The 144,179-nt window shown below is 42.5% G+C and overlaps 3 protein-coding genes across 5 annotated transcripts; 1 reads left to right on the top strand and 2 right to left on the bottom strand.

Moving 5' to 3' along the window:
• Positions 1 to 6,360: 6,360 nt before the first annotated feature.
• Positions 6,361 to 30,821, top strand: BEND4 (BEN domain containing 4; the record flags this gene model as incomplete). The annotated part of the gene is made up of 5 exons (XM_080925410.1): positions 6,361 to 6,874; positions 13,667 to 14,233; positions 24,290 to 24,378; positions 28,872 to 29,112; positions 30,604 to 30,821. 5 exons carry the CDS (start codon positions 6,361 to 6,363, stop codon positions 30,819 to 30,821), a joined length of 1,629 nt encoding a protein of 542 aa, XP_080781536.1.
• A 21,884-nt stretch (positions 30,822 to 52,705) lies between these two features.
• SLC30A9 (solute carrier family 30 member 9) lies at positions 52,706 to 97,375 on the bottom strand. Of its 2 annotated transcripts, none has more exons than XM_080936106.1 (18): positions 97,153 to 97,375; positions 89,399 to 89,563; positions 81,937 to 81,996; positions 80,737 to 80,836; positions 79,830 to 79,922; positions 79,438 to 79,520; positions 77,830 to 77,888; positions 75,034 to 75,101; positions 73,514 to 73,616; positions 69,407 to 69,462; positions 67,402 to 67,537; positions 65,434 to 65,473; positions 64,373 to 64,444; positions 63,885 to 63,992; positions 62,033 to 62,198; positions 60,553 to 60,682; positions 58,404 to 58,517; positions 52,706 to 56,585 (listed from the first exon to the last, which is right to left on the bottom strand). In XM_080936106.1, exons 1-18 carry the CDS (start codon positions 97,253 to 97,255, stop codon positions 56,541 to 56,543), a joined length of 1,701 nt encoding a protein of 566 aa, XP_080792232.1. In that variant the 5' UTR covers positions 97,256 to 97,375; the 3' UTR covers positions 52,706 to 56,540. The 2 variants fall into 2 exon arrangements, with proteins under 2 accessions (XP_080792232.1, XP_080792233.1); XM_080936107.1 differs by having other exon boundaries at positions 81,937 to 81,993.
• A 13,287-nt stretch (positions 97,376 to 110,662) lies between these two features.
• Positions 110,663 to 129,711, bottom strand: TMEM33 (transmembrane protein 33). 2 transcript variants are annotated; one of them, XM_080908273.1, is made up of 9 exons: positions 129,600 to 129,711; positions 129,374 to 129,443; positions 126,648 to 126,742; positions 126,015 to 126,202; positions 123,444 to 123,511; positions 122,237 to 122,370; positions 116,417 to 116,500; positions 115,203 to 115,323; positions 110,663 to 114,416 (listed from the first exon to the last, which is right to left on the bottom strand). In XM_080908273.1, exons 2-9 carry the CDS (start codon positions 129,416 to 129,418, stop codon positions 114,411 to 114,413), a joined length of 741 nt encoding a protein of 246 aa, XP_080764399.1. In that variant the 5' UTR covers positions 129,419 to 129,443; positions 129,600 to 129,711; the 3' UTR covers positions 110,663 to 114,410. The 2 variants fall into 2 exon arrangements, with proteins under 2 accessions (XP_080764399.1, XP_080764398.1); XM_080908272.1 differs by having other exon boundaries at positions 110,663 to 115,323.
• Between the last annotated feature and the right edge of the window lie 14,468 nt (positions 129,712 to 144,179).

The following is a 144,179-nucleotide window of genomic DNA, read 5'->3' as shown; positions in this document are numbered from 1 at the left end:
AGGGTTACTTATGACTTTGTTAAGTGCTCAGCTCTATTACCTCTGTACCAAAGAGTTGTAAAGCAACAACTCGGCAGTCAAGGGGAAAAGAAAACAGCTTATTCTTAGGCAAAGACAGTGACCATGGGCTAGGACACACACACACACACACACACACACACACACACACGTGTGCTTCTCTGAACAGCACGTTCTATTGTAGAAGAGGCTTTGTCCACAGCCACAGAACAAAGAAGGTGATAAACAGACACATTTCAAGATCACTGCTAGACAACTGCAGAGAACCTATCGCACTGGAGAAAGGAAGTCTTCTCTACAAGTTAAGATGAAAGAATTTTCTTAGCTTAGAGTTGGTGGAAGCTACAGGTCCTTTAAGGTTAGTGACTCACTGTGAGATCTTAACCCGGTCACAAGGATGTTGGGACAGATATGGGGCTGAGAGTAGAGGACCATTAAAGGGCCTAAGAAGCCCAAAGTAATTTTGGCCCTGAATGTCTGTCCATCAATCCACGCAGTGTTCAGGTCAGTCAAGGTGAGTTTGTGGGGTCTTTAATAGATGTAGCCTCTTCAGGGAGCTCTGCTCCACACACTTCTGTGTTTAGTATAACCCATGTGGGAGGAGTGATCTTCACAATTTAAAGGGGTGTGCTGCTCCACGCTTGGGAGTGAGCCCATGTTATGTTCTAAGGTCATCAGAATTTTTTTCCTCCCCTCTTTTTTTTTGGTTGCTGAGCACTGAGCTCGGGAGGGCCTGAGCATGCTGGGTAAGTACTCCACCCCTGAGTTATGTTACTGGCAATTCTTTATTCTGTCTTGAGCAGGGTCTTACTAAGCCGTCCAGACTGGCCACAACGTCATGATTCTCTTATCTCTGTGTCCTAAGCACTTAGATTACAGATGCTCCCAGCTAAGAAAACCATTCTCTGTGATGCAGGCATATCCACAAGGCCTGTGTGTGGCTATGAAAGGTGGCTCCTTTACCTGTCTAATATGTTTCTTCTAGGAGACCTTTTGTAGAAAGCAGAGCTAAGCCACCGTATTAATTCATTTCTGTGATGCTATAACAGATTTCCAGAGAGGGTCATTTGTAAACACTAGACATTTGTCAGGGTTATAGTTCTGGAGACTTCGGAGTCCAAGGATGCAGGTCGTATTGGTTGGAACATCCCTCCTGTTTTATAACACATTAGACACTGTATGGGTGAGAAAGTATGACAGATGTCCATGAAGCTTCGAGACTGTATACCCCAATCCATCCATCTATGGGGGCACAACCCTCCAGGACATAACCACCTCCCATTTGGCCCTGGTTCCTAACACCGTCACACTGGGGAAGTTTCCACTATCTGATATTGAGAGACACATTCAAATAACTACTATTCTGCCCCCATCCTCAAAAATGCATGTTATTTATACATACAGGTTACAAGTATCCATCCCAAAATCCCACAGTCTAAATTCATTTCAGTGCCAGGTAACAAGTCCAAAGTCCAAAGAGTGGCATCTAAATCAGGTAATGCATCCTCAGGCTAATTCCTCACCAAGTGGGAGTCAGTGAACTCAGACACACTATCAACTTCCAAAATACAACTATAAGCCAGGAATGATGGGTAAGGTCTGTAACCTGAGTGCTTCAGAGGCTGAGGCAGGGGAATCACTTCAAATTCTAGTCTGAACTCTGCTACACAGTGACTTGTAAGCCACTCTAGGCCACAGAGAGACCTTATCTCAAAACCACAAATACTATGGTGTGATGATCATTTAAATCCAAGCCCAACAGGGTGAACATTTAAGTCTCAGGATGACCACTTGATACCTCCCAGAGTCCCTTAACCAGTGGTTCTCAACCTGTGGTTCACAACCCTCTTGGGGTCGTCAAATGACCTTTCACAGGGGTCACATATCCGATGTTTACATTATGATTACAGAAGCAAAATTACAGTTATGTAGAATGTTCGGGGTGGGGAGGTCACCACAGCATGAGGAACTGCATTAAAGGGCTGCAGCATTAGGAAGGTTGAGTAGCACCGCCCTAAAGGGTTTGGGCCCCATGAGTATTAGGTGCACGCCCTCTGCTGGGATTGGCTTACTGAGCTTCCCCAGGATGGGGCAGGATGACTAGCGGCTCTGCTGTTTCTGCCCGGCCATGCCTTCTCTGAACACTGCCCTAGCTGGAATGTTCTGTAGTAACCTGGACCCTCTGGCCTGTCTCTGCCTAAAGCTCCAAACTACCCAAAATCTCTTTGAAAACTGGTCCCATAGCTTGTATACTGAGTTGGCCCACGAAGACCCTTCCAAAGCTTATCATTCCTGCCCTTCTGAGCTAACCTGGTCCAGCTTGAGGCACACCTGGATGTCCTCTCCTGGGCATCTTTTTTCACTTTTCCTGTGCCGGGCTGGAAAACCTCCCCATCTTTCTGCTCTGCATACCCTTCAATTATAAATCCTGTTTTTAAGCCATCTCTCTTGTCTCTCAGCCAAAAGAAGTTGTGCAGCCTCCTGAAGGTTTCACAACTACTTAGATATTTATTTGGCCAGACACTGGAGTACTTAATTGTTCTTGATATGGAAGTTTTGCCGTCCATACTCTCCTGAGTCAGAGTTATGTAGAGTGAAGATGGTCTTTGCTCTAGCTCATTTCATCCTCGTTCCCATCGGAGACTCAGCAGAATGTCTGTCCTTACCCCTCTCCGCCCTCCTTTATGAATAGGGTCTGGGTACATGTTACAGGTCTGGCCACTTGATTCTGCCTCCTAAGTGGGTACCAGACTAGGAGGATTATCCCAGACTATAGTGCTGGAGTTACACACCTGAACCGCCAAACCTTACTTTTCTACCATGGATCAAAACTGCTTAACTAATGGAGAAAAGTTCCATACTTTCCCTATAGTTCTGAGTCTTCTGTTGTTTTTAAAACCAAATCCCAAATGTTCAGTCTACCAAATGAAGACTCAGGAGCCAGATGCCATGGTGAAAGCCTGCTAGCTCAGAGAGGCAGAGAAAGCACCCACCCAGCTGACCTTCCAACTCCACCAATGTCCCCAAAGGAAAAAAATCCCCTTCTTCTGCAGGTTGTCTCAAATGCCCTTCATCTCAAAGACCCTCCTCTTTCCTAGGTTTTCTTATATACGCTCTATCAACTGGTTGCTAGCTCTATGTCTTAACCAATTATATACTTTATTTAGCTCTTGTCTGCAGCTCTTAGGTTAAATGTATGTGCTAGGACTGAGAACAAGAAATGGGATTTCCAATTCACAATTTTGGGGGACACAGTGTGACCAAATATCCTGCAAAAGTTTTTACTAGAATCACCACTAATACTCCATTCATAGCAACCTAAGCTTTCTCAAGTGTATTCTTCCAAATGTGCTCTACTACCTGGGCATTTCTACACTGAAAAGAAACTGTTGCAACAACCCCTGTCTCATTGCCTATACAATGAGGACAGGTTTTTGAGGCTAAGACAGAATGCCATGAGCTATGCCATTTACAAATAATGGGGATTGGGTGGGGTTGTTTGGGGGAGTTATTTTGTTTCTTTCTGACATTTCAGATGCTGAACTGTCCAGGGTTGTTGGGCAGCAACATTTGCTCAGAGCCTACGTGAGCCTATGTCCCATACAGTGGCAGAGGCATCACCCACATGAGCACAATCCCAAGCTCTTTTGAGACAGACATTAATCCAAGCTTGAGGACACAGCTCTCGTGTACTAAATGTCTGCCCTTGGGCCCATCTCCTAATCCTGTTGCACTGGGCACTACATTCCCAACACCTACATTAGAGATCACAATTACAGCAACTCACATGAGTACTTCGGCCATTTCGGGACATAAAGTAGATATGGTCCCTTTAGTCAGTGAAACATAAAGTATCGTTCCCAGTCTCCCAAGGTGTTTGAATGGCAAATATGACATAAATTTAAAATCTATACATAAGGTCTAGAGAGGTACCTCGTGGTTACGAACACTTGTTGTTGAGCCAGAGGCCTTGGGTTCAAATCCTAGCACCCACACGGCAGCTCACATGTGTGCTGTCAGGTCCAGCTCCTCCAGCACCAGGCATGCATGCAGCGCACACACACATGCACACACAGGCAACACACTCATACAAATAGAATTAATAAACCTAAGAGAAAACCCTGCATAGAAGAGAAAGCTCTGCCCCAGAAACAGGAAATCATTTCCTCACCAAAGGACTGAAGGGTTTCTTCTACTAAGCCCCACCGCCACCACCATGACCACCCTAATTTCTTCTCAAAAGCAGGGAGTTGCTGGCAAATTATCAGGGAGTAAAGTGGGAGGGAAAGATTTCAGTGCAAAATTCAGAACTGCTCTCTAGACAGGAAAGTGTGGGGAGGCGTGTTACCATTTATCTCCTCAGTATATCATTCAGTTTCAGCTGTCTCCCATCTCAGAAGCCGCTCCCCCACTCCTCACCGATGCGCCTAAGAAACCTCTCCCGGGCATCTCATTCTCCCTGCCTTTCACCAGCCTTTCATTATTTCTTAACTGTCCCTCACTCGCTCATCTCCCTTTCTTCCCGGTGATCCACGAGTCCTCATTTAGCAGTTTTTCAGAAGCCAGGGAGAAGAAACGTTGCAAATAATGTTAAATATGATTAATATCTTGAATTCCTTGAAATATGACATGCATGAGTTACAATGAAACCTCTTTTATTTCCCCATGAAACGCTTTTGCATAATGAGAAAGAAAATGTCCTCTATGCCCTAATCAGCCCTGACAGTTCCTGGACTCCCAAATACTTTTATTTATGGCATTATTTATTTCATCTCTAATAAACGGAGGAGGGGCACAGCACTATCTGAGGAGCTTGCTGAAGAGAGGGAGACAGTCCGGAGCAGGTGAAATAGCAAGGAGAGGAACTCTTCCAATAGAGGAGAGATCTGGAAAATGAGAGGGGGTCAAAGACCGAGCCCCCAGAAGAAAATGGGTCACTTTCCCAATACTAAAGGATAGCGCTGAATAAAAAAGGAACTCCAGGTTGGAGAGATGAGAGTCACCCATCAAAGACCTGGATAATGATGAACGAGGTTGAAACCCAAGCTTAGGAGGAAGGGATGTTGGGATTGGAGTAGGCCTAAATGAAGGATGCTTCCTCTGAGTAGGAAGGAGTGGCTGGAAGAGAGGTCAGAACCCTTCCTTGACGCATCCCCGGAAAACTACTTGAGGTCTTCATTCATCCAAACAAGTACTGAGATCTTGTGCGCCCCTGAATCCTTAGCCGGGTGGTGCCAGGTAGCATAAGCAATTCAGGAAGTGAGATATCCTAGGCCACTATGGTCTTGCAAAGTATATGCATAGATAATGATAACGTTCGAGGCAGTCCACCGTCCCAGTGGGAAGCGCAAGGTCATTTTGTTTCCTTTCACCATACCGGCTATCAGCTATTTTAAATTCTGAAGACTAGCACGCAGCCGTGCAACTCACTCTCAAACTGCTCCGCGCGGATTCACATCAATTCCCTTTAGTCTTTCAGAGCCTCAGTTTTCAAATCTGCAGAATGGAGAGAAACCACGGCGCCTCTCTGCTCTCTCTCGGCTATCCCTAGGGAGAACAAGTGAAACAGTATGGAAGCTCTGGGCCCTGAGCGCTTTCTTGTTCAGCCGCCAGAACCTGGGACAAGCAAGACCCTGGGGCAGGGCAAACCTCCCAGCGGCCTGTGCCAAGTCCTTCAAGACGATCTTTTCGGAAGGTGGGGCGTGGAGCTTCCTTCTAGAAGAACTTGCTGTCCCACCCTTGCACTCTGGCGACCCCGCCCTAACTTCTAGGTACCACCCCCTTCGTGCACTCCGAGAGTTGGGAGGTCACGCAGGAGGGCGCCGGGAACTCCTCTCCAAAGCTCGGACCCTGCCGACAACCGCGGCCGCCTCACGTCCCCAGCGGAGAGAGCCGGGACCCCACCTCTTCCACCTGTCCCCACCGGGACGCCCTCCAGGTTCCTTCGCCCCCCCTACCCCACACCGGAGGGGTGGGGGGATCCCCTCGGGTCGCGGGCTCACCTCCCCCCACGACCCTGTCCGAGGCGCCGCTCGCGCGGGCCGCCCGGGCCCAGGCCCCGCCCCGCCCCCATCATCATTAGCAGATATTACCCTAAACACTTGCTCCTTACCTCCTTTCTCCCTCCAGGCATTGGCGAGGCGGGCTGTCAATCAGCGCTGGGCGGCAGCCCCCCGCGCGGGGGCTCGGAGATGCCAGGCTCGGCGACAGGCAGCGGCGGCGGCGGCGGCCACGGCGCAGACACACGCCTTCCCGCCGGCGCGCGCCGGGGTCGAGCGGGCGGCCGGGCGGCCGAGCCACCTCCGGAGCCGCGCGCGGGGCGGGCAGGGCCTCAGACCCGGTATGGAGCCCGAGATGCAGGCGGCGGAGGAGGGGCCCAGCGCGCCCCGCATCTACAAGCAGCGCGGCCCCTACAGCGTCCTCAAGACGTTCCCCAGCCGGCGGCCGGCGCTGGCCAAGCGCTACGACAGACCCTCTCTGCTAGAGCTGTCGCCCGCGCGGCCGTCCCCGCTGCCGCCGCCGCCGCCGCCGCCGCCCTTCGCCTCGCTCGCCGCCGTGCCCATCAGCAGCAGCGAGCCGCCGCCGTTCCCGACGCAGCCGTCCTACCCGGCCGCCTCAGGCCGGGCCCCCGCCGCCGCCGCCGCCTCGTCGTCGTCGCCGTCCTGCACGCCCGCCGCGCCCCCGGGCCACCCGAGGACTCCGGCGCCGCCGCCGCTGCCGCCGCCGCCGCTCGCGGCCCCCGCCGCCTCGTCGTCGTCGTCCTTCGCCGCCGTCGTCAGGTACGGCCCTGGCCCGGCCAGCGGCGCGGGCAGCAGCGGCGCGGGTAGCGACGGCGCCGGCCTGGAGCTCAGCGCAGGTAACAGACTCCGGGCCGCAACTTTGCGGAGCTCGCGGGGTGGCGTGGGGGGAGCGCGGGGGTCCGGGGAAGGGCTGTGCGCCGGGGATGGGAGGGATCCCCGTGGGCCTCGGGAGCTTGCTGCGCCCGGGCAGCAGTAACTTCTGGAAGATTCCCGGCGCCGCGGTGGCTCGGGCTTCCGACGGCGCGCGCGCCCTAACAGGTGGCTGCTGCGTGCGGGCGAGCGGCCGGAGGGCTTGCGGAGATCGCAGGCCCTGGGCGGGGAGCTGGGGAAGGGGACCGGCCCCGGACAGCGGACTGAGGCCACTCTGAGGAGACGCCCATTTTATTCCCCGCCACTTCACTTTTTACCCCCCCACCCACACACACACACAACACACACGCGCCACACTTCCCTTTCCCGCCCACCGCCTGCTTAGCCTTCTCGGAGGATCTTTGCCTCACAGATCTTTGCCCTTCACCCCTTGGAAGATCCCCGCCCGGATTGGGCAGTCCTGGGCCACTAGGGCTCCTCCTGGGGTCTCTGGGTTTCTTGTCCTCTGTGCGCTCCGGTGGCCATGGCGCGCAGCCCCCCCTAGCTTTAGCCGTGGTTCTGCTGCTCTGGGTTGCGGCGTGGGGACTGAAGGCTTTTGGTTTGGACCAGGGGTCCCTCCGTGGAGCAGAGTTAAAATCCCCACCCACCCGGCCCTGGTTTCTATGTCAGTGAATTCCAAGGGAGCACCAACCAGAGGTCAAGATTGTATCTCCTCTAGGGAATGCGAGCGAGCCCTGAGCAAGGCCTGCACAGTCTCTGCTCCAGGACACACAGCCACGTTTATGGGCTCATCAGAACTAAAGTCCCTTCTCAGGCCTTTCAGTGCATCTAAGAGCCTCCCAGATTCAGATTGTCTGAGACTTTGCGTTGGATTTTTTTTTTTTCCCTAGTGACAATAGATGGGCATTGTCTCTGGAGGAGTTATAGATGCCTATGCTAAGAGCTGTGCTGTTTGTCAATATTTTGACATGTGAAGGATTGGTTTGGAGAAGGAAAATCTAATTACAGGTTATAGTGAAGACTTGTTTTTGTTGTATTCCCCAATGCATAACCCCAATTTGGAGATGTTAGAGATTCTGAGTTGGAGTTCTTACATGAGCTTCCTTACTATTTCTATGGTGATTTTTTTTTTTTTTTTTTTTTTTTTTTTTTTTTTTTTTGCCTCCGTTGCCTTTGCCCTCATAGCCCATTATGTTTGTATATTCATTGTTAGGCTCTCCTCTGCTTTCGTGTTCTGTTGGCTTTTGGTTTTGAAACAGGGCCTTGCTGTAGTTCAGACTGGCTTGGAACTCATTCATTATTTGGGGACACTCCTACTTCTTGACTGTTCCTGTTACCTCTGCTTGGTGGTTTTTTATGTTGCTTGTCAGCAGCGTGAATCCTTTTCCCTTTACCCGTTTTGGACTCTTGTATAATGTCGGTTCCAGCCAAACCTTTAGGGACAAACCCCGTATCTGCCTGGTTCAGCCCTTGATCAAGCACTTCTTTCAAGCTGCTGCAGGTCAGCCTTTGACTTCCTCCAGAGCACTACAGTCTACCCCTCCTTACCACGTGCATTCATAGACTGCTCTTCGACTGTCACTGGGTTATTCCTCCCAGCCGCAGTTTCTTACCACCCTCGCCATGGCTGCTCTTCTTGCTCTTCTTCTGGAAGTTTCTCCATTCTTTCCTTCACTTGGAATTCTGAGGGGCTTATTTTCTCCTCCCCTTGGTGTTTTTTTGTAGTGTCCTATTTTAGTTTGTCCCCGTCACAAGTTAGAAGCCTTTGTTGCTGAATCGAAGGATAGGAAGGAGCTTGCTTTTTTATTATTACCAGTTTTCTCAAGCTTTCAAGGTTGTTCTGGTTGGGGCTTTAATTATGTGTGTATGGGGGGGCAGTGGGGTTCTTTTGGTTTGGGTTTTGTTGTTGTTGTTGTTGTTGTTGTTGTTGTTGGACTTTGTTAGTGAGGTCTTCAGGGTAAGATCAATAGGATGGGAGTGTGGGGCTGGATGCCTGCCCAGTGGTGTTGGAAAGATGGGAATTGGATAGTAGGTTTCTTCTATGTGTCACAGAATGTTCTGGAGGCAGAGGGGGAAGCCGTAAAATTAAGGTGATATTAATCACTAATGGACAGACCATCTCTCAACAGGCACAGCCATGTGAGTAGCCATCGGAGGGACAGCCACATAAAGAGCTGATTGGTTCTTTGAGGAGCTAATGGTGCCACTTTAAGCCAATGAGCTTGTGTGCTCACCAGGGCCTTTTAAACACGTGGGGGCGGGGCAGGTGGGGCTCTGCCTGTTGTCTTCTCTCAGCAGAACAATTGCAATTGTGCTGACTGTCCAGCGTAAATATGCTGAAGAGATGAAAGGGTTGGAGTGAGTCTTGTTTGCCATTAAATGCTACAAGCCTTCAAGAGAAGAAATATGTGATTAAAAATAAATTTTTCTTAACATTCTTATAAAATTTCATGAAGAGTATGATTTCCCTTAAAAGGGGTAATACACCATGGTTTTAAAAAGCACATTTTTCCTCTGTGGGAGGCTTAGAGTTAAAGCCCACGTAGATCTTGATATGCAGCCTAAATTTGGCATCAGGAAATGGGAAATTGCATCTTTAAGCAGAGTACAATCAAAAATGAATTACAATAAATCCTATATAATTGCATAGGTCATTCTCTTTAATGAGATTTTATTAACCTGACTGTCAAGCTTTTGAGTCAGGCAGATATTTTATCTTCTTCAACTGATAAAAGTGTCAGCCATAAACCACCATATAAATATTCATAAATCTACACATCTGTGGCAGCCTATCAGCATCATTCTTTTGGACATTAAAAGCATTCTAATTACTTTCTGTCTAGCGGAGCTGAAATGCTGCCTGTTATAGTATGTGCTTGGCAGGCATGATTGCTTTTGTTTGCCATCACAAATAGCAGCATCCTATTTTATATACCGATGGTCCAGAAAATATTCAGGGATTGACTGAGCAGGATGAATATTAGGAAGCGCCACCTGCTTTTGATAGCACCGAGTATATTAACTCATCTGTTAATTTCTGACACATCATTGATTTATTTATTTAGAAAAATTGCATTCTGTTTTGCTGTGTTGATGTTTGCCATCATGGAAAAAAAAATGGTTGGCTTTTTTTTTTTTTAAAGCATCCTTCGTTGATTTATAAGAAGATGGTGCTGTTTGCCAAGACAATCTAATTTTTTAACTTCTGTCTCCTCTACCCATACCATGAAATCCTCTTGAAAAGAGGTTAACACTTTAAGGGAGCCCTCTATTTTGAACTAGTTGGAAGTCCTTTGGTAGATGTAATGCGTGGATACAGAATAGGTCACTAAAATTTTTCTGCTTCTACGTTTTTAATATTAATGTATTTTACCCTTGGCTGAGCTAAAATCAAAAGGTTACCACTAATCTTCAGTACTGTGATCTCCCTCGCAGAGACGGAATTCTCTGAGGGATTGGCTGTGATGGGCACATTCTGTGCACAGCTTTCCCTACAAAGAAGGCCGCTAGAGGAGAGAAGAGGATGTGTGTGATAACCTGGTTCCCGTCCTCCTGACAGGCACTCATCAGTTTAGGATGGATTAAAACCACACATGCAGAAGAATCTCAAGAAATGGAAATCTTAATTAAATAATAATAATCATGACTTTAGAATTGGGAGGTGGGGGGGCACAGTTCACAGCATGCTATAATCTCCCAGGAGGCCACACTGTGAAGCATACTAAGTGGTCATCCAGAGGGCTTTGGAATTGTGATTTATTAACGTTGAGGGATAGGCAGTCTTTAAAAGTCTGTTTGTAGACTGCTGACTTTATACTTCCTGAGTGTGAGGCACTCTGTGACAAGAGATTTGTAAAAACGAAGAAAAAGTTAAGAAAATGAAAACTCTGTTTACGCTTGCTCAGTTAAGACTCATGGATCGGCAGACATCCAGGTGGATTCGTAGGGAACAGAACTTTTCTCCATGTCTTAGTAGGTCAAGGACTACACAGCTCCTGCATTTCTGACTGTAGATCTGTCCAGAAGTTGGAAGTATTGCTGGTTGTGGTGCATATGAAACAAGAGGCCCCTTCCCCCGAGAGCAGTATGTGGTGTTAAAATATACTGCCCAGATACGTCAGGGTTTGAAAAGGGAAAATTCAACCTTAACCGTTTACAGTTGCTATTTTTCTATAGATTGGTTCTGAGAGCAAATTCAGAGTCTTTTAAAAATCTGCCTTTTTAAATCTGCAGGCAAAAACTCTTCTGTGATTATCGCTTTCCTCTGGTTTCCTGAGTGCACTTTAATAGATTATCTTCATGATGTAGTATATTACATAATGATTTTTTCTCAGCATGTTATGAGTTTATCCTTCAATTAAGAAAACAAATCACGCTTGTCCCTAAGTCAGATTTTTTTCCCCTTAAAAAATCTATGCGTAATGTGATTCATCAATATGATTAAAACTGCTCAGTGTTTTGTAGGGTAGTGAACAAATGTATTTGAGCAGCTCTCTCTAGAAGGTTCAGTTTTAGCCATTCTTTTTGTATTCATCCCTTTTGTCAAGGTTACAGTAAAGGTGTAAGAGCTGTAAATCAATTGGGGCCATAATGATTAAAATGCAAACAGTAACTACAGGTAAGGTCTTGTGTGGGATTATAGGATTAAACTGAATGAATCTTGTGATAGAGGTGAACATCCCCAATCAATACCATCCTTTGATTTTACTAATAAAAGAACAAAAACAAGGAAGTAAAATAGCAAGAATGAAACACCTCTCTACGTGTGAGGTTCAACTGTTTGCTTCCGAGGCCAATAAAGAAATGGCACCCACGGATCTGTAAGACTTCGTACAAAGCATTCTCCATGAGCAATCAACTGCCAATAGCTTTTTAAGTCAGGCAGTTTTTGTACAGACAGTCACCCCATTTTCTTGAGACAGGGTCCCTCACTGGAGCTGGTTGGTTAGCTATACTGGCTAATCAGCAAGCCCCAGGTAGTTTCCTGTCTCTACGTGCCAGGTGCTGGGATTATAGGCGTTTGTTGCCTCCCTGTCTTTATATAGGTGTTTGGAATGGAACTCACATCCCCATGCTGGTACAGCAAGCTCTTCACATAGAAGCTATCTGTCCAGCCGTGTGGTGTGTGTGTGTGTGTGTGTGTGTGTGTGTGTGTGTGTCACAACCACTTTACCAATTGGTCTGTCTCCCTATCTCCCAGTGGGTAATTGAGACCCTGTAATCACCCAAGTCTCCCATCCAAATACAATCTTCTCCTGGACAGAGGGAGGTCGGGCTCAGAATTCCCCAGTATGGTACAGACTTAGGGAATGGATACTTCTTTATGTTGGGGGCACCGCTGGGATTTCTTTATGTCTTCTATTTGTAATTGAACCAGGCTTATACAGCAAGCTCTTCACCTAGAAGCTATCTCTCCAGCCTTTACCTTGTTTTAGACAAGGTCTCACTGCTTAGGCTAGGCTCATCCTCTTCCCCATTACCTGCTTCAGGGAAATACACTAAGAAGAGAACCATGCTTAGACATTGAGTTTTAGACAAAAGTTCAGTGTGTCTCTGCCTTGTGTCATTGTCCCCCAACCCCACCCTCACCCTTAACCACCACCATGCTTTCTGAGAAGGGGCCTCACTGCTGCCCAGGCTGGCCTCCAACTCCTAGGTGTAAATGATCCTCCTGTTTGGTCTCCTGCGTGGCTGGGCCGATACTTCTGTAGCACAGCTCATGGACACTCGTGGTCTCGCTTGTCATCTCTACCCCAAAGAAGACCTCATTCACTATTTTTTTTCTTTCCTAGACCAAATAAAACATAAGTATATAGCCAGTGTTCAGAGAAAGCAGTAGCTAGCTACATTTTTGTCATAAATTAAGAGTTTCTGGCACCTGGGTTATCCAGTGTTTTGTCTGTTCCCATAAATCTATCTCTTAAAGGGAAGAAGAAGTGTGAGGCAGCCTCCTCCTGCCGAACGCACCCCAAAAAATGTCACTCTGTACTAGTGAGGTCTGTTTCTACATGGTGGTGAGTGGGAAGAGAGCCAATTTTAGTCATATTTAAGATGACTTAGGACCACACTAAATAATGCTTTCAGAATTTGGAAGTATAAAATATCCTTCCGCTATATAGGTCCAGTTCTGGAAGCTTCTAGCCTCCATACAATCTAATCTAGGCCTAGAATGTTTACAGCCTCTGAGACAGAGCTGCTGAGTCTCTAAACGCTGTCCTTGACAAGGATTCCAGATTAGGAAGGCTGTTGGGCCCAGGTGTTAGTGACAATTTTGCTTCATGCTCATCCTTTGCCTGTAGAGCCCTCTGTGTTACCTTAGGTTTCTAGTGAGCTCTTCAAAAGGACTTATCTCTCTGCCCCAGTGTGCATCTGGGAGCGGCGTGGTTGTGGCAGGGATTGTATCAGCTGATGAATAGCAAGGGCAAGAGGGCACTCCAGAAATAGCAGTAATGATTGCAGTAAGGCCTCCTATCAATGAGGAATCGAGTCTGCGGTAGATGGCTCGATTCATTAGAGTAAGGATATTAATGAAGCCAAAGGTGTGAGTTCAGACCTGTGCAGGCCAGAGAGGAATATCTTTATATGGTTTCCCAGGCTTTTCTCAGAATAAAGGGCCAGCCACAGAGCAACAGGGAGCTGTGTGTCATTTCTGTGGGGGCTTCACTGGGCCTTCTGTATTATAAGGTTAAGCTGAAAGTGGAGGACCTTTCTTCCATGCCTGGCTGTTGGTCACTGATGTCTCTCTAATTCCATTCCAGAGAGCCGGATGATCTTGGATGCCTTTGCCCAACAGTGCAGTCGTGTTCTTAGTCTCCTGAACTGTGGAGGAAAGCTGCTGGACTCCAACCACTCTCAATCCATGATTTCTTGCGTCAAGCAGGAAGGTTCAAGTTATAATGAAAGACAGGACCAGTGTCATATTGTAAAAGGGGTCCAAAGTCAGACTTCTGACAACATAGACATAGAAATGCAATATATGCAAAGAAAACAACAAACTTCTGCCTTTCTGAGAGTGTTCACTGACTCTCTCCAAAATTATCTGCTCTCGGGGAGCTTCCCAACTCCAAACACCTCATCAGTCAGTGAGTACGGCCACCTGGCTGATGTGGACCCTCTCTCAGCCTCCCCAGTGCACACGTTAGGTGGCTGGACCTCCCCAGCAACGTCTGAGTCCCACGGTCACCCATCCTCCTCCACCCTGCCAGAGGAGGAGGAGGAAGAGGAAGAAGAAGGCTACTGCCCTCGGTGCCAGGAGCTGGAGCAGGAGGTTATCTCCCTGCAACAAGAAAATGAAGAGCTCAGAAGAAAATTAGAGAGCATCCCAGGTATGGGTGGGTTCACACTGCATGAAGACAGTTCCAGTCTGCAGTTGGCTCAAATCTGCCTCTGTGCCTACATGGGTGCAGCTTAGTGATGGGGTGGTGGGGCCAGGATGTTGAAAATTTGAAACAGCATGATGTGTGAGATGTCCTTGCTTGCATAGCTCTGGCAGGACGTCCAGGACAAGCCAACTTGTCTCTGTTGGTTTGTAAGTAATTCCTGTTCGTGATACCTTACACTGATGTGCATTAACTGCTATGAGTCTGAGAGCCCTTTAAAAGTGGTCTGTATTTAAATATGGCATCTGCGTCCCCAGGTACAAATGAAAACAAAACCATCTTTGCATTAGCAGGGTTCAGTACTAAACAAAGAACATGATCTGTTCTGTCCACCACTTTCCCTGCCCCCTTTGCTGAATTTCAGCGTGAGATCACTTCAGCATGCGGTCCCCCTGCACAAAGTTAATCTCCACATTGGATCAGAGATAAATCATTTATTAAGCTGGTCCTGAACTATTTGTCCTCCTGGGATGAGGCAGTCCTCCTTAACATCCTCCACTTTCAGAGTATCAGAGTTGGACATTTCTTAGGATAAGACATGAGTTTTTGTTTCTTTGCTATTAACAAAGTTCATGGGGCTGGAGAGATGGCTCAGCGGTTAAGAGCGCTGGCTGCTCTTCCAGAGGTCCTGAGTTCAAATCCCAGCATCCACATGGCAGCCCACAACTGTCTATAACTCCAGTGTCAGGAGATCCAACACCCTCATACAGATAAAAATGTAGGTAACACTGGTGCACATGAAATATAAATCATTTAAAAGCTTTGGAAAAAAGAAAAGTACTAGTTTTACTTGTATCTTTGAGTTCGTTCCTGTGTGTGTGACTTACACTGACACCAGAATTATTAGCTAGAACAAGATCTCCGAGCTGTTTTAGTCATGTGACCCCCCCAAAGATGATAAAGTCAGGGCCACATCCCCACAATCTGCACATTTACAGTTAACTATATACTAAAATAGCTATATTCATATGTTCAAAATATAAAATTTCTGAATTTTTATGACTGCTAAGATATATAGATAGAAATTATATGTTCTGTTTAAGCCTGGTGTGTGTGGATGTGTGTGCCAGTGTGCCATATAAATGGTAGCTCATCTCGAAATGAAGAACGGGAGAAGAAAGCCTCTGCTAAGACGCATAGGACAGAAAACCAGAAATGGCTATTAGGATTTGCCCAGCCAGAGCCAGGTTTGGTGTCCCATATCTGTAGTATCAGAACTTGGGATGTGGAGCCAAGAGGATCAGGAGTTCAAGACCATCCTCTGCTACAGAAATCTGAGGCCAGCATGAGTTCCATGAAACCTCTCTCAAACACACACACACACACACACACACACACAGAGAGAGAGAGAGAGAGAGAGAGAGAGAGAGAGAGAGAGCCAAATTAAAAATTAAGCTGTTTTCCATCTTTCCTTAGACTTCTGCAAATGGAGCTGAAATTTGGCTCAGAACATTATAGTCTGGCTCAGTGTTTTCCTCTTGGAAGGAGAAACAAGAGAAGTAAATCTGGGGTCAGGGGAGTTAGGATGTTCTTCCAAGCCAAGCTGTCATGCCTACAGGAAACATCCTGGTAGAACCCAGGAAGCTGTAAGGTACCATACTGTTCCTTGTCTCTCCCAGTTGGGAAGAGGTGGTCACAGCTAACTCTGATTTTATACCTGCCGGCCAGCAGCTAGGCTCCACTCACTCCTAAGTTTGCCTCCAGCATGTCTTCCTCTCAGCCCTCCTTTTTCTAAGGGGGCAGAAAATAGTGTCGTGGGTGGCTGCAGACAGCGGCACAAGCCGCTCAGTGCATCCCCACAGGCATGCCCAGGGTTCAGCCAGGCTAGGTGCTGCTGGCCACCAGGCTCCTGCTGCTTTAATAGCCACTGGAAGCAGAGGAGGAGGAGCAGGCAGCATCCAGAAGTCAGCAGATGGAATAAGGAAGGTTGTAACCCAAGTGTCTTAAGGTTCTCCTGAAGGCATTGCCAGGAGCACAGGGGCTTCATCTTCTTCCCTGAAGAGCCTTTGTACCTGGAACAGAAGGGAATCAAAGAGGGTAAGCCTGTCAGCCTGCAAGGAAAAGTGCTTCGGTTGGGTGGTCATAGGGTAAGGGAAGATGTTAGAGCTAACTCAAAATAGGCTGGGGAGGGCCTTCCCCCAGGGTTATGTATTGCTGGGGAAGTGTGGCCAGCCAGAAGCTGTAGGTGCTCAGAGGTCCTTTCAGATGGAGACAGCTCTGAGGAACTCACATTGGCACTCTTCCTTTTGTACCAGGTCATCACGTTAGACATTTGGAAGTTTGTCCAATTTCTTCTTTTAATTTTTTGATAAGAGGTGAAAACAAGCTTAAGGAGCTATGTGGGCTGGAAAGATGGCTCAGTGGTTAAGAACACTGGCTGCTCTTCCAGAGGTTGAGTTTGCAACCACATGGTGGCTCTCAGCCATCTTAGATGGGATCTGATTATGCCTTCTTCTGGCATATAAGCATACATGCAAACAGAGCGATTGTGTGCATAAAATACATAAATAAAGTTTTTAAACAAGCTACAGTAAATGAATGAATGAATGAATGATCGATCAGGAATATGAAGTGTTGGGAGGTTGTCAGGAAGAGTGCTGGGTGCAGTTTCTCAAGGGAGAGGATGTCAGATGAGGTTCATCTAGTGAGCTCATAGTCACTGTAATTAAGCATGCTCATGGGAATAGATACAAAATCCCATAATAATCTGACATTCCAAGGAGTGCAAACCATACCCACCCTTATGCACTTCTCAGAAGAAATAACTGAAAAATCTCGGTTGTCTATTACAATTACTTTTTAATACAAAGTCCATAAAATAAGGAAATCTGTGGCTGTGGGAGGGGTGTTTGTTTGGGTTTTACTTTTTATATCTCTGTGGTTTTCGGGCTGGCTGCTGGTTCACTGTGTAGCTGGTAATAGCCTTGAACTCCTTCTTCGTGCCTCTCGTGTACTGGGGAGTGGTTATAGAGCTCTCTGCTCCTCTACCCAGTGTATGTGATGCTGGAGAATCAACCCTTCAAGCATGCTAGCCAGGCACTAGCCCCCCTGAGCTTAAAAACATGTCTTTAAGATCACAGTGTATACCAATTACAGTCCCTTTACATTTGTAAGTACCAAATATACAGAAGACAATTTGTAAATTAACATATTTGCTGAGACAGGGTCTTACTGTGTAGCCCTGGCTGGTCTTGAACTCACAGAGATCTGCCTGCTTCTGCCTGAGGAGTGCTGGGGTTAAAGGTATGTGCTAGCATGCCTAGCTGTGTATTTTCATCCTCTGCATATTTGATTTCTTTTTTTTAAGATCTCACACATAGGATGGATGAGCCTGCCTGGCGAGGGCTCCTCAGTGAAGAGCAGTTGCTGCTCTTACAGAGGACCCAGGTTCAGTTCTCAGAACCCACATGGCAGGTCACAACTCTAACTCCCAAGTCAGGGGATCTGGGCACCAGAAACACACGTGAGACACATACATGAAGGTAAACACAATAAAATTTAAAGAAAATAGATCAGACAGTATCGTCCTGTCCCCCAGCTCAGTCACTCGTGACAGATGATGAGCTCTTAGAACTAATACTCCACTGGACACTCCCTTTTCCCTGTCTGCCGTCCTCGGAAAGCCATGTCTCCCGGGCCACAGTAAACTCCGAGGGCGGTGTCCTCACAAGGTGGTGATTTTACTTGAATATCTTCCAAGAAGGAGATTCCCAGTCATACAGTAGTGCTGTGCTTAGCTTTAGAAACCTCCATAATCTGTGTGCCAATACAGTAGTGCTGTGCTTAGCTTTAGAAAACTCCATAATCTTTGTGTGCCGGGCAGAGGTCATTCTCCCCAACTGTGGACGCCATCACCAGGCCGTGATGGAAAGTGGGTCTGAGTTTTGTTTTCTTTGCCAATGTCTTCTGAATGTGTGCCCTGCTGTGCTGGCTCTTCTCTGTGTTCTGTGGAGGGGTGGGGACAGGGAAAGGGAGAGGATCTCTTACTGGCCTGTAGCTCACACTTAGGCTAGGCTGGGGAAACTTAGAACCCCCCCCCAGGGGAACTGGCTTTCATCACCACACCCAGCCATTTACATGGATGCTGGGGCTGGAGCCAGGTCCTAATGTCTGTAAGGAAAACGTTTTATTGACTGAGCTGGTAGGATCTGTATAGTTTCTGGTGTTATATTTAGGTCTTCTCTGTAGTTTTTGTTAGTTGAAGTCTATGACTTGGTGGTTGAGTTGTGTGGAAGGTATAAGTTTTCAGACTTTTGTTTGTTTTGAGCATTCCATTCCCGGATAGAGAGGTGGCTCAGAGTTAGAACACTTGGTGCTCTTGTCCACATCAGTCATCTATTTCCTCTCACCTACGGACAGGGAAGTCGGCACCTAATAGATGGGAGGGCAGTTATAGATGGAGAGCTCTGTAGTGCACTTCTGACTTGGTGTCCAAGTTGTAACCCTCCACCTGAGGTCAGTTCTTAATGTCACCGTAGTTGTATTGTTGGTCACCAAAGAAGTAGCCGATGAGTTGGGAGCACTTTGGTATTACTTGTAGCAGACGTGCAAAGCGCAGGCCCTCCTAGAGCCTCCTGTACAGTGCCTTCAACTGGTTAGTATGTAACCTCATTTCTCTTGTGCTCTGGGCACTACAGTGGAGAGCCATTTTAATAGTGAGATCCCAACAGAAATATAGGGAACAACCCTAAATAGACCATGACAGGGACACTTGTTCCCAGCATAAGAACTGAAACAAGGTAATCACAGCTGGGACATTTGTCAGGAGACTCAAATTCCAAAGTACTCTGCACAAGTCTGCAAATGGCTTGCAAAAGTTCCGGTTTGGGGAGTTCCAAGCATACCTTAGCAGGCACGAAGACTTGCAAATACAGAATCCTAGAGAGAATCGTGACTCACCAAGCTACAGATAAGGGAGCTAACCCCTCGGGTCCCACAGTGTCATTATCTAAGGCCAGGCAGGTAAATAAATATGACCAGTTTGGGGAAGAGGGCCTTTGTACAAAAGCCCCTGAGTAGCTGCATCTATAGACTTGTGTTCCTTGCTATTGGTAGCTTTGGCTGCTGGTAATAATTTGTCCATTCTAATCCTTCCTTAAAATAAAGTTAACAATATTATAGGAATATGGAAGTGATAAATTCAGTAAATCTTCCCATGAACACTTAGTATCACCTTGAAGAGGAATTGTTCCTGAGGCTAGAGACATGGCTCTCTTCCATAGGACCCGGGTTCAGTTCCCAGAACCCACATGGTGGCCCAGAAACATCTCTAAGTCTAATTCCAGGGGGTCCAGTATCTTCTGACCTCCACAGGCACCAGGCACACACATGCAGGCAAACCACTCACACACATAAAATAAATCTTAAAAGAGAAGAAAATGGTTTCTGCTGTATGTAGATCAAGTCCATAATCCAGTACTAAAAAGGCTGAGGCAGGAAGGAGTCCAAGACCCTCGTGGGATACATAATGGGACCCCATGTTAACCAAGAAAGGATAAAATGAGAGCTCAACTCTTGTGTGCCTAGCAATACAGAGACTTGAAGGATCCCCCAAATTATAAGCAGTGTCTGACTTCAGAACGGGGCCACAGAGCCTCAAGATTTGGGTTCCCTTGTCACAGAAAAGTCCTCACTTTCCTGGGGTCCTGTTTGGGGAGATAGGGTTCTGTGACTACCTGTCTAGCTGAAGGTGACTCCTAGTCCTCCTGCCTGTTTCTCACAAGGCTGAGATTACAGGGCACACACCACTATACCTGTGCCTACAGTACACCAACTCATCGGCTACTTCTTTGGTGACCAACAATACAACTACGGTGACATTAAGAACTGACCTCAGGTGGAGGGTTACAACTTGGACACCAAGTCAGAAGTGTAGACAGTTGTGACTTGTGGGCAAGCAGACATTTGTCCTAACCCCTGTTCTTTCCACTACCGAAACATTCCACCCTCTTCTTGAGAAACTCCTGTGCATTCCTCCGTGTCCAGTTCAGGCAAGGCCCCTGACAGATCCTTCCCAATGTCCCTGCACACACCTGGCATACTTCTGTTAAAGTCGTTTTCAAGCCGTTGTTACCTGGTGATAAGGTGAAGGGTCATATGTGGTGCTTGAGGGCAGAAACGAAGCCTGTCGCCTCTCTGTCTATCCAAGCTCCAACCATGTGACTGTAGGAGACTGATGCTTTAGCTGCTCATTTGATTTAAGGTATTTCTATTCAGGAACTTATTTTACGTTGGAGAGACAATATGATTAGGCTACTTGAAGATTATTGAACACAACAGACAGCAGGGATTGTCAGCAATATAAAAAAAAGTCAACATTCCTATAAAAGGATTGAGTAATACTTTGAGGAGTTTGAAGGCATTGGCTAGCAAGGTAGATAAAACAGTGCTTGAGGAGCAGAGATAACTGATTAAGACTTCAGCTGGGTGTGGTAGCATCAGCCAGGAGTCCAGTCATTCAGGCAGCTGAAGCAAAAGGATGGTGAGCTCCAGACCAACCTGGGCTACTAAATAATGCCAGCACACCTAAAATTGTTAGCTGAAGGACCCACTCTTCCTTAATATGGGAAAATCAAAACTGTAACAGTTTCTTTGGAAGAAGAACCAGATAAGGGAACTGCTTGACCTCAATGCTATGCAGGCACTGAGGTGGCAGCCAAGTTCCGGGGCCTCTGAGAAATTCACTAGACTGCTACTTTTAAAATCCTGTAAGCACCCAGGATGCATTGCGTCTGTTTCTCATGCATTACTTCAGTTGGTCCTCACAGTAACTGTGTGGTGGGTCATTATCCCAGTTTTACAAGCATGATAACAGAAGCTCAGACCACATAGGGAATGTCAAAGTCAGCTCATAGCCAACAGTTACTGTACAACTGCTAGTCTGTATTTAGCTGTTTTCCCTCTGAGATAAAGCAGCCTTGGATACTAGGAGTATCTTTGCTCTTGTCCCAGATCTTCTGTCTCTACTTTTTTCTTCTTCAGATTATGTGATGAGCATTCATGGTGCCATGTTCCTTAGAGGGAGGAAGGCTAGCAACACTATATACATCTTGGATTCTTTTGTGAGCCGTTTTCTTTCTCTGTGCATTGTAGCTGTTTTCAGACACACCAGAAGAGGGCATCAGATCCCATCACAGATGGTTGTGAGTCACCATATGGTTGCTGGGAGTTGAACTCAGGACCTCTAGAAGAGCAGCCAATGCTCATAACCGCCGAGCCATCTCTCCAGCCCCTTTCTTGGTGGTTTTATATGGAACAAGATGTTACCTTGAAATTGTATGGATCCTTTCCTCAAATTCTGGAATTTCAGATGTGCACCTACACACAGTCTCTCCTTTCAGCAGAAGTGTTTGTATTTCTCTTCCTCGTTTATCTTCTCACTGTATCAGCAGGATGAGCCAGGAACAAAGGAAACCTGCCAGTGGGCCACAGGCTCTCCATCAGTGCTTTAGCTAAACTCTCATTGTGCTCAAGGGAGCATGCAGGTCTGTAAGGCCTCTGGGAGAGGCCTGTCTTCCCTCTCTTTAGAGGCCATAGGAACATGGCAACCTGAAATGAACAGAACTTTGCAGGGTGCACTGGTCCCTATCTGCAAGTGACATGTTCCCTGTTGCTTGTAAAGGGTAATTATCAGAATAAAGGAGCAGGTGGTTTTCCATTATTTCTGGCTGTGGCCTTCCTTGCTCCTGGGCTGGCCTGACAGCGCAAATGGCATGGTTTATCCCTGCTTGAGCTCACCAGTCTCCGTTTTCAAGATTGACTAAGGGTTTGTTGTTTTGTTTTGTTCCTACAGAAGACATTTCCCTTTATTCTACTACTTCCCTGTGTAACTGTAGGCAAGTGTCCACAAATGTGCAGGCCAAGAGTTACCCTGCACAACCCTATACGAATGCCTGGAGGACTCTGGGGAGATGACAAGGGGAAACCCGGAAGGGAGGGAAGTCCAAAGGTCATTTCAGAGTTTTACGTTTAAAATATGCGTGTATTTGTGTTTGTGTGCAGCACGGGTGCCTGTAGAGAGCAGAGGAAGGCATTGAGTCCCCTAGAGCTAGAGTTAACAGCAGTTGTAAGCCCCATACCTGGGTCCTCTGCAAGTGCTCTTAATCCGAGCTACCTCTCCAGTAGTTGGTTAATTGTGAGCACACCCCAAGTCTTCCTGGCCTTCGGCTTTGTCTTCAGTATCAGTACACAAGACCCACTTAACCTTTAGTTCTGGACGCTGGAAGATAGACATTCATTGCCCTCTTCTTCCAAGGACACCTCAGCTGGCCTGGTTAGCGTTTGCTCCACATGCAGCCTAAATGTCTGCATAACCAACCCTGGGTGTCTCAGGCAAGGAACAACAACTATTTTGGTGGTTTCTAGACAGCCTTCAGTGGCTGTTAAGTTAGTTTTTCTCTTACCTAAAATACTTGAGACCAGAACTGTTTTACTGTTTTCCCCATTTTGAACTCAAGGATATTTGCATATGCATTCTGAGATGTCTTGGGAGTGAGGCTTAAGTCTAAACATGCCATGTATTCATATTTCATATATATGTAATATGTACAGTATAATTCAGTTAAGTTTACTTTTACGAGAAATGTAATGTGCCTGTGCTTTAACCACAACCACCATGAGGTCAGGTACGGAATTTTCCATTTGTTACATCATGTTGACTCTAGAAAATGTCAGATTTGAGAACAGTTTGAATTTAAAATAAAAGATACTCACCATGGACAGTAACGGAGTAAAATGATACCTGCTATAATCCCACAGCTGAGCTAAGTCTTTGTGGGCAACACCAGCTTCTTCCCCGTCTCTTCAATGTACATATCAACATCATCAAAGGTAGACAGACTCTTCTATTTGTTTGTTTTATGTGAGTACACTGTCTCTGTCTTCAGTCACACCAGAAGAGGGCATCAGATCCCATTACAGATGGTTGTGAGCCACCATGTGGTTGCTGGGATTTAAACTCAGGACCTCTGGAAGAACAGTCAGTGCTCTTAACCACCGAGCCATCTCTCCAGCCCAGCTTTTTAATTTTTAAAATTGCCTTGTAAATATTTCTGTGCTTAAATTTAAAATTCCATAATCTCAAAGCAAAATATGGGTCAAGGGAGGTTCGTTCAAAACCCAATTAGTCAATGAAAGCTTGCAAATTTTACTGCAGTTCCCATGCCAAATCCAGGGTGGTACCATACATGTGTCAAGGACCTGCCCAATTCTTTCTCAGCTTTGCTGCCTTAGAAAGAAAGAGAAAAAGGATTCTGGTCTATAGCCCAGGCTGGCCTGGATCTCAGCATCCTTGAGCCTCCATCTCTCCAGAACTGATGCACGCCACCATGAGGGACTCTTTTGCTCTTCTGCCAGTGAATACTCAAAGCCAGAGACATTCCCAGCACTGCATCAACAAAGTGGGTTGAACTTTTAGTTGGTTGGTGAAATTAGGGTCACGAGACATTTTCCCTCCCGAATACTTTTTTTGTTTTGTTTCCAGACAGGGTTTCTCTGTGTAGCTTTGGCTGTCTTGGAACAGTTCTGTAGACCAGGCTGGCCTTGTACTCAGAGATCCATCTGCCTCTGCCTCCTAAACGCTGGGATCAAAGGTGTGCGACACCACTCCCAGCTACTTTTTTTAATTAAAAATTTTTATGCAATATATACTGATACTTTCCGTCTCCTAATTCCTCTGTGAACTTTCCTACCTCAAATATGTGCACTCAAATTCCCAGGGACACTCAATCAAATAAAAATCAGAATAAGCAAGCAAAAGACCAATAAGATAAAAACCAAGCGAAATGAGATAGAAAGAGATTTTAAAAAGACATGGAGTTTGTGTTGTTTTGGCAGCTACTCCTAGGCATGGAGCCTGCCCTGGAGTGTAGTTGATAGACCCAGTGATACTCCACTAGAGAAACTGATTTCCTTTCCTAGCAGGTATCAATGCAAGTAACTTCTTGGGTTTTGTCGTCTTGTTGAAAGCTAGCTGATGTGTACCGTTGCCCTTACTCCTCACAGTGCCCTGCCAGACCGTCCTAGATTACCTAAAGACAGTGCTACTGCACCACAACCAGCTCCTGCCGCAGCCCGCCGACCAGCCCACCGAGGTAAGAGTGGGCCTTCGGGAAGAGGGGTGCAGGCTTGCAGGTAGAATTTGCGTCAGGCACTGCCTGCTGACTGTGGGAACTTTGTGGGTCTGTTACTGTGGGCACATGTTCTGTGGAGAAGGATTCTCGTGTTTTGAAGACTTTAGAACGTGACTTTGAGTCTCCCGAAATTACTGTGCTTCCTCCATCCACCACAGTGAGCTCCCAAGACACCCTCAGGAAGCACTCCCATGCCACACGGCTCCTAAACTCTGCTTATCCCCTTAGCACCCTAGTGCCTCTTGGGAGAAGGTTCTCAGTCATGCTTTCCGAGTGACAGACATGTGTGAGACTGGTCTGTCTGCACGCACTGCACTCTTCCTTCCATTGCCTTTCCACCCTTAGAATATCCCTACCCTCAGCTGTCAAGTGATGTTCAGGAAGCACGCCCACCCCCCACCCCCTCCCCATCTGCCCTTCCTTTCCTGGGTGTCTGGGAACTCTTTCCAGCCTGATCCCTCCATCTCTCTCCCCCATGGCTCCCTTTATCCATCCATCCTGAGCTACTTCCCTCTCGCTGTTTGCTGTCTCAGTTGACTTATGCTGCTCTTCCTCCTGCTCCCTCCTCCCCTTCCTCCTTTTTCTCTTTTTCCTCTTCCTCCTCTTCTTCCCACTCCTTCCTTCTCTCTATGAAGGCTAAATGGTCCCCACAGTGGGTTCCACAGCACTAGTCATTGCTCGGGCTGTCTGTGGGAGCCCAAGGCCTCCTCGTTCTGTATACAGGACACCCAGCCTGTCCCCGACTTTTCCTTCTGTACAGACGGCACCAACTCCAGGCAGGAGCTCCTGTTAATTGTCTCCTCTCTGGTCACCCTTCGCACTTTGTAACCTCTCTCTACTTTGCACAGTGCAAAAGTTATCTTTGTAAATTAAGGATTAAACCTAAATTAAATTTCATAACTGAGGGCCACAGTTGTTAACGTCACACTCTATGGGTCATACACAAATGAAATGAGAACTTCCCCCGGGCAGTGACTGAAACCTGTGCTCATTGTAGCACATTGTGAGTTGAAACCAAAATTGGCCAACTTATAAATCTGCCATTTGGCTGCAAGTCTTTGAAGACAGTGAGGGCTGTTTACAGTGTTTCTGTAGACAATAGGATAGGGTTACTAACCTGTTTGTGGCTAATTGAAATATGTAATCAGCACCCCCAAAATAGAAAGAGCCTGGGAGGAAGGTTCAGCTGATAAAGTGCGAGCAAGGACTTGCTTGGATACCTGGACCCACAGGAAAGCAAGTGTGGCTCATGGTGGCCTTCCGCTGGAACCCCAGCGCTAGGGAGGCAGGGACAGACTGGCTAACCTTTAGTCAGCACCCAACCTAAGAGCTCCAGGGTCACTGAGAGAGAGACTAGGCATGGGGGCAGGGTATGCCTTTAAGCCTTCAATCCCAGCACTCAGGAGGCAAAGGCAGGAGAATCTCTGTGACTTAGAGGGTAGCCTGGTCTACATAGTGATTTCCAGGACAACAGGCCAACAAAGTGAGACCCTTTCTCCAAGGGGAAAAAAGAGGTGGAGAGTCAGTTAAAGAAAACCCTACCATGGAGTTATGCCTCCATGCCCAGGCATAAACTGCACTCAGCCCCACACAAAGACTTAGGGATGGGACAGCCTGTTTTTCCTTGGATGTGTCTGTTTAAACTTTACTGCCTGTCATCATCACTAGTACCATACAGTTTTTATTGTCATTTCACGAACCTGACAATTTTCTCATTTTTATTATTTATCACACTTCTCTTAGCTATGCTAACACAGGATTGTAACTCTCATCTGTAACCCACAGGGCATTCTGAGTTGTGTTTGGGGATATAAATTACTGGTTCTCTTTCTTCTTCTGTTTCTTGATGAAAATTACTTCCAAATGGTAATTCTGCATTTTATGAGACCCATGTTTTATGTTGAGCTGCTGTGGTTTGGAATTGTGCAGGACTTTTCTATGATTTTCTCAAAAATTTGAAAAAGTACTTGTCTTGTGGATTGCCAGCCCCCTAGTCATGAACACCCTCATTTTGAAACAGTCTAGCGGCATAGCTCAATATTAATGGACTGGTGAGAAACTCAGCGTTCCTCCCAATCCCCCCATTTGGACCTATGACTCTTGGAAAGGATACAGCCTTGGTAGATCGAGCCATAACCTTTCCTTGCAGGTAAGCACCCAAACCAGTGAAACAGGCATTGTTCTATTACTATTGCTATTATTATCATTTAGTATTGAGAAAATAAGCGGTTCAGAAATAGCTGTACAGTTTTCCTCTGAGGCTGGTAACAAGGGCTGTAAGAAAACATTCGTTTTTTTAACCTTTGTTTTTAGTTTTCATATGCGGATGTTGTGCCTACATATGTGTCTGTGCACTGTGTTCATACAGTACCCTCAGAGGTCAAAGAGGCCTCTGGAGTAGGATTTTTGTAGTGGGATGGACGGACACCTTAACCAAAACTGGTCTTGCTCTGTACTCAAAACTGTCCAATGCTGGGATTGCAGATGTGACCCCTCGAGTTTGATGAATATGGAATCTTGGTCCTGTTTTGACTGTAAAGAGCTGAAGTTGAGATAGTCCCTCCCAGGCTGAAACCCATGGCCCAACTTTATAACTGGATGCTTTGCTTTGTTTTGTATTGTTTTGTTTGTTAATGGGTGTTTTGTTTGCATATATGTATGTGGACCATTTGTTTACCTGGTTCCCCCAAGCCCTGGGGCTAGAATTACAAATAGTTCTGAGCTGTCACCTGAATTCAACCCAGGCCCATCTCTGCTTCCCATTAACTGTTCAGGTAATAGTGCAGCTGCTAATAAAGGGCTTCTGCAAACACGCTTTAGAGTGAGTGGTTCCGAGCCAGTTTGCAGTCCCCCCAGCCCCCACACACACACCTCAAGCTCCACCCACTGCCTGAGATCCACTGAGCCCCTCCCTTCCTCTATGTGTGTGACAAGCATTATTTTCCCGTCTGCATCAGCCACACAGCTCACCACCATTTCCCTTAGGAATCATGTGTCCATCCTCCCTCCGTGCACTGCTCAGGACTTGCTCAGCACTGCATGCACATTGCACTCTCGGCACCTCCCACTCACGGACAGCTGGGCTGAAAGGACCCGTGGAGCCTGGGCTCCTGCTGATGTCTTACCACACACATGCACAAGATCCCAGAGCCAAGGGCTTTGTAAGCCTCCATCTGTGGCCTACACAAGGCCAGTGTGGTATGGCTCCCTTTGTTTTGAACTTTCCTCCTAACAAGTTCGGGTAGCTTTCTCAAGTTAGTCAGACATAGAACCCAGTTCTGTGTTCAAGCCTAGCCTGTCTCTAAATTCAGTGCATAACCCATAACCTCAGCTCCTTTCCTTAAAGGAAACCAAGTCACATTGTCACCTTCTAGAAGTGTGGGTGCACAAGTAGTTAGCTTCTGTGTGTGCTGTTCAGTCCTGCTGACTCTCACAACAATTCCTTCTCCATGGTTAAATAAGCAAGCACTTTTTGAAATAAAACCCTGTCAGACCCAAACAGTGCCAGATTTATAACCTGTAATAAATTTCCAGAGTTGTAAAACTGAATGAGTTCCTCTCTCTCTCTCTCTCTCTCTCTCTCTCTCTCTCTCTCTCTCTCTCTCTCTCTCTCTCTCATTTTGTACACCTTAATTACTGAGGAAGTACATTAAAACTGAGATCGTGGGTTAATTAATTTGTCCTGGACTATAGAATTTTATGGACAGCAGAGCTAAAGTAATGGCTGCGTGGGTGCGATTGACTAAACATGGCTGATGAACGTTACACAAGTCCCGTAATTAGCCCCACCGCAGCTGTTTAGCTTGGGGATTGTGCAGCAGTCATACACTAGGAAAGTGAGACTTAAGAGCAGTTTTTTTTTTTTTGTTTTTTGTTTTTTTGGGGGGGTTGGGGGTTAACACAGGTGTTTGCAGAAGCTACTGTTAGAGAAGAGTTGCTTTGCTTTTTTTAGTTTTCTCCTCTCAAATCCAGTCTTTGCATGTTTTCACAGTAACACAATGACAGCCATGTGTTAGGCGCTTATTAAAGTAGCCAGCTGGGCCACTTCTCTAAGGGGCTGTCTCCTAAGGACGAAGAGACCTGTTTGATCACAGGCTTCAAAGTCATTTTTGCATAGTTAATAGACTGAAGGGGAAAGTTACAGGTTACATTTAAATAGTGTTCCCTGTCATTGGATCTTGACACATTTTAACCTACCTGTTAAAATGCAGGTTATAAATAGCTCCTCTTCCAAAGGTGTTCATTATACCTCATTGGCTCTTGTTATAGAAAATGCAAATGTAATTTGAAAAGTGCCCGTTCTGAGTGTGAGCAATTACGTGTGCTCTTCAGTGCCCAGTTCATTGTCAGCATAGCCACCTGGTTAAAAAGCATGTTTGCCTTTGAAATGGAGATGGCTCTGGCTGCTGGCTGGCTGGCTCGGCAGGCAATGAGAAGATGTTTTCCTGTTTCAGGGAAGCAAGCAGCTGCTGAACAACTATCCTGTGTACATAACGAGCAAACAGTGGGACGAGGCTGTGAACTCCTCCAAGAAAGACGGAAGGCGGCTCCTGCGGTACCTCATCAGATTTGTTTTCACCACCGATGAGCTTAAGTACTCATGCGGCCTTGGGAAAAGGAAAAGGTCAGTGCAGTCAGGAGAGACAGGTCCTGAAAGACGCCCTCTGGATCCAGTTAAAGTCACGTGCCTCCGAGGTACCGCATCCTTCCCCTCAGTGTCACCATCCGTGATCCCATTTCACCGCATTGGCTGTGGCTCCCCACACAACTTCAGCCCTTACTGTATTTTTTTTTTTTCTTTAATTTTTGCACCAAGACTTTCTAAGCTTCATGTGGCCCATCTACTTGGTATTGAGAAGCTCTGTAAATGGTTTGTTGCTTTAGCCTCGTTCTCGAGTAATGTCCAAAGGCATCGCATAGCACCTCATGTTTCACGCTTCCAGTTCAGATTTTCTTTGTTGCCAGAGAAGGCCACATTCAGCAGAACTGGAGAATAGGGAGATGCTCATCACGGAGAATATGTGCTGTTCTGTAGTTGATAAAAAGTATCTTGCTTCCATGGGCCTCCACCCAGCTTGTTAGGAATACTTACAGAGCATACCTGAAGCAGGCTTTAGGTTTAAAAAAAAAAAAGGCTACTGTGTTCAACACTGAGCTTCTACTTAGGTAGCACAGTTCATTGATATTTTAGGTAATTTCTTTGGTCAGTTGTGGGTCAGGCAGAGGTTGGGGAACTAGCAGGTGATGGAGCAGCTTCAACAAACACAGACAAGTAGAAACATGAGGAGGCCCCCAGAACACCACCCTGGAGCATCCAGCAGCAGACACAGCAGCAGGATTATTGACATGTTGACTTGGTCTGGATAGGCATCGTAATGTTCCTAGTGAGAAAGTCACAGTTTACTTACTATAAATACATTGGTATCTCGGGTCTCTACTCACCTCACCCAGGATGTAGCCTTCCCCTAGACACTTGAACTCTGTCAGCCCTGCTGCCTGGAGAGGAGCAGCGAGGCTTCTTTAGCTCCGCCCACAGATTCAAGTTCAGCAGCCATGGGAGGCTTGGTGCATGCATGGTTCTCAGCCATCCTAGATAATTCTTGTGCAAGTGACCAGGTCTGGGGAAGCCCACTCCACAGGAATACAAGCATTCAGCAGTGTCAGTGCTGTGGACCGGTCCAAAGTTCCAGCATGACTAGACTTAATGGAAATTTCTAGAGTCTATCTTACTTAGCTAGTTGACCACAATGCCTCTTATTCCCCACCATCATCAAAGGTGGTGGAGTTGATCACAAAGATGCAGAAGCTTGGGCTTCTTATTTGTGTGATTAAAAACTAGAGCAGCTCCATCCCTTTTGGGGAAATGATTCTCAGTAAAGAGAATGCAAACTTGGGGGTCTGAGTTCAGATGGCCCATGTAAAAAGCTGGGTAAAGACACTTGGGGTAGACACTTTCTTCTCAACAGCGAATATTCCCTAGAGATTGCAGGTGGCTTTGATCTTGCACATGAGAACACTGGCATGGGATAGGTTGGGTGTAGTGAGTGGCACCTTCATTGCATTGCTCTGGATCTCCATGGGACTTTTCTGATAGTGCCTCTGCTGTAGGTTAAACTGCCTTCCTAACATCTGCCAAAAAACCAGCTGTTTTCTCTCTCTTTTTTACTGTTGTTTCTCTTCCCACAGAATTCATTAGGATGCACTGTACCTCAAACCCTGACTGGTGGATGCCCTCGGAGGAGCAGATAAACAAAGTGTTCAGCGATGCCGTAGGTCATGCCCGACAGGGGCGGGCAGTGGGGACTTTCCTGCACAACGGTGGCTCATTTTATGAAGGGATGGATCACCAGGTTTCCCAAGATGAGGTCTTCAACAAGAGTTCACAGGACGGATCTGGGGACTAGCGGACAGAGTCGTCCCACAGGAGCAGTGGTGTTTTGGTTTCTTTGTTCAGAGCTCCAGTTGTGAATGTCCACTCCCTTGTCACTTAGAGTCCAAAGCATGTTATTCCGTCACACTTTACACATTCTCGAACTTAAAACTCTTGACCTACTGCCACAGTTCCCAAATAGGAGTCCACTTTAGGATTCTGGGGGCAAATCTCTAGCACCTGCAATAGATTTGGGGTATGTTATATCACAGAGGGAAATGTACAGTTGACATGAAGTTAGTACTAGCTAGACATTGAGGATGTCTCCAGTCCCAGATCTTCAGGGAAGCCTGGCCTCCTGCGCAGAGCTGGTCTCCAAGGAAGGTTCAGTTAGTGTTCCTGCACGTGGGGGAAGGGAAGACAAGCAACACACATTTTCTTCAATAAGAGTAGCTGTCCTTCGATTTCCTAAGACTTGATTTCAGAGTTCTCAGCAAAGACACGAGCTAGGTGAGACTGCACGCTTCTGTTTAACTCTGATGAGAAGAAGCCAGAATAGAGGCCGTGTCTATAGAGAGCGCGCAAGTGGAAGGCAGCGACTGTTCTGTTTTGTTACAGACAAACTCACTGTGTCAGTCAGAAAGGCGAGCTCATTGCTGTGCTTTACAAGCAGGAGATTCTCGGTCTGTCTTTAGGAAACATCCAAAGATTCAAAACCATTTTCAAATGCCTCATTTCAGAAGTTCCTAACACACAGCTTCCGTAGCCTTAAGTCATACTTTGTTGACACAATGCCAGGGTGGTGGGTTCCCTGGGAACCTCTACGAGCTAGCTGTTTTGTAGATCAGACACAGGGCATGAACGCAGCACCTGCTGTCGGCCAAGGGTCTGGTATCATAGACATGTAGCTTCAGTGCCATTCTGACAACTATGCAATGGCTTCTGGGTGATTTCTCTGAAGTTTGAGGCCTTTTTTGGACTGAGTGAAGGCTTAGCATATCTAAAACGTCTGTTTCCCATTGTCTCGGGTGAAATTACCCCATCTAGCTATGCCTCTCCTTTTCCCACAATCCCTCCACAGTCTCAGCTCTGAGTCACTGTTCTGCTTCCCTGCCTAGTTTGTGGAATCCCCGGGCGAGGTTAACGATGCCCTAAGAACTGCTTCCTAGTAAACGCTACAGGGCTGCTATGGTCGTTACTGATGAAGATTAAACTTTGGACATGGGGAGACGACTGGCTTTAGTCAACGATTCAAGGTTACTGTGTTCTTTCTAGAACCAAAAGCTAAATGGGCAGCATTTATAAAGATTATGAATGCCATCTACAAACACAGCAAAGACTTTGAAAATGGGATAGAAATTCAGACTGAGTGTATATTTGAAAAGGACTTCATGGGATGCCAGCTTTGTCAAAATAAATCACACATCCTCTATATTCAGTGTTTAGTGTCAGATTTTGACCAAACCAGCTGAACAGTTTAGAAGTAAAAGAAATTAAAGGAGGAAATGTGCTGTCATTTACAGCTGACCCAAGACCAGTGTCTTTGGCTGTCCAAGAGAAAGGGATGATGTTTCCTTTACTATGAAAACTGTCTCCGAGTAACATCTAGGGTAGCATTAATGTTGATAACTTCTTGCTGGTCTGGGGCACTGTCATCTTGTTAAAATCCACATCTATGGCACTGAAGACTTCTTATTGCTGTTTATGCACACTGCTGAGTCCCGGCCCTCCCTCTCTTTGGCGGTTTATGTACTGCCTGCTTAACCTCACTGAGTTTGCTCAGTAAGCTTGGACACACTTTCCTTGGTTGTCTTGTAGTCTTTAAACAAGCCATTGAGTTTTCTCTTCCCTGAGTCTGCAACTTTACATACGTTTGTAACGTTAGCAGGAACAAGTCTCATGACCGGGGAGCTTTAGAGCCTTAATATAAGGAATCAGAAGGTCCCCGTGAAGTGGCCTGAGTTCCTCCTCCACCTCTTTAAAGGCTCCGATCTCAGCACTAACTGGGTAGCATCATGCCCTGGGTTAAGCCCTTGTCAAAAAAGCTTCTAATTGTCATTCTGCATAGGCTGCTGTTCGATTTAGTTGACTAAGCCTGTGCTGTTCAGCCTACATCACCTTCCATATCAAGTGTAGCTTTAAGGAAGAGTTTATTTAAATCATTTGTGAGTAACCGTACAGCTGCACCTCCCAAGTTCTCTGTGAGATTGGGGTCAGGAAATGGAAGAGCTGGTCCTTGATAGAGGGTTGCATATATTGTGTTAAACTTTCCACTGCATGTGTTGAAGTTTCTCATCGTGTGATGCATCAGTCCTAATTCAGCTTTTTCAGTCTTCAGTTCTGGCATCTCATTAACTTCAGGACTTGCCTAAGGTGCGGGCTTATCCGTTTGGTTAAACTCCAGGTCAGTTGACATGTGAGCAGGAACAAGACTGACTTTCCTGTTTTGTATAAAGAAGGGAAAACCGCCTAGAGCCAAGTTATTGGCAATGACATACCTCCCCCAAGGGCTTTTGCCACTTGCTCCAGATGTGCAAACGGCAACATCTGCTTCCTGTACTGCAGGGTCTGGATAAGACGTGTACTGTGATGAACTGTCAGCTCTGTCTGGAATGCCCTGGTCACATGCTTGTTGTAAACTTGAGAAATCAACTCCACAGTGACCAAGCACTGTTGTCAGAGCACCTTTCAGTATGATGTTGAAAGGGGTATTTCTTGGTGCGTGATCTAAGGTCTGGGAAGACTGACCTAGGAAATCTCTAGTGTCGGGAAGCCTCGGGTGGAGCCCGCCATCGCCCCACCTGCCCGCCATCTCTCGCACTGGGCCACAGTTCCTCTTGCTGCTGGGCATTTCGTCCCTGCTACCACAGCAGTGTTTAGTTTGGCAACTGCTTTTAAAGGATGCAGACTTGCAGGCTGTACATCTTTCCAATTGTTTGAGGGTACCTTCTGTGCATCCATCTTGGGAGCATTTTGGGCACCAACTCTTTGAGCCTCTGACTTCCCACAAGTATGGGGCAGGGACAGAAACCTGGCTGTTGTTTCTGCCATTTGACACCTGTGTTAGGCTTGCCACTGCCTCTGCTCCTGGGGCACCTCATTCTCGGGCCCAGTGAGGGCTGCAGTGCTGACCTCAGCGTCATAGCCAGTTCTCCCATGTAATGTCCTGGGAACCTGTAATCCTTAGCCCAGTCAAGTGTCCATCTTTCTTGCCTGTTCATACAATCGCTGTTTTCTTCAGCTTAGCTCACCACCTGGTAACCAGCAGCCAGACACTTAGGTTTGTTTCAGCATTCTGCTGACTCTTCCCTTTGTGGGTATCCATTTAAGGCTGGGTGCTCAAGTCATGGTGGTTTCCTGTGTGGTCCCCTGAGTGTTAAGTCAGAACTCACTGTGAAAACTGGCTACCCTGATTTCTCTACATGCCTTTGGTTTGCAGTTTGGAGGTCTGAAGATGTTTTCTATCGACTTGGTTTGATTTTTCACATCATTCTGACAGTCAGACACATTACCTTCACATTGCAAAACCTAGTTCTCTGTCAACTTTTAGAATTACCCTGAGCCATTCAGTGTTGGTTGGAGGTAGACTTGAGTTAAAAATATCTCAGGATGCAGCTGTTCCCTCTCCTTGGTGAAGAAAATGTGTTTGTCAGGCTGGGTATAACTAAATGTGGCAATTTCATCAGTGATTAGGTAGGTTCGGGTTCCAGTGTCCGAGGCCCCTTAGTTAACAGTGACTCTTGAGTGGTGTAGCCTTCTTTCCAGATGAAAATGCCTGTCTCTCGCAAGGGACTTAACTCCCCAGGCGTAGGTCTCGCCAAGATGAGCCTAGAATGAGCTGACAGGGGACCGAGACCAGGAACTGTGGAGGGGGCAGTGTTTTACATTGGATAAGGCCCCGTTCCTCACCAGCCCATTTGTGGGTGTTCAGCCTCTCGTGGTATCAAGAAAAGTGTAGCTGTTTCTGTAAGTCCTTAACCCTGTCTGTCACAGCATTTAGGGGACTGTCACCATGTGTTTCCCTAAGGTAGAGAGCAGAGAAATAAGTGCTGATCTCTGGTCAGATATTGAGGGATGGTTGATGTCATTAGTGGGCAGTTGATGTAGACTGTCCCTTGCCCTTCAGTGGTCAGTAAGGCCTTTGTCAGGATGATGAGGAGGCAGGTGTCACTACAGTCCTACCTGACACAGTTATTCTACATGCCATCAGGTGATTGGCACTCAGTCCAGTAATGATTCTTGAATTATTTGCTGTTTACACAAAACATAAACAATACCTTAGGAATCTGCAGGTGTGTGGTTTCTACATAGCCTTGCCAGTTAATGACTTGTGCCTCTTCTGCAACTCTGAGGAAGTGGATGGCGCTCCATGGGAAGATGTGCACTATGTCCAGAACCCAGACACCCTCATTTGAGTTCTGTGTTTTGTGGTACAGGGTGTCAGCCATTATTCGGTATGTACTCTAGACTAACCCTGACACCCACTGACTACCTCCTTAGTTTCTGTATACACCAGTTATCTTTTTTTAGCTTAAAGGTCATTTTTGGTGACTTAGAATTGTATCGTTTCCTCAGCTAGTGTCGTGTGGTCTCACAGTGCAGTGTTAATCTGTGGCAGCTTTCACTTGTGGGTTTGTAGAATTGTAATAGAAAGTGGTTTTGCACATACGGTGTGAGTCTTGCTGCTGTGTGCTTAATGTGGCGACACTTGCCAGTGCTGCTTGGCAAACACGTCAAAAGGGATGCTTGAGTCACAACTTTAATGCAAATGTGTCGCAACAGCAGTGTGTGTCATTATGATGTATTTTTGTAAACACAGTGATGGCTTCTTTCAGTCATGTAAGTACTGGATAAAAATAACCACTTGAAACACTGAAGGGAAATGTCACTTAGCTGATAACAAAGCTGCTCACATTATCAGTCAGGGGTGTGTGTGTATGTGTGTGTGTGTGTGTGTGTGTGTGTGTGTGTATAGCAGAAAGAGAATTGGTGTCAGCAATGTGAAGGCAAAAGCAATGCCCCCTCGAGTTCTAGGCCACTCAAACTCCCCACAGTCTATTGGATTCTAGGAAATACTGAGAGAACTGAAATTCTGAAATTCTCACACTAAATTATGGCCTTGTCAGTTTGACTAATGAAGGCAGTAGATTACCAAAAATGTTGCTTCTAAGCATCTATAGCTGTCTGTAAGGGCTGTCTGTGTCTTCTTGTTGAATCACTGTTCTCCAAATCACAGTGAAAATACATCTGCTAGTGAGATGGTTTCAGAAACCTGGGTCGCTCTGAACATGACCCCAGGACACACCGCCAGGTGCACCTCAGCTTGTTGTAGAATAATTTGGTCCCGTTGGAAATCACTCCCATAGCAGCAGTAACTATGGCTACCTAAGTGTGGCTCTTGACTCCTATGTGCTGGCTGCTTTGATAAGCACTTTAACGCACCCTCCCCTCCTTGTACAGCACAGCTGCCCTAAGAGCTGTTCCTGCCATGGTGCTCACCTGGGCTTTCTCCCAGCTCAGTAAGCACAGTGGCCGCTTCTGTCTGCCCGATCCAGCTTAGTTCTCAAAGTCTACCAACACTTTGGAGTTTTTTGATTTTCTGATGCTATCAAGGGAAAGTTGGTATTTACATCATTAAATATGCTTTGGAAATGTGCAGGTGCTTAAATAACAAGCATGTAAATCCCAGGCCTCCAGGAGTTCTCGGAGGGCTGGCATGAGCTTGGCCTGGGTGACATCCTGTGAGAGACCAGAAACTCTAAAGGAAATGGACACATCGGAAGTCTAGTTCCCTCCCACCTTTCAAGATTCTCTGTACAAAGATGCAGGAACATAGAAGAGAATGTTGACTTATGATTAGATCATCTTAGGTGACACCTTGTGATGGCCTTGGATATTGGCCAGTGTTCCCATCTCTGTGGCTGGTTTTGCAGCCTCTGGTGACACTTCGGTGGGATGGGAGGTTTTAGTTGACAATGTCACTGTGAGAACTGTAAAGGAGATTGTGTAAAGACTATAGAGACCTGTTGGTTTTGCCCCTGTAGTTAAAGATTTAACATCCTTCGAAAGCATGCCAAGGCCACGATGAGCCTGGCTTGTGCCTCTCGGGAGCAAGGCCTGCCAGAGGCCGGCAGGGAACTCAGTCACTGTCCAGCCTGGCCCTGCCCAGGCTAAGCCTCACCTTCCTGTTGCTCTGCAGAGCGGCATGTAGCAGCTAACACTGGGGCCAGTTGCCTTTACTCTATTTTCTATATGAATATTTGTGGAGAAACTGTGACAAATCCATTGATCCTAATATTTTTATTGTTGGAGTCTTGTGGCTTCTCTGAATAATTTCTATTTGATTGTACTGTGTAGAATTCATACACACTAGGGATATGTTAAAGAAGCTAAAATGCATAGAATAATATAGAATAGCAAAAAAATTTTGTGAACAATTTATATAGAAGAGTAAGTTGTTTTTTAAGTGTTAGGCCATTTCTTTTAGGAACCTAAAATGTTATAAGAGTTTTTTAAACATTCAATATTTTTAATTATAAGAGACATTTGTTACTAGAGCTAATTATTTCAGGTGTTCTAATTGGAATATTGATTTTCTTACCTCATATACCTCTAGAATGCCACATGTTCTGTTGGGGGTAAAATTGCACAATAAATGTCAAGTTATCTGTTAAATGTCTTAACTTGAATTTTTTCTCTGTGTGTGTGGGGGGGTATGTGTGCATATGTGTGTGCATGTTCACAAGTGAGGGACATGTGTATACATTATGGGGCCCAAGTTGATGTCAAAATTTTCCTGTTTTTACCACATTGTTTTTGAGGCAGGGTCTCACAGTCGATCCAGAGCACACTTATAAAGCTAGTCATGCTGACCAGCTTGCTGTGGGGAATTCCTTGTCCCTGCCTTCCAGACCTGGAATTACAGGCAAGCCACCACCTCCACCGCATCTTGTGCTGTGTTCTGGATATCTAAATCCAGGTCCTTTGCGTATACAGCAGGTGTATTAGCCACTGAGCCATCCATCTTCCCAGCTCCTAACTTTTTTTTTTTTTTTTTGCCTCTTTTGCCAGTTCATTGGTTGTGTGTTTGTTTGTTTGTTTTAAGAATTCTAGTTTCTTGTCTAGAGTCCTTTCCTGGTTGTCTCAAAATGCAAGGAAATGTTTTGTGCTGAAAACCCAAATAAAAGCCAATAAGACACTGAAGTGAAGACACTGTCGCTGTTCTCAGACACACCAGAAGAGGGCATCAGATCTCATTACAGATGGTGGTGAGCCACCATGTGGTTGCTGGGATTTGAACTCAGGACCTCTGGAAGAGCAGGCAGTGTTCTTAACCACTGAGCTGTCTCTCCAGCCCATATTAGTCATTTCTATGCACTAGCAATAGTCAGTCTAAGAAGTAAGCACTTCCCCTCATAGGAGCATCAAAATACTGTACTTAAAACTTTAATAAAATAAGTTCCAAACACTGTGAGCTAGAAACTAGGAAGCTGTACACTTGAGCGTTTGGAAGCTTCCCTGTAGTGAAGGAATGGGCTGTTAGGATGTGGTACTTACAGCTTTGGCCTGTAAGTAGCAGGCTGCCTCTGCCAGGCTAACCGCCAAAGGGTCATAGGACTCACAGGGACAGAAAGGTCAAAGATACCCATCAGTGAGAGCTACATTTATGGTCATTCACCAAAGTGTTGAAATGGTTCCATGGAGGAAGAACGGCCTCGGGCAGACAACAGGGCCACAGGATAGCTTCTGCAGGAATGAAGTGGGATCCCAAGACCTAACCCTTGAAAGGAGCTCAGAACTCCCCACACAGACATGCCTGGAACCTAGACTCCTTGGTGAGTATAGATCCCAAGTTGATAGTAATGACAGAACCCAAGAAACATCAAAATAGGTACCTGTGTGCCCGGCAGGGAAAAGTGAAGCAGAACAAATGAATACCCACGTGATGAGATAAACGTACAGGGGCTGGAGACAGCTCAGCGGTTAGACCACTGGCTGCTCTCCCAGAGGTCCTGAGTTCAAATTCCAGCAACCACATGGTGGCTCACAATCATCTGTAATGAGATCTGATGCTCTCTTCTGGTGCATCTGAAGACAGCGACAGAGCACTTAGATATAATCTAAGAAAGTAAATGAGCAAAGTAGACACACACACACACACAACAGCTGTTCTACAGCTTCACTTGTGAGAAATAACCAGGAGAGTCACAATTGCACACAAGCACCACTTGGAGTGCTACTCAGTACACTGTTGACCTAATTAAGGAGCCCAAAGTAATATGGTCCCTTTGAAAGTGGTTATATGCTCACACAGTAATCATCTATCCAGAGCCTGATATGCCTGAGAAGATGCATGCTTAGTTACAAGCCAATGGCTGCATAACTTAAAGGGAAAAAGTGATAAGGATCTGTTAATGATGAGAAAAATTCCAGGTCCCACTAGGCAACTTGTTTCCAAAGGTAAAATTGTACTGAGAAGGGGAAACTTTTACTGGTCATAAAAGGCCGTGACTGTCGAGTTTGACCAACATTGACATAGTCAGTTAAAGCATCTTTTCTTTATGGACTGGCATCTACCAAATACTGGCTGGGTCACTTCCTTCCCTCTAGCTTTCCCTCTCTGTTTAAGACCTGGTGGTCAGCCAGCAGCTGCAGAGAACACTAATTCCAAGACGTCCTTGAAGGATAAGAGCAGGACGGCCTGAAACTCCAAACTCATTACCCAGTCAGAGACGGGAGGGTGCTGGCCGCTGGCAGGGACAAGGCCAGCAGTGGGACTGAAATTGTAGAGGGTTTCCGGCTAGGAATCTGATCCCTATGACATCCAAGGACCTCAGCAAGGAAGAAGCCAGATTGGGGATCATGTTGCAGCCCCCCTTCCCTTCCCTTCTCACAGGAGATATGAGACATGAGGTTTCTCTAATTGAACGCACTGGAAACCTCACAGTGTGAATAACCCACTGTGTCCAGCACTGTGAGGCAGAGAAGAGAAGACACTGACAGATCCGAGGCTGAGGCCAGGGCCTGAAAGATTTCGGTCCTGGGAGGTGCTTGGTCCTTAGTCCTTTGAATAGTTGATGGTTGTGGATCGCTAGTCAAGTGTTGTATGATCATTCCTTCATTCACATTTCTCAGCCCATGGGCAAGCTCTAAGGTCCCTGCTCCATGAATGAGAAAGCTGTGGAGGCGCTCCAGTGTGCAGATACAGGAGGCTAACTCCACATGGATGCTTTTGTCCCTTCAGTCCTCAGAGACTTGAGCTGGAGGGATGGCTCAGTGGTTTAGAGCACTGAATTCAAATCCAGAGGTCCTGAATTCAAATCCCAGCAACCACATGGTGGCTCAAAACCATCGGTAATGAGACCTGATGCCCCTTTCTGGCCTGCAGATAGATATATAGATACATAGATATAGATGTATAGACATAGATATACAGATATAGATATAGATAGATAGATCTTAAAGGAGACTTTCAAGGTGAGGGTGTGATCATGAGACTGACTAAATATCTTTCTATCTTCCTAACTCTGGATGACCCAAGAATGCATCTTTCTTTCTCTGTGACCACAAGCCTGGGGCTCATAATGCCAAACATGCATATGAATATTGATGAGGTTAATGTTCATAAGGCAGCCTTATGTTCATTGGCCTTGATGTAAAAGAAATATGCTGAAGACATGTGAGACCCTGCCTTTAGGGGATGTGGGTGGGGCAGAACTGGAGGATGGCTCAGCTGCTGAGAATGCTTGCTCTTGCAAAGCACCTGAATTTGGTTCTCAGCACCCTAATCAAGTAGCTCACACCACCTGTAGCTCCAGTTCGAGGGAAATCTGAGGCCTTTTCCTGGCCTCCTTGGGTACCCACACATGCAGATGTACATAACATGTTTAAAGTGTTTTTATTTCAATTTTTCAAGAATTAAAAACACCACAGTCTGTAGCTGTTCCATTGCATTTTAAATTTGTTCTCCAGCTTCAAAGTTCTGAATTTTCTCTTTCATGTGTCCTGCACTTTAGCGTTTCCATGTTGTTGGGCTGGGATCACTTCAGTGGGTCTGCTAAGTACCAAAATGACGCTGTCCACGTGGACAGACTAGAGAACCTGTTTTCAGTCGTGTAGCTGATAAAATCCTGTGACTTACAGCTGTAGGGTTATGTGTGGTCCCGCATCTGCTCCGCCACAGGGCACTGCCGCTCAGGGAGGCAGGACAAGGGAAGCTGACTGCGCTTACCCCATGCCAGGCTCGCCCCAGGCCTGCAAGGAAGCTGGGTCCAGGCTGGTCTCTGGCCCTGGTCACCCAGGCGCTGCTGGGAGCTGCGGAAGAGCTGAGAACGAGCTGAGATCGGAGTGGGGCCTGAGGGCTGGATCTAGAAAAGAGGCGGGGGGGGGGGGGTCTGGCTGGTCCCTGGGGAAGAGGCTGGCTTGGCCCCACAGGCATGGCTGGGAGCACAGAGGCCTTCTACAGACAAGACCGCAGCTCTAAAGCCTTCTCCACAGCTCCCAATGGTGGGTTCTGATGAAAAGAGGCAGTCCGTGATTTTAAGGCATCTATTGTCCTGGCAGAAGGTGGATGAGTAAAACCGTACCCCACTTCTCAGGGTGGGCCTGAGATTAAATACCTTTTGCAGGGAGGAGTGTCTGCGAAGGAAAGGTTATTGGCTAGGCCTCCAAACCTTTAGGTACCTCATTAAAATGGAGGTCTGTCTTGAGCTACAGGTCATGTCCACTACCTGTGGAGGGACTTGGGGCATTGCCCTTAGGTGACCAAAGTGACAGGGGCCTGGTGCCCAGGAACAGAAGTGCCTACCATCCCCTTCAGGATTTCCGGGGATTCAAGCCTTAGCTCAACCAGGGGCCAGGCTGCCTTTCACATCCCACAGCCAGCTGTCTTAGCTTGAATGCAGGAGTCGAGTTTGTGAGACTTGCTTGCTAACTTGTGATAATGAGTGTTTGAAGATTGAGATGGTTTTTATCTTTTTTTTTTTCAAATCTTTTAAATATATTTTTAAATACACTGGGGTTTGAAGTCTGAATGAAAAGAATTCTCCCCGTAATCTCGGTGCTCAGAAAGCTGAGGCAGGCTGGGGGGTGCTGAAACTTTAATACAGCCTGGGCTACACAGCAGTTTCTGTGCTGATACCACCCCCATCCCCAGAGCAATCAATTTGGGCTCAGAAGCTGAGTTCAGTCCCCAAAACATACATAAAAGGCCAGGCCGTGGGAGCAGGAGGGACAAGAGCACACGCTGCTCCTGCAGAGAACTCAAGTTTGGTCCCCAGCACCCACGTCAGACTTACGTCAGACCCACGTCAGACTCACCTCAGACGGAAGGTGCAGCAGCAGAGGAGGACCTGTGAGCGTCGTCCCCTGCATACTTTCAGACTATTGATCCTGCCGAATGTTGCATCTGGGTGTCTTGGGATTTTCTCTGCGTCTCTTTTCAGTGCCGTAACTTTTGCTCCATGTGTTTTGAGATTCTGCATTCAGATTTAAATATTTAGGATTACTTTGCTCTCTTGAAGAATTAACCCCTTTATGATGATAGTAATTTTTATCCCTGATAATCTAAAATAATAATATATCCTTCCTGATGGTGCTATAAACATCTTGCCTTTCTCTTTTCCCCACCCAGCTCCTACTCCTGAAGGTTTTTTTGTTCTGTTTTGTTTTTTTTAGATTTATTTTATTTATTATGTATGCAGCATTCTGCCTGCATGTATGCTCTCAAGCCAGAAAGGATACGAGATCTCATTGTAGATGGTTGTAGCCATCATTTTTGAGAATTGAACCCAGGACCTCTGAAAGAGCAGCCAGTGTCTTAACATCTCTCCAGCTCTCATGGCCCTGGCTGGCTCCAAACTCACAATATAGTAGGGCTACTGTTGAGCTCCTCACCCTCTTCCCTTTACCTCCCCAATGCTAGAATTATATATATATGTGCCACCATGTTCAGGTTTCCATTTTGAATGGTGCTACAATATGGTAAGTAACAGTGGTTTTTATAGACATCATGTAATTGGAGCTCGTTTCAATCCGATGATCTCTGTTGCTAAGTGTTTAGACCATTTATATTTAGTGTGAATATCAATGCATTTCCATTTTACACTTTTTTTTTCTTTTTGAGATAGTTTCTCTTTGTGGCCCTGGCTGTCATGGAACTTGATCTGCAGACCAGAGTGGCCTTGAACTCATAGAGATCCTCCTGCCTCTTTCTTCCAAGTACTGGGATTAGAGGTGTGAGACACCACCACCTGGCTGACACACTTTACATTTGAGACAAAATTTCTTGTAGCCCAGGCCAGCTTTGAACTCACCACATGGTTGAGGGTGACCTTGAATTCCTGATCTCCTGTCTCACATTTCTGGAGTGACAGGCATGAGCCACCATACTGGCTTTATGTATGGAGCTAAAACTCAGCACCTTGTCCATGTTACACAAGCACTCTATCTGGTGAGCTCCACTCCTAACTCACTGTTTGTTTTTAATTGACTAAGAATACTTAAAATGAGCCAAGATGGTAAAATATTGCAATTGACTGAGCCAACACACTGGAACTTCTACCAGCAGGAATGAATTGTTTCTATGAATAACAATTACCTTGAAGGAACATGAACTTATTTTGATTTCTTCTTTACATCCACTTATTTGGGAGGGAGTGTCTCTGCACCACTGTGCACATGTGGATGTCAGAGGTCATTCTACGGAAGTCTGTTCTCTTCCCTCACTATGTTGTCAGGCCTGGTGGCGAGTGCCTTTACCCATTGATCCATACGCCTATGAATTCCTTTGTAATCATTTTTGTGGAATGACTGGGAATAAAAAGAGCTACTGAGCCACACCCAGTGCATGTCTTATCTTAGAGTTCCTTCTTTTTTTTAAAGATTTATGTATTTATTTATTTAATGTATCTGAGTCCACTGTAGCTGTCTTCAGACACACCAGAAGAGGGCATCAGATCCCATTACAGATGGTTGTGAGCCACCATGTGGTTGCTGGGAATTGAACTCAGGACCTCTGGAAGAGCAGTCAGTGCTCTAACCACTGAGCCGTCTCTCCAGCCCACTTTCCTTCTTTTCATCCTCAAAGAAAATAAGCTGCTTACTCATCCACTGCACATTCATCAACCTTGGATTCGCTAGTTTTGACTGCTTCCAGAAAAAAAAAATCAAGTTTGTCTTCAGAAGATGAAGCTACCCAGCATTTCATCAAGTCTCTTCTTACAAAGTAACCATCTCAGACACTCCCGTCAACTGTCAAGCAGGTGCGCTGAACATGCCCGAGAAAATGGCAGCCATGAAAAAGTCAGCGTTATTGGACTACCTGTTAGGCCTGCTGTCAGGATGTGCACTTGCTACCCTCCTGCTTGGGGGCATTAGGCAACGAGCATCAGGACTGTGAGACCGACCTGGGATATATAGTGAATTCTAAAGCAACACAGGATATGTAGCAAGATCTTGTCTCAAAGAGACAATGGTTTGGTATTTATTCAAACCATTGACATTTTTTATACTCACACTCTGGAAACCTTATCTCCCAAATAAAGGAGGAAAGAATGCCTTCCTGTTGTGATTCGGATCTTAACTGTTCCTCTGGACAAAAGAAACTCACGCATTGAAGGCTTGGTGCCCCGTCCACCGGAAGTGTTCAGAGGTGGGGCCTTAGGAATGTGCCCGGGGCTTGTGTGTTTGATGGGTTAAGTTCCTTATGCTTCACAGTTTTAAGGATTTGGAAGAAGAATCCTTTGTCATCATAAAAGTCACAGAGAAGCAAGTGGCTTTGCTCACCTATGGCGCTCCACCACCACAGTCGGCCTCTGTCCAGGTTCAAAAGCAATGGAACCAGCTGACCTCTTAGATCATGACAGAAAACCAGTGTTCATTTCAGGTTATCTACACCACATTCTGTCAGAACTGCTGAGCCATCTCTCCACACTCCCTTTCTAAATAAGAGAAGTCACACTGGCTTTTCTTTAGAACAATGTTTCAGTTTTACAACCACAACTCTGGATTTACAGTGGTTAAGAGCACTGACTGCTCTTCCAGAGGTCCTGAGTTCAAATCCCAGCAACCACATGGTAGCTCACAACCATCTGTAATGGGATCTGACGCCCTCTTCTGGTGTGTCTGAAGACAGCTACAGTGAACTTATATTTAATAAATAAATAAATCTTTAAAAAAGATTTTATGTATGAAATCTAGAGGTCTGAAAAAAAGAAGGAAGATAGATGTAAGAAGTTTAATGTTCGATACATTTCTTTTCCATCTTTTATATACAAAATTGGGACAATTTTTAATCTTAGTCTTGTACTTTTGTTTACAAAGGAATCCTAGGAACCTTTAAAAATATTTTATGTGTCAGTATGTGTGGCTGTGTACAGATCTGCACACATGTATGTAAGGCCTGTATGGACCAGAAGACTACATTTGATCCCTGGAGACAGAGTTGCTGGCATCGTAATCTATCCAAGATGGGTGCTATGATCCAATTCACGTCCTCTGCAAGAGCATCAAGGGATTTGAACTATTTAGCCACCTCTCTAGTCCCAAATCTCATGCATGTTTTAAAACTGGAAGAACTAATACATGCTCATTAAAGTATTTCTTGGCATCCTGTCTCGGTTCCAAAACTTAGCAGTAATGAGCTACATTGTAAAATGCACCCTTGTTGTGCCTCAGTCACAACCACGTGTAGTGCCTTGGTCACGGCCACTCTGCCATTTCACACTGGCATGGGTACTGCGTTACATGTGAGACAAACAAAACCTTCCAAAGACTGTGACTAGGTGTGTCTTCTTCATCTGTGGGTGTTATGTCCTAAGACATCTCAGATCATCCTGACCTCTGTGTACATCATACTTCCAATAGGAAGAGATTAAAAATAAACTGAGTTTAGTGAAGTATTGTGTCTGTAATCCTTGCTCTTAGTGTGGGGGTGGGTGAGAAAAGATAGTACAGCAAGTCTCAGGTCACCATGAGCTGGAACATGGCACTTGTCTAACAAAGTCAAAGGAAAAAAACTGTTTAGAATGTAGTCAGGAATTATGCTGGTTTTGTACAGTGATGGTCGTGGGTTCTCCTCCAAGATCCAGGACTTCAATAGCCCCAGGGAGTTGGCTGGGTTTCCAGTACCGGGACTAATTCTGTCTTGCTGGGCAGATCTTAAGATCAATTGGAGAGCCACTGGTTACTACCAATAGTGTGCTACTATTGTAGCATTAGGTTATCACCCTATGGTGATCATCATGGTGGTTGATGGGCATCATAAAGAGGCGCTGGACTATTGACTGCTTACCTCCTTTGGAAGGCAGCATGATACCATCTGGTACCACGAAAGCTAATCCTCAGGGAGTGATTTTCAGGTCAGTTCCAGCTCAGGGGTTTCTGGGTTCTGTGATTGGAGTATGACTATTTTCAGCAATATTTTTGCCTCTGGGAGGCAACCAAGAATGATGGCTTATGTGTTAGGGCTTTACTGCTGTGAACAGAAACCATGAACAAGGCAACTCTTATAAGGATGACAGTTTATTGAGGCTGGCTTACAGGTTCAGAGGTTTGGTCCATTATCATCAAGGCAGGAGCATGGCAGCATGCAAGCAGATGTGGGGCTAGAGGAGCTGAGAGTTCCACCTCTTGTTCTGAAGGCAGCTAGCAGAAGGCTGACGTCTAGGCAGCTAGGAAAAGGGCTTGAAGCCCACACCCGCAGTGACACACCTATTTTAACAAGACTACACCTCCTAATAGTGCTGCTCCCTGGGTCAGACATATACAAACCATCACAGCCCGTGTCTTGAGAATCTCCTGGACAACCCCAATCAACAACACAAAGGCACCTTCCCATGCCTGGTGTTGGACATTTTATTAGATAAGTTATAGCTCTTGGGGGAGAACTGTCAGCCAATACAGGAAAATGTCATTTAAACAGTTTCATATGTATTATATGTAATCTTAGGTAGATGAATAATATCCTGTATGACTTCTTCAGACGTCTTTACACTGATTTTGTCACTTTCCTCCTTCTTCTGCATTTGTCTCCCACCTCTCCCTAGTTCAAGTCCCACCTGCTTTCCCATTTCTCCCTCAAGTCACTTGTAGCTTGCTCGTCCCTCTCTTGCTTCTCTTCCACACCTCACAGGCCCCATTTACTTTTCTGGTTTCCATACCTGTAGCTAGGAACCTCGGGTGAGAGAAAATGGGAAATTCTGAGTCTGGGTTACCTCTCTCCACATGACCTTTCCTAGTTCCAGCCACATACACACTTTATGATTTTGTCTTCTTTCTAATTGGATAGTGCTTCATGGTTTAGATGGACTATGTTCTCATCAACAGCTTTTGGGAATACAGTGGCAGTGGACATGTCTAAGAAAATGCATCCTTAATACTTACAGATAAATGTAGTTCTTCTCCCTCCTGAAAGAATTTACTGTTTGCAACAGAGACAGTTACAGAAAGCCACAACTGATCAAAACTCAGAGGCTAAGAGATCATGCGGTCCCAACTGATAATCTAGAACATAATTCTTGCATCTTCATGGAGGAAGAGGGGGTGGAAACATTGTAAGAGCCTGAGGAACAGGAAATGTACCAAGAGATTGTCTCTCTTAGAAATTTGAGAGAGGCTACACTCATGAAGTCTCATTAACATGGATGCCTAAGCAAGACCTGAACAAAGCAGATGCTAACAGACATGCTAACATGGAAGGAGCGCATGGGGCTCAAGCCTAGGACTCCAGACAACCTGGGAGTGCTAAGAGTAGGAGAAATGATCTTCCTCGGGGAATAGGCCTCCATTGGTTATCCAATACCAAGTGGCCAGCCCTGAGAGTGTATACATGCAGGTAACATACAGATGGAACAGGTTATATTTACATACTTAGGAATGTGTGTGTGTGTGTGTGTGTGTGTGTGTGTGAGAGAGAGAGAGAGAGAAAGAGAGGAGAGAGACAACAAAGAAAAATGTCATGAATCTGAGCAATAAAGGAGGAGTCATGGAAAGGACTAGATGGGTAGGGAAATGATGTAATTATAATTTCAAACAATAGAAGTTATTAAAAGAAGGAAAAAGAAGAGAGGCTAAAAATAATGACTAGGCAGAGATACAGCTCACTGGTAGAGCATGTGCCTAGCATAAGCAAGGTTCTGGGTCTGATACTTAGCATCACAATTCTTGGTAAGAGAACTACAATGTTTTGTTTTTTTTTTTTTTTTGAAAAGAGATTTCACTAGTGCACAGACAGGCAATCCTCCTGCCTCAGTGTCTTCACCATTGGAATTATAGACATAAGCTACTACACCCAACTCAACACTGTAGCTCAACAGCCTCCAGGCATCCCTCACTCTTGTACCTTTGACCTGTCCCTTGTTAAGTAAACTGGTGACTTAACCAGAATGGAGACAGTGGGGATCAAAGGGAAGGTTCCTGTCCTGAGTGGGGTGAGGCAGGGGAGTGATGTCATCATGAACTCAGAACAGCAGATAATTCGCAGTGTGAACTGTCTACTTCTGGAATTACACATTTAATATTTTTGGTTATTTTAAGCAACAAAACCCACTGAAAACAAGGTACAAGTAAGAGAGGGTAGCTACTGTCTTACAGCTATGCTGACCTACTAAACTGCTCTCTGTCCATGCTGGAAAAAAGTCTCTCATTAGATCTTGCTGTTTGGTAATTGTGACAAAAATACTTGAGAAACAATCTAAATGGGGTGAGGGTTTGTTCTGGCTGATGGGTTCAAAGGCTTCGGCTTGTGGTTGGCTCCATCCATTGCTTTCTGGGATAGTTTGACATAGAAGGTATTGGCATGCAGGAGCGAGGTAGCTGACCTCATGGCAGAGAAGGCCAGACAAGCCCTTTAAAGGTCTGGCTCCGGTGGCCTGCCTCTTGAGCTGGACCCCACCGCCTAACAGTCGTTTAGCCTCTATGATCTAAACAACTCTCAATAACACCAACACGGTGGGGGGTGGGGCTTGCCTTCAACGCAGAAGCTCCTAGAGAACAGTGGTTGGGGAACATTTTATATCCAAATCCTAACAGCCATGCTTCTAGAGGTGGGGAAAAAAAAGACTGGGTAAAAGCGCATGGCTATCTTTTAGGTACTTCTTATCTATCCTTTAGAACCAAGCATTAAGCATGAGGTATTATTCCAGCTTGGTCAGTTAGTTAGGCAGAACGTCTAATCCCCGGAGGCAGCTCTCGAGAGCCTTACTTACATTCTAGTGGGGATCAACAAAAGGAAACCATGAAGTGCCCTGGTCAAAAACCAATCAGGGACAAGATGCAGGAGGTGGGAGATGGAGAGGGTTTGCTGTTTGGTACAGGGAAAGGCATCACTGAGGAGGTAGCAACAGAACAGACGTTTGAAGCAATGAGGCAGGCAGTATAGGTGTGTGTAGACCACTGCAGGAAGTGCAGTGGGCTGAAGACACACCGAGGAGCAGGGAAAAGCAGAAAGGAGCTTTTAATGTTTGCATTTTCTTTTTGCTCTGGATTGGGGGAAATCACTGTTCTAGTATGTTTTCTTAAAAAGAGTGATAAGTGTTATGATTATAAAATCCCAGGAATCTGGCCACGTTCTCACACCTCATTAAGCTTGCTGAGGAGTATAAGTGGATCCAGAAAAGCCCACGTGCACTAATTCTTAGGAGTTGCCCAGGATGCCTCTAAGTGAGCTCAGATTAGGATTCTAGAGCAGTGAGCTAGCCTGGCCATCACCAGTCTGTTATGTGCTGACAATCGCATGGCCTTAGAGACCCCAAGAAAGCCAAAGGTTACAGCTACATGGTCCTTAGGTGAGATGACCAATATGCCATACCCATTGCCCTAGGCCATCAGGAAGGAGTCAGTTCGTGGAGTTAGTAATACTACCATCGCCTTCCTTATGGAGGTTCCAACTGGCACCTTGTATAATACACCTATTCAGTAAAGTTTGACATGGGTTCTTACTGAACACAGAAAATAGGCTAGTGAGATGTCTCAGCAGGTAAAATATAGCCAAGCAAACCTGATGACACACCTCCATCCCTGACACACATCAATCCCTAGAAGGCACATAAAAAAGCCAAACGTGGTGGCATACACCTGCCCTCCCAGCACTTTTACAGCAAGACTGGAGGCGGAGATAGGGGAACTGGCCAGAAGTTAAAGGCCGGCTAGCCAGAAGTATACACTACAGCAACAGAAACAAGACTCCTGTTTGAAGTTGTCGTCTGCCCTCCACATGTGTGTTATGACATGTGCTGCTACCCTCACAAAATAAATGACAAGGGCTGGAGAGATGGCTCAGTGGTTAGGAGCACTGACTGCTCTTCCAGAGATCCCGAGTTCAATTCCCAGCAACCACATGGTGGCTCACAACCATCTGTAATGGGATCTGATGCCCTCTTCTGGTGTGTCTGAGGACAGCAACAGTGTACTCACATAAATAAAATAAATAAATCTTTTTTTTTAAATGGCAAATAAGGTTGATTTTCTTGCCTGAATGTATGGCAGTATACCATGTGCACAAGTGCTTGAAAAGGCTAGAGTAGGACATTGGGTCCCCTGGGAGTTATAGACAGTTGTGAGCTGCCATGTGGTTGCTGGGAATTAAATCTGGTTCCTCTGGAAGCACAGCTCTTAACTGCCAAGCCATCTCTCCAGCCCCTAACTTAATGAAAATGGAAGAAACTCAGATCCATCCAAGTGATTCCTTGCTCTTCAAGTGCTTGCCATGGTCAGACAACCAGCCCCTTCATGCTTCGCAGACTCCAACCTGATCATCAAAGTTCTGGGAGTGGCTGAGAGTCCGTGTCTTTGGAATAGGATTTGTTGAAGCAGATGACAGTCCTCCCAGCCCAGCCCAGGCTTCATCATGCCGAGAGCTCCCCCAGGCACAGACTTATTTACACATCAGTCAAGAGTGTGTTTCTTGTAAATCCAGAACTCCTTTTGAGTTACCTGGGCACACTGGCTTCCAGTTTTCACCTGTGAAAGTTTTTTGGTGATGCTTGGGTGGGCACTGAGTAAACTCAGAGGAACCCTCAGTATTACATACTTTACCAGTCTGGGCAGGAAGTTTTGAAGGCTCAAGAACAGTTTCTAGGACCCATTTGTCCCTGCATGTTTAGCATGAACCAGAGATGAAAGTTCAAATGTTTCTTTTTCAAAATGACAAATTTACTTGTACAAAATAACACTAGTTGGTATCCTTAAACGACCCTCAAGCTAATTATTTATAGAAATACAATTTTGTCAGATGAAGCTGGAGGTGGAGATGGCTCTGTGTATAAAGTACTTGCTGGCCTTGCAAGTGTGAGGACCAGAGTTCTGACTCCCAGTGCCCACATAAAAGCTGTACACTGGTAAGCCCAACACTCAGGGATCCTTGGGACAAGCTTTAGAGCTAACTCAGCCATAGCTGGTGAGCTGGGTTTAGTAAGAGATGCTACCTCAGTAAATAGAGAGCAACTGAAGACATCCAATGTCATTTTCAGGCTTCTGTGTGTGTGTTTGCACACCACATATACATACACATTGCGGGAGGGGGGTGGCTTGAATGAGAAGGCTCCCATAGGCTTTTTATACTTAGTTCCCAGCTGGTCAACTGTTTAAGATGGTATAGGATTTGAAGGTGTGGCCTTGTAGGAAGCATGTCACTGACTGGTGGGCTTTGAGGTTTCAAAAGCCCACACCAGGCCCAGGAGCTCTGTGGAGGAGGATGTAAAGTTCTCAGCTAGTGCTCCAGAACCGTGGTTTGCCACCCCTGCTCCCCATGATCATGATCTAACCCTCTCAGATTGTAAGCACACCCACAATTACTTTCTTTTTTAAATTTATTTATATATATGAGTACACTGTAGCTGTCTTCAGACACACCAGATCCCATTGCAGATGGTTGTGAGTCACCATGTGGTTGCTGGGAATTTAACTCAGGACCTCTTGAAGAGCAGCTGGCGTTCTTAACCACTGAGCCACCTCTCCAGCCCCCAACAATTACTTTCCTTTATAAGAGCTGCCTCGGTCATGCCGTCTCTTCACATAGAGAAACCCCAGAAAGACAAAAAGCTACAATTTCCTCCTCAGGTTAGGTTCTGCTTGGCTGTGTGCTACAGAAACCTAGACAGTAGAGATCAGGGTGACACCACCTTGGAGTCACACAAAGGAACTGCCCGTAGGAAGTGCTCTATATCCGCACTGTGCAACACACTGGCTTGTCATCACGGTGGCAGCAGGGCACATAAAACCATGACCAGTGCAACCGAGGACTGAGCTTTTCACTGGAGTTCATCTGAACAGCTTCTGGTAGCTACCATATGACGGACACAGCACAATCCTCTTGGAAATGTAGTGGCTCTCAGTTAACACAAAACAGGGGACTGGTTGAGCGCTCTTTATTTTTAAATCCTAGTTTTTCTTTTGAAAAGTTTTGTTTTCATGTGTATGAGCATTTGTATGTGTGCTTGTGAAACACTTGTGTGCAAGATGTGCTGAGGCCAGAGGAAGCCAAATCTCCTGGAACTAGGGTTACAGGTAACTGTGAGTAGCCTGCTGTAGGAGCTGGGGTGCAGCAAGTGCTTTTAAGAGACTGATCTGAAGCCTTGCTGAGCTTCGCTGGTACACAGTACTCTACAGCCCTTGTAGAACAAGGCAGATCCACGTGTGAATACACATCTCAAGTCCTCACAGGCCAAACCAAATGCTTGTAGTATCAGTTGTTCCTAAGTGAAGGAAGTATTTGGGCTGGGAGAATGTTCCCTGCAAATGCCACACCAATCATTGTGTCCTAGCAAGCATAAGATACTCCTAGCCATATGCTAACACTTACTATTTAATGTTGTGAAACCAAGAAAACATTTACAACTGTTAGAAGGTGTGAACATTAATTTTTAGGATAAAAAGAGACATCACACATCTTCACTCTTTAGCATAGAAAAAGCATACATGTTCAAAAGCCATTCATTTATTACGGGGGCAATCACCAATTCAGATGTGAGTTGCTCTTACTTATAAATGACTTTAAGGAAAAGTAAATCATGAGAGATCAGGACTCTTAATCTGTCAGTCAAATCAGACAGACAAAACACAAATGTAATAGAGATGAAAATGTCCTTTTTCCATAAAACCAAGTCTGGGGATGAAATTTAAAAATTACAGACACAAAAGAGTCAGACGAATCTTCACTATACGTGTGCTTTCCAAAGTTCCATCTCAGAGGCAGGATGAGGGATTCAGGGGCAACTATCTCAGAATGAACGCTTTACCTTCAATTCTTCGCTTCACTAACTTCTGACAGTTTGGCAAATTGGGGGTCATCACATTAAAGAGAAATGTCAGCAAGGTTTCCACGTGTGATCTGAGAGGATGCTGCAGACTCGCGACGCCTCTCTGGGCTTCTCTGCAGGCCTGTCTTTAGACAGTACAATACTTTTAGCAAAAGTATCTCCCAGCTACAGAACATAAAAGCATCACCGGAGAGCAGTGCACCCCAAATTCAAACTTCCCCTTCTGTTCTCTGGATAATGGAGGGGATGGGTATATTTGAGTATGGGATGTCAAGATTAACTTTAAGAAACTGTGATTCTAATTCAGGGGTTCCTTAGCATTCACTCAGGAACCAACCTCTTTGGCAATGAATACTCCTGGCCACCAAGATGGTCCACTTAATAAGGATTTCTTGGGCTGCCAAGATGGCCCCACAAACCTGATAACCTGAGGTCTACTCCTTGGAACCCATGTAAAAGTGACCAGTGGCTCAAACCTGTAATCTCAGCCTACATGGTGACAAGGCAGGGGCAGCTTGCTATGCAGCAAACACAAGACATAGCCTAACCTCTATATGCTCATCATCAATATTGAATTTTGTGAAACCAAGAAAACATTTATAATGTAACAAGGCTAATGAATGGTAATTCTGTCAGAGGTGTGAACAAAATTTTTTGGGATATTACAATGCTTCAGAAACAAGGGAGAAACAGAACTAACCCCTGCAAAGTTGTCCGCTGACTTCCATGAACGTGCTGGAATGTATATGCACTTGGCTGGCGCGCACACACACACACACACACACACACACACACACACACACACACACACACACACACACCATTAATCAATAAATTGCCTTTTGGCTTTGGTTTTGCCAGACAGGGTTTCTCTGTATAGCCCAGGCTGTCCTCAAACTCAGAGATCCACCTGCTTCTGCCTCCCAAGCGCTAGGATTAACAGCATGATGGCAGATTTCTAATTAAAAAAAAAAAAAAAAAACAAAAAACAATTAAAACCTGAATAACTTGTGCCTCTTTCTTAAAAACTAAGGTCTAGTTTTTCTCAATTTTTTTTGTTTTTCTCTAATTAAATATTTATATAAGTCTTGCTTTGGCTCATAACATTTAAACACACAAATGTGTGTCCCAGCAACTAAACTCTGGTCATCTGGCTTAGCAGCAAGTGAGTGCTTTATCTAATCCACCTCATTGGCCCTGGTTTCAAAATTGCAATTTGGCTTTAGTTGAGAGTAAAAAAAGGGGGTAATTCATTTTCTGGTTTCATACACACTTCTAGACACTGCATCCTTTTATGCCAAATTTATATGAAGTCTCTAAAGCACCAGAACAAGAAAGACATATTTTCAATTATTATTTGAGGTTATATGCAAATCAGATTGAAAAATTCAAAGAAATGTGAAGAACTGGTGTTTTTGTATATGTATGTGCATATGTATGGATTCATATGAGTAGACTATACAAATGTGTGTGGGGAGGGGGTCAAAGGTCAATCTCGGTTCTTGCAGTCCACCTTGTTTGAGACAGTCACGTGTTGATCACATCAAGTTAGCCTGCCCTTGAGATTCTCGGACTCTCCTGTGTCTGCCTCCCGCTGCCCGAGAACACTGGGCTTGCAGACACGTGGAAGCTCTGAAGGATTCAGTCAAGACTTCTGTGCTTCACAGGCAGCAGCACTTCTTTAGGTCCTAAAAAAATAACTTCTGGACATCTGTTTTGAGGATTTAGTCATTGTTAATCCAATTACGTGAAATTTTCAAAAGAGTTTTACTAAGTTCACTGGATACAACTAGCTCTTTCCCATAAGTCAATGGCAGGAAGTGATGAATGCTAAGTGTGAAAGGCCAGGTAGAAGCGGAAACCAGTAAGTGAGTCACGGCAGGGATCGAGTGTGTAAGAGCAGAGAAGCAGGTTCTGGTATTCCTATGCGCTCTGCAAACCTGTTACTGTCCAGCCCAGGCTTTGCACATGCCAGGCAAATACTTTACTAAGGAGCCCTGCCACAGCTCAACAATTCTATTTCTTTGAAAAAAGTTAAATGTTATTACATATATTTTGGGGGAAAGGAACATACCACACCACAAAAGTGGAGTAGTCAGTTTTCTGTATCTACTTGTGGGGGTCCTAGAAATCAAATTCAGGTTGGCTTGGTGGCCACCCAATTTCCTATCTTTAGAGAGCTGAGGCCAGACCAGCTGGGCCTCCACAGAAAGACCCACTCAGACAAGAGCAAAGGAGAGCAAGCATGCTCCTATAGCTGCACATTACAAATTCTCACCATTTCCCCAAATCACTTCTGAATTGAAAACTACTGTGACAAATCCTTTAATCGGAGATTTATTTTTTGTTTCCACATTCTATAATACACGAACCTCCGTCTCAGACCCTGAGCTCAAAGGTGTGTGAGGGTTGTGTGTCCAGCACTCTGCCCTACAGGGCAACTGCCACTCCCACACAGCTCATGAGCAGTTTGGGCAGACAGCTGCAGCTTTCACTGAGCCTGTAGTTAGTAAGCTGAACGTTCTTCCCCTGACATCTCAGTCACCTGAGAGCTATCTGCTTCCATGTGTTCCAGCCACTATGCTATGCTAAACGCCACTTGAACTGTAAGACATCAGACGCACGGTTGGCTCTGACAGCACACAAAACCAGCACACACAATGCAGTCTAAGAGATTTACTGCTCTCTCAAAGCAAAAGGGACCCCACAGTTCAGATTTACACAAGTAGTGCCTTCTTTTAAATAAATTAAAAACAAAATGTTATCCTGCCTATAAAATTATAAATATTCTAGTCCATTTTACAGAATGTTAAAACATTTACAAATGCATTATTTCCCAGTAAATAAACACTATGGCAGTGAAGCCAGTTTTAAAAGTCATACATCTAGGATTATGTCTTTAACATTACAAAAATTAAAGCAAATAAGGAAAAAGGTAAAAGAGAGAAAAGAAATTTTACAACATGGCAACTACTCTGATCTGAAAGACGGAGAAATGTCTTCAGTCCACTCAGTGACTGTGCTGCTGGAGCGAGCGTCTGCGGATAAGGAAGGAGAGCGCACGCCTCTCACAGCAACACTTTCCCAGCTGGGCAGGAAAGACAGCCCTCAAAACACAGTGACTGCTTAAAATCCAGTGAGGTTTAGCCAGAATACTCAAGATTAGAACTTCTGAACTTCAGTGGACCAAGCTTTTCAGTCGTAACCTAAGTTTCAAGTCCACAGGGACACACTGTACCGTGTGAAGGAAGAAAACATGATTTCATGGTTCGACACAGACTGGCTGAATGAGACCGTGGGTGACCTAAGCAGCCAATGTCCCTACAGAAGCACAAAGACATGATCAGGAGAGGAGCCCGAGCCCTGCGGCCTGGTCAGTTGCTCAGCACAGGAAAGACACATCCCATCCGTCTGGAACGGCTCGGCTTCTGGACGGCACTGACCCCTTCAGTGGGGAGGAAGACATTTCCGCGTCCCAAGTGACTCACTCAGCCTATCTATAGGATCTCAAGATCTACGTGTCGAACTTCAGGATTTCGTTTCTGGAAAGAAAAATATTTTCAATTATTCATAGCTAAACAAAACCTTTTCTTCCTGATAAATGGACTGGAGCAACTAAAAAATTTGTTATATTAGCAACTAGAATCCATGTATAAGAAAAAAGATCACTGTGAATATACTATAATTGATACAGGATGTAGCTCTGCCTCCCTGTGTCTGTTCATTTATTAATACACAGATGCTTTAGGATTCTCATATATGTCAAGCATGAAGCACTAAAATCACACTGTCCCTCTTCATAGTGACAACAGTCTCTGCAAAACAGCACCAATCTAAACTAACATGTTTCTAGCACTGCTTGATATAATTTGGTAGTCCATACAGTCTAGGGCAAGTTTGTGCTGAAAAGAAGTGGAGATTAAGTTTTTAAAATAAGTCTGTCCTTGCCCCCCTACCAGACACACAGACACACACACACACACACACACACACACACACACACACACACACACAACTACAATGTTACTGATGATGAAGTGTTGGAACTGAATGCCAACTGTACTCACACCAATGCTCACTGCGATCATAGACTCGGCCTGGGCAAGTGCTTGGCTGTGTGGTTTCATTAAACTTAATAGTGTGATTTGTTGTTGTTGTGTTTTTGCTTGTTTGTTCAAGACACAGTCTCTCTACATAACCTGGCTGTCTCAGGAATCACTATGTAGACTAGGCTGGTATCTACCGTCTCTGCTGGGATTAAAGGCCCACGTCATATAATCAACTATTTGAATGTTCTTTACAATAAAACGGTATTTACAAACAGACACACAGGTTAAGTTTTCCTCTCTAAGCTCAGGCTGGGCAGAGGAGACAGTAGGACAGCACTCACCTCTCGTCTCACAGACTACACAGACACAGAGGGTTCCGCTGTCTTTAAGCCAGCTGCAGCTTCAGAAGCCCCCCCCCCCGCCCTTTTTTTGGCAAAAACCATGAAGTGGCTGGAGAGATTCCTCAGTAGTTAAGAGCACTTGTTTTTACGGGGACCCAGGTTCAGTCCCAAGAAGCCACAATGTAGCTCAGAACTGTCTGTACCAAGGACCAGAGGATCTGGTGGCCTCTTCTGGCCTCTGCAGATACTGTCCATTTGTGGTAAATGGGCAGACATACACATATGTAGGCAAACACCCATACATGTAAGTGAAGGTAATTTTTTCTTTTAATTTATGAAGCAATACTACTAGTAACATAGCTCATAAAGTGGAATTACCTCCAACTAAACAGAAAGCATAGAATAATGTAAGAGCATGTTTAGTATTATATTCTAGCTTTTCTAACTCTTTGACTAAAGTCTGATATTTTCTTTTTATTTTTCTTGAGAATTTTTATTTCACTTTATTTTTCTTTCTTTCCTTCCTCTCCTCCACTTCCTCCTCCTCTTTTTCTTCTTCTTGCATGTGTGTGTGTGTGGGAGGGGTGTTTTTCTGTGTTGCCCTGGCTGTCCTGGAAATCACTCTGTAGACCAGCCAGGCTGGCCTCTCCCTCCCAAGTGCTGGGATTAAAGACTTGCACCATAACCACCCTGCATTAAAATATTTTCTACTTAAAGACAAAATACTTTTTTACCATCTTAGAGGTCAATAGGAAGAACAGCAATAAAAACACAAGAGGTTCAAACCATTATTCTCTACTTCACTGGCTGTGCTCACTTTGTGAATCCATCAAATCTTTGCCTGTGAAGCTGTTATGGGGTAAAAGAGAGCACACATGTGTACATCTGACAGACTTAGCACAGTGTCTACATGGAACCAGAACTCCAACAACAGTCAGCAGAGAACAATTTCTTGACACATAGATCTTACTTTCAGCTCTTTCTCAAGCCTGTCTACTTCAGCTCCTAGAGTATCAATAATATTTTCTCCATGTTTGAGCATAAAGGCTTCTAATTGTTCAGGAGTTTTCACTTCTTGAATTTCCTATAAAGAAAACAAAAGCAGAAAAACAGAATTTTAAAGTTATAGTGGTATATGCATAATTTGCAGCACCATTAAGTCGAATGAAAAATAAATTCAGGTCAAGGCGCTGGATCACCTGTTTCTCAACAACCCAGGAAAATGCTAGCAGAGTGAGCACCGAAAACTAACGCTAACGGCAGACCTTCGCCATGGACTGCCAGCCAGTGGTGTTCCGTGACGTATAGCAGCTAACTTCTACTTCAGTCTCGGAAGTAAACAATGCAAACACATTAAATTTTTTTTTCTCTCGGAATAAATAGCATAGAAAAGCTGGACATCAGCCCAGGGGTCCCAGCTCTGGAGGTGAAGGCAGGAGGATGGAGCACTCAAGGTCTCCGGGTGCAGTGAGCCCATGGACTCTGACTTAGAGGCCATCCTGGTCTACATAGCTAGCCCCAGGCTCGCCAGCCCTACTTAGCCCTCAGAGACTTGTGAGACTATGCAGTGAATCCTGAAAAACCAAACGATGCAATAGAAGGTGCTGTCCTGAATGTGGAAGAGGAAAACTTTGTCATTATGTACGGAAGCCGGAGTGTGAGTTTGGTACTCTTCATCTTCCTAAGTTTAGCTGTCTGTTCCATACCCTTCCCGCCCTAAGGAGACTTTTACACACGACTGGGGCACAGGTAAGAAACCCCAGCAGGCTTCACTTAGGCCCAGCACACATTCCAGGTGTGGTGGCACATCTGTAACCCCAGCACTAGGGAGAAGAAGCAGCACCTTCAGAAGTTCAGTTATCCTGAGGTACAGTGAGTTCAAGGCCAGCCTAAGCTACTCCAGACCATGTCTCAAAGAAACAAACTATAATGAAGCCAAAATACCAAGCCTTTTACTTTTGAATTAAGAACACTTGATGTATGCAAATACTTTAAAAAAAAAAAAAAAAGGATGTGGAAAATTAGAATACAGCTCCTGGTATTTCTGTAAGGACACTCATCCTTCGTAGCAAATGTTAAAATCTGACAAAACAAATAGTAACATTTCTTCTGCTACTGCTGGCTTCTATGCATTGTTTCTTTAATTACAGCCTTTCACTTTTATCTTTGATAAAAAATCCAAAGGTTGCTAAGCCACACACAATATGTGTGTGTGTCTTATTTTTTTAAATTACTTTACTTTATGTGCACTGATATTTTGCCTCCATGCATGTCTGTGTGAAGGTTGATCTCCTGAAGCTGGAGTTACAGACAGTGTGGGCTGCCATGTGGATACTAGAGAACCCGAGTCCTCGGGAAGAGTAGTCAGTGTTCTAACTACTGAGCCACCTCTCCAGTCCCCCTTTTTTTTCATATACAAAAATGTACTTATGATAAAGTTGAATCAACTAATTAGGCACAAAAGGTTAACAATAATAATAACATACAACTATAACAACAGACCTGTAATACAAGTTTTCTGAACACCCCTGTTCCCTGCTCCAGCAGATCAGCTTGGGTAGCACACGCAGTTTGGATATGATAGGGGAAGAGATAATTCATGTCCTGGGAACTAACAACTGTTCATAAGGCAATTTGAAGTTTATGCTTATTTCTGGAATTTTCTACTTACTGTTTTTTTTTTTTTTTTTTAAATTCTGGTAACTTAATCCACAGAAAATAAAACAGTGAAGTGGGTGGGTGTGCTGTTGTATTCTTAATAAGAAAGCATGGATCTGGAGTCAAAGATAAGAATCATGTGACTTCATGTATCTGGTTCTAATCTTAGGCTAATTAGTCTGTTGTCTAAATTTGCCTGTATGCTAGAATGTAAATGTTATTTCGTCACCAAGCAGGGCTGTTGAGAGTAAATTGCATAAAACATGCAACAAGTATTAACAACCTAATGACTTAAGTTTGTTCTTTAGGCTGTCTCTGCTGACTCACTAAATATGAAGTTCTATTAGACTTGGGATTGGGAACTAAGAAGTTCATAACTGAAGTGACTATAAGACCATAAAGACAAAAAGAAACTTCAAAGCTGTGCTCTACAAAAGAAAATGATAAATTCACATACTTACTTGCATCATTTGGTCGAAATCTTGCTTTTCCAAATATGATCTTGTAACAACTCGTCCATCAAAATCGACTTCTGCCTTAAATCTGACTTTCCCTAACCCCATATCTGTGGCTTTAACATCATGAATTGCCCTGTGAGGAAAAACAAACAGTGCATGTGAGTCAGTGTAGCGCATCCATCCTTTCACGGTGAAAGCCCCAGCTTCCCCGGCAGTGCGACAAGGACTTACCGCTGAGCTCCTCACTAAGGCAGATCATGTGTTTTGGTTTCTGTGTGCAATGCCATTTAAAAGTATAAGCATAATAAATACTGTTTTAATAATAACATATATGTGAATTATAAAACTTGTACTACTAATTCTATAGGGCTTTTCTAAAATGTTATTAAGGTTATCTTATAAACCTTTGCATAATATACCCACTTATCAATTTCTCAGCATCTATGAAACCAAAACTTTTGTTGATATCAGTCTCTTTGAGTATGCAAATAACTTTCTTTTCTACCATGCTTCCTCCTCTGTGGTGATGAGGCTCAAACTAGCTTGATGCACAGCGGAGCAAACAAACTACAGCACAAGCGTACTGGCTGCCATGCAGGGTCTTCACACAGCCCATAGCTCCCGTTAGAATAAAGCGGATCCATAGGGCTGATGAGGGCAATGGTGACCGAGCACAGACGTAAGGCAGCCACTCAAAGAATGGCTCCAGTGAAAACAAAACCCAAGGCAGCACCTGCATTTACGGAAGTTAAGTGATTTTCTCAGCATCACTCGGCTAGTGCGAGGCAGACCAGGGCTCCACACTCCACTCCCTCCTCACCCCCTCGCCCAGGAGTTGACTGCACCTCTCTGCCTCCCAGAAGGGAGAGCAGATGAGGCATCTACTGCTTTGCTTTCCTCCAAATCCTAACTCCACAGAGCGAATCTTCGCCAGAGAAAACACGAGAAAGCTTCTATCTGCAGTCAGTCCAATTTATAGATTACATGAGAAATAAAGCCAAACACCAAAGATAACAACCTGAGGAGGAAAGATTTGTTTTGGCCCACAGTTTAAAAAGGAAAGTGCACCAACCACACCCATCTTCATTACAGGACCTGTGACTTCTCCATGAGGCATACAGATGGGAAACTTGTATGTACTGTCAAACAGAGTTGACTTCATTTTTCCTGCATGTAGTATGTATCATCAGTGCCTTCGGAATCTAGATGGAGGCACCAGGTCCTCTGGAACCTGCGATGTGGGTGCTATGAATTGAACCAAGGTCCTATAGAAAAGCAGCCAGTGCTCTTAACCCCTGAGCCATCTCATCTCCCCAGCAACCAAACTTTTAAATCTTGTTCTCTTGGGGAAAAAAAAAAACAACTTGTATGTAGGGAACCCCTTATAAGTTCCCTACATATACATTCTTCCCTGTGTAACAAAGAGTTTACTGTGTGTGTGGGTTTGTGTGTGACCCAAAGGACATCACTAGTCAGGGCTGACCTTACTGATGGGTCGCTCTCCAGAAGTTCAGTAAGCCGCTGTACTTGCTCTGGTTGGATGGATCGTCCTAGGAGTGCTTCTGTGTTAGTATAGATGAGGAATGCCGAGACCACACCTAGTAAGGTGCCCACACCCAAGGAACCCAGGCTGTCATACAATGGATTGCCTAGAAGAATCCAGAAACCAAAACATTTCCTATTACTCCAGTGAGCCTTAGAGAGCAAACAAGGACATTTAAAATTCATTCCTCATTCCCTGAGTTACTTTTTTTAATGACTGTGAATAGTTTTCCTATTCTACAAGACAAAGTTAGCTGGGGCATGGTGGTGTATACCTTTAACCTCAGCACTTAGGAGCAGAAACAGGTGGAGCTCTGTGAGCCTGGGGCCAGCTGAGCCTCCATTGGAAGCTCTAAGCCAGCCAGGGCTACAGAGTAAAATCCTGCCTCAAGAAAATTTTTTCTTAGAAAACAAAACCAAACCACTTTAGTGTTTGTGTGCGTGCTTATATATGCACGCCATAGTATATGTATGGAGCTCAGCAGACTATTGGGGGAACCTGGTTCTTTTTTCTACTACATAGGTCCTAGGGAGTGAACTCACATCATCAGCCTTGGCCCCAAGTGTCCTTAGCTGCTGAGATATCTCCATAGCTCTATTTAACTTTCAAATCAGGAATATCAGCATAGCCTTTGATCCCAGTACTTGGGAGGTGAGGCAGGTCGACCTGTCTCTTCTGAGTTTCAGGCCACCTTGAGAGCCAGAAACCCTTTCTCAAGAGAAAGAGCATTGCACATTAACAATTTATGATGAGTAGCAAGCTAAAGGTCAGCCAGATCATCAAATGGTACTTTCTGAACACTACTTCGGGTCACGGTCAACAGTGGAGAATGCGGCTTTAGCTCACCTAAAGTGATTCTAACTAAGCCAGAAGGCAAGAAAGAGGTTGACCCTAGAGACTCTGACATCACAAGCTGAATGAGCTCAAATAGCTCTCATTTTAAAAAACAAAATGAACTTTCTCTCCCACTTTTGGTTCTCAACACACTTAACAGCCAACAAAACGAGCAGGAAAGAGCCTGAAGAAAATTATTGTCTGGTACCAGGAGCAGGAAGACAGGTGAACAAGAGCTTCAATACATACATATTTATTAAAGTCTCTACACTAGCTTAATGACCTGTGACATTAATTAGTAAATAGCAGCCATATTGTCATAGGCAAGGGACTTAAGAGTTCATTCAGAGGGACCACAGCTCTGACTCACCACCACCAAGGCCTATAATAATCTACTAATGCTTTTCAATATTTCTCATCTGGAGATATGAACCCTAACTCAAAAAAGCCTGCATACTTTTACTGACCAAATATCTTACCATTAAAGTCTAAAGTTACATTAGGAGTTAATCTTCACACCCATCCATTATAGCATTCCTTAGTCGCCTGCCCAGCCTGCCTACTGGTCCCCTCCCTCCTGGTGAACAGCCTTCCCTTTGCTTTCAAGTCAAGAGTTCTACTACCTTCTCTTCCCTTCTTCCTTATTCTTTAATAGCTCTTCCTCTCAGCTAATGTTTTTTTTTTTTTTTACTTTCAACAACACCAACACACACCTGCACACACACACACACACACACACACACACACACACACACACACATCTAGATTCCGTGGATGAAAGAAAATAGGCAGTATTTGCCAGAATCAGGCTTATTTCACTAAACATGATGATAGCCGGTTCCATACAAATAAACAAAAAAATTAGTATGGAATTAATATGTAACAATCTGACCAACTTCCCATATATTAGAGAATTAGGTAGTAGAAGAAAACCATGTGCAGTGTAAGATATATTTACCTGTTATGGAGGTAAGGCCCATGCAGGTAGCTGCTATTATCACTCCTAAGACAGCTGCAGTGTCCTCCAATAGAATAACATTTGTACTTGGATCACGACTCTCCATGACTTAATCATTGGGGCAAGAGACAAGAAAGAAAACTTGTGAAAATTTAATTTGACCCATTAGAAGTCATTTCAATAAGCACTCATCTGCTAATTAACACAAGAATGTATGAGAGACCATAGTTTTAAAACCCTATTTTTTTTTTATCTTAAGTGCTAATAACATACAGTCTTTCCAAATGATACAGGCATATGCAGAATTATAACGGCTCACCTAAGTCCAGAGAGAAAACATTCCTATGCTCAAAATTCTCTTTTTAACAGAGCTGATTTGCCTTATGGGTGCCACACAGAGAAGACACTGAGGCTTGCAGTAACAAAGCAACAGCACTAAATATTTTCGCAGATGAAGGGAAGTAAGTACTTGGTTCTAAACTACATACCATACTTATAAAATGATGTCCCCTTGGCCTGAGCGCTCCTGCGAAGTTCATTTATGGCAACGAGAAGTGTTGCTGAAAGAAAAGCATCCTATCAGCAAGGAGGAAACTTCATGTCTCCAGTTTTTAAAGATGGCATTTCAAAAGATAAATAAATAAGCATACCACACTAGCATTAGAGTCTGCGACGAGAAAGGCTCGGTGTTACTGTCACCATTATGACTCGAATTAATCATTATAACAAAATACATCTCCCATTTCAAAAGTATAATGGCTGCCCATAATTACTACAATAGCCTTTGCCAACTGAGAGGCCACTGTTGAACAGGCACCCACACTGAGCAGTCACTTGGTCCTCCCAACCCTTGGAGGAATCAATTAAGGAAAATCACATAAATATGTGTAATTACAACTTGCCAATAAGAAATTATATTAATTTTTAAGGTGGATGAGGATCCTGAAGGCTGGAGTTCAGATCTCAGCCCTAGCAAACACCTGTAAGTCCAGCTCTGAGGGATCTGGAGCCCTCTTCTGGCTTCTGCATGCTCACGGGTGCAGGTGCCCACTGAAAACCATGCACATACACTCACATGTACTGCATAAGCAGATGTACAATACATGAGCAAATCGATCTTTTTAAAAGATAGATGAAGGGAATACCAAGTACAGTAGATACTAGCAAATATGTCACAAGATTGTTGAAGCTGTATTTCAGGTGTTTTTTTTTTTTCCTTTTCTTTCTTTCTTTTCCTTTTCTTTTCTTTTTTTCTTTTTCTTTCTTTTTTTTCTTCTTTTTTTTGGTCTTTTTAAGACAGGGTTTCTCAGTGTAGCCATTATACTTTTACATTTCCAATAGTCTGGGCAATACATACACGGTGCATTCCCCTTGCCCTCAGTCATTACAGCAACACCCACAGAACATTACCAGACTTTCTACTAGAAAAGTAGACCGAGCATAGGTTCCTAACTCCATAGTACAAATTAACACAAGGTGGCAATCAGTAACAAATTATTGTTGAACATGTATCACTAGACTGAAAATAAATACCTGTGAGAGCACATACCTCCTTCAGACACCAAAGATCCTGCTAAGATGCAGTATGCCTGGAAGACAAGCATTAGAACAAACATGAAGCAGGTGCTCACTGCTCCTACGTACAACCTCTCATCTCTGGAACAACTAAAATAAAAGCTCCAGTTCAAGCTAGGCACTAATGTCCCTCTGGGAAACAGGAAGACAGCAGAGTGTGGACAGAGCCAGGTAGTCACTCACACCTTTAACCCCAGCACTGGGGAGGCCGAGGCAGGCAGATCAAGGCCAGTCAGGTCTACAGAGTAGGTTCCAAGACAACTAGGGCTACACAGAGAAACCTTGTCTCAAAACCTCTCCACTCCAAGAAAAACTTTTTAAATTAAACAAGAATTAAAAATTTTTTTCTATTAAAAAAATGTACCCCAAGTCAAGGATCCTGAAGCAATACCTATGAAGCAAGTTTATAGTTCTCTGACTCCAGTAACTAACAACTGCTTCGTTCCAATGGGATCCTACTCACTCAAAGACAAGATAAGGTAAAACTGCAACACAATTAAAAAATGTACCTATTTACTCTCTAATTTCAAAACTTGCCCTGGCCTGTCAGCTGCTGCTCCTCACATTAGACACTCTCAGACAGCGCGGCACTGCGCCTACGAGTGAGACAAGATTTGTCCACTTAGTTACACTAAATGTACTATGCTTAAAACAAAGTAGGAAACCAGGCCAGACATGGTGCCATTTGCCTGTAATCCCAGCACAGGAGAGCAGGAGGCTGGAATTTAAAGGTTCAAGGCCAGTATGAGTGTCAAAGGAAACACTGTCTTAATAACCAAACAACAACAACAAAAAACAAAAGTAAGACAAGTTTAACTGACTTGTTACTACATAACTATGTAATAGAATATTAAAATGAGACTGATTATATACTATTCTATAACCCAAAACAGGAAAAAAGTTCTAAGTTCACTCTTATTCTAGAATGTTCTAACAGCAGAATAAAGTATTTAATCTGCTGGGGCTTTCAGAAGGAGGTAGGAGTCTTTCTCTACCCATCAGACCTCACTGAGGATGGCTGAAGAGAAAAAAACCACAGTGCCCCAGAGAAAGTGAAATGCCTCATATATAGGTCTTAGCATAGGGACCTGAGCTGGAGTCTTTTGTAATGTCTAAGAGGCATTTTTGCCACATGCCTGAAATTATCCCCTGTGACACAGAAGCTGAGGAGACAGCATATGACCAGTCTGTGTAGATCCAAGGAGTCAGAACAAAGCAGCCTACTCTTTAGGGCATGTCCATGAAAGATGGGTAGTTTAAGGATCTGCAAAGGCCAGAGGAGAGAGACTACCGCTAGTGTCTGCTTTTCTCTGCAGTGTTGGGCACAGCCTAGAGCAGAAAAGCCCTGGTATGACAAAACTCAAAGTGGCCATCTTCCATCTTCCTTTTATCAACCCTCAGTGTGGACCTTCCTGATGGAGACCTCAGAGGGCCACTCTTACCACTAGAAGTGCATGGAGTTCTTTTTGTTTTTTGAAAGCATCTCTAGAAAAGTCTGTAAAACTACCCGAGATTTTAACTAAAGAGGATGTACTTAATAATAAAACCTATGAAGAACCTCCTGCTTAACATCACCAAACTAAGGGCTAGAGAAAGGGCTCAGCAGTTAGGAGCCCAGGCTGCTCTACCAGAGGCCCTGGGTTTGATTCCCAGCACCCACAAAGGCAGCTCAGAGCCTGCTGAAGAGCCAGGATCCGGCATACATGTGGTGCAGGCATACATGTAGGCAAGACACCCATACACATGAAATAAGTAAAACTTATCTAAAACCACCCAATTATGTGGATTTGGAGATCATAAATACTCATGGGTAAAACAAAACCACAACTAACTTGTGTGACACAGCCAAGGGGCAAATTATTTCTGTTTTCTAATACAATATGGCAAAGGTCTCCACTAAGTCACAGTCCTCCAAAGTGAGAGTAGGGGAAAGGAGGATCACCCATAGAAGGGATTCCATTGGTTGAGGATGAAGCAATCCCATGATTCCATGATACCAAGAGAGTCCTGCGCCCATCATGAAAATACCAACACCACTAATCAATGAAGAAATATAGCGCATATTTGAAAAGCCGTACCTGAAAGATAAAAAAAATCATATAATTTGCAAAATGAACACTAATTTTCAAAATTTTTAGTAAATCAATGAAAACAAAGACATTCTTAGACTATTAAATTGTATAGTTTTAGATATTAAATATATCAAATAAGTGTGAAGTTCAAATTTTAATTAAAAATAATGTACAAAATGGGAAAAATACAAGATCTTTGAAAATATTACTCATAATTTCACTGCTTAATCCTGAACTGTTTAACATGAAACTTACTGCTAGCTCTGTAATAGTTCAGTACACACCTGAACCAATAAATTCAGTTTTCTGCATGTTTTCATGGATGATATTGAAAACATCAATTATTTTTCTAATTATCTTTGATCAAAATGAATCATTACTTTATGTTATTTTAAGTACCAATACAGCACTCCCAGGACACTTGAAAACCATGCCATATTATGAGAAGAAATATACTATTTATTTCTTGAGAAATGTACTTTTAAACTCAAACATGACTGCACTCTCTGGTAGATACATATCAAACAGTGATTCTTATTTTGAAATTATTTCTGTAATTCCCTTTGTGCAAAGATCTAGTCTACCTAAAGAGAATCCCAGTTTATTGATGCAACAATGTTTTACAAATTTGATTTAGAAAAAAAAAATGTTTTTAACATTTTCCCCAGAGTAACATCAACTATATACCAAATTGAATTAATGAGTAAATTAAGTTGTCCAGCTTTTGCTTCAAGGCACTGTAGATTCTGGTTTCCAGGGTTACTGTTGCTGTTGTTTGGGGGCGGGTACTGAAACCAGGTTTCTCTGTGTAGCCCTGGCTGTCCTGGAACTCACTCTGTTGACAAGGCTGGCCTCAAACACACAAAGCTCTGCTTGTCTCTGCCTCCCGGGTGCTGGGATTAAAGGTGTGTGCCCATGCCTGGCTGGCACTGTAGGCTCTTACTGGAAACTTGTAGTATGATGGTCTGCACTGCCTGCTACAGTGAACCACATGGCTGCCATGTCTAAACTTCCTTTTTTATTATCCAAATTTAGTCACTGTACTAGGAACATAAAATTTAAAATTTTTATCCTCTTATTTAAATTTTTGGTATGAAAAATCAGTAATAATTTTTTTTTCAAGAGATAGTAAAACATAGTAGATATGTAATTAGTTAACATTTGCTCTCTATACTAGATAATTTATAATTCTAAGACATTACAGATGTGCTGCTGTCGTTATGAAAACAGTAGTGAGCTGGTGTCAAATAAGAAAGGTATTTACAAAGCACTAAATGGACATCCTCACAGACATAAAGGTCATCTTTTACCTTAACTTGATCAAGCTGTCTTAGTGACGCTAGTTAAAATAACAACGGATATGGAGCTCAAACGCGGGGGTGGCCATTAATAGATGCAACAAAAATAAATATCAGGACACTGACATGCTCAAAGCAATATATTTAAAAACAAAAGAACCAAAAACAGAAAAACCTTACTTTACAAATATCTAACTGTAAAATGTTATCAAAACATTTCTCAAAAACAATAAAAGCATTAACGAAAGGATAAGTATGAAATATGCATTTTAAAAAGGATAATATTAAAATTTTAGATTATGTATCCAACTAAGTTTGGGATGAAATGTATATTCCTTGAAACAAAATAAAACAGAACCCTAAGATAAGTGTTTTATTATTACCAAACACAGAGAAGATCTCTAGGCTGCATTATAAAACATAAAAATAATTTCAATTCCATTTGCAGATTATGCTTTGAATTTTCTTTGACACTTGCACTTTACATGCAACAAAGGAAATAACTGAATCTTGAACAACTTGGTGTCATATAAATTTCAAATCTCTGAAATGCCTTGGTTTTATTTCAGTGACTTACGGGTGAGAAGGATCTGGTGTTTGAACAGACTTCCTGATGCCCAGTGCTAGCAAACCCTATGGAGACAAGCGAACAGTAAGTACTCAGAACCAAGACGGATAATACAATGAGTAAGCCACTTTGAAACAGCAACAAAGAAATCATAAATGCACATAAATGGCCAAGAAATCCTAGTTTCAGGACTTAGAAAAATAAAGATAAACCCAAGGAGACTGACAACTACATTGTTTATAAGGATAAAAACCTTGAAGGATAGCTGGTATGGAGGCACACACTTTAACTCCTAGCACTTTTAGAGGTGTGGGGCAGGAGAATCATGTTTGAGTGGATTGTGGGCTGCATAAAGAGACTCATCTCAAGACAATGAAACCATACCAAAATAGACCACGGCAATAACCACTGGAATCTAAAATTTCACCAGTAAGGAAATGCAACACAAACGATCGATCACACAAATGGTTTCTACAGCAGTTTTAAACAACAAGTCCACAGTTCAGTTTTCTGTATTGACAAGGGGAAAGCTCCTAGATGAACCACTCAGTGAGGATCTTTAATGCAGGCCACTCTGACCTACTACATTTCAAGGCTCTCTCAAAAACAAAACAAAGCACAAATCTACCACATTATGACTAGGAAGCATTCAGTCTATCCACTCTCTTATCCACATCCAATTCTTTCTCATTCTTCTTCCCTCTCCTTAGTGGTCCTCGAGTCAAAACCTCCGGCCTTGCAGAATCTAAGCAAGCATTCACACTGCTCAGTGTCCCTGCCCTTCAGATCTTTCTAAAACTCTCAGTAACAGTTTACAGTTTCAGTGTAAAAGTTTTGTGTACCTTTTGCCAGCTTTATTAATGTTTGTAATACTATTATTACTATTACACATATGGAAAATTTTAATGTCATTCTGTATTTCCTGGCAGTGGAAATGCACTGATCTGTATCTACTCGTTTTGACTATTAAACCAACTTTACATTCCTGGAACAATATTTACTTGACTACACTGTAATTTTTATATATTATTGCTTGATGTTATTTGATTATTTTGAAGAATTTCTCTGTATGTCCCTGAAGACTGTCTTCTCACGTGGTGACTTGTAAGCGTTAGTATCATACTTACACTATCTCCACAGAGTGAAAGAGCCAGTGTGTTCTGTTATCTCTCAAAGTTTGTGCACTATCCGTGACTATTGGTATTATTTTCTTAAAAGCTGGCTGAGCTGTCTTGGTACTGTCTCCATAGGTAAATAAGGATCCTTTTCTTTCTTTCTTTTCTTTTCTTTTTTTAAAAAACTTTATTTTAAAAAACAAAGATAAAAGAACAAATTTTAAGCATTTTTGCATAAATGTATGTGAATACATTTTTGTCAGTACTTGGCTTTTTTTTTCAAAGGTTTGATAGTATGCAATAAGGTCTTACTAGTTACAATGAGCAAAAAGTACATGTAAAACAGGATGTAACCCGGAATTAGTCAAAGTTTTCTTGGTGTGTAAGGATTGAGCATAATGGTTTTTTTTTTTTCTTGAACTTCACACAGTCTGTAAGTTGTTTCTGGGGTGTTCAGAGCTTTCTGGGATTAGTATCTAATTATCAGTGACTGCATATTATGTCTGTTCTTTTGTGACTGGGTTATCTCACTCAGGATGATATTCTCTAGATGCATCCATTTTCTTGAGAATTTTGTTAGGCCACTGTATCTGATGGCTGAGTAGTACTCCATTGTGTAAATGTAACACAATTTTTGTATCCATTCATCTACTGAAGGACATCTGGGTTCTTTCCAGCTTCTGGCTATTATAAATAGAGCTGCTATGAACATTGTGGTGCATGTATCTTTGTTGTGTATTGGAGCATCTCTGGGGTATATGCCCAGAACTGGAATAGCTGGATCTTCAGGTAGTACTATGTCCACTTTTCTGAGGAATTGCCAGACTGATTTCCAGAGTGGTTGTATCAGTTTACAACCCCATCAATAGTGGAGAAGTGTTCCTCTTTCTCCACAACCTCGACAGCATCTGCTGTCATCTGAGTTTTGGATCTTGGCCAATCTGACTGGTGTGAGGTAATGAGGATCCTTTATCATCTTCAGTCTTAGCTCTGGTTCCAGTACAGGTGCTTTCTACTGTTATAATTAAAGACTGACTCTTTCTAGGACTTAGTCTTCTGTCAATGTTATCAAGTGACATTTTGTGTCAGACAGATTTTTAGTTCTAAAAGCCCCATTACGTTCTTTTCTATCATCTGGTAATCTAGTCTATTTTATTAAATATTTTCCTTCTAGATGAGCCCAATTTTCTTGCTCCTTACACTGTCTTGTAGTATTCTGCTCCTAACTGAGAAAATCAGCTGAACTCTAAATGTTACACTACGTGTTAGAGGTGGGAGGTCTATTATCTTCTCTAAAGTGTATCGAGCTTTGTTCTGGCAAACAAATTATTAAGTTGATCATTTATATTTCTGGGAAGTCTGTTAAGAAGGGTTCTAGAACAGCCTTTACACTAGAGATAATTTAAGTTAGTCCTACTGCTAAGGTGTGAGACTTGAGACTTGGTCAGGGTATGTCTGGTTCCCTGTGTAAGCACCAGGGATTACTCAGCTTGTTGCCTGTGTGGCATTTCTGACCACAGCCTGTACATGGGTAATTTAACATTCAGAAAAGTCTCAAGAAGATCCTCATGCAGAGTGCATACTTTTGTCTTTTTACTACATAGCTTTTCTCTCTGACGAGCTCTGCCTTCTTGTTGAAGTGCCTTCCAACCACTTCAGATTCCTTACACTTTGGCTTCTCATTCTGGCCACTACTCCACGGGTATTTCTAAGCAAAAGCCAGAGAGAAATCAAATCTCATCTCAGAGGGATGGACTTGTGCTTCTATTATTCAGTGCTTGAAAGCAGCTGTATTTTTGTCTAGGTTTTTATTGCTGATGCATCAAAAGACTAATGTCAGTCTCTGTGAGTCCTTCAGAAGTTCTAGACACACTGTTCTGAAACTTGACCTTTTTACTCAACTTTTCATGGTTATTCCTCCAGTTAAAAGCTATCATCACAGTCTTTAAAACCCATACATATTTGTACTAGCTAGCTTTATGTCAACTTGACACACCTGAGAGGAGGGAAGCTCAGTGGAGAAAAAGCCTTCATAAGATGCCTCTGTAGGCAAGCCTGAAGAGCTTACTGTGTAGCTCCAGCTGTCTAGGAACACACTTTGTAAACCAGATCTGTGCTCAAACTCACAGATATCCACCTGACTCTGCCTCTGCCTTTGCCTCCCAAGTGCTGCACTTAAAGGTGTAGGCACCAAGCCCAGTAAAACTTAAACTTTCAATGCTTTAGTTCCTTATATAAAATAGATAGTATTTTCAAATAACTGCAAATATCTCTCACGTTTTAAAATCATGTCTATAATATTTCTCGTCTCACACAATATTAACATATACATTGTTGTTATACCCTCTTGTTAGAGGAACAGGGGTAGGGATGGGGCTGGAGAGATGATTCAGCCATTAAGAGCACTAGCTACCCTTCCAGAGGACCTGGGTTTGAGTCTCAGCACCTGCATGGAGGCTCTGTAACTCCAGTCTGAGGGGAGCTCATGCCTTCTGTGGCATTGGACATCCATTCGGTGCACAGACATACATGCAGACATAACAACCACACACATAAAATAAACAAACCTTCAAAACAAGAGAAAACAAAAAGGTAAGGGCAAAGTCTGTACAGTATAGACAGCGTTCCCCTTTCTTTCTGTGTGTATGTGTTTTGAGACAGGGTCTTTCTGTGTAGCCCCGGCTATCCTGGAACTCACTAAATATAAACCAGTCTGGGTTCAAACTCACAGGGATCTACCTGCCTCTCCCCCGTAAATGCTGGGTGTGTGCAACACACCCATCTCTTTCTTGTATTTCTAATCCACAGCTGATTGTGAGGATATGAAAGCAGAGATGCAGAACCCACATATACAAAGCCTTAAATATTCGAAGTTCTTAAATGCTCAAATTAAAAATCTGCATTTTCTCCAAAGCCAACTGCAGAATATTTTTTAACAGATAACTTTCTGACTAAAGCCTGTAAGGATTAACTTAAAATGAATGAAGTATTTTCTTCTTACCTGGTTACAAGTATCAGACAATGAGTGTATAGCTTCTGAGAACATACTTGCTGAACCCGTATAAATCCAGGCAAGAAATTTAAAGAAGCAGTTTAAGCCATTACTAGGAAGAAAGAAAGCAATTTAGCATGTTTGAATTAAAATTTTCTATTAAAAATTAACTGATTTTATAAAAAGCAAATAAAAAAGAACTTCGTACAGTTCAGGTATAAATATGAAAAGAAGGAATTACAATACATTAAGCATGTAAGTAAGAGGCAATGCTACATGTTGCAGACTTTCATTTCCTAATACTATATATATTACCTATCAGGTACTCTAACTACTGCTATGGTTTTAATGATCATTTGTAGACTAATAATTCACAGCTCTCAATCTCTACCCTAAATCTCTCCCTTGAGCTTGAAGCCAATATACATAATGCTTATCAAGTACATATTATGCACTAGGTACCATGCTAACTAGTTTATATATTACAAACTTTCCTCACAAGGAAGCCTATAATTACTATTCCTATTTTCCTAGTAAAAAGAACCAATCCTGTTGACCATCTACTCAAGGAAACCCTTTGAGACACCTCACACTAAAACTCAAACATCTTTTTCTCTCTTCCTGTCGTACCCGTTTCTGATGCTCCTGTCAAAGTTAACATTTACTCACTGTCCAAGCAGAAACCTGGACACCATTGTTGACACCAGTTCTGAGGATTCTAGTTAGATACCATCATCCTTAGCACTTACTGGAAAAGCGTTCCTCTGGTCCAATGCTCTCTAATCCCACAAGGATCATGTATCATACACTTCGAAGACCACCATAATTTCATAAAATTTTATCATAAAAACATGCATTTTTAAGAAATGAAAAACTACTGAATTGGGCTGGAGAAATGGCTCAGTGGTTAAGAGCACTGACTGCTCTCTCAAAGGTCCTGAGTTCAATTCCCAGCAACCACAAGGTGGCTCACAACCATGGGCTCTGATGCCCTCTTCCTGTGTGTATGAAAACGGCTACAGTGTACTTATATAATAAATAAATTTCAAAAACCTACTGAACTAAAAATCAATGCTTTTATACAGTTTAAAATTAATAATAAACTCAAAAAAGGTAACAAAATAGGAATTAAGAAGCCAGAGGGGAAAAAAGTTAGCTATAAAAATTGTTTTTCCCAAATTAAGTGGGAGAAAAACTCAAGCACAAATATTCTTCATAGTACCTATGACCCGAGTCACAATGAACAATGTAACTTAAAAAAAAAAAAAAAGTCTGATAAACTCCAATTAGTATTTTCAGGGAGAAACTTATATCCACTTCAAAAAGACACAAGACCCAATACAAATGTCCATATGGACCTGTGCTCTTCCCTGGGCCAAGACACAGGCTCAACTTCCTTCTAAAATAATACTCAATAGCTACAGTCAGCCATGTGCAGTGGGCCACTAAGTAATCCATTTGTAAATTCAAGAACAGACATATTAAAAGGTATACATTCTACTTTAAAAGCTTTGTTTTATAAAACTCACATGCAAATAGCAACCATCACCACCTTTCCTGGTCCCTTAAGGAACACTGAGACCGCTCTGGAGCGTGGCTGTAAGAGAAGAAAGAACAAAGACCTGAAGTCTCTCAGAGAAGAGGAGGCAGTGGCTCCGACACAGCACAATATCTACCTTCTCTCTAAACCTCTAAACAAGGGGGTGTAGTCTGGGCCTTGAGATGTGCCTCAGCTGTTAAAGAGCATGAACTATCCATGCGCTGTCCTTGCTGAGAACCCTCGTTTGGTTCCTAGCACCCATCTTGGGTAGATCATAACAGCCTATATAACTCCAGGTCCAGGTGATCTGACATCCTCTTCTGTTCTCTGAGGACACCTGGGTCACCAGCTCTCCCACTGACACACACCATATGCACAATAAAATAAAATAAATCATAAAGTATATAGATAACTGAAAACACATTTGGGTACTTTCCTAAAACCTCAAATGCTTATTTATTCTCAAATTTTCCCAATTAAGTTTGCTTTATATTGTTATAAGAACTGCCACCAAGCCTGATGACCTGAGTTCCCAGTTAGTAGAAGGAAAGAAAAGTCTCCCTGTCCTATGTCCTCCACAGGAGCACCATGGCACATGCACACACATGCACACTAAATACATAAATAAACAAGTATTAAGTTTTCAAGCATTACAAGAGATGCCAGAGAGGACTCACAGGGAAAAATCACAGACTACTCAAAGCACCACTGTTTCATTTTAAAGAATACTGTTGACTGTGACGCTAAACGTACTCAGTGGACAGAAATGTACTGTCAAAGCTCTAAAGGTCTCAAAGCCAGGATTCCATGGCTGGGCCTTAGAAAGCAGGACAAACTAAAGGGGAAATGGATTAAAGGACACTGCAAATTACATTGTGACATGGTGGCTACAGCCCTGCCGAGAGAACGCTTCTGGTAAACCAAGGACACTGTGACTTTATTTCTTACTGTTAGAGTTCCCGTGAGACAAAAAGAGTGCATCAGGAAGAGTGCATCCAAAGTAAGAAACGTAAAGATGGCATGTACTTCCAGCCAGCAGGACTGTACGCATGAACAGACCTAAGAGGCAGCTGTCACTGGCCAAGTTATTCTACACTGGAATGAAGAGACAGTTTAGCTTGCAGCACAGCAGAAATTCTAGCTCCCAAGACATGATGGAAAGACTGTGACTTCCAGACAGCTCTTGAGTGCTGCACTCAGAAAGGGCTCAGGAAGAAACTAGAGTCAACATGGACAGAGAGAGGGGCAGCTCCAGTTAAGATCCAACTACAGCGGCCAGCTGTGCCCAGTTCTCAACTGTGTAAAAGGACTCAGGTCTCAAATGCAACCCAGACTAAAGACCTTTTGCATAGGCCGCCTTTGGTTTGGTTTGAGAAAGTTGCACTCTGTAGCACCTGCAAGCTCAAAGGTGTGGTGGCAGTCTTTGTGCTTTAGCCTTCCAAGTGCTGGTATGCCAAACATTAGCCATGATACCCAGCCAGGGCATTAACTTCTTTTCTTTTCTTGGGGGGAGCGAAAGTGCCCTGGCTAGCCTATAAGTCACTATGCAGACCAGGCTAACCTTGAGCACGAAGAGATCCATCTTCCTGATTCTGCTTCCTAATGCTGGAACCATCAACATACCCTCCATTAACTTCTTGACAGAAATGACCAAGTTTGAAATCTTGGGTGTGGTTTATTTATGTTTTTGGTAAGAGCCATTTCAGATTTCAGTAGGATGAAAACCCAACTAGACTGAATTTAAGAGGCAAGAGAAAATGAAATAAAACTTTCTGTAAAAGAATAGTATTTAAGAGCATGTGTAGATAAAAAGTCTGCATATCTGATGATGAAAACATCTTCCATCAGATTGCAAATGGTCTTTGACTCACAGGACTAGGTCTCTGAACAATTGCAAATATAAAATACTATAGACTGAAAGTGCACCTAACCCGTCTAACCTACCGGAGCTTACCTAGTCTGGCTCAAATGTATTCAGACCCTTAGATCCATCTAGCACTAAGTAAAATCATCTAGCACAATCATCTACACAAAGCCTATTTTAGTGAAATATTGATTACAAGTTACTTACTACTACACAGAAATTAGAAACAGAATACCCATATGCTTATGATTCCACACTATCAAGTTGATAAATGACAAAGTGAGCCACTTTACGTCAAGAACCACTTACACACTTGTTCTTTTTTATAAAAGACGTGTGAAATAAGATCAGTACTGAGAGGCAAAAGGAGTTTGGGAATGGGGAAAGGCATACACTAAGCTCATTAAGTGAGGAAGGTACTAATGAAGTCACACAGAGTCCACTGACTGTGAACAGGCATATCATAAGGAACAATCAAGCTGGCTGTATAATTTTCCTTTGCAAGGGGTGCCTTCCTGAGCAAAAGCAGAGACCAGCAGTCTCAATGCTGAATCAGAATTAGGAGTAGAAATGAAGACAGAGGCTATTAAGTACTTCTATATACATCCGTAGGTGTGTGTGTGTGCATGTATGAGAGATGTAAGATACAGAAAAGAAACAGAAAACCCTGCTAAAACCTAAGCAAATATTCTCCTTTATCTATATATGCTTAAGAATCTTAGGGAACTCATGCCACAATTTTAATTTCAAGAAAATTAAATAAAAATTAATAATTATAATGAAGTCAAGAAAAATCTTAGATTATAGTCAAAGACTTCCTAGAATTTCTTGAATTATGATCATAGACAATTCACAGTGTGCCAAGTTTGTCAAATACCAAGTTTAATAGTTTGATACAAACTATTAAAAAGATATCCTTACCTTTGTGTTTCCCAAGAAATCACCATATTCTCTTAGTATTCTTTGGTTTCTAAACAGCCCTACAGGAATCAGAAGGTAAGTTTAGGTCATATACATTCTTACCAATCGGTAATTAATTAGATTAATACAACTACTCTATGATTGCATTAAATGGTTGAGGGTGTAGCTCAGTAGATAAAATGCTTATCATTTACAATGTTCACTTCTCAGAACCATTTCAGGTGCAGCACACACCTGCAATCCTAGCATTCAGGGGTAGAAACAGGTGGATTGGGAGTTCTTGGCTAGGTCATTGGATAGGTTCTTGGATAAGACATCCTTGCCTACACAGAATATTTGAAGCTAGCCCGTGTTATATGAGACCATGACCATCTCCCTCCTCTGAAATAATGTATTCAGGAGGTTTCTTTCTACAGATATTAGGGTGACAGCTATGAAAAACAAGATGTACAAGGGTATGCATATGCATGGTACCCTCCCATTTCTATTATGTTAGAATATGTACATACAAGGTGCTGGAGAGATGGCACGGCAGTTAAGAAAGCTTGCTGATCTACTGTGAGAAGCAAAGTTTGGATCCCAGCACTATCATCCATGTTGATTAGCTAGCTCACAATGCCTATAATTTCAACTCCATGGGGTTGGATGCCCTCTTCAGGACTCGGAGGGCACCTGCATATGTACGCATACACTCACAAAGACATGTACACGGACAAATAAATGAAAGGAATCTTTTTTAAAGTGTGTATATAAATTTTAAAATATATGAGAAATATTCTGAAAGGATATAGCCAAACTATTAATAACAATTACTTTAGGAAAGAAAAATATTACAGAAAAGAAAGAAAATGTATCACTCTTTATATTACTGTTCTTTGTTTGGGAATACTGGGAAATCAAACTATAGTCTTTTTGAGTCATAAATATGTACAATATTTTTGCATCAATAAATATATAATTTAAATAATATAAAATTTTATATTGCCCTAAATCTAAACTCTAAACCCCTCCCAGAGTCTTAACTTATGTCTGTAGTTTGAAGGACAGTTTCTTTTTCATGTTAGGACTTTGAAAAATATTTGCTGAATGAATGAATCAATGAGTAAATGAATGTGGTGGCTGAATCAATTCTTTTCTCTTTTTTTAAAAAGATTTATTTATTGTATGTATATTAATACACTGTAGCTGTCTTCAGACACACCAGAAGAGGGCATCGGATTTCATTACAGATGGTTGTGAGAACTGAACTCAGCACCTCTGGAAGAGCAGTCAGTGCTCTTAATCTCTTAGCCGTCTCTCCAGCCCGAGTCAATATTTTCTATAACAAAGCAGTAACTACTACTATCATAATGGTAATCTTTAAATCAGATTCACAACGTTATTAGTGTTGTCCCACAGAACCCACAGTGTCTTCTTTTACTTCCTGTTACCATCCTAGGAAGTTACCAAGAAGAAAAACAAATTGATTCTGCTCTTAAACTCATTCCATGGGAAGAACTAGCACTTGCTGCAAGCATAGAGTAAACCAGGAAGTGCTAGTACCAGAGACTACTGTGCTTACTGCTATGTTATTTTCCAACAAACCCAGACATAATTAGAAATACTTACGTTCTCTGTATTCTATTTCTGCTTCTTTACGCAATTTTTTCTCTCTGGCAAGAGCTTCAGGGCTTCCCCAAACTTCCAGAGCTCTATGTATAAATATACACACATGGTCAACACCAAGGACTCTTTAAATTACTTTATTATAATTACACTTGTATAAATGAACTATAAGTATATAAAAAAGCATATGAAAGAGGCACTTAAAGCATCTGAGTCAAATCTAAGCAATTCACAAAAACTTATTTGCAGATGTTCTGATAAGTAGGACTTGTTTACTCAGCCAGTATAGATGACAACAAACTGCAGATAACAAAACTAACGGAAAGGATCTGCCCACGATGCTGTTTAACCTCAGATCCAGCAGGCCCTCTGCTGTGAAGGAGTTATGCACTTACTTTGCTTCCACATCTGACCTCAAGAACACAGTAAAGGACTCAGTGTCATCGTGGGGACTTCTTCGCCTGATTTTTCGAAGTTGTTCTAAATCACTGGAGATATAAAAGTGTTGAAGTTATTCAGAAAATGCTCATAAGCTTATAGGTTAAGGAGAGTAAACAACTATACTGAGTCCCATCTTAAAATAAAGGATCTTTACGTTTTCTAAACATCAGTTTAAAGACAGCACTTTTAATAGAAAGCTATAGTCTGGACAGTAAAACAAAGCTTATCACTGATGAAGAACATCATAGGACACAGATTCCACTCCCCTACATACAACCCTCAGTGCACAGGTCTCATCAGAAACTTAGTAGGGTCAGGCCTGGTCACTAGTTGGGATGGGTGTTACAACACCCCTATTATTACTTGTACTATGGGCATAACCACAGGCACTTTTAAGATATGCAAAAAATAGAATATGCACAAGTGTCATTCTTCTATTGAAGAACTAAAATAATTGCTGGTAAGATGGCTCAGCAGGGAAAGGCACTTGGTGACAAACCTAGTGACCTGAGTTGTATCCCCCACACCCACATGGCAGGAGAGAACCAGCTCCCACAAGTTGGCCTCTGACCTCCACACATGCACCCCAGCACCTGTGCTCCCCCACTCCCCACACACAACTACACTTTTACAGTTAGAAATGTCTTAGTCACAGTTGTAACCACTTTGCTTATTCTCAGATTCTAAAAGGTTTGTATGTTCATCAAGTCCCTATTAAAGTAACTACTAGACAGTAACTTCATATTTAACATGTTGTCCTGTAAAAATTGTGACGATGATAAACAGTTATCTCTATGCCAATTTGAGAATAAAGAGAAAGAGCTGTGAAATGTGCGGAGCACTACAGAAAGAGAGCTGTACCTGGACTTCAGGCAGAACTCGTTTATTGCTCTCACTCCGGTGATGAAATTATTCTTAGTGTACTTTGATCCATATTCCCTTTTCTTAAGGACGGCTTTGACTAAATCAGAAACATAAAATATGTAAGTGCACTGAAGCCCTGCTGGAAGATGAATACTGTTGAATCCCACAGACACTAGTTATTTTCTCCTGGTGCACAGGATGGTATCGAGGAAAAGGAGATGTCCCCCAGAACAGAAAACTAGGACAGATCAGAAACCTGCCGCTTATCTCCACAGCTCATCTCTAATTGATGCTGAAATAATAACCTTCCTTTTTCCCAAATTTCAATTCTCCAACTTCAATCTCCCAGTACTCTAAAACTAAAACTCTGGGTATGAGCTATCCTGGAACTGAAAGGAAATTCTATCTCTCCTTAAAAGGATTAGTTCTTTTTAAAAATAAAAAATAAAAATCCTTCACAATAGCTGAGTAACTCCTGCTGACCTATCCCAGTCCAGATCATTGATGGTGGTGACTATCCAATACTGACTTTTTTTTAGAGGCTTCACTATGGAATTAGGGATCCTGCTCCAGCCTCTGATAGTCTGCAATCACGAGCAGGTCACACATACAGTCCAGTGCTGACGGCTCTTTATTACTTAACCATTTATAGGCATAATCTTCAAAGCCATCCTGATGAGTAAGTTTTATATTTTTGTTTACCATTTCATGGGGAAGTAAGCTAAATGTCAAAGGGATTAAAATAAGCGAATTGCCTTAGATCAGACAGCTAGTAAATGTGAGAGCCAAAACTACGCCTTATATTGTCTACACCACAGTGCTCAGAATCCCACAGAGCTACTGACTTCATGAATTGTCTGCTTTGGAGAAAATAAGACAAAACAAGGCAACTCCGCCTGAACTTAAACACACAATAGCTGAAGGTATTAGCTTCTCATTCCTTAATAATATTACTTTTCTAAAAATAATGAACCAAATTGATAATTTTGGTTCTTTAAGTTTTTAAAATACTTGTTACAAAATGCAAAATAAATTCCAGCACAAAGTAGCATAAGTAGAATAAAAATTTATGCCCAATCTACTTTTTAAAAAAATCAAGCTATAACTACATGCTTAGAAAAATGTTAAAGACCTCTACAGAAATTTTGTATATTTATACATGCCCACATACTAACACATTAAATAAAATATATTTACCTCTTACTTGGAGAGGATCTTGCTTAAGTGGAGCTTTGAGTTCTGTGCCTATATTTTCTGCTGTAAAGTTTATCAAAACAAGCTTAATATTGAGAAGTTGTTTTCAAATAAAACTACAACTTATTAATTATACCAAACATTGTATAACAACAATTATATTATCCCAAACTATTTAATTTATTCTATAAAACCTAAGTGTCAAACTTCATGAAAACTACTTACCCCTCGTTAATACACTACAGGAGAAAAGGCTTGGACTCATTTAAAAAACTAAAGACAACGCTTTTAGTAAAACTCAGCATCCATATATACACCAAGGCCTTTCAGAAAACTAACAAAAAAACTTGTTCTATTTAAAGGGTAAAACAAACCTTTAGAGATATATTTTACCTAATGGTCAAAGTGTAGGTGCATTTAAAACAGAAAAACAAAGGCACCAAGAGTTACTCCACTGTTTTAGACACAACAGTCAGTGAGGAAAAGATGTCTCTTAAGTGGTTTTAGACAACTGAACCTCCATTCACATCCCCAAAATCACTAATAAAACTAAAAGGTAAAAGGAAAGGTGCCTATTCCCTAATGTAGGCAAACAAACAAACAAACACCTTACAAACACAAATTCAAATGCCAACATATTTGAATATAAACCCCACAGACTACTGTTATGAAAAAGATTTCCTTTCTTTTTATGAAGCAGGATCTCACTATACAGCCCACAATGAACTCAATTCTCAATGCTCCTGCCAGTTTCTTGAATAATGAAATTATAGCAGCACACCATATGCCCAAGGGGAAAAAAAAATTGTAAGCAGGATATAAACAACTTAAAGGAAAAAATTCAGTAAATTAAAAATCAGAAAATCTATTCAACAAATGATCCAATTCAAAAAAAAAGGAGGGGGAAAGCGCCGTCTCTCCAGAGAGATGGTCCAGCATGTACCGTCATTAAGAGGACTTGCTGCTCTGCAGAATCTAGTGCAAGCATGAAGTGGTTTATAACTGCCTGTAGCTCAAGCACCAGAGGATCTGATACCTTCTTCTGGCCCCCATGGGCACCTGCACATGCATACACACAAGCACGCGCAAAAATAAAACATCTTTTTTTTAAAGGAAGAAAAAGTCTCAAATTGGGAGAAATTATTTCCAACAAATGGAGTCAACAAATGATTTGTACTAAGACTATTTTAAAACTTCCTCCAGTAAGTAAGAAAAGTTCATTAAAATGAGAATTAGAACAAACTTGCATAGATAAACAAACATGCATCACCATTAGATGTATGAAAAGATGATTATTTCATTAACGAAACCCAAATAAAACCAAAGAATTACAGTTTACAAGCATTACACTAGGGAAAATGAAAAGCCATACCACCTGATTTTGGTAGAGGCACAAAGAGAGAGAATATGGCTGTTGGTGGGAACACAAATGCCTATCAGAACTAGGACCCAGTAAATCTTCCAGGTCAATGGATCAAGAAAGGCTTGCACAGGGCAACTGAAGGGAGGCATATGCTAATCACAGCAGCACTTGTGTTCTCTTTTACAAACTGCAACCAACAAAATGCCCATCATCAAAAGAACAGTGACATTCCTTCCTTTATAAGCAGTGAGTGCAAATCTCACGATGGCTATGTCTTCTTGACAAGCACTTTCTGTGGAAAAACCAGGATGGAGAAGTGGATGGGACAGTGGATGGGACAGTGGATGGGACAGTGTGGGGTAGGAGCAGACAGAAGCTGAGGGAGAGCAGAATCACGGAATTGTTGACCTTACTTCAAGGAAGGACAAAATTGCTGTTGCAGTTAGAACAAAGTCTGGAGCAGCTGAGAGGACAGAACTACACAGAGAGCTTGTGCTCCCACCGCTTTGCAAATGGGCGTGTGTGAATGAAACATCACGGTGCAAATGTGACTGAGAAAGGACCATCTTATTCTTTGTTCCCAGATTACTGTCCTTTCTACCCTTTTTTTCCTTGCTTTTATTTTTTTCTTTCACATTTCCTGCCATCCGTTAGAGTCAATCAATTTTCCAAACATTCCTCAAGTCCCAACTTCCTACTGCTGGTTTGGAATTTATAAAATTATATTTCTGTTCTTTAATTTAGTGTACATAGGGATTCTTTGTAAATTTTGCAGCCATCTACAAAGTTGGTATTTCTACTTTTTTCTAGAACAAAAAAAAAAATAGTAAATACTGACAGAATGTTTGCTATTTCTATTACCAATCCTTAATTTTACCAATATCATTTATCCATTTCTTGTCTTCCATGTTCTTTTCTATCATATCCTGATTTTCCTGAGTTCATTTTGCTACTTAGAGAAATATCTATGTTTACAGTGCTCTTTAACTCTGAATGGACTGGTTTGTAATATCAACCTTTATGTGTAGCAACATGCTGATTTTCATCTTTATATCAGCATGAAATTCCAGTGGAGAATTCAGCTTTCCTTTCCTGATTCCAAAGCTATAAATCTCAAGGAGTCCCTTGGTCTCTGCATACTGTTGATATAAAATGTTTATTTTAAATGAGCAACAACTGGGTTTTAGGTTGAATTGGTTTTTTGTTCTGTTTTTCCAACCTTGGTTTCCCTAGACAACATGTCTAGATGGATTCTTTTTTCTTATCCTGCTCAGTAGTCCAAATGTAGTAAATTTTTCTGGTTTGGTTTTGTATTTTTGAGAAAGTCTCACTAAGTAGTTCTGGCTGTCCTGGAATTTACTGTGTAAACCAGGCTGCCCTTAAACTCACAAAGATCCTGCCTCTGGAGCTGGAGAGAAGGCTCAGTGACTGAGAGCACTGACTGCTCTTCCAGAGGTCCTGAGTTCAATTCCCAGCAACCATGTGGTAGCTCACAACCATCTGTAATGGGATCTGATGCTCTCTTCTGGTGTGTCTGATGACAGCTACAGTGTACCTATATGTAATAAATAAATCTTAAAAAAAAAAAAAAAAAAAAAGATTCTGCCTCTGTCTCCCAAGAGCTAAGATTAAAATATGTGCCAACATTCCCAACTGGCTCCAAGTCATTGTAATTGAAGAATCTTGTTTGTCTCAAATTCTGAACACCGTGTACACATGCTCCCTTAGTCTCTCTGTCTCTGTCTATCTGTCTGTCTGTCTGTCTCTCTCTCTCTCTCTCTGTGTGTGTGTGTGTGTGTGTGTGTGTGTGTGTGTGTGTGTGTCTTTCTCTGAGGATCTCTTGATCTCTTGTTTGCTGCTGCATATACCAGACAAGCTGGCCTGTGAGCTTCTGAGATTCTCCCATCTCTCCTCTCATTTCGCTGTAGGCATGCTGGGAACATAGATCTGCTCCATCTGTCTTATGTGGGTTATGGGGGTCTGAACACCAGTGCTCACACTTGATGGGAAACATTTTATCGTCTGAATAATTCCCTCAGCCCTCCTTTATCTCTATAAATTACTTATTAGTTTTCTGTCTTCTCCCCCTTAAATGCCTATGAAATAAAATGTAAGCTAGATCACATTCTATTTTATTTTATCTGTTTGAGACAGCATCTGATCTGGTACTGCACAAGCTGGTCTCAGGCTCATAGCAATTCTGTCTAAACTGAAATCTGCTGGCAAGAGCTTCAGAAACACCACTTTCCCGACAATGATCATCTAACCAAAGCACATAAAATAAGTTGCTCTCAGATGGAAACTTGTAAATATTCTCATTCTGAACTGTCTAGATGTTACTATTTATATAATGCTATGAAGCACAAACAAGGAGGTTAGTAATGTCTCAAACACATGCATGAATACTTATTTTACAAACCACAACCATCTTAATAAACTCACACTACACTGCTGGTGAAGAATCTCCATAATTTAACAAATAATCAGCTATTCTACCCATGGATGTCTCTAGACATTTGTTTTAAGCTTAAACTCTGGCTGTTTGCCACACATCTGCTGTCATTAGTAAAATTAAAACTAATTTTACTAAAATTCAACCATCTGAATGCTCTTAAAAATGTAAGGATGTCTTAGCAAGCCTCTGCTCCTTGATGAGCCGTTCCTGACTTTATCATGTGATTTGAATTATTCAAAAGTCAATCTCAAACTCTTAAGTATATAAATTATCTTTCAATCAAGCAATTACTTGGTGTCTATCTGATAGCTAAGAACGTCTAATTTAGCCGAGGCAAATCTTGAAAAAGAGTACAAAATAAAAATGTCAATAGACAATGTATTTCTACTATAAGACAATTAAACTAAAAATCTTATTACTCAGCAGAGAAAAAGGAAACCAAGCCAAAAATGTAAATTTTAAAGATTCTGTACAGTGGAACCAACTCTCAACATTTCCTCCTGTGTTTAGGCTTCCCTAGGAAGCCCACTATATGATCTGTTTGCCTTTAATTGTATCATCTCAGCAACTGTCTCTTCCTTTACTGTGTCTTTATAATAAGCACAGCCTGATCCAGGAACTAAGAGACTCAATACACTTTTTATTTCTTCAGCCACTAATATTCAACTCTAAAAATTTAATCAATCAATGATATATGCATATATGGGCACATGTGTGAGTGCACATACGTGTGTGCTATGGTATGTATGTGGAAGTAAGAGGATTTATTAGAATGGTTTACAGGCTCTGGTTCAACCAGTTCAATAATGGCTGTCTGTCTAACAATGGAAGGTCCAAGAGTCCAAGTTGTTCAGTATATGAGGCTGGATTTTTCAGTAGCTCTTCAGCATATGTTAGAATCTAGAAGAAGTAGGCTCTAATGCCAGTGAAGGAATGGGCTTGGCTAGCAGGCAAAGAGGTAGCTTTCTTCTTTCATATCCTTTGGCTACCAGCCAAAGGTGTGGCCCAGATTAAAGGTGAGTCTTCCCACCTCAAAGATCTAGAATAGAAGTGGGTTTTCCCACTTCAAATGATTTCAATTAAAAAAAAAAAATCTCATAAGCATGCCCAGCCATTTATTTAGTTAATTCCAGATGTAATCAAGATGACCAATATTATCCATCACCACAGTAGGGGTACCTTGATAGTGAAGATATTGATTTTTTTTTATTTGAATAGATTCTGATCTGGGATAAATGGAAGACAAAGGGAAGCCCTAAAAAGTAGGGATATGATCTACTTTTAAAGCCCATACTGCTCTCTGGAAAACAGATACAGAAGGAAAGAATGGAAGCAGGGTGTGATGGTTTGAATGAGAATGGCTGCCCTACACTCACATATTTGAATGCTTACTTTCCAGCTGATGAACTGTTCAGGAAGGATTAGGAGGTGTGGCCTTGTTAGAAGAGATGTGTTGATTGCGGTGGGCTTTGAGGTTTCAAAAGCCCACAGAGCAGGCCCAGTGTCTCTTTCTCTGCTTGCTGCCTGCCAACCAGGCATGTGTGCTTTCTCATCTGCCACCACACTCCCCACCCTCTGAATCTGTAAGTAAGCTTTCTTTTATAAAGAGTTTCCTTGGCCACAGTTCTCCTCACAGCAACAGAGCAATAATTGAGACACAGAGCATCCAGGGAGACAACTACTGCAATAATCCAGCTCAGGGAAGAGGATGTTTCAACAATAGACTAGCAATTATGAAACCAGTGGGCTTGCAGATTCATAGCATAGTCAATCTCTTAACTGGTCACTATATCTGGTAAGGTATTCAATGGGTCCCTAAGGGTTAGATATCCAAAACAATTCATTTTATTAAAAATATCCTCTCACTTTGATATTTCCAATTTTTTAAACGTTGTTTTATTATGAGGGAGAGCACAGTACACACACATGCCACAGCACAGATGTGGAAATCAGAGACCAGCTCTACGGTTGGATCTTTCCTTCTAACTTCACCTGGATTATGGAAACTGGCCTCAGGTCCCCAAGCTTGTACTTTTATCCACTAAGCCACCTTGCTAGCCTTGCATTTGTGATTTTAGGAATCAATGAAATCATTTACACAATTGGCATCTTTTCGTCACATGACTTTCTCTTTCATTAACTCAATTACCAAGTTCTAATTAGTTCATCTACTCATTTTTAAAAAGTATTGTTTATATTTGAAGATGTAACTCAATATAATCTATAGCACTTGCCTAGCACATGCAAGGCTCTGGATTAGAAGGAAAAAGAAAAAGAAAAGCCTTGTCATTAATACTGTTTTCAGGTTGCCTCCTTTGTAATCTGTTTGCTATTTTGCAACAAGCTATACTTCCAAATTTTTAAAAACAAATTCAGCCTCTGCTCAGGACTCCTCTCAAATACTGACAGCTATCCTACTGGGGCATATCTGTGAAGCCACACCCGAAGCATTGGCCAGTGCCATACATCTTACCTGGCAAGGGAGTGTACATCAGTCAGGGTCCCCACCCAGTTCTGTCTCCTGCCTGGGAAGCAGAGAACCTGGCTGCAGGCTCTTGCTGTAAGTTTTAAGCCAGTCTGGCATCTTAATGAGATCTTATCTCAAAGAAATAAAAAAAGCAAAACTAAAAAACAAAACAAAACAATAACAAAAATGCTGATGGGCTAGTTAGATGTCTCAGTGAACAAAGGTACTTTTCATGTAAGCCTGATGATGCAGATTTGACCCTCCAAAACTACATAAAGATGGAAGGAGTGCCAACTTCAAAGTTGTCCTCTGAGCTCTACATGTGCAAGAAGTGTATGCATGTATGTACACACACACACACACACACACACACACACACACACACACACACACACACACAAATGTGTGAGGTCCTAGGTTCAAAAGAAAGGAATAAACAAATAACAACAACAAAAAGTATAAGAATGCCAATGTATGTTCTACAGAAGTGAATAGAACTAAAATATTAGCCAATAAATAGTACATCAGTTTGTTAGCGTTAAGGCATTCTTTGTAGTTACCAAAGAAACTTAAACATCAATCATCTTTGGCCTTTGAGGTAGTAATAGAATATATAACTTTCCTATAAACATGGAAGTTATAGATACTATTTTAAAAAAGATTTTAAAGTACTATATAGTTCATCTATACATATATACACTCTGACCCAAGAAATCAAAGCTACACATATTTTCAAATATATGGGGGTCACTTAGACAATAAGCTTTATGCCATAACCATAGAGGACAAATTTTGTAACAAAACAGAACACAAAGACCTAGCAAGGTTTAAAAAGTATGGAAACCATTAGGAATGAAAAAATAATCACACACACAACAGAGTAAACAACACTTACAAACTTTATGCAAACAAACTGAAGCCTGTATGTGTGCACACGTGTACACCCTTGTTTGTATCTATGAGTGCAGATATGTGTGCCCAAGTGTGTGTGGTCCAATAACTTCAGGATTTAGTCCTCACCTTCCATCTGTTTGAAACATTGTTTCACACACACACACACACACACACACACCAGTCCAGACAGTTTTACAGGCACATTTTGTTATTAAAGAAGTAAATAATTTTACACTTCCCCAATGTACAAGAAAAATTTAAAAACTAAGAGCAAGTTTATACATACCTGTTTGCGTAAGTAAAGATTTGTCAGCTCTTGGAGTTTGTGAGTCCTGCCCTCCTTTCTGGACATTCGTACAATACAACTTGACTTGACTTAGAATAGATATATGCGGGTGAATGTTGGGAACCATGTATGTAAAGCTTTCAAATGTCATTAAATTCTTCCATCCTAAGGGGAAAAAAGGCACTTTAATTTCAAACATTTAACAAATCACATGCTTGAATTTCCTTAGTATTATAGGAATCAAATAGTTCAAATTTTCCCTTATATTTGTATTTATGTTAATAAGCAAACTTTAAAAATATGTATGAAATCAAGTAAAACATTCATATTCAGTTTTCCAAAAGGTAATACGTAGTACATAACAGACACTCTCTTATTTTGTATGCTGGTTGCATGTTTTTTAAAAAGCCAGTATAATGTATTTTTAGAATAGCAGAATCTGGTATAAGACAGCCAAAATGTCTTCCTACTTAAAATTATCCCATGTCTTCTCACAAGCTGGAGATTTAGTCCAGTCATATAACAACCAATAAATGAACTGTGGGACTGGAGAGACAGCTCAGTGGCTAAGAACATTCACTCCCCTTCTGAAGGGCCTAAGTTTGATTCCCAGCACCAACATGAGAACATGAAGGCTCTCAACGGTCTGGTGCCCTCTTCTGGAGTGCAGATGTGCATATGTATACATTTATGTACAAAATATATACATATGCACAATATATATATATAAATAAGCCTTTGTTAAAAGATGTCTTTAAATAAACAAATTCTATTAGTAGTCATCCCTATTGTCTGATTCTTTTACATTTTTTAAAAATTATTTTTAATTATTTATTATTTATTTAATGTATATGAACACACTGTAGCTGTCTTCAGACACACCAGAAGAGGGCATCAGACCCCTTAACAGATGGTTGTGAGCTGCCCATAACAGATGGAGTTGCTGGGAATTGAACTCAGCATCTCTGGAAGAGTAGCCAGTGCTCTTAACCACTGAGCCATCTCTCCAGCCCTCTATGGAACCTTTAATTGAGAGAATGAGAGACATGAAATACTTCAGCTGTTGCATCTTGGTTGACAGTGGCTTAACTGGACCAACATGGAAGAAGAGACTCAGCAGTTGTTCTGGAGTGACAGGAAACAAGCTTCTACTCTCCTATTTATGTGTCACTGTGTGCGCTCAGATTTCCAGTTTTTCAAAGAACTCAAGAACTATTTAGACAAAATCAGTATTTTCTAATGTTTATAAAACCAACCGTGTCATTAGAGAGTGAGTGGGCAGGCACTGAGTGAGCACTGAAGACCTGACACTCGGTCAGGGGACACAGCTTGGTGGTACGGCCTTACTGTCCATCCTCAGCACCACTGGAGGTAGAGAAACAGTGTCCAACTGCTAAAAACTTAAATTTCCAAAACACTAACTGATGTATGTCGTCTGCAGGAAGAGGACTTGTAAAATAAAGAAGGCTTTTCTTGTGGCTCAAAGACTGTCAAGAATAAAAGTCACAGTGAGCCCTGCAGATAACCAGAAAGCATGAGGTGTTCAAGCAGACACAAAGACCCAGTCAAGCTGTAGGCTGCTCATTGGTTTTGAGCGAAACTTCCTGCTGTCAATGTATTCTTTAGTCTACTTGGCAAATTGCTGAGGGTCTAATGTGGTTTTGGTTATGTGTATTTCTAAAAGCTAAATGAGAAAAATAGCAGTAGAGGATTCCTGCACAAGAAATATGTGGCATACCAAACCTATCTCCTTCACTGTGGCCACTGTTATTCTTGAGGCAAAATAGGAAGACTATGAAAATACAAAAGGAAATTAGGGAACATGAGAGCAGGGAACAGTGGCACATACCATTAACCCCAGCACTCAGCAAGGCAAAGGACGAGGCAGAGAGGCAGAGAGGCAGAGAGGCAGAGTTCTGTGAGTGTGAGGCCAGCCTGGTCTACATACCAAATTCTAGGCCAGCCAAGGCTGCATAGTGAAACCCTATGCTAAAAATAATTAATGAGGATGAGGATGAGAATGATAAATTAAGGGATCCTGAAAGGTCACAAAAGCCCTGGACTTTGGGACCTAGTTTGCCTTTCCTGATGACTAAGAATCAAAACAAAAATTTCAGCAATACTGATAAAGTCAAAATTGCCTACAGACATAATATGTATTTTCCTAAAAACATCCAAAAATGTTTATTTAGGGCCAACTGTTTGTAACCTCAAGTTTTAGCATTCCTCCCACCACAAAATCTGAACAGTAAACCTTAACACCACTGAGAGAGAGGGAAATAAGAGATAAGAAAGGGAGGGAGGGAGGGAAGGAGGGAGGGAGGGAGGGAGGGAGGGATGGCTCAATGGAGAAAAGCAATAAGAACCAACTCAAGAATTTTGTCTCCTAACTTCCACAAGTATACCATGGCATATATGCTCGTATACTTACACACACACACAGCAGCTACAGCCACACAGTAACAACAATAATAATATTAACTTTCTAAAGAAAGAAAAAGTCTTTAACTAGTTGTCACAAACATGAGATTTCATTTCTATGAATAGACCCAAACAAGGACCACATACTATGCCTGAGATCTATTTGGACCATTTTTAAAGCTATATAATATATTTAAATTTTCAATTTACATTCTTTAAATGTTAATAAACTAAGCTGTTCATGTGAATTCCTTCCCTAGTTTTCTAGTCTGAACTTTTTTGCTTGAATTCCCATAGCAGTGCCTAACCTACCCTATGTATCCTACATTTCAGTGGGTCTAAAGGCTTCTCAGAAGATGAGGAAAACACCTTGAAGTGAAGTCTCTTTGAGGGCTGCTTATTCTGAGCTGGGATTGCACCTCAGCAGCAGAGCTCTGAGCCCCAGGTTTGGTCATGACACAGTAAAGGGAAAAACTCATTCAGTATCTAATTTCCCTTTATTTATGACAATGTCTACTGCTATTCAATGCTAGAAACCTTTATTCATTGAGCAGTTTTAAAACTGTAGCCTTCTAATATGATGACTTCTTCAATAGCACAGTGTAAGTCAGCCTCAGACCTTAACTTCCCTTTTATGCACCAATTCTCAAAATGGTGTGTTGACTGGCACACTGCAGAGGTGGCATGATTTTAGCTTGCAGATAATTACAATTCCAGATTTCAGTATGATTTGCTGTATATTTCAATCCACTTCAGTCATTGAGTTGAGTAATGCTCAAATGGCCTCATTTCTGGCCAGTAGAGGTCTCTTCAAATCCTTTTAATACTATACAGTTATCTTAGCTCCCTTCCTAGCTGTCTGGAAACATCCTTCAGTTTTGATTTCAATAGTATTTCAGGTATCAACAGCTATCAGCATACCTTTAGCATTAATTCACAACTGAAAACTGCTTATAGGCTAAAAACTACATGGGCCCACATGGGATTCAACGAAATCAATATAATTCTAACCTAGCAATGGAAAACATAATCAATCACTTGCAGGGTGAATTGCTGGCAGAAATACAGTAAAACATACTTCCTAATCTTAGCAGCCTTTCTTCAAGGTGACATGTAAAATTAGCTACATATGGCACATTAATCTTTTGTCTGGCACTCACTGCTCTGCCACACTGAACAGGGCTCTTACTGCTGCACACCTAAGAACTGTTTTATCCAAACTGCACTTACTGGTGTGTTACCAGTTTAGTCATGACAGTCAGGGACTAGTCACAAGTCTCTGCTTTTACTTTGTTTCTCTGACTCCTAATAACCACTGCTACTGTTTATTGCTTGCCCTCTCTCCCCAATCTAGCTTGTCATCTACTACTTATTTACGTTGGCTTTCATTTGAAACCAGTAGCAAAACGCAATCTAATTTTCCTGCAAACTGACAGTTCAGTCTATTATGTATGTTTCAGCTGCATTAAAAACAAACAAACAAAAAAAACATCTGTGCTTTGAGTTTGTTTCTGGAGAATTTTATGATTTGTTATCTACATCAGTCCTCTTATCTAAGAGACTTTCAGTAGTTTCTTCCCTCCAAATTCGAATGCAGTGACATATTAAAAACTGAATAATTGCATGACTGGAGGGATGGCTCATGATTAAGAGCACTAATGCTGGCTGCTCCACAGAACTAATTAACTGGGATTCAGGGGGACTCAGAGGGATCAGGGAGCCAGTGGGGTCTGACCTAGGTCCTCTGCCTATCTGTTATGGCTGAGTAGCTTGATACTCATGTGGGATCCTAACAGTGGAGTGGGGGCTGTCCCTCCCTGACTTTTTTGCCTGCTTATGGGACCCTTTTCGTTCTACTGGGCTACCTCATCCAGCTTTGATGTGAGGGTATGCACCTAGTCTTATTGTAGCTTTTTATGTCCTGTTCAGTTGATGTCCATGGTTATTAACAGAGGGGCTGGGTAAGGTGGGTGGATCTGAGGGAAAGGGAAAGTTGGGGATGGAGACTGGGAGAAGGAAAGAAATGGGAAACTGTTGTTGGGATGTAATATATGAGAGAATTAAAAAAACAAAACAAAAAACCTTGTCATGATTCCCATTTTATAATGTTACATGAAAAAGGGACTCTAACTCAATATGGTTTCAATCACTAAAAAATGATTTGATAAACTGCCTGAATTATATCTGAATTATATGTAATTTTTACATTACTTTTCCTTATTTTAAAAATGTGTACAATAGGCTAGGTGTGGTGTGCATACCTTTAATCCTAGCATTCAGGAGGGAAAGGCAGGCAGATCTCTGAGTTTGAGGCCAGTCTGGTCTACTTAGTGTGTTCTAGGACAGCTAAGGCTGTACAGAGGCCCAGTCTCAAACAAAAAAACAAAACAAAACAAAACCAAAAGGTATACCATATAGAAACTAAAACGTAACTACAAATAAACTATCTGGAGCTTAATTAAGACCTTAATGGGGGGCTGGAAAGATGACTCAGTGGTTAAGAGCACTAACTGCTCTTCCAGAGGTCCTGAGTTTAATTCCCAGCAACCACATGGTGGCTCACAACCATCTGTAATGGATCAAATACCTTTTGGTGTATCTAAAGACAGGTACAGTATATGCATACAAATAAAATAAATAAATCTTAAAAGAAAAAAAAACGATCTTAATGGGGACTGAAGAGATGGTTCGGTGGTTAAGAGCATTTCCAGAGGACCTTGGTTCAATTCCCTGCATCCAGTTGGCAGCTAACAATCTTCTACAACTCTAATTCCAGAAAATCCCATACTCTCTTCTTGCTTCCAAGAGCATTACACACATGTAATGCACAGATATACATTGTAGGCAAAACATTCATACACATAAAAATGTTAAAACAATACATTATTTTAGAAGAGGTCTTATTAACAGCACTGTCAGATTATGACAGACTGTTCAATATTAGCAATCAGTAGCCCCAGTTTAATTGGTCTCCTGCCAACACTCCAGGAAATCCTGCCTACTCATCTAGCAAGCAAAGGTGTAAGTAAGATAGAACAGCCCAGCCCAGGACAATGTGACTGACAGCTTTAATACACAGCATAAAGGCCACCCTCACTTCTTTTGAAAAAGGCAATAAAAGTGCACACTGACAAATCCCTGCGTTACAACTTGAATTATGGCTCTTCTGCCTTTTTTTTTTTAAGATTTATTTATTTTATGTATATGATTACACTGTATTTGTCCTCAGACACACCAGAAGAGGGCATAAGATCTCATTACAGATGGTGTGAGCCACCATGTAGTTGTTGGGAACTGAACTCAGGACCTCTGGAAGAACAAATAGTGCTCTTAACCACTGATCCATCTCGCCAGCCCAGCTCTACTGTCTTGCTTAATTACTTCAACATTTGCTAAAAAAAAAAAAAAAAAGTAAAAAGTAAAAATAGCCTGCGATTCTAAGACTTGGGGGATAGAGGCAGGAGAATGACAAGTTTGAGGTCAGCCTAGGATAAATGTTAAGACCTTGTCTCTAAAAGATGGGGAGGGAGGTAAAGTCAATAAAAGCATCTAACATAATATAAATACTATAACTAAAAATGTTCTAGTGTAGTAGTAGTAAACTAAGATGCACATTTCAGTATGTATTTATTTATTGTAAATTATTTTAAATGCAATTGTTAGGGCACAGGGCACAAACCTCTTTACGTTCCCTTTACACAGAGAATAACTACCTCCTAAAACAGTGTTCAAGTTTGCTTCCAATCAGTACAGGAGAGTTCCTGCATCTCCCACAAAGAGTATCATATCATCGGTAAGAAAATCTTAAGAGGATAAAAATATGGTGTAGCGGCTAAGTACTGCATATGCCAATAATTCTAGCTCCATGTGACTCAATGCCCTCTGTTGGCTTCCACGTGCACATACTGGCACATGATTTTTAAAAATTTAACCATAGTTTTGATTGCTCTTACAAATACTGTAACAAAACTTCCACAAAGGTGATGTTTTAAATCTAAAAGGGTGGTAAGTGTAAAAACGTATTTTTTTTTTTTTTTTTTTTTTTTTTTTTTTTTTTTTTTTTTTAAGTAATAAACATCTTAAAGAACTCCTAAATGGAGAGACAGGTAATTACTATCTGAGCTGCACAGAATGAGACAAAGAGCATTACACTTTTGGCTCGGGGACAGCTACCCAGAATAAGTACTACCCAAATGACACTACTGCGACTCACTTCACCAACACTGAGGACACTTGGGACAACAATTAACAGCCACTATATGAATTTCTGTGTAATATGCCAAAGGGAGTTTTAGAATAGAGTATATAAACAGAAGATTCATTCTGTTTATAAGGCAGTCAGGCATACTGCCGCTACGGGAAAACTAGCTACTCTGTCATTAACAACAACAAACTAACACGGTGGTATTGCAATCAATTCATTTGCAACCTTAGGAGCCAGTTTTTAATAAGGGACGACTATATTCTACCTTATCTGCCCAGCACAGGAGTCTGTCACTGCTTTTATCAAAAGCCTGAATGGCTGCAGCTTTTGCCTTCCACTTCAAGTTTTTGAAGGCTGAATGTTTGAGAAACGTTTTCGCAAATCCCCAAGAATCTGGGGGATCGGGTTAGCGGTGGATTTGGCCTGACCTCTCCTTCGGGGCTCTGCTGTAAGTCCTCCGTGTCAAGTTGTGACATGTCAAGATACGGGAACAAAGGAGGTGAACTGAAATATACCTTTTACAGGTTCGATGCTACTTTAGAAACGCTCCAACAACTTTAATCTGAGAAAGCGATGCTGAAGAAGATGAGAACTCAATCACACCCCGCGCCCAGGTTTACGTACAGTTTCAGGGGACACTTTTTTTTCACCAAAAGAATTGTTCGATATAACTACAAAGTTCTGTGGGTTTCCTGTCCCCAAACTATGCTCATTCGATGACTGTGAGAAACCCTCACCTGAAGAATCCATGTGACAGCCACTTTGTTTTAGGGAGACTTAAGAAAATGAGATGGCACTAAGAAAAAGAACAGCGCGAGGGTATCTCACTCAACCTAAGCAGCAGCTGAACTGCGGCGGCGAGCTCAAGGGACCCTCCAAGTTGGTGGAATCCGCCATTTCCCACGGCCCGTTTGGGTCACCCTGGGTCACCGCGGTGCGCCTTAAGACCTCCCGGTCTGGAGGCCCGCCTCGGGGTGTCCCTACGCCGGCTGGCCGCCGTGGGGGCTCTGTAGCCACGGCTCGCTAGGACACCTGTGAGGACCATGCGAGGCCGTCAGGCTCCGGTTGGAGAAGGGCAGGATGGCTAACGGCCGAGACCAGGCGCGGCCTCCACCGGTCCGTCACTCACCCTGGCTGCGGCCGCGGGCCGCTGCCCGGCCGCCACCGAGCCTACAGAGCGCTGCCCAGCTGCACCTGTGCGCCGCGGCGCCGGCGGCCAAGCCCGGAAACATCCTGGCCGGGCAGAGGCCCTCACTCGGACACCGCCTCCTGCCTCCGAGCCACCCGCCGTAACAACTGACGCCATAGACCGGACCCCAGCGAACACGGATGTGTGCGCCGCGGCCGGCGGCCTCGGCGACCCGGAAGTTGTGGCGCGGTGGCGGAAGTGACGGAAGATGTCGACTGGGGGCGGGGCTTCTGGCCAGCCGCAGTGTGTACGATGTGCGCTGCCACCTGCGATTGACATTTGCAAGTCCGTGTCACGTCCAGAGAGACGGACTCCGGGTCGTGGGGAGTAGGAAGAGAAGGCAGGGTTTAGTCTCTGTCCCCGTCCCTTTTGAACCCTCTGCACCTCTCTGTCCAGCACCGTGGTCGCCTTGCGGATCACTCAACCTCAGCGCCTTAGAGGCGAGCATAAAACTAGAAGTCGCAATACTGTGTGTACCCGAAGATGGAGCAAGTTTCAAACAGCCTGGTCTCAGAGAGAAACCTGAACACATTCTGTTAACTGTTCCCATGTCAGGTTCATTCAGTTCTTAGCTTACGCCTTCTTTGACCACCCTAACTATAGTTAACGTGGTTATTACTTTTAAGACGTTGCCCTGTATACTTTTCTTCAAAAATACCACTACCGAAATTATTGCCCCCGGAATAGAGAATAGATATATGGATCCTGGATCCTGTGCAGTTTTATATTACTGTATTCCAGGGGCTAAGTTAATACCTACCTGATCAAATAAATAGAATGGAATGTGGATGACCACTTCTTTTACAGATTAATCTAAAGCACTTAGTGAAAGTACTACAAAATAAAAAAACTTAATGGAAAATTAGTGCAAATCAATAAACGGGGAAACCAACCACTTTGAGTGGACTTGAGGCTCCCTTCACAGGAGGAGAGGAATCCACCTTTGTTAAGCAGGTCAAAGCCCATGGATGTCAAGGCAGTGGGCTCTAGTAAAAAAGCTATTGCAGCTATCTGGATAAATGTATTATAGTCTGACCTCCCCCCAACTGTAGCCATTTAGTTCCATGCCTGCCAGTTATTTCCTGTTACTACTGAAACATGCCTGCCAGTCACTGACACACAGAAGTAACTTGGCTCAAGAACATGCTGACCACATCATACCCTGGTTTTGTCCTGTACTGTATGAGTTTTGCTAATCTTAAGAAATCCCACAAGGCTTTCCGTAGGACCCATCACATCAAAGATCAATAGGAACTGTTATGTCTAAAATGGCTTGAGTCAGAGCTGATCACCGGGCAGCTCTTCCCACACTTACACATGAGCTCACTGTGGGTTTTGTGGCTGACACTGAAGAATGCTACCAATAAGCTAAAATGTTATGATTTCTCTCAAGGTCCTGAAATTCCCGTTCACCACCCATCCTCCTTACTCAGGACCAGTCAGCTTAAAGGTTAGCTGATGATACTTTGCCTAGTAAGCCAACTGCTCCCCTATTGCCCGTTCGCATCTGTTTTTTCCTAGAAAAAGTCTACACTAGCAGACTAGCACCACAATTTTTCCTTCTTATGGACCTGGACATCCAGTATTATGATATGATTTCAATAAACTATTCTTGGTTAACTGGGGTGCTGTATGTATGGTTTGAGTGGCGAATTCCAGAACCCCAACAAATGGATACGATATTCTGGTTAACTTGCCTTCTAAGTAAGTATGAGTGTGCCACAGAGTAGCTGCTGTTAGCTTTAAACAGAGCAGTTTGGTTTTATTTTTCTTTTGCAGTGGTCAATGAAGACTGCAGAAACAGCCAACTGATCAAAGAACTGAGACTAAATGACTATTGAATGCCTAGCCATAAACAGAAACGTTTGTATCGCTCCTTCCAAAGCCCAGGGAACATTCTGGAAGAAGGGGTGGACTAAAAGTAAATGCCAGAGGAAGTGAAGTAGAAGGCAACACTGACTTCCGGTCTCAGGAAACACTGACTTCCAGTCTCACATCCTTGGTGTGATTACTCTCACAAGACTGGGTGCATCAACATGTGTCAAAGTAAGAGAATGGGGGTTTGGGGTCCCGCCCTTCCCTGATAATTTATACACAATGGTTGCTAGGGGGAGAGAGAGAAATTTGATAGCAAGACTTCACCCATTCACCTGTAAATCACCCTGATGAAACTCATTAGATGTCACTCACAGAGGCAGGCGCATGCGCATCAAAGCTCACTGGAAAAAGGAAGGGAGTTAGCAGGAGTGGGCAGAGGACAAGAGGGTAACAGGTGCGTAAATATGATCTAAATACACTGCACATAAAATGTCATAATAAATCCTTTATGGATGATTAATATGTGCTTATAAAAGCTTAATGGGAATCAACACAAGGGTTTTGCTGTTCTTCGGATTGGGAGTTTTGTTTTGAGATAAGGTCTCACATTTAGCCCAGGATAGCTTGGCACTCACTTTGTACCTGTAGTCACTATGTACTGTTGAATTCATTGTACCTCACCTACCTTTCACTTTCTAAATTAGTGATTACTTTCTTTGGAAGAAAGTGTAAAGTATTTCAAAAGACGTTGACATTGTAGTCTACATTTTCTGACATATAGGTTAGGTCAATGTGAATATTTCCCTCTAGAACATTTTCATGACATTTTATGCATTATTATGATTTTAGATTGTCTAAATTGAGAATTTTTTTTAAACAGAAGCTTAAATGTGAAGTATTTTATCAGATAGACAAAAACAGAAGTAGAAAATCATGAAGTACCATTCTGGATTCTCATACACTGTACTTTCTACAAGGTGTTTCCAATGAAGTTGCATTTTATCAGGCACTTTAAACCAAGCTGGCTGTACTTGGTATCATCCCGTCTACTTCTGGGACAATGATGGTTGTAGCCATTAAACAAGCCTGGCTTGGCTATCTATCTGGAAAATGGACTTAGATGGTTCATTACAATAAAGAGAATGGTTTACTGAGGCTTTCCAACTTGGGTACAGATATATCTGCAGGAATTGTGTTCTTTTCCCCTTCAGGATTAGTGTGGAAGGACCTTAGCAACCTGAAATTTTTAAGAGGTTTACACATGGCTGCATAAAGGGACCATCAGACCACAACCAAGGGTGTTGGTCTCCACTACATGACCACAGTCAGAGATAGAATGGATCTGCAGACACATTTTCTATGTACAGGCAAATCTTTCCTGCATAGTCAACAAACTGTTCATATTGTTTCAAACCACATTGTTAATCCCTGCCTCTATTTTTCAAAGACACTGAGATATCTGTCTTTATTTAGTATGAATGAGGTAGATCATGAAATAAGACTCAGGACCTCTATTACTCCAAATATGTATGCTCTGAAAAGCAATGTTGTGAGGCAAGGAGAATGCATTGGGTTTGTTAGTCTATGCACATATATGCATGTGTGTGCTGTATAGAGGCTAGAGGTTAGTTCCAGGTGTCTTCTTCTATCTCTACATTTTATATTTAAGATCATATTTACGGGTGCATTGTGTAGATGAGCAGATGGTACGGCGTGCCTTTGGAAGGCAGAAAATACTTGGAGGAGTTTCCACCAGGTGGGTTCCAGAGACAGATCTCAGGTCATTTCATTCATCACGTGTGGTGACATGTGCCTTATCTGCAGAACCATCCTGCCAGCCCCTCTGACTTACTTTTAAATTTTCTTTTAAAATTTTTCTTTGCATTGTGGGCTCATGATGGGGAGAGCACGTGCCATTTCAGGAATGTGAAGGTCCAAGGACAACCTTGTGATGTTACTTATCTCCTACCTTTATGTGGGACCTGGGTTTGAGATTCATGTCATCAGCCTGATGCAGCATGCAGTTTAACCTGTTGAGCCATCTCCAGAGCCAAGAAAAGGTTTTGTGGGGGATTTTGGCCACAGGTGCTTTGTTTCATAAACAGGATCTCAATAGAGCATTGCAGAGAGACGAAGCATAGATCTAGTCTGATCAGATAATAGGGAGTTTTTGAACTAAATCTGAGGATTATATGAGGACTAAAATTAAGTACCTGGGATAAAAAATTTCATGACTAAGGGGCTGACAGCTAAAGGAGCTTCAGTTTGAAAAAACAACATGTGTAGAAAACAGGAAGCTCCCTGCTTGTGCCTCCCAAGAGTCTTAGTCAAGCAGGTTAGAGCTTTGTCTCACCTATGCACTGTGGACATCTTTAGACTGGGATTGTTTCTCTCATCTTCTTACATAATGGCATGGGGCGGAGAGTATGTGTAGTGAATAAAGGGATGGAAATTTAAGACCAGCTTTAATTATCCAGTCTGTCTAACCCTTCTTTGAGAAGGATAAAGGTGACATTTCTATGAAATCTCTCTAATTTCTACCCTACACAGTGAACTTTCAATGCACTTCCTCATCTTCTGGTCAACTTCCCTTCTTTCTCAATATAAATAAATCTTGGGGTCCCCCCTCATCCCATTCTTTCCTCTCCCCTCTTTCTTTTGTTCACTAAGGGTGGTTTTGAACTGGCAGGAACTCCTGACCTCAGCTTCCTGACTGCTGGGACTGTTTGAACAACATAAACACATTCCTTATTTGTTTTACTTTTTTCCTAACACCTCAAACATTCCTTTTCTTGTCACTGGGAAACTTGTCATTGGAAATACTTGTGGGACATTACTCTTCTGATTGTTGATTTAAAAAGAAAAGCAGTTGAAATTATCCCGGTGTTAGTACTGATCTTAGACATGCCTTGTCTACTTTTGGACATAGTTCTAGAGAAACTGAAATAAGACAATCTCATTCCTGCCCTGTTTTCTGTTAGGAGCAGATACTGCAGAAAGGAGGCCAAAGCATGGTCTGCTTTTGCCTTTAGGAGACGAGGCCTTTGCTGTGCCTGGGAGACTGGAAACAAGCTTGGCCACTTTGGTTTTATTACAATAAGGAACAAATTCACCGAAGCATCCAATGTTCCTCTGCACAAGAGAAGAAAACCTTAAGGAGCAAAAGGTTTCCCAAAGAACTGAGGCCCAAGGAAGAGGCTGATAAACAGAAACAGAAGAATAACTCAAAACTTGGAGCTAAATGTTCTTTTGAAAGGTTATAAATATAAAATATCAAAGAATTATTACTAAACCCACGTGCCTTTGACAAGTGAATTGCAATCAGAGGTCAAGGTACAAAAAGGAATTATTAACTTGAACCATAGCAGAGCCTACATGTTGCTTTAGCAACGTTTGCACCCTTGCTTTTTCTGAGAATGGACTCACACCCTTATTCTTTTTCCATGAAAATAAGGTTTTTAGTAGTTAACCTACCACTGCCCCCTTGCCAGACAATAGTGGAGGCTGCAGTCAAGATTCACACCCTTATTCCCTTTCCACGGGGGGGAAATAATCCCAGTTCTTAACTTTAGCCCTCTCCCTAGCCAACAAGGAAGGTTTTGCTTCCAGTTAAGGGTCTAGACTATTACTTGCCAGGTCAAATGAAAGTCAGACACTTTTAGATGCGCAGAAGCATTGCTGTAGGTAGTCCTTCATCCTCACCTCATTTAGATGGTAGAAGGAAGTAAGTGGAGGTGAAGGAGATTTGAAGTGAGAAATTCTCTACCCCCCACCTGTGTGGAAACCATGGCCCAGTGGCCCACTCTGCCTTGGCCTAAGGGACTTCCTTGAGTAAATAATTCTCAGGAGAATCATAAAATGTGCTGACTGATAGCCATCTGACCCTCTGGAAAGTCCCAGTTAGGGTCCTGACGCATATGTTCACTAACCAACAGGTTTAAAGGTCAATAGGCTTAGCCAATGAATTTAAATTATAACCTTGCTGATGTAACCTGTTCCCCTAAAGAGTATAAAAACCTGCTTGTAACAGCCTTTTGGAGTCGTCTCTCCTCAGGATGTAGGCTACCCAGTGCACTGGACTAATAAACCTCTTGCTTTTGCATCGATTCCCAATCTCTTCTCATTCATGGGAGCCTCAGATATATAAGACTCAATCTGGATCTTACAGAGGGAGGGAATTGCTTGAGCCTAGAATCCTGAGGTCAGTGCAGCACTCCTAGAAACAGATGGAAATCCGAGCAAGGCCCAGCAAGGGAAGTCATTAAGCTTAACATTTCATGTGTGGGAGGGATGTTGAGAGGATTCAGCAGCTCAATGGCTGCTACATCAGAAACAAACTGTGGGAAGGGGAACACAAAGTAGAAGTGTAAGGAAGCTACTGCTAAAGTCTAGGTAAGAGACGAATGCATTTTCTGTTCCCGTGGTAACCGAAGCTGGTGACATATTCTGGGGATATTTGAAAGTGCACCTGGCAATTTGGGGACAGAGGACTTGTGAGACATCCTAATGACATGTTTGAGTTGATGCATTACTGGTGATATAAGGCCTTCTGCAGAGATGGTTTTATAGTTCACGCTACCTGATGTAGGAAACGAGATGTTATCGTTAATATGCAGAAACTGTTTAATAACTATCAGGTGGGAGGTGGCTAGGTGTGTGAAGACCTCAGATTCCCCAAACCCACATAAAACGTTGGTTGTGATAGTACACATCTCTAATTCTAGCCTTCCTATGGTGAGACAAGAGGTAGAGACAGGTGAACCCTTAGAAACTCATGGACCCATAACCCTGGAGATCCTGTTTTGAACAAGGTGCAAGGTAAGCACCCATGTCTAAGGCTTCCTCTGGCCTCCACGTGTACACCACAGCATGCTTGCGTCCCTACTATGCCCAAGACATAGTAGACTTGAGTTTGCAGAGACAATTAGCGTTAAAAGAGGTGGTGAGGACATCCCAAGCACACAGGCCTGATGTGCTTACAAGAGCAGAAGGCAGTCAGGCTGCATGAAAACTTAAATACATAAATAAATGCCGCAGGAGTAAGCCTAGCTCTTGGACTTCCCGGGCCTCCAGAAGCAGGAAACTATAAACTTGTTGAAGTCACCCAGTCTAAGAGACTTTGCTATGGTCATCCAAGTTAATTTCATAAGGGAAACATCACTTAATCTATAGCAAAGCAGTCTTTAGTTGGCCAGTTTAACACAAAAGAAGTCTAAGAATGTTCAGTCATAATTTCATATTTAGGTCACGGAGTCTAACCACAAAGTTGAAAAGCACTTGTCACTGATTTTACATATCCAGCTTGTCCTTAAGTTCCATCAGGGCCATGAGGTCTTGCACTCTGGGGAGCAACATGTGTGATGTGACAGCCAGCAGAGACACTCCAAAGAGCGTTTTCATGTAGGACATGACATGAATAACACAAATACCAGGCTGAAAAGACTCAGAATGGGAAAAACGACACAGGCCAATTAGCATGTCTGTCAGCTGCTGAAATGTTTCAGGTTAAACAAAGCATTCAAAATGAACCTTTTCATTTTTTTTTTTTTTTATATTTACGGTGCTGGGATGGACCCCATGATTTTTTTACATAGTAACACAAAGCACATACTACCAATGACCTACACCCCAAGTTCCTTTTTATCGTTTTTAATGTGGCTAGCAGAAAACCTAAAATTACCTACGTGGCTGGCATTGCATTTCTACTAAACACACATACACCACCACTAGATATAGGTCACCCTGAAGTACTCCTTCCTTCAAGGTTAGCTACAAATCTCTTTCAAGTCGTGGAATTAAGGAATCCCTCTCCGCTCCGACTGGTCCTGACTGGTTCCGAGCGTGCGGTGACGGCAGCGGTGGCGGGGTGGAGGTAGTCTAGGGCGTGTGTGCACACCTGCCTGAATGTGGAGGTTGGAGGGCAGAAGATGCTCAGCTTCGTCACTCTCCACACTTTCCCCTTGAGACAGGGTCTCTCACTGTTCCTGAAGTTACTTATGTCCCTGCCTCCCACAGTGCTAGGGGTACAGGTGCACATGGCTGTGCTGAGGTTTTCACATTTGGGGGTGGGGGGATTCGAATTCCAGTCCGAATGTTTGCACAGTAAGCACTCCTACCTGGTGAGCCATCTCCCCTGCCCTCCAGCTGGTTTAACATCAACAGGGGGCAGGTTTCAAAATGTGTGTGTGTGACACTGAAGAGTAGAATCTTCATGATGCCTAGAGAAATATATCTACCGCAATTAAGTCTTTTCTCGTGATATTTTTCTACTTAGTATTGTTTTTTTTTTTTTAATCCTTTGGTTATTACATTAACCTTTAGAGATTCAACATCCTAAAAAATGGGACTGATTCGAAAACCATATTTATAATATATACTTTAATATCTGGGTCCTGTATTACTTTTTTCTAAGTGTTTCCAAGAGAAACAGATTTTTCAAGCGATTAGATGTAGTCCCTAAGGTGACAGGCAGTGCTGACATATGGTTTCCTGTGACACGTTTATCATCACATCACAGTATCAATCATGTTTGCAAGCTCCAAAATTTAAGTTTGGAAATCTAAAAATTTAAAACCCAAGGAGGTTATATTGATCATTACAACTATCCCCTATTACTATATAGAGCTATGGTTGTTTTTTGACTGGGTTATAAGTACACAGGAAATTATGTTAGTCAGTTTAGTCAATGAAGCAATCTGCAGAACTGTTCTGAATTATAGATGACGGTGAGAATGACAGCCAAAATTTAGTTTCTGTATGCAAAGCACTGCTAAAATTGTTTGACTCATTTATCATTTATCGTCTTCCAAAATATGATGTGTTGCCAGCATGCCAATACAGGCACACAATTAAAATGCAACTGAGACCAGTCCTACCCGACTTCAAATCCCTGACCACGGCCAGATTCCATGGTCTTCCAATGCCATGAGGCTTCTGATGATGTCTTCCTAAGGCAGGCATAAAATGTATCTCAGACACATTCTCTGCATGTCAGAGACGCGCTGAGCATTTCATGAACTACTTCTGATTCCTACTTATATATTCACTGGGGAAAATTTGAAAGAGTGGTGTCTTTTAATCATTTGCTCATTTTAAAGATATAATTTCTGCCAAGAGCACTTCTATTTAGACAAGTGTGAAGTTTCAGAGTAAGTGTACTTCTGAATCCTACCTGCACACATCTCTGGAATGGGCAGGCTGAAGCACCCACCCTACTGTTAACACAAGTTTTTGTACTGGAATGGGGAGAATTTTTGAATAGGTCCAAAGTTTAGTTTCTTTTTTTGCTGGAGATTAAACCTAAAGTCTTGCAAATGTTCAACCCAAGCTCTTTCACTGGGCTACAGGCCCAGCCCCGAGATTCATTTCCCACTGAAATAAACCACAGGGGTCACAGGAATTAAGCAACCCTGACTCACCCAATCTCTCTTTCTTTCTCTCTGTCTCTCTCTCTCTCTCAGCACCTTACAAACACCAGGTGTCCCAGCCTAAAGCAAAGTGTAGAAATGGCCCTCTGGAAAAAAAAAATCTTTACTATCCACAAATACTTTCCACTGACACCACACCAAGAAATCTTTTTTTTTTCTACTAGCCACATTTTACAAATGAGGAAATTAGGTCCAGGAAAGTAAGAAAAGTAGGTCCAAATGCCCGACTTGTAATTTCTGACAGACATTTCTGAGACAGGGTTTCATATAGTTCAGGATAACCACAAACTTGCAATCTATCTAAGGCTTGAACTCCTGTCTCCAACTCTCAAGCATTGGGATTACTGTAGGCTAACATGCCTACTTTTTGACATGACTCCTGGTTGTGTGTGCATAACTTCTTCATGTTTTAATATTGGAATGCTAAATGAGATCTACAGTGTATGATTTTGATATTCAGAGTTTGGAGGTTGGTGCTAGGAAATTAACCTCAGGCCTTTGTTTATGCTAAGTCAACACAGTCCCAATGAATTATTAGCTCTAACATTTGCTCACCTTTGTGTTAAAAATGTACTCTCAATTCAGTCTCTCCACTTCTGTGCATGTGCATGCCCACGTGTGGAGGCCAGAGGACATCAAATGTCCTCTTACTGCCTTTTCACTGAACCTGGGTCCACAGGAACTTTTCAGCTAGGGTTGTGGCCAGTAAACTTCAGCAATCCAACTGTCTCTACTTTCTGAGAACAGGGATTTGGCACTGGAGACTACACTTGTCTTTTTAAGTGGATGCTAGGAGTCCAAACTTAGGTCTTCTAGACTGTGTAACAAGCAATGTCACTCAGAGCCATCTCTCTAATCCCCTTTCCAGTTACTGTTAATAAGTCAGGTAGCTAATTATTGTTTGTTAGGACTCACCATCAACACTCAACAGCAACAGAAGTATTAAAAGATTGTGCACCTCTGTGCCTTTGCTAACTATTCCACCATGCTGGCTAGTTAATCAAAACTTCATTTTGTTGATGTCTGAGACAGGGTCTTGTTCAGTAGATCATGCCGACTTCACATTTGCAGCAAGTCTCCTGCCCCAGCCTCTCAAATGATATGATTATAAGCCTGTATCACCAATCCTTTAGGATTACCCTTTATTCTGTGGCTGAGCTCCAGATCAGTCCCTTGCTTGTATGTTAGTATTCCCTTCACCTGCAGGACTTACTCTGGCTGTTTCTGGTGAAGCTGGACATGAAAACACCACACTTGGTTCAGCAAGACAGCTTAGTGGTAGGCAAAGTCACTGCCTGCTAATCCTGACAAAGTGTGATTCCTAGAACCCCGACAGTGGGAAAAGGGGGGCAAGGGGAGACCAAGCTTGCAAGCTGTTACCTGACCACAGGCACACCACCGCACAGATTTGTGACCATTTGTGTGCACATACAAATAAGACTTTGGGAACCTTAGTGTAATCCCTTAAGAGGGGAATTACAGCACTTGCAATCTAATACTTGTGAGGTGAAGGAGGAATCAGCAGTTCAAGCTTGAACTCCAGGAAACTAGAGTAGGTGAGAATTAAATAAAAAAGCAAATCTCTCGTGCTAATCACTTCCCCAAGGGGGCAGAGCTGCTGCTGTCTCTGTTCTCGCTCTGAGGGCAGTCAAGGGAAGAAAGCCAGTGCAGTCCTTTACTAAGAGACAGCAACACTTCCCCTTCCCTTCAGTGGAAAGGAAGGGTTTAAGTTTATAACTCACTGGTCATACTCCATCTCTGAGGGAACTCAAGGCAGGAACCTGAAGGCAAGAACTGAAGGGGAGCTGCTGCTTACTAAAGCCTTACTCCTCATGGTTTAGCTATTCTGCTTTCATTGACAATCCACCCGCCAGGGGCAGCACCGCCTACAGTGGGCTGGCCTCTTCTACATCAATTGTTAATCAAGAAAATGGTCCACAGGCTCACCTGCAGTCGGTCTGATGGAGGCATTGTTTTTTTAACTGCGGTTCCTCTTCCCAGTTAAGTCTAGGTTTGTGTTAAGCTGACACACACACACACACACACACACACACACACACACAAAACCAGCCAGCATAAGTGATCCCTTGTCAACTTGACAAACACACCACCATTCAATTATAAGCTTTGTCTCATTTGTTCCCAGGTTGTCATGCTGACATTATATTAGTATCACAATATAAAAAATAACTTTAAGAATACCAGACTTAAAAAAGATCCAATTGTACAAATTTGATCTCTTCAAGCACCTATAAAGCCAAGAATAAGTTACATACTTCCTCATTCCAAGAGGGAAAAGTCAAGAGCACAGTTAAATCCAATAAAAACAAAACTGAAGTCCAACAGGAAAGCTCGGCATCTGTCTAGAACTCACGGTCTTCTGGGCTCCGAGCGCTTGAGCAGCTCTACTCTCTGGCTCGGCCATCCACAGAACACACTGCTTGTCCCCTGGGCTCAGGCCTGTTCCACTTCACAGCTACTGTATGTCTCAGAAATAATCTTCCATAAAATCTTTAGGAAGGGGCTGAAAAGTTAGCCCAGTGGTACTCACTGTTCTTCCAGTGAAGAACTTCTGCCTTACAAGCACCTGTAACTCCAGGTTTCTGATACCTTCTGACCTCCACAGGCACCAGGCACAATTGAGGTACTTACACAAAGAAAACACCCACACATAAAAGAATAAATTCATCTTTAGAAAGTTTAAAAAATCAGTTTTTCTTAGCTTTCATGTAATGCTGGAGAACAAATCAGGGTCTCGAGTGTGTACACTAGAGAAGGGTGTTGTTGCTCCACACGCCCCAGACCTTATGTTCTGAGTGACCAATTTTTCCTACTTATATAACTCTAGTTCTGCCCCGACCCCCTCTTGACAAGCTCCCTGTACACCCTTTTAGAGCTGAGGATCAAACTCAGGGTTCTTGAGATTGCACTAATGAGCTAAATTCCCCATATATGGATAAAGAATTAAACTACTATTTTTCACCTATCAGAATTGCTTTTATATAAAACTGATGTTTTAAAAGATTTATTTTATGTATGAGTGTTCCTTCTGCATGTTCACCTACACACCAGAAGAGGGCATCAGATCCCATTACAGATGGTTGTGAGCTACCATGTGGCTGCTGGGACTTGAACTCAAGACCTCTGGAAGAAGAGTCAGTGCTCTTAACCGCTGAGCCACCTCTAGCCCTGACACAGATCTTTCTAATGTCTTTTAGACTGCATTAAGTGGAAAAGAATTTATATAACTGGCTTATAGAATATATACGGGCTGTCCAAACAACACAGAAAATATACCTAGAAGGAAAATGGACTTCTGTTATCTGATGTTGTCGGATAACTTTGGATGTACTGTATATTGAGAGTAAATGAAGTATACACACTTCATTCAAGAAATGAGAGTGTACAGAGCCAAGCAACTGCGCTATCCAGTGTCATCTCTCAGCACGCACTGTATCATGCACTTTTCCCACGGAAGAGCATCAGCAGCGGCACAGTATCGCTATGATCTGTGGGACGGGGCAGCAGACGCATACAACAGGCAATTAGGAACAAAAGAAAGCTGAGTTCTGTCTGTCAACGTACTTGTGCAACATAGCATTTCTAAACCTGCTTAAATCCAGGAAGACTTTTATTATACAATTTGGCTTTACATCAATAAAATGTTAGGTAAAACATTATAGATGAAGGAAGAACAATTTAATTTGTATTGAAATAAATATTAAGACATACAAAGCACATACAGTGAAAAAAAAGTCACAATAAATTCCAGGTGGAGACATGACTTTGTGCAGTCACCAAAGAAAGCCCTTGATACTTCCAATTTCACACCATCAAATTTATCATTCTTGCTGATTTAAGCAGAACACAAAACAAATATGGATCCTAGGGCTTACTTCCACCAGGACCAGCATGGATAATTTACTACAGTGATCCAATTTGAAGATCAGCAGGGACCAGTAAATTGCTGCATAAAAGAAAGCGAATGTGGGCCTTTTTCCTTAGTGTCAGCAGGCTGCGATTATTATGTTTATTACATTTTCTCCAAAGGACTCCACATTTTCTCAAATATGCAGGAGAACTATATTTCCCCTCTGAGCCCTACATTAGCATTATGTGCTTTGGTCTTGAATACAGGGGAATGATGAATTTTTCAATTTATTTTATACATTTATAGGCAGGAGAATAGCGGCTTGAAGAGTATATATAACTCCCCAACCTCTACAATATATTAAAAACCAATTCAAGAGAAGTGAGTAAGAAGTGCTGACCGACTGTCTATACACATTTTTTTAGCTCAGTAGATGCCACTGTATCAAGTACCAGAGGCGATGCATTTGTAACCCAAACAGTTCTTATGTGTACTGCTAATCTCTAACCCTTGTGTGCTTGTTCCAATATATACACATCGTAAGTGCTGCCTGCCCAAGAGTTTGCTCTTTTGGTCTCAACTTACAGATACACATGTAGACAAAAACTAATGTCAAAAGGAATTGTTCTTAAAGTTACAAAAAGCAGTAAACATTTGGAACTAAATGTTATGAACAAGGTTAGTTGCTGAGCCTATTTTTAAAATGTACCTTTAAAACACTAGAAAAGATAAGAGGGGGAGGCAGAGACAGGAGGATCTGCTCAAGGACAGCCTGGCCTACAAAGAGAAACCCTGTCTCAGAGAGAAAAAGGAGGGAAGGAAAATGAGATGTGCCCTTCTCTCTCCAACAGCCTAGCAAACGCAGCTATCAAGTCCTTTTCCTAGGGCTTTTCTGAGAAAGCCCCTCAGGGACAAAGGACACTGCAAGCTGCCTTGTCACTACTGCCTCATACACGTGGGCCAGGTGCATGGCACCTACAACACAAAAGGAAGGCCACAGAAAGAGGCCTGCACCCGAGAACTCATCCAGTCTGAACGAGCCACTTAAGTGCCATCACAAAAATTATATTGATTAACTAAAAGGAAACCTTGAAGTTCTCAGCAGCTCCTTTGTTATCCTTGACACCAGCTCCAAGAATGTCTTTGCAGTCAAGCTATAAAAGACATGTGCATTAAAGAGCCATTGGAAAACAACTCCGGGCTTTCAATGGTATGCAGTGCCTCTAGAATACTGTCTGCTGAGCTACACCAACACACTGCCCGTGTTGAATTCCCCTGATCCAGGGAATTCCAGTGGTGGTATGAAAATCTGTTGTTTTTATAAAACTACACTCAGATTTTCAAACCCAGCAGTATTACTGATATAGCATCCAAACCCTCAAGTGCTTTCATATTACAGGGGAAAAATCTCAGTCATAGTTTAATGGATTCTATCTAGTGTACTGTACCTACCAAATAATCATGAAAAAATTACAATTCCATCTCCTTGTATGAGAAAAATGGTCATTTCTCTGGACATCTGAGAAAGGCAAAGAATAAGTCTAAACATTTATGTGCTTGGATGACTTCAGCCGAGAACGAGAGACAGTAACACACACGCCTCCCCCGACTGCCGGTTTCACTGCCTCGTGTTGACAGTGCACTTCCTTTCAATGTTTTACTATTATAAAATGGACTCGTAAGCTGGGACTATTGCTCAGTGGTAGACAAGGGGCCCTGGGGTCAAGCCCCAGTCCCATCTCTCAGCTAAATTTACCAAATACTTGCCCACTACTGAACGAAAGGGGTCAGAGACCTAAGATACTTAGTGTTATGGTATACTGAGCACTTAAGTAGCATAGCATAATCTTCTAACCCAACTTGAAAAATGGGACTACCCAAGGAAACAGTGACACCTGCCCATCACAACCTAACCGTCCAGTTATCTTCTCCCCAGGTGAGTTAATCAATACAAATTCCAGTACACTAGATGAGCAGTTTTTATTGTTGTTTTGTTTTTAACCACAGCCACAGGTGCTCACCTTCCCATCTGAAATGTTCAGAGCCCTTACCCCAGCTTTGCCTTATTCTATATGCATTCATGTTCCTTTCCAGGAGAGTCACTAAACTTACGAACCTAACTCAAGTTTTGTTTCCATCCTTAGACCTACTGAGACTATGCGATTCTTATTTAACAGCATCCATTAATTTTCTACAACTTCAGGTTTGTTACTAGCTTGCCTTGCCATTCTTTGTCAGGGATATATACAAGCATTTCAACTTAATATTTAAAATTAGCTTCTTCTCTTGTCTTTCCTCCAAAAGCATCTCTTAGTGAAATTTCAAGGAAATTTACAGACAAATTATACCGAAGAAATGACACAGTGGCTTAAAATACAGCCAAGTGGGTGAGAGATGAAGCATACGGCAGAAACAGAATGCTTGCTGGAAAACAGACTGTGTGAAGGTAGCGCTATCCTAGTGTCTGAGCACTAGATATTCTACATGACAGATCAACTTCCTTTAATCTGCTCAGTAATGCAGTTACATTTCTCCTGCTACATCCACTTACGCACTACCATGTCTTCCTTTCCGATGGCCACACATGGAAACACTAATTTCAGATTAAGATCAGCTGACTGTACATATTCACACAGGATGTAATATTTCTAACTACAACTTCATGCAAGCTAACATCTAGTAATGTTCAAATTATAAAATTTGCCTTTTCACGGGCTCAAGAATATTATTTGTATAGTGCATTTTCCCTTAAGGAACAAATCTACATTTCCATTCAAGCACAAGTTATCAGAAATAATGAAATTCTGCAATATTATTAAAGAGTCTTGATTTTATCACTAAGCATTTGAAATTAAAGTTAAAAAAAAATCTTGTTAAAATCAGCATGAATTAGCTCTTTTAAGGGAAGGGAAGCTTTTGGACCAATTATCATAAAGAACAAACTCACTTACAGACCTTGAAACATAAAAGGCAATCCAGGTACAAACATCGCATACATACAACACAAATGGAAAAAAATCAGTGAAATACAAATACACTTTGTACTTTAGCTAATCCAAGTTAAATCAATTGTAATTTAGTTAATCAAAGTTAATATCTTACTTTGCATAAATGCTCTACCAATTAAAAGAAGATGCTAATATAAAAATATGTAACTAAGAGATACACGGGCACTCGCAGAACTATTTTTGAAGCTCTTATAAATCTAAAATGTTCCAAGATTGGGGGAAAAATGTAAGAGAAAAAAAATCAAAATAAATATGCCTTTAGCTGCCAGGACTTGAAGTCATTCAAGACAATGTCTTAAAACATCATTAGAAATCAGTATGTTTACATAACAAGATAGTCACTTTATTGCTCTACAAAGTTGTATTTTAAAACCATCAGATTACATAGTGATCAGAGGTTAGGAACACACATAAAAAAAATCAACTGGATATTATGAGGTTGCTTCTCCAACTTGGTGGATAAATATTATAAAAATATAAAAGTAGCTGGTTAAAGCTAAGCTATCAAGTAGTGTTTTCTGGAAATCTACCCAAGACTATCACCTTTCTATAGATTCAGAACTTAAACAAAAGAAAACTGATGTTGTAAGTTATTAATAAATGTATTTGAAAAATCCGAATTACATGCAGATAGAACTGGGTACAGAAAAAGAAGCCACATTACATCACTGTATCCTAAACCTGTGCAGTGTTTTCAGTACTTCCAATCATGCAACAGAAGTAATAAGGATCAGAATAACTTCTATAAAGGAATAGAAGGGAACTCAATGAAAAGAACTGAACATATTATACAGCATCAATCACAGATGCTCTATACATCCAATCCCCCAAGTCATCTATGCGTTACCAGGCTAAATCAACCATTATTCCCTCAACTCCTTCCCAGGCCCAGTGCCCATTAATTACCCCACCCACACTCCTTTCCATTAACCCTCTGAATCATATTTGCTGGGTAAACATGTCATCTACAGAATATTCTTCATTATTTCAGAACATACAAGTGTAATCACATGCTGTCTTCAATCACATCCTTTCAAAGGCATCTGAACTGCTGCTGCACATGGCTAGGGAATTTCAAGCCTAAGAAACCAAGAAAACTAAAGTCAAGATTCTGGAACTATGTCATTCTACAAACTATAGCAACACTGATAATCTATTGGTTGACATCTATAAACATTAGTTAATAGGTCTGTGTCACATAGTCTTCTAGAGTAAATGACTGCATGGCCCCAGAGACCTAATCCAAAAGAGTTTTACAGTCAAATCATTTTTCAGACATTATTCAAACCACAGATGGACTATGGAAATGAAGGTAACAGGTCATAAGATGCACACAGAACCTCTTTGTGCTGGTGCAGCTACACATACCTGTCTTAGAAAGCAGCACAAGTAGACTGTGAACTCAAACTGTGGGGGATGTGCTTCTGCTCAAATCTCAACCGAAATTACAGAATGAAAAATACTGTCTCAAAATATACCGCACTCATCTAGTACCATAATGAACTCATTCCAGACATAACTTGCGTTAACAGGATGAAACAAATCCCAGAATTCTTTTTAAAAGAAATAAATGTATTTCATGATGTAGGTACAGCAGCATCTAAAACAATTTAGTACATTTATCACTAAATATAAACTTACATAACCACAAACAGTGATGTACAATAAAGTTTTCTCAGAAAGTGTTAAAGGCTTGATTTAACATGCCAGGAAAATTATTATTTTTGCACTGAGATGCATTTATATAAATCATGTAAATTGAACTGAGGTCAGTGTTACACCTGTAATTTGGGACCCCTATCCGAATTACCAGCTAATAATGCTAATCTTCTAAACGCTGCTTAACTAAATGCTGAACTACGCAACTGTTGGTGCCAGTCTGCTAATAAAGGCGATGCTCTGGAGACACAGTCTTCTCACAAACAGTGGGCAGGAGGGTTTCATAATAATGTGCTCAACAACAATCCTCAGTTCATTAAACAAGTTCCTGTAAGAAAAGAAAGTTTTGTTCAGAAACACAAGAAAAAGAATGAACACAAACAATGCACAAGAAATGCACAAGAAAAAGTTGGCCAAAAAGAATTTAAGAAGTAGCTGGTTCAGTTAATGATGACTACATGGAACATTCAATGAATGTTACTTACAACTGAGATACAGATCAAACTAGCTCTTTTCATGCTAAAGCCTACCCAAGAGCTCACAGAATCTGGTTTCCTGATGCAGTTTCTGACAGTGCTGTGTTGCTAAGTGGCTTTCCTTGCCTGACCTGTACTACCCACGAAGTACCCCTTCATTACGTACTATACATGCATACGTACAAACAATACATATCATTTACAAAATGATGTGTACTGGACTAGAAGTCAGTTTGGTGGATCCTCAGAGATAGTTTTGACTCCTCACTTGGGATGCTCCTGAGTGCAGAGAATGCCACAGATCCCAGAGCACCCAGCTATAGACGCGCACCACCACCTACAGCTATAAGCATTTTAGACCTCATGTAACAAAAAGTACAGGAAGCTTCAGTGTGCCTGAGAAGCAAACACTGTATATTGATTTGTAAATTTTCACATATTATCTTTGTTTCAACTAAGAAAGTCCTTAAGAAATGGGGCGTAGGTCTCGCATATTCCCTAAGCACTAGAAGCAACTTAAAAGATAAAAGAAATGTAACGGCCCCAGCTTTGAATGGTCTAACCTCAGTACTCTGACTTATACTGCTGCAGCAGGCTAGCACTGTGTGGCCTGAATCTCCCCTGTAGTGCTGTGTTATAGACAGCTGCAGCTCCAGTGCCAGGAGCAGTCTACGGAGCCCTGTGCTGCTGAGCTGTTTGCTGGGGTAGCTGCAGTAAGCTCATTTTCAACATGAGAGTGCATTTATCAGGATGGAGACCTGTCTGTGAGTCAACCATTAGCTGAGGTAAAACTACATTTTCACTAACTCCAATTAGTTTTAAAGCCTAACTTAAATTGCAAAGATACTTCTTCCTTCTACATTCTAAACTCTTAATTAAGAAATTTCCAAGAGTTATAAATACTATCTCTGGACTCTATATTAAACAAAAGAGATTTAAGCTTACCGACAGTATGGGTTTCTTCTAGAGGAATATCGAAGAGTAAGAAATCTATAATATATAAAAGGCTGGAGCAAGCTTCCTTGGCCACTGAAATAAAAAAAAAAAAAATACAAGAGTGATGAATATACATTACTAGTTCATATATACATTCAGAAATCACAGGCAAGTTAAAGGAGAGAATGTGTCTGTATCAAACGGTACTATGACTGATTTTGGTAAAAATCACTCTCACAATGGAAACAGAATACAGACGACTAGAAAAGAACAAAGTGTTATTGATTACTTAAGTTTTTATAAATATATCCATGTTAAAATGTTATATACTAAAACTCAGAAAATATTATCTCTATAATTAGTAGAGACAATTGATAATATCAAGGGTTTTATGGGTACTTTAAAAAATTGTTCATTATTTGTGTATGTGTGTGTGTGTGTAACAGAGAGAGTGAGAAAGAGAGAGAGAGAGTGAGAGAGAGAGAGAGAGAGAGAGAGAGAGAGAGAGAGAGAGAGAGAGAGGAGAGATTGATTGTGTGTTGAGGTGGGTATCCATGTGTAAAGGTCAGAGGGTACTTCTGTAGTCAGATTTCTCCTTTTATGTTTCCATGGGTTCCAGGGTTCAAACTCTTGACGGTCAGGCTGGCCAGCAAGTGCCATTATCTGTCCAACCATCTTGCAGGCTCAATGTTTTCTTTTTCAAAACAAGGTCTCAATATGTTAGTCTGTCCTCTAACTCCCGAACCTCCCACTGCAGCATTCAGAGACTACATGCATATGTCATACCACATGCCACCTGAAATAAAATTTTATACCCCACCCGCAAAGAACTGTTTTCTGGCTGTCTTGAACTCCCTCTGTAGACCAGGCTGGCATTGGACTGATAGATCTACCCGCCTCTGCCTCCCAAGTGCTGGGATTAAAAGCATGTAGTATCACTGCTCGGCCCAAGTTTTAAATCTTTAAAAATTCTCCACACAAAGGAAGGCTTATTTTATATGAGCAAATAAAAACTCAAAATTATACTGGCTAACTAGTACACTGACATAGCCTATAATAATTAGTATTGTTGCTTAAAAAACATAATTCTAATACCTCAAGAGGCATGTGTGTGTGTCTTTTATGAAACACCAAGTGTGGAATTCTTTCTTAAAACAATTACCTGTATTAAGACACTCAAATAACTAAAACCAAAACAGAAGCGGAGCAGTGGACATGGCTCCGTGCTAGATGGAGTGCGCAGCAGGCATGCACAAGGCTAGGAAGGAGGAGGGACTATGTATATACTGCAAGTTCAGCCAGACAGCAGAGCAGTCGTTAGTAAATTATACTGTATTTAGTCATTTAAAAATCTCAGCTATGAAAATACATAATGGACAGCCAGACATGGCGGCACACCTATAATTCCAGGACTTAAAAGGTGGCAGCCAGAGGGCCAGTTTTAGCTATATAGTGAGGCTGAGGCTATATTGCCTACACTGGACTCTGCCCTAAAAAAACATAAAGGGGAAAAACAAAAGAAAAACTGAAGAGGCCAACTTTTAAAAACTGCAAAATGCGAGGCAGAGTGATAGCTCAGCAGGTAAGGTGCTGCTGCCAAGACAGAGCCCTTACCACATGATGGAAGGAGAGAACTGACTTATAAAGTGGACCTATGGCCTCTATACATTCGCTGCACACTTACACAGACAAAAATAAATTAATAATAATAATAATAATAAAACAACCTTTTTTTAAAGCTAGGTTTAGCGGTGCACACCTTTAATCCCAGTACTTGGAGGCAGAGACAGGTGGATCTCTGGGAGTTCTAGGCCGGCCTGGTCTACATAGAGAGTTCCAGGACAGCCACAGCAATATAGTGAGATCCTGTCTCCAAAAAAAAAAAAAAAAAAAAAAAAAAATCCCAACAGCAGAGTTTTTCTTTTTTAAAGAGCAAAATATAGAGGCATATGCAATAATATAAACTCTAAAGTCAATATTTTTAACTTTTTATTCTAATTTGTGTGGTAAATTACTACTTAAGGTAGAATCTAATATTGTCTGGATAGCTCAACACATAATGTCCTTGCACATACCCCCAAATGTATCAGAGAACACACCATCTTATTACTTTTACAGCTTTAAGTACTCCAAAATCTTATTTTCCTTCCATTATATAACAAGCCTCCCTATTTTTAGGAATATTTAGACTGGTTCCAATATAATAATAAAGCCGGGGCTGGAGAGATGGCTCAGTGGTTAAACACATTGGCTGCTCTTCCAAAAGTCCTAAGCTTAATTCCCACAACCACATGGTGGCTCACAACCATCTGTAATGGGATCTGATGCCCTCTTCTAGTGTGTCTACAGACAGCTGCAGTGTACTCATAAAAATAAATAAATCTTAAAAAAAGAAAACACTATGAAAAGAAGAAAAGGATAAAGCTATAGCTAAGAGGACAGCTGGGCAGGTACTGCCCGTCGTGCAAACCATCCTATAAGCACCACGATTTTTGTTTGAAGGTTAACTCCTTCAAAACAAACCCAAAACACAGCAGGGTGCTTGGAGCCCGCATCCTGGTACTCAACAAGTGCAAGTGGGAGGACTGCTTCAAGAACAGCCTGGGCTACAAAAGAAGGCCTTGTCTTCCATCACCCAAGACCTGGGAGGGATGGAGGGAAGCAGAAAGAGGGAAAAGGGAAGAGAGAAAGTAAAAAGAATGGAGGTAAAGGAAGGATAGAAGTAAACACATTTACAGTGATCATCTGTGTCTTAGGGTTTCTATTCCTGTACAAACATCATGACCAAGAAACAAGTTGGGGAGGAAGAGGTTTATTCAGCTTACACTTCCATACCGCTGTTCATCACCAAAGGAAGTCAGGACTGGAACCTAAGCAGGTCAGGAAGCAGGAGCTGATGCAGAGACCATGGAGGGATGTTACTTACTGGCTTACTTCCCCTGGCTTGCTCAGCCTGCTTTCTTATAGAACCCAGGTCTACCAGCCCAGGGATGGCACCACCCACAGTGGGCTGGGCCCTCCCCCCTTGATCACCAGCTGAGAAAATGCCTTACAGCTGGATCTCAAGGAGGCATTTCCTCAACTGAGGCTCCTTTCTCTGTGATAACTCCAGCTTGTGTCAAGTTGACACAAAACCAGCCAGTACAATCGTCTTTGCACATATGCACATGCATATACAAGATAAACTCGGGCTGTAGTTTATCTTTAAATACAGAGTATTTAAATACAGCCTCTACTAATCAGATAGTGCATCTGCCATGAAGGTTGTATATAAAGACTAGTGATGGCATGGTCACTTCAGGTTTATGGTTTGGGGAATATTTAATTACATACTTAAATTATTAAGTATTCTATATGCAATACACTTCTGCACATAAAAAGTGTCTCAGCTGTAGAGCTGTGTCAAAGCTGTGGAGTTGGTCCCTAAAGACAAATAAATAAATTTTACAAATAAAGTAATTAAAATTATAAAATACTGATGAACAACATTAAATACACACAAAACCAGAAAAGTCTATGTTTATGCACTAAAAAATAGTATTGTTAAAAAAAAAAAAAAAAAAACAAACTCAAAGCAGTTTACAAATTCATCCACCAGAAGAGCAATTATGAGAAAAAAAGGTGGTGAGGGTGCAGAGGAAAGCCAACGATGTGTGTGGCGGCAATGTGACTAGTACCAACACCATGGGAAGGGGATGGACAAATAATGTTAGGACCTCAGGCTCCCAGCATCCCAGTTCCGGACATGTGTCCAAAGGAAATGAGAGCAGCGGCATCACGTGTGCACTTCATGCTTACTGCATCACTACTCAGCACAGCCAGGGTAGACTCAAACGCAGTATCTATCAGCAGATGAACAAAGGATGTGCTACAGATTCCTAACTATACATACAGGGCTCAATGACAGTCAGTCCTAAAAGGATGAGCCTCGATCAATCATCTGCATAGAAAACAATGAATGGAACTCAAAAGGCTATTAAATGACAGACAAGTGGGGCTGGAAAAAGGGCTCGACAGTTACAGGCACTTGTTACTCTTGTAGAGCATGCAAGGCTTCTGTGGTCACCAGGCAAGCACACGGTACACACACAGAGATAAATCACTCATACATATAAAATAAAGTACATAAGCCTGAGATAGAAAAACTAAACCCTCGCTCAAATGCAGTGGCTAGAAAGCTGATTTCAAAGGAGTGAGTAAACGGTAATCACCAGAGGCTAGGAGGGAAGAGGAGCACGGACAAGCCGAGAGCCAAAAGGGTAACAGACTAGAGAAGACTCCGTGGCTAAAGTCCTTGCCGCTCTTGCATGAGGACCCGAGTTCGCATGCTCTGGGGCTTGCTAATTAGCCACTCCGGGCAAACTGGTGAGCTTCCAGTTCAGTGAGACTCTGGAGTGTGATAAGGGAAGACACGCAATGTCAACCTCTCGCAGCTACATACAGACATAAAACATACACGTATACCACCACACACACATGTTCATTAAAGGAATAAAATCTAGTGAAAAAATAATCTTTAGAAATATTTCTGGTAAACTCTTGAAAATTAAGATGCTGACAGCTTTGTCCATAGTGTTAAGTAAGTGCCTTAATGTTCTCAACTGCTGAGTATCAATGAAGTTAAAACCTACTAGAACTCTACACTAAGACTTCAGGTTTTAGGGTATAAGCTTTGGAGCTGAATAATTTATAAATGTAGCTATAGCAAGTCAACATTTAGGAAGAGTTTGTTATTTATCTATTTCAGTTAATACAGTGCTAGAAATTAAACACAAAGCCTTACATAGGCTAGGTAATATTTCCTTTTAAATGCAAAAATTCAAGGTTCAGAAACAAGTTAAAAGTTTTATCAACTAAAGTCTAGATCAGAATACCACCTATTAAGGAAATTTTTATAGCCACGTATAGTGGTACAAACTTTTAATCCCAGCACTTGGGGAAGCAGGGGCAGGAGGATCTCTGTGAATTCAGGCCATCCCAGTCTATACAGCAAGCTCCAGCATAGCCTGGACCACACAGAGAGCCTGTGTCAAACACATGAATATATGCAAACCTTTATGTCTATCATTCCTGAGCTTTGTGGTACTGACAGCCCAACAACTTGCGCAGCATATGGCAACCTTAGTATTCACAGAGAAAAGAGTAACTCTGAAAAGTGAAAGAGATGAATTTACAGAAAAATCTGTAAGAGGTATGAAGAGAGATTACTAAAGAAAGTCATGTCAGTCTGTGGTGCAGGCTTGCAGCTAGCTACTTAGGAAGATGATACAAGTTGCAAGTTCAAGGCCAGCAGAGGCAATTTAGTGAGCCCACTGTGTTCCAGTGTATAGTGTGCCACACCCCTGATCACACAGATGGCCCTGCTTTAAACTCAGTAGATAACAAAACAAAAATACAGGAAGGGGACTTGTAGGGAGGAATAGATACAAAGAAGGATGAGAGGAAAATAAAAGTGGGTCACATGGATTATACACACACATTAAGTTGTTAACAAATACGTTTACTTAATAATCAAACCTCGAACTGTGGGCATGTTGGGAAGGGTCCCATTAAGAGAAAAGAGGTGAGTGATGGGGGTGGCAGGGTGGGAAAAACCAGCACTTAGTATACACATGGATAAAACTGTCAAAGTCTAAAGTGGTTAAACACTGGAAGTAGAGAACACAAATCCCTGGTTCTCCCAGGACTCAATGATTTTTCTACAGCAGCTGGGATGCTCTACCTGAGGATGCAGGCTGACACTGCTGATTCCAGCAGATGAAATCTGTGTGGGTATCTTTATGTTCACTTACAATCGATCTTTTAAAACAAGCATATTTGAATTCTTACCTAAAGAGCATAAAAACTGTAGCAGGCATCAAGAATATTTCATTACAAGCGATGAATTTCAGAATATTTTGTTGGTTAGTACTTAATTTATCCAAGAGAGATCTCAACAAAGGTAAACTATTTGAACCTTTTGCCTAAAACAAAGAAAACAAGCATTAGAAGTAATAAGGCATCGCTAAAAACTCAAATTAGTCACCCTAGTACCGAAATATGTAGATCTTATTAAATCGGCACCACATTTACATGCAACACACACCTATCTTCTATACATTTACCCATGCCGTTGTCTCACTGTACTGTTTAGGGAATGCCAAGAAAAGCCTGTTCAGTGCAGACACTGTCTTTTGGTAAATACTTTTGATTTACGGTTGGTCAAACTGAAGAACTACTGAACACCAAAGGCTGGCTGTCTTTATTTAATCAGCTGCATATTTAACAGGTAATACAACCAAAGGCCAAGTATTTCCAAATGACTTTGAGACTTGCTGGCTGCACTTCCCTGCTTTGGTCTATGTTTCTCAAGAGAACTCAAAGCATATCAACACATTTTGTCATTCTTACTTTATTTTCCACAGAAAAGCTAAATTCCACTCTCCCCGCAATACACAGTAGTTATTTCTCCCCAGTTGTAATAAAAATCTGACTATCCAGCAACAGTTAAAATACCTACGACCCTTAGATAACTAACACTACAGATCATGGAATCCTTGGTGCTCCTGTGGCTAGAGAAATAAAGACATATAATAAAAACCACAAACTCGGGCCGGGCATGGTGGTGCACACCTTTAGCCCCAGCACTCAGGAGGCAGAGGCCAGTCTGGCTACACAGTTCCAGGCTAGTCAGGGACTCTGTATAAAGAGACAGCTTCAAAACATAAAATAAAATTCAGGAAAAGAACTCTTAAAGTTACAAAACACACACTTCCCATGGTTCTACTGCTGCATACGTTAGTGACCGTGAAGACGACGTCTCTGCCAACTCATCAAACCTTAGTGAAGATATTTCAGACTTCAGGGAACTATAAGGCAATTTTAAGAATAATCTTTTCTCTATAAAATAATGCTATTTTGTGACATTTCAACCGTATAATCATCAAATCTAAAAAAATGTACAAGTTTGTGGAGAATACAGGTGAGAGCTGTCTAAAATTCAAACTCGTGCCAACTGCCTACAATCTACAAGCCAAAGACACAAGAGTTTACTTACATCCAGGACCTTCTTAGTGTATGTGGCAGCATGAAGCAAAGAAAATAACAAGACTGGAAAAATGCTCACTGGAGAAAGCAGTTAAGGAAAAGCTTCATGTAACCAGCACTGTGCACACATGCACATGCCTTATGACTGAGTGCTGTGCACACATGTACATAGCCATGTTTTATGTGCAAAGTACAGTTGAATCAACACTTACCTGTGAGTTTAGCTTTTCTTTATCTTTGAATCAATGAAGTTTGCCACTTACAAGGAAACAACTTCCTTTCTAAATCTTTCTATCTGTTTGGAAAGTCAAAATAATTTGTAATAAAGTACTACAAATATCTCCTAAATAAACTTATACTGCAGGCCACCACAAGTGATTGAAAACACTTTATCCACAATGGACAATTGGGTTTTCTTGGACTTATTACTTTTAGCTGTGTATGCCTACATGAGTTTATGTCCAACACACACATGCAGGTGCCCTAGGAGCCCAGTGGATCCTTTGGAGCTGGAATTATAGCCATCTGAATCAAACCTGGATCTTCTGCAGGGGTGGTAAGACCTTTTAACTGCCGAGCCATCTCTCCAGTGCACCAATTTCATCTTAAACACAGTCTTCTACAGTGCTTTTATGAATCTATATTGTTGACAAAAGTTAATGGCTTAAATCCCATTACTTTGAGAAACTATATTTTAAAAAAATAAATAAAAATAAAAATCTGGGGCTGGAAAGATGGCTTAGCAGCTTAGAGCACTGGCTGCTCTTCCAGAGGTCCAGAGTTCAATTCCCAGCAACCACATGGTGGCTCACAACCATCCTTAATGAGATTTGGTGCCCTCTGCTGGCCTTCAGGAATCCACACAAGCAGAAAAATCCTTTTTCCTTTAAAGATGTTCTCAGCACTAGAAATGAATCATTCTATGTTTGTCTAGGTAAAGGTAAGGCATGGATAGAAATTGCTAAGTGCTAATAATCTGAATATCAAAATAATTTTAACCTTAACTTACTTAGCATCCAAAAACTCATTTCAATCACCAGAGTATCTCTGCCCAAAATTAGAAGATTCTAAATACAAACCTATGTCTTCCTCTGTAGCCTAAGCTGGCCTCAAACTCTCCCTGCTCCTTGTTGAAGGACTGTAATCCTTGTTGAATCCAGGTGCTGGGATTACAGGTACACATCACCATGTCTGGCTCCAGTTTAAAACTTTTTAGTCAATCAGACTCTTTTAAACTTGAAAACTATAAACTTCTCCTTTTAAAGGCCTATGTGAAACTCTGCTGAAGCTTAAATAATTCAGCTTAAACTCTGACACCACCAAACCTGAAGCCTAATTCAGTAACAGGCAATGCTCAAGTATAACCTTCAGCTAGGAGCCAAGATCCTGGGTTCCTGTCCTGGCTCTCACAAACTTGTCCTGTCAAATGGCTACATGGAGATCAAGGGCATCTGCATGAGGAATCCATTTCTGTCTACAGTTTACACATCCTTACAGCAGTCATTTTAGCTTTTCATGCCCCCCACCCCTTTTTTTTCTAATTTTTGGCTTTTGAGACAGGATATCAGGGAAGCCCAGGTTAGCGTTGATTTTCCAAGTGCTCTGATTACATGCCTGGTTCAATGTCACTTTGAAATTCTTTAGAAAAGATAAGGGGTGAAAAGGCTACCATTTTATTCTTAAGTGCCAGTCACTGACGGGGCAAGGACAATTTACCACATTAAGAACAAAGGCCCAAACATATGTAGGATTACTTTGGGCCACTTTCCCACATTGCCATAATTCCCAGTTTCTTTATGAATGAGATTAACCTCTCTTACCACTCACTAGTTCCTGCCCTTACCACCACTCAGTACTTCCCTTTCCCAACTCCTAAGAATTAACTTGCTGGGCCAACTTGCTAGGTTCTTTTGCTTGTTTTTTGAGACAAGGTCTCACTATGAAACCCTGGCTGGCCGGAAACTAGCTATGTAAATCAGGCTGGCTTTAACCTACCTGTGCTTCCTAGGATTACAGGTCTATACTAGTACACTTGGCCTATGTCCTTTCTATTTTACATACAGCACACTGTTTTCACTGTATTTATTTACTAAGTCATTTCTGGATTAGTTTTGTCCCTAGTTCACTGGAAGCTGAGGAGTCGAAAATCACTAACACAGTTGTAGGACTGGAGAGATGGCTGGGACTGAGACCAGCTGCTGTAGCAGAGGAACTGAGCTCAGCTTCCAATCACCACACAGTAGCTCACAGCTCCCTGCGACTTCAGCTGTAGGACTGTAACACCCTCTTCTAGTCTGCATAGGCATCAAGCACACATGTGGTACATATACATACATGTAAGTAAAATAAAATTTGCATCTTTCCCCAAGATATAAAATCAATGAAATAAAAATTTAAACATTGAATTCATGTATACACGTGTACCTTGATTGTTAATTGTTAAATACCTAAGCTGACAAGAGCTAAGAACATTGAGAGATGAAGTTTAAATTCACAAAACAGCTCTACAGAGTTTACATTTCAAATTTTGGGGGGGAAATTCCAACAGAAGCAGCCCAGTGTCCCGGCTCTGAAAGGATACTTGTAACAGGGTAGGAGTTGACGAAGATGAGTGAATACAGCAGGTAGTGGCAGCTGTCCTCTAACAAGGCCTGAGCCAGGAATGCTCTGCTCAGCTGGAAGTGCGGGAGCCTCTGATGCAGCCTCAGAGCGCTGGTCAGAGCGTTGGCCAGCAAAGCACGCTGGTAAAAGCTTGCTGCTTCATGCAACCTGCAAATTACCAGAGGAAGAGCTATCAAGAGACATCAACAGCTACCAAGTCTCTTCCTCCTTTGTGAATTGCATCATAATTGCACAACACCTAAATCATTTCATTGTTAATAGAAAACAAATTACACAAATGTACTCCATGTTCTGGGAAAGATCCCTTCAAATATACATCCAACTAGTTAAGTTAAAGCAGCCTTCTTTTGTCAGCTTAAAAAGAACTTAATCCACAAACTTCTCAACCCAAAATATCTATCTTCCTCAGGTCCTGAATGAGCAGTCACACAAACCAGAAATAAAACCTCCTACTTGGTGTTACTAGATTACTGTTGATGTTAATGGGGCTCTGTGTTAGTCTGAATCCCATTTACAGGTTAGTGATTCTAAAGCTGAGAAGCAGTTCCTTGATGCTGACCGAACAGCTCTGAGTTAGAAATGTGATACATACCCAAGAAGAGGCAGAACAAACAGGGCGGAGCAGTAAACCGTGAACAGGCGAGAGAGCCACATTGCTGTGTCCAGTTTATTGGTCATCATGAATTGCTGGATTTAAAAAAATAAGAAAAATATGGTGAACTAAGCCCAGAAGTCATGCTAAGGACAAACTGTGCACTTGTATCCCTATAGAGCCTACGGTAACAACCCCTTGGCACACTGGCTTTTGTGGGTCAAGTGGAAACTCACGCTTGCTGCTCAGCCACCTCTCACGTGTGCTGTGCAGAGCACGAGAAGCGCTTTCAGAAAGAATCTCGACAGTGAAGTTTCTGTGCTATTCCAACATTTATAATAAGGGCCCCGCCTACTTTAAACGACTTTAAACAACAACCAATGGCTCTCAGGAGAACTATAACGTCTATTCTTAGAAAAATACCAAACCCAAAAAGTCAGGACTCAGAACTGAATAAAGCATCAAATAGTAGGTTTGGACTAAACAGTCCATTACAAACTGTAGACTTGTTAGTCTGTAGACTATTTGTCTGTGCAATGCCGAAAGGCTTAGCACACTGAGGCGCTCGAAATAAGCCTGTCAAATATGAAATTATGTGCTTCTCAGTTCATATTACTCTGCATCCCGACAGGCTTCTACACAAGTGCTACCCTGGTATCAGTGACCCCAGATTAAGTGTTTCATGAAAGCAAGAACTTAAACCTGATTTAGCACTAACAAGTGCCTCACACCGATTTCTAAAGAGGCTTTCATATTCTTAACTACAATGCTCAGAAACGTTGATACCAAGACATATGTGGGTATAAAAAAAAGAATCTCACAATACATTTCCTCATTAAATGTGGTGTTTTGTTTCTAGATGGTGCTTCCAGTCAGCTGATTTTGAAACACATTCATACATCTATCTGAAGTTTTAAAATACTACTTTTAAACAATTTCACTCTTTTTTTTTTTGGTCTGTGCCAAGTTTTTTTTTTTTTTTTTTTTAGAAAAAAAATGCAAGCATATACATTTAAAATTCAAGTTTATTTTATTACATGCCTTTTAGTTACATGCTAGCAATTTCAAGAATAAAATATGCTGCTAGTTTATTCTATCATATCTAAAGTATGATGCCACCAAATGTAGCTGACTGACAATAGCAGCAGTCAAATGCAAGGATGAAATCGAGACGACTTGCTTAGTTGGTTAAGAGCCCTCTCTTCACAATTCAATGGGCCAAGATAGCCCAGCAGTAAAGGTACATGCTCCCAAGACTGATGTCCGAGGTTTGAACCCTGAAACCACCACAGACACAGAGAAGTTCTCTGACCTCCATAACATGATACTCCCTAATAAATTAAGTATTTGTGTAGGGTTTTCATTCTTTAGCAAGTCACTGATTATTTGAGGTATCTGTTTTTAAAGATTTGATTTTGTTATTTTAAAATTGTGTGTATGGTGCATACAGTAACCTATGGAGTCCAGAAGATCCCCATGGAGCTGGAGTTACAGGTGATTGTAAGCTCACTAATGTGGGTGCTGGGAACTGAACTAGGGTCCTCTGCAAAAGCAACACTCATAAACATGCGCCCATCTACCCAGCCCTTCATCTGGGTCTTTCGTATGTATGCATACTCTATTACACAATAAAGGAGCTTAAAAGACTGGTTTAAGTTTTAAAGAGTGAACTGCCTGATATATATCGTTCCGGAACCACAACAAAAAGTTTAATGTATTTTTGGACTAAAGACTTGAGGACAAATTATTCAGTTTCAAAGTATTAGGCCAGACAACGGTTTAATTATAAAGGGAGAAATCTATTTTTACGATGACAAATTGGTTGATATCCCCTTAAACATCACAGCTGAATTCCCGAAAGAATCAACATAAAATGGTTCTTGTATCTTGAGAAGGACACAGTGTAATTTCGGTTTCTGGATCCTTCTGCAAAACAGGTCTAGACCTGTGAAACTATCTGTGTCTTCAAAGCCCAAAGAGAAAGAATACAGGAATGTCCATTGACTGATTGTGAGTAAGGAGACAAGACTAATAAATAAATACAATGACCACATCCCAAAGAGGGGAAGAGGCAAGGAACAGTAAAGGAAATCTGACCATGAACTACAAATTAGGCAAACATGCATCAATGTTAAATTTCCCAAATGTAGTGAAGTGGAAAATAATACTTAAATCTTTGTGGGTTAACAAGAATTTCCAAAATGTTCAGCAAAATAAGTGTATATAGGGAGGGTTGTAAAAAGCTTAAAAAAAAAAAACCCGAAACTTTAACCTAAGGACTAAAGGTTTTTAATGATAAAGTTTACAAAAGGGCAGTATTCCTCTTAGTAAACAACTAACAAAAAGAAAAACACCGCGTTCTCTCTTTCTTTCCTTTGCAAAATGTCTTAAAAGGTTTAAAGTAGGTACAAAGGGCAATACTACGCGCACCACACGAGGCGTGTGGGTTGAAGCCTCTGCTTCAAATGGTATCTTCAACTTAGGGCCAAAGACGATCGGAGGTGTGGGAAGGGGCAGGGAGGCCCAACATCTCCAGCAGACAGGCGACGGCCAACTGCTCCAGAACTGCCCGTGGTCGCTTCTGAAACAAACTTGCAGCTCCTCTCAACCCGCACTCCACTCCCTGACCCTGGTCCGGCAGGCAGCGGCTTCTAGAACGCTCTAGCCCTCCCAACACTTCCTGCTCCCGTTGCTGATGGAGCCGGGCGACCCGGCCGCTCACTTACCACAGCGCCCGCCCCTTGGGGGCCGTTCGGGGTCGTATCCGCCATGGGAGACACACAGGAGCCCGGGACGCTGTGACAGCAAAGAAGAGCAAAACGTCAGTGCCCGGCGACGACCCTCCGACCTGCTTCCAGAGCCGGCCGGAACCCTAAACCCCAGAGGAATGGGCCCACCCGGTCCCGTGCAGCCCTCGGCCGCAGAAGTCCCCCCACAGCGGCCGGGTCATACCTGTCCCGCTCGGTCCAGCCCAAAGCTGCCTTTCCAGAAAGACCCAAGCGAGGGCGGAGCTTCGAAGTAAGACCTTAAAGGGCCGACTGACGCTGCCGGTTCCCGGGGTTGCAGAACCGGAAGTGATCCTTTTGTTTCCGCGTGAGTCAGGCAGGACGTTGAGAGTCACCCGGAGTGATTTCCAGAGGCATGATGGGAAATGCAGTTTTTCTTCTTGTTTTGCTTCCACCTGTTCTAAGAGCCACGGGAAACTTACAAAGTGAAACCAACAAAGCAATTTTCGTTTTATCCAGGACTCAGGCAATTTTCCTTGCTGGCTTCCGAGCTTCAAAAAAAATCTCTCAACTTCCGTATACAGAAGCTTCCGAAATATCTATGATCTCTCCAGACAGGGATTCACTGTGGTTCAAGTTATTTCAAGCATTAGTGAAATCAGCTATTTGACAGGCATTTTACGCATGGAGAAAAACATGAACATAACACTGACCTTCCCAGAGACAGTAGAGTAAATAGAAAGCACAGCAAAAGTTGTATAAAATACAACGATAAGCTAGGTTAATAAGGAGTGCCTGGAAGATTCTGACCGTAATTGTAAATCTTGAAGAAAAAGGAGAAGTTGTATGAAGGGGGAAGGAGGTTCCAAATAAGGAAACAGAACATGTAAAGTAACAGAATAGTCAGGACAGTTCGGTGTGAGCTGACTGTGATTGGGTCTGGGGGATGAAAGATTCGGACTACAGAGAGGCAGGGTGTGCTAAGAAAAGCATCATGTGGGGGCTGGGAGAGGTTGGAAGGAAAGGGAAGAAATGATGAAAGTTATATTTTAATTAAAAATAGTTTTAAAGGGGCTGGAGAGATGGCTCAGTGGTTAAGAGCACTGCCGGCTTCTTCCATAGGTCCTGAGTTCAATTCCCAGCAACCACATGGTGGCTCACAACCACCTGTAATGGGATCCGATGTCCTCTTCTGGTGTGTCTGATAGCTACAGTGTACTCATATACATAAAAACAAATCCATCTTTAAAAAATAGTTTTAAAGATTTATTATGTATACGGCGTTCTGCCTGCATGTATGCCAAAACTTCTGAACATAACCCTGCCACCTAGAGAGCCAAGCTACAACTTTAAACAGAAGTGTGACATCGTCGGGATTAGAAAGATCTTGGGAAGGCCATTGAACACGACTAGGGAGAGCAATGAAATCCTGGATTGTGGTGATGGTGTGGGAGAGAAGGAAAAGAAAGAAGACTTGCATGTGGTTTCCACAATTTCATGTCTGGCTAGGTATAGGTACACAGGGAAGGGGCGTCATCTGCTGAGACCCAGAGAAGAGGCATAGAGAGAAATGAAAAGGAGCAGAAGAGAGAGGAAGAGGGCAGGAGGACAAGTCGTTCTCCAACTTTGGAACCATGTCTCTCTATTATCCTACTCTCTCAGAAGTATAATCATTTTCATGATTCATAGCAGCCCAGGTGCCAGTCAGAGGCTGCCTAGGCGTCAGAGGATACTCTGTAGAATATTGTAAACTTTTCCTCTAAGGCCATTGTCCACATTTAGGTCCCCACAATCTCCAGCATAGATTACCTATCCCCCCATCTCAGCTAACATGTTACTTTCTCTGTGTTACTGGTGTATAATTTGTCCCCTGTTTTATAATACTTATCATTGTCTAGTATTTTTTTAATTATTTGTTTAGCCTGCCTCTCCTACCATGTATGTGTGTTGTGTGTGTGAAATCTCAAAGGCAAATGACACACACACACACCATACACACCTCTCTCTCTCTCTCTCTCTCTCTCTTGTAAAGCTTTCTCAGGGTATACGGGCTATACCCTGTCAACCCATTTCCCCTTTTCCCCAGATGCTGAAGACCATTCTCAAATTGACTGAGCTTGTAAAATATTCTGTTCTCGCAAGATAACATGTCATATGAGTAACTGGTAATTTTGCTTTTGTAATCAAACTCTGCTCAAACAAGATGAATAGAACATTTTTGAGACATGTATGTTAAAATAAGAACCTGCCTACACCTAGTCAAAAATACGTATGATCAAGCTGGGTTTGCCTTTATAAACCCTGGGCTGACTTGGCTAAATGCTGCATCTTGGGGTGCTTTCAGGTGCAACCCTGGTTTAGTGCCAGTACCTAAATAATAAGCCTTTTCTTATTAAAATATATTCATGGCCACGGTGAGTCTCTGAGTAACCCCAGACCCATAGGAGTTGTCTGGCTTGGCAACAAGTGCCTTTACTGATGAACCATCTTGATGACCCAAGATATCTTTAAATACAACTTGTGGGCTTGGAATTCTCTTGATTACCAATACAGTAGTACCTCCCTCATCTGAGGTTTCACTCAGTGAAACTGCAAGTCAGTTTGTAGACAACCATGTAGAAAAATTACACTGTAAACTCTGGAAGAGTCTGGGTGTGATGGTGCACATCTGTCATCCCTGCTCTTGAGACACAGGGCAGGATGAGGAGTTTCATCAGGTCGTCCTCGACTACACGGTGAGTTTAAGACCAGCCTGGGCTATGTGGGATTTTGTTTTTAAAAAGGAAAAGAAAATCTTCAGGGGGAAATTTTTCAGTTAAATTGTACTCTGTTTTGAGTGACATGACCAAGTTTATGTCATCTCACTTTAAAATAAAGAGTACTGACCTGTCATAGTGTCAGGTCAATAACAGCCTAATATTGTCTACCCCATTTCATCTCCAGGCATAGGTGTTCTCTCTCTCTCTCTCTCTCTCTCTCTCTCTCTCTCTCTCTCTCTCTCTCACACACACACACACACACACACACACCACATACACACACCACATACACACACCATCACACACACCATATAAACACACACACCACACACACGCCACACACATACACACATACTCAGCACACACACACATCATACACATACCACACATATACACACACACAAACTCACCACACACACACATCATACAAACATACACACACACCACACACCACACCACACACACACACACACACACACACACCACTCCAAGCTCTCACTCTGTAGCACTGGCTACCTGGAACTCACAAATTCTCACGTGCCTTTGCTTGCCAAGTGCAGGGACTACAGGCATGGACACCACACCCAGCCTAGGTACACTGCAGCGGGATAGTTTGAGAGAACACACACACAACTTATGAGGTATATTCTTGCGATTCTTTTTCTATTTTAGTCTCAATGTTTTACTATGCCTGCTATATAAATCAAACTCAGTTACAGTTACGTGTGTACAGAGTAAGGAATACAACACATATAGGATTAAGTCCTACTAATTACAGTGCTAGGCCTCTGCCGAGCCCCTTGGAATATGTCCCCCATGGTTAAGGAGGAAAATGACTGCAACAAAGATCCAATAACAGAAATTAAATCTGAACCAACATAGGAGAAATCAAAGGCTCAATGACAGAGCAACTGTGAGGCAAAGCAGAGACAGACGACCCCTTCTTTAGTCACAAGGGGATTCAAGAGTTTGAAGAACAGCAAAGAGACTTAGTCTCCTCTTGGCCTCCCTAAACTGATTTCCTTGTCAAACTGGTTTCTCCCACGTTAGTCCATGTTCTACCAGCTCAGCAAAGGTCAACTCATACAAAGTGCCCTTGCCCTGAGCTTTTATATGACCATCCAAACTTCATCCTAATGGCATCATATTTCTTTCTACAAGATTCCTAAGCCAGCCACTTGTCCTAGAATATAGTCACAACAAAGTCTGGGACATTCACTCACCACGGAGGAATGACCGGAATTATTCAAGAGTATCTCTTTGAGGACCAGGGATGGATACCAGAGGAGGCAAAACCTATACATTTTCTTTTTTTACTTTTAGCTTGTGCTTCTTTTTAATAATTCACTTGTCAGTGGCTGCCAATGACTTCCTACTTGATAAGCCTCTCCTCAGGCTCAAAGACAATTCCTAAGAGTTACCGGGCTTTCTTTAATCGAATCTTTTCTAAGCTTCTCGAAAACACACCTCACGTACGGAAGCAGTTGTTTCAGATCAGGCCATTACCCCTTCTGCTTAGAAACTGGCTGAGGGAGCAGGAATTGATTGCAGACTTATTGATGACTTGGCTCTCCCCGGTTTTCTGGGGGACATAGAGGAGAGTTCTCCTGAACTGTCAAGTCATCCGTTTTCTCATTCCTACTCCCAGCAGTGATTAATAACCCTGTGCTGCGCAAAGCGTCTCTGCTAAGTGCTGAGTCACTCACCTCGCTGGAATGCGCTCCTCCTCCTATTAGCAGCCTGCAAAAGTAAGCTCCATGGGGTCTGCAAAGGCAGCTTGATATGGAGGTCTTAATAAGTGAGATCCACCACAACTTTTAAAAGCAAACATTCAGTGGGATGCTGAGGTCCTAGAGACAGTGTAAGCCTCCACGTCTGGGCCTTTGTCTGGTGTTCTATTTAAACTCCAAGTTGCAGGTGACCACATCTTTTCTATTGTGTTAGCATTCTTTTTCTGCTATTAAAATGTACCTCAAATGTGGTGGCTTTCAAGCAATCTTGAGGATAGCCCAGCAAGCTCTGTGTAGGATTTCTTCTCTCCACTATTCCATAAATGATAAATACATTGCTTGAAAGCCCTTCAGGAACAGCGCTTTCTCTTTTGCTTACTCCCAGTTTCAGTGACTAGGATGCATGTGGAAACTGTTCATCCCTGTAGCAAAGTGCCCAAGAAAGATGACTTCAGACAACAGAGCTCTATTCTGGCTCCTGGTTTAAGAACTTTCAGCTCATGGCGGACTGGTTTCATCATTTTGGGACCGGTGGTGAGTCAGAGCCTTCTGGCAGACTGTGGTGAATATAGTTGTTCACATTGTGGTGAAGAGGATCCAGAGAGGCAACAAGGAAAGGCCCCTAGGCAAGGTCTGTCCTTGACGTCCCCGGCCAATGCATTTTGTACAATCAAGGCCTCGGTTTCACAGTTCCCCAACACTTGGGTAGAAACTGGAAGCTCGTGGACAGCCTGTACGGATATTGAAATCTTGTCTTGAGAACCTAAGGGCTGGGGGTGGCTGCCACTTAATGGTAGATAGCTTCCCTAGGCTGTTCGATCACAGCATAAAAAAAATGTGTTCTTTAAATGTGTATGAGCTTCCGGTCACTAAAAACATGCACCTGCCCTTGGTCTTTATTAATTTCTATAGGTGTTTGTTGAGCTGTGATGGATATACATCATAATTCTGGGAACCACACTGGAGACACATAGCCTCATAGAACTTCAAGCTGGAGTCAAGCGGAACGGCTCGTGAAGCTGCTGAACTGGAGAAGCTGAAACCCATTTGCCTGGAGGGGAAGCAGATGACAAACTAGTTCCGCCTTCTCTCTGCCTATGACGTCTCCTGGGGAAGCAGTTCTAATGAGGACTGTGTATTTTCAGAGGTTCTACTCTGTCATGTCTTCATTCGAGTGGCCAGGCTGAAAGAGTTACCCCTCCCCCATTAAACACCTTGCTTTGTGGCACAGGGATAGAGACTTAGTAGGTTATATGACAGCTCTTAAATCTCAGAGTAGGACTTGTCACTCCCAGACACTCATAGTTTACTGGCCAAAGGAAATCAAATGATCAATCCTTAATCAATGAGGTGGAAAATACAGTTCTCTGATAGGAAGGGGCTGAACATATAGTTGGACTTTGAATAATGACACACTCTACTTTCTAAGCCCTCTGGCATTGGTTAGAGCTGACGAATATATATATTTTTAAGGATTCACATTTGTTGAATCCATAATAGAATGTTAGTTTTAAAATATGAGTTTGTGGGATGTAGATGGAGACTAATAAAAAACCTATATGATGTATAATCGCGTCAGCTTGTTCAAAATACTTTCAAGTACATTATAAAGCAGCAACAGAAAGGTTATACAAGCCATGGATATGATATAAAATATCTTAGCAAATAGAAAGAAATACATGAGCCAGTCAGTGCTGGCTCACACCTTCAATCCCACTGCTTGGGAGGCAAAAGCAGGTGGATCTCTGTGAGTTCGAGGCCAGCCTGATCTCCAGAGCATCAGTGCCGGGACAACCAGGATTGCACAGAGAAGCCCTGTCTTGAAACACCAAAACTAAAGCCCAAACCAAAACAACAACAAAATAAAAGAAAGAAAAAGGGAAGCACGTGGAATTAATTTAGTTACTGCATTTAGCAAAATATTGTCAATATTATTGTGTAGTCAACATTACCAAAGATTATGAAAGCATTTTGGCAGGGTCTTTCTCTGTTGCCCCTGATGAAGTCAGGCTCACATCCGTCACCCCGTCTCAACCTATTGAGAATGGATTAAGGGCAGGAGCCACCATATTGTCCGTTATTATTTGGAGTGCTTGCCATACAAATATTTCTGCCAACTAACTGGGCTCTCTTCCTGACCCCCTCTTTTCCACTGTCTTGGGGGTGGGGGGGCTCGTTGCATTTGGGTTTCTGAAAACTACAAACACAAATGCACAGTGATCTACTTCACAGAAATCAGAATTTTTGTTCTGTTACTAAAAGAGCCATGTTTCTAAGGGAAAGTGTGGTTACTTAGACATTAGTGGTTTGGTTGTTTCTTCCACAGAATTTCGAGTGATCAAGAACAGGGGACCTGAGTTTCACTACTTCAAAGTCGCAGGGTGAATCAGTGTTCTTAACCTCTGAGCCATCTCTCCAGATCCAAATGTGTGTTAAATTTTGATAGAAAATAGTCATTATAAATTGAATATCATGCCTTTTTGTTTTTTTCTTCCTTTCTTTTCTAAAGATAGGCTGTGGCCCTGTTGACCACTATGTAAACAGGCTGACCTTGAATTCTCCTAGTTCTTTCTTCCTGAGAGCTGGGATTAAAGGTGCGTGCTACCATGACCAGCCCCTTTCAAAAATATATACGCTCAAGCCCTACTCCTAGTATCTCAGAATGAGAGTGAGCTTGAAAAGAGGGACATTGCCAGTGTGATTGTCTGTGGGAAGTCACAGCAGAGCAGGGTGGACCCCCTAGTGCAATAATTGTTCTCTTCCTCTTGGTAGATGGCCCTGGGAAGACAGAAGGATGCTGGGATGCATCTACAAAGCAAGTTGTGCCAAAGATTGCTGACAAACTACCAAAAGCCAGGAAGAGGTAAGAAAGAATCCTTTCCAGGTTTTGGGGACAGAGAGATCGCAGCCCACTGACACCTGATTTTAGATTTACATTTTCCAGAGCGAAAGACAACCCGCCTCTGCTGAGCTCAGCCACCCTGTTTTCAAAGCCTTGTCATGACTCTCCTAAGAAATGACCACTGTTGTCTATCTTCTGGAATTTTAATAAGAGGCTTCCAGGCATTTCATAGTTTTAAGCTTGCATCCATTCTTTTTTTTCTCTTTTTCATATATAGTGAGAAAACAAAAGGTCATGCGGATTTATTATTTATTTTTAAAATTCACTTTGCTGGCAAAGTGAGTCACTGCAAGTAAAATCCAAACAAAGACAGAGATAAATATGTTGTTTTATTTAATCCAAGAAGATAAAGAAATTATTTGCTATATAATGTGGCTTATTGCCAGAGGAGTTGTTTGGAAAACAATTACGAGTACATTAAAAATGACATTTACAGAATCAACTATCAAATTATTTGCAGAATACACTTAAAATTAAATTTTCCTTCCCAAGTCCAATAGCAAAGAACATCATTAATATTGTTTACAGTATTAATTATGCAAAGAAGGTACAAGATGGCAGACTCACAGATAAATTGACAATTTAGATAGAAGCCATACACTCTGAAAGGCCCGAGCAGTCTTTTGAAATACTGCTTCAAATACAAAGATGATAGTCAAGGATCACAGAAGTTTTGAAAACCCTATGCATTACTGAAATTGTTCTCAAGATTAAAACATTACTTCACATCCTGTCATATCATAAAACAAGCCATATTCCCCATTGACTTATGTGCAGAAATTAAAGAACGCACAACCCAAGTACTTGGCCAACAAATAAGCCCTCTGTAATCAGAAGGACCTCAAGGGAGACAGGATGCACAGAACCGGCCTGACCTGGCTGAGATAAGGCTCACAGGATAGTTCTCACTCATCTGGACATCAAAAGCAGTACAGGGGCTGAGGAGGTAGCTCAGTCTGTGTCTTAGTAACTTTTCTGTGCTAAAACACCATGACCATGGCAATCTATAGACGAACAAGTTTATCTGGGCCAAGTTCCCACAGGATAAGAGTTGTCATGGCAGGGAAGTGTGACATCAAGCTGCATGCAAAGAGGCTGAAGCTGGAAGGTGGAGGCTCACATCTGCATGAATGGCGTGAGTCTTTACACTCTCAAAACAATGGCAAGGCCACTCCTCCTAAGCCTACTCAAGCAGTGGAATCACTGGGGATGTTGTATTCAAAGAGAGTATGGGGAGCATCTCATTTAAACCACTAGGGCTGCTGAAACATTTGCCACAAAAGCATGAAGACCTGAGTTTAGGGTCCCAGCACCCATGTAAGAAGCCAACACAGTAGTGTGTGTCTTTCACCAAGCCTAGAGAGACATAGGCAGATTTCCCAGAGTTGTTTGACCAGCCAATCTGGTTGAATTGGTAGGTTTTAGGTTCAGTGAGAGACCCTGTTTCAAGTAATGAGGCAGAGTGGGTGACTGAGGACACCCAATATCAACTTTTGGCACATGTGTGTGCACATGCTCCTGCGGGCACACACACACACACACACACACACACACACTCCAATTCGGACTAGACATTAGCCTGTTTTCATCCTGAAATGCTCACTGGTTAGAACAGCAGCCCATCCATACCACATACATTCTCTCTCTGCACAACTTCTACACAGATATCTTTTCTAGCTAAGGAAACTTGACCTGATACCTACTATGTGCTCAGGACACAGACTTAAAATAAGTCTCTGCTCTCATGGAAGCCACCAGATAGCACGGCATGCACACAGAACGAATCTCCTTAGACACAGCACCTTCCCCTGCCTGCTCCTAACTGCAGAAGCTGAGCAAAGAACAGAGAAAGAAAGAATATTGACATTTTCAGGTTCCACAGTAAAATCCAGGGTAAGAAAGATGTCATCAAGGGCAGGGCTAACAGTGCTGTGACAATTTCTTCCCTCACTGCCTAAGCCATGAGTCCTATCATTGTGCCTCCATGAACATGCATGAGTTAGGAATGACCACAAGACCTCTCTCTTTACAAAATACGATGAAGCGAGCCAACTTTGAGGAAGAGGCCACAGCTCTCCCTTATGTATCTCTATTAGACATGACTTAGCCCTGTCTGCTTCCACGAAAGGATCATCTATACTCAAATCACAACACCTCCCTTTCTTTTTTGCAATTCTTAGGGTCAAACCCAAAGTCTCCCCATGCCAGCCAAGAGAGTCTTGCCACTGAGCTACACCGTTGTCAGCCTCATGATGAGTAAGTAGTTTGTATCAAAACTGTTGGTTTGTTTGTCTTCTGCCTTCTGCCTACATTGAACAATTAAAATAATAAATAGTAGCAATAATATTTTAATATTGGAAAGTGGAATGGAAGTGTTATTTTAAATGTTTCCAACTTGTATTTTGATAGCTAAATCTGTAATTTGTCATTCAAGCCTAGTTTCCTTTTCCGTGTTTCCACAGCTCTCATCCGCTGTGGCCGTGTTGTCAGCCTCACAGAATCTAGAAGGGGAGTCAGGACAGGAACTCAAGACAGAAACCTGAAGGCAGGAACCGAAGCAGAAGCTGTGGAGGAGTGCTGATTTTTGGTTTCTTTTTTTAAAGATTTATTTATTTGTTATATATAATTACACTGTAGCTGTCTTCAGACACACCAGAAGAGGGCATCAGATCCCATTACAAATGGTTGTGAACCACTATATGGTTGCTGGGATTTGAACTCAAGACCATTGGAAGAGCAGCCAGTACTCTTAACCGCTGAACCATCTCTCCAGCCCAAGGAGTGCTGTTTGCTGGCTTGCATTCTGTGGATTTTCAGATTGTGTTTTTATACATCCCAGGACTAGCTGCCTAAGGATGGTTCCACCCACAATGGGCTGGGCCCTCCCATATGAATTGTCAATCAAGAAAATACCCCTCAGGCTTGCTAATGGTAGGCCACTCTTATGAAGGTTTCTTTTCAATTGAGGGTCCTTCTTCTCAGATGACTATAGCTTGTCAAGTAGACAGAAAAACTAATCACATTGTGTGTGTGTGTGTGTGTGTGTGTGTGTGTGTGTTAGAGACTGGGTACAAAACTGTTAAGGAATTCATGCAAGTCAAAGATTGTTTTACTGGAGGCAGAGGCAGATTGCAAGGCAGCAGATGTAGTGCTTGGGTAAGACGTTGAGGAATCCAGTTAGAGAGCTGCTGGCATCAGAGTTGGGCTTGGGTCTCAGAGGCAGGCCACAGAAGCCAGTCAAGCTTTAGAGGAGAAGGACAATAGAGATGAGATGCAAGACCAGGACCAGATAGATGGATGGGGCAGAGGGATAGGCAGCAGTTTGAACAGGTCATGTCAAACAGTGGTGCTGAAGTTCAGCTGAAGGCCTGGAGGCTACTGCGAACTCTCTGCCTGTTGATATGCAGACACACAGAGAGACAGACAGACACACTGACAGAGAGACACAGAGAGACACATAGACAGACATGTACACAGAGAAAGAGATATACAGACAGGAACACACACGCACACACACACACACACACACACACACACACACACACACACCAGCTAGTCAGATGATAGGTTGGTGAGGCCTTTGTTATCTCTGTTAGGTGACCTCTAATTTTTTTTAAGGAAAAGGTTTCTGACTGGAAAACCCTATCCAGACTGGGTTGGCCTGGAACTCACAGAGGTCCACTTGCCTCTGCTTCCCAAATAATGGGGTTAAAGGCACGTGCCACCAAACCACAACACATGTGTGCTGTTTAAGAGGCCAGGTTATAAACCACTTTGGTTTGTTGTTTTTATTAAGTTCTTGAGCCTGGCTTTTCTGCTATGGTTTTAAAAATAACTTACTTTTATGTGCATTGGTGTTTTGTTTGCATGTGTGTCTGTGTGAGGATGTCCTATGTTGGAGTTACAGATAGTTGTGAACTGCCATGTGGTTGCTGGGAAGTGAACCTGGGTTCTCTGGAAGAACAGTCAGTGCTCTTAACCCCTGAGCCATTGCCCTAGCCCCTTTTAAAGTTCCCTTCTCATTTCAGGATAAGTTACTTATAAGCTTTTGCCTCAGCCTATGCAGTCGCCCTGCCTTTGCATTTTCACTCAAAACGGAGCCAAGTGGTCCTTGTAAGATGGAGCCGCTCGGGGCAAGGCACGTTCTAAAGTCCAGTTTTACACATGAAGTCATCCGGAGAACACTGCCTGCTGTCCATGTCTGCTTCAGTCTCTGGCTGTGATGTAACTTTGCCACAGTGTGTCTTCTCTGTCATTCTTATCCAGGTGACGATGGAGTGGCTACTTAAGAGAAAAAAATGATTTTTTCAAACTTGAGCTGAATTAATCTCAACAAGATGAGAATAAATGCACTTTGTCAGTGTGGAGACCATCTGGAGGTTCAGATGTACTAAGAAGTACAATCAAATAAAAAGTGTTTATTATATTTACAAGTTCACCATAGGCCGCTTGTCTTAGCCACCGTTCTATTGCTGTGAAGAGACACCACAACCATGGTGATGCTTCTAAAAGAAAGCATTTAATTGGGGCTTACTCACTGTTTTAGAGGTTGATTCTGTTATCACCGTGGCAGGGAGCATGGAGGCACACTGGCAGAAGGGGCTGAGAGTTAGTTCTACATCTTGATCCTCGGGCAACAGAGAGAGACAGACTCTGGGCCTGGTTTGAACTTTTCAAATCTCAAAGCCCAACCCCTTGTGATATTCTTCCTCCAACAAGGCCACACCTCCTAATCCATTTCAAATAATGCCACTCCCTGATGACTAAGCTTTTAAAAATATATGAGCCTATGGGGCCATTTGTATTCAAACCACAACACCAGAAGAAAAATTGTTCAATATGTATGCTAAATAATGCCTCCTTGGACAATCTCAGAGAATGAATCACAGTCCCAGGAGGTGTCTGTTCCTTTATATCCAAGAAAGTCTTGTGTCCAGTGTTGGTAGTAGAATCTGGGGGCCTTGAGCATGCTAGGTAGGTGCTCTATGACTCAGCTCCTCCTAAGCAACATCATGCACATTAAATTTAAGAGACACATGCTGGGGGCATTTTGAGATGTCTCATAAGATTTCATACCATTCAATGTCACAGGGCATCATATTGATAACTGTGGGAGTGGCCAATATTCCCAATCCTGATTTATCCTAAAATGGTCTATAGTTTCTGCCTTGGTTTCTGATTTAAACCTTGGAGGATGGACTGAGGATGTAACATGGTTGGTAGAATGTTTGCCTGGCATGCAAAAACCTCCAAAGGCTTTGATCTTTAGCATCACATGCATTTTATGTGTTTGTGCATGCTTATAATCTCAACATATAAGAGGATCAAAGGTTCAAGACCATCCTCAGCTACTTACTGAGTTCAAGCTCAGCCTGAGATAAGAGAATCTGTCTCAGACAACAACAACAACTCTTGAAGGATAGTTGTGGCCATGTGAGCAAACATTTTTAGAACACACTGACAATTTGGTATTGGTCTAGGTGCCTTTAATTCATATCTAATAAATCTTTCACACACAAAGAATACAGTAATGCGACACCCACCATTAGAGCACAGTTAGAGTTTTGAGTGCTTTTCCTTCTCAAGCATAGTATCGTCAAGCCACTAAAACAAGTTCCCAACTAAATCTACTGTTACTTAGAAAAAGCTTTTCTGTCAATCCTGAGTTAATGCAACTTCCAGGGAAGCATCTCACTAAGAAAGAAAAATAAATCCCCAATACTGTGGCTGCAAATCCCGTCCTTGACTAAGTGATTGTTGTCCAGTGGAAACAATAACCATTTGGAAATTCTTTTCAGTCTGGCCTGGAACTGTACTCTCCCCAGAACCCAAGCTACTGAACTACAATTGTATATATAATCAGGTGATGTCTTAAAGGCATTTGCTGTGTAGTTTTTAAATCAGAGAACAGCAGTAGATGACCAGAACCAAGAATACTTTTCTTTACGTTGTAAGGCGGATTTTCAAGCGTTTGGACCATTCCTTGGCAAATGAAAAGCTAATGCCATGTAATCACAATTTCCTGGGATTCTGCAAAACCATTAAAGAGGCACATTGATGCCCTCTGAATGGAGACACTGTAGCATGATTTGGATTGGCTCTGTTCTGGGGAGTTCTCAGCACTCGGATGCTCAAATCAGACTTTTCAAAGAGTTCTTTTGTGTCCAAGACACCCAGATGGCCTGATTTTAACCATGCATTTCTGGGTGAATGCAGATGGTAACCGGGTGGAGCTTGGGGTCGGAAACGTCATTAAAGGCTGTTTTCATATGTCCATACTTCAGGCTTGACAGTGATTAGAATTTCATTTTTCATATCAATGTAATGTGAGACACTTTAAAGTTGTACTGTCAGCAGAAGGGCTTTCTTGCTTGTTGTAAATTTGAAGAGCGAGAGAAAGAGAGAGGAAGGGAGACAGACAGACAGACAGATAGATAGATAGATAGAGAGAGAGAGAGAGAGAGAGAGAGAAGTCCAAACAGCCAAATACTAGTTAAATAGGGTTTTCAAGAAAAAACAAAACAAAAACAAAAACAAGGACAAGACAGTGTTATTAATCATTAGTTAAAACAGATACAATTACAACAGAAAGTATTTTGAAAATGTGTTAGTCATTTTAGGTTACCTGGGGAACTTCATCACATTTTGAAAAACTCCTCTGATCTGACAATAGCAGCCTTCAGATGAAGATGTAGAACTCTTAGCTCCACCTGCACCCTGCCTGCATGGATGCTGCCAGGCTCCCGCCTTGGTGATACTGGACTGAACCTCGGAACCTGAGCATCTTATCTGCTGTTGGCATCCAAGAAACGGATGCAGGCTAACTTTTTAAAATGGGAACGAATGAAACTTAAGAATATCATCCTGGATGAGGTAATCCAGACCCCAAAGGACATGCATGACAATAGTCTAGCATAGCTGTCCTCTGAGAGGCTCCACTCAGCAGCCAACAGAAAGATGTAAAGACTCACAGCCAAACGCTGGGTGGAGCTTGAAGAGTTGGGAAAGTTTGAGAAGAAAGAAGGGGATAGGAACCCCACAGGAAGACCAACAGAGTCAACTAACCGGACTGTTGGGGGCTCTCACAGACCAAACCATCAACCAAAGAGCACACAGGGGCTGCCCTGTAGCTCCCTGCACATCTGTAGCAGATGTACAGCATTGTCTTCCTTACAACCGGAGCGGGGGCTCTCCATACAGCTCCTGCCTGTCTGTGGAATACAGACAGAATCCCCTACCTAGGCTGTCTTGTCAGGCCTCAGTGGGAGAAGGGCCTAGCCTTCCGGACATTTGATGTGCGTGGATGAACAGATACCCAGGAGAGGTTTCTACTTTTTCAGAGGAGAAGGAGGGGTGGTGGTGGCAGGATTGTGGGAAGGGGGACAAGGAGGGGGCAGCAAACCATTTGTAAAGTG

This window comes from Micromys minutus (genome assembly GCF_963924665.1).
Source record: "Micromys minutus genome assembly, chromosome: 1".
NCBI lineage: Eukaryota > Metazoa > Chordata > Mammalia > Rodentia > Muridae > Micromys > Micromys minutus.
This window is presented reverse-complemented; position numbering and strand designations above follow the sequence as displayed.

Bases quoted from the DNA above. Each gene is read 5' to 3' on its own strand.
- SLC30A9 (XM_080936106.1), bottom strand. From the start codon at position 97,255: ATGTTTCCGGGCTTGGCCGCCGGCGCCGCGGCGCACAGGTGCAGCTGG. The intron at 79,923-80,736 runs GTACAGCTCTCT...TTATATCTCCAG, and splicing joins GAGTTCTGCCTGAAGTCCAG to TGATTTAGAACAACTTCGAA. The intron at 64,445-65,433 runs GTATGTGCTCTC...CTTTTCTTTCAG, and splicing joins ATCTTTGGTGTCTGAAGGAG to CAACACTTCTCGTTGCCATA.
- TMEM33 (XM_080908272.1), bottom strand. From the start codon at position 129,418: ATGGCGGATACGACCCCGAACGGCCCCCAAGGGGCGGGCGCTGTG. The intron at 123,512-126,014 runs GTATCCTTTCAG...TGCTTTCTCCAG, and splicing joins CAACTCCTACCCTGTTACAA to TGAGCATTTTTCCAGTCTTG. The intron at 115,324-116,416 runs GTAAGCTTAAAT...CTTTTCTTACAG, and splicing joins AGAAGAAACCCATACTGTCG to GAACTTGTTTAATGAACTGA.